The sequence below is a fragment of the Cnephaeus nilssonii genome (assembly GCF_951640355.1).
Source record: "Cnephaeus nilssonii genome assembly, chromosome: 5".
Lineage (NCBI taxonomy): Eukaryota > Metazoa > Chordata > Mammalia > Chiroptera > Vespertilionidae > Cnephaeus > Cnephaeus nilssonii.
In genome coordinates this window covers 95,323,720-95,467,172 of record NC_137076.1, presented here as the reverse complement: position 1 = coordinate 95,467,172, position 143,453 = coordinate 95,323,720, and the positions used below count along the sequence as shown (strand labels likewise).

The window sequence follows — 143,453 nt, the reverse complement described above, 5'->3', positions numbered from 1 at the left end:
AGGGTGCAGAGAACACAAGCAGGGTAAAGCAGCAGCCCATGGACCCAGGGAGCCAACCTGGAGATGCCAGGGTGTGTGAAGACCCACTGTGTGACAGTCATGGGCAAGGAGCTTAATGAACTTTGCTTTGTTCAAGCTTCACAACTGTGAGGGCTAGGAGTTTAGATCCCTGACTTCTGGTTCCTGTTCTGTCTCTGGCACCAGTTCACACACACGCGGGGACTCCATCATCCCAGTGTAACTCCCGCCCTGCCTCTCTCACTCTCTCATGGGTCTGACCTCTGAACCCAACAGATTGACAGTGCAAAGCCTGAAGCACTCTATGAAGCCTCTCATCCTTCTTATTATTAATTAGGAACATTTTTCAAGTCTGTCTCTTCTTCCAGAGTCAGCTCTCCATGAATCCCCATCATTTCTGTAGAATTCGCCACAGTTGCTAACCCCCAGACCTGGGAATCAGCGATTTCTAAACTGATGAAACCAATTTTGCCACATTTTGCCAGTCTTCAGTCTCCAATCTTGGAATTTCTTAGCCCAACTAGGATTCTTAGGACTGTCAGTTGCTCCGAATTATGAAATTTTAATATATATAATATAGCATCAGAAAATCCATGATGATGATGATGATGATGATGATGATGTGTGTGTGTGTGTGTGTGTGTGTGTGTGTGTGTGTGTGTGTGTGTGTTGGGGGTGATTTATGTGTGTTTATGTGTTTTTTTAATTATATTTTTATTGATTTCAGAGAAGAAGGGAGAGGGAGAGATAGAAACATCAATAATGAGCCGAAACCGGTTTGGCTCAGTGGATAGAGCGTCAGTCTGCGGACTCAAGGGTCCCAGGTTCGATTCCGGTCAAGGGCATGTACCTTGGTTGCGGGCACATCCGCAGTAGGGGGTGTGCAAGAGGCAGCTGATCGATGTTTCTCTCTCATCGATGTTTCTAACTCTCTATCCCTCTCTCTTCCTCTCTGTAAAAAAATCAATAAAATATATTTAAAAAAAAAAAAAGAAACATCAATAATGAGAGAGAGCCGAGGCCGGTTTGGCTCAGTGGATGGAGCGTCGGCTTGCGGACTGAGGGGTCCCAGGTTCGATTCCGGTCGGGGGCATGTGCCTTGGTTGCGGGCACATCCCCGGTGGGGGTGTGCAGGGGGCAGCTGATCGATGTTTCTCTCTCTCTCATCGATGTTTCTGGCTCTCTGTCCCTCTCCCTTCCTCTCTGTGAAAAATCAATAAAATATATTTTAAAATATATATAATAATGAGAGAGAAACATCATTGATTGGCTGTCTCCTGCACACCCCGCACTGGGGATCGATCCCATAACCCGGGCATACATGCTGACTGGGAATCGAACTGTGACCTCCTGGTTCATAGGTCAGTGCTCAACCACTGAGCCACACCGGCCTGGATTTTTTTTATATATATATCATATCGTTCTTAATAGCTCCAGAATACTTTATTGTATGTATGTTTCATAACTTACATAGCTATTGCTGAATTTGTAGGTTGTTTCCAATCTTTTTCTATCATAAATAATTCTGAGATAAACATTCTCGTTCACACCCCTTGTTGTACATGTCAGATTATTTACTAAGATTATTTGCTAAGAATGAATTCCTAGATATGAAGATCCAAGAACAGAGGGGTTTTTTATCTAAAATGTTTATATCGCCGAAACCGGTTTAGCTCAGTGGGTAGAGCGTCGGTCTGTGGACTGAAAGGTCCCAGGTTCGATTCCGGTCAAGGGCATGTACCTTGGTTGCAGGCACATCCCCAGTAGGGGGTGTGCAGGAGGCAGCTGGTCGATGTTTCTCTCTCATCGATGTTTCTAGCTCTATCCCTCTCCCTTCCTCTCTGTAAAAAATCAATAAAATATATTTTTAAAAAAATAAATAAATAAAATGTTTATATCTATTACTCTACTGCCTTCCTGAAGGTATTAATTAACAGATTATGTTCCCACCTATAACATACGAGACTTTCCCCTTATCTTTAATAATAAAAGCGTAATATGCTAATTAGACCAGACAACCGAACAACCTTCCAGACGAAGCTGCGGCGGCGGAGGCCGAGGCAGAGGGATTAGGGGTGATCAGGCAGGCAGGCGAGCAGTTAGGAGCCAACAGTCCCGGAATGGCAGTCAGACATCCCCAGAAGGGTCCCGGATTGCGAGAGGGTGCAGGCCAGGCTGAGGGACTCCCCGCCCTCCCCCCCCAATGCATGAATTTCGTGCACCGGGCCTCTAGTTTATAATAATGATGGAATAGCAATGACACTAATAGCTAACATTTATCGAGTGTTTAGTATGCATTGGGCACAATGCTGAGTGTTTTATATGCATTATCTCATTTAATCTTCAAAACAACTCTATGAAGTAGGTACCATTGTTGTCCCCATTTTGCCAAAGAGGAAACTGAGGTTCGGAGAAGCTAAATAACTTGCCCCAAATCACAGAGCTCCTATGTACAGTTCATATTTACTACCAAAACAACTTTCAACATCATTTAAGGACATTTCCAAAAATACTCCATAATCCCATTACCCTAGCACCGTTAATTTATTTTTCCTGTTCTCTTCCTCTTTCATTCTTTTATCTCCTTCTTTCTCATCCTTGCTTTCTTTCTCACTGACTCTAATTATAAAAGATCTATAATAGCCATAATCTCCATGCAAATGCAATATTTCATTCTATTTTGCTTTGCGTAGCATTAGTTTGTAAACACAGTCCCATGTTTCTGAAAAGCTGCCATTTTGGTTGTTAGAAATGGCTATGTAATGTTTGCTCTTGGACTTTTTAGGGGCGATCCTAGCTTACCCCATTAATGCTAGGCCACAGTGAGCTTTTTTTATATGCAGAGGATTTTTTTTTTAAGCATTTCCTTGAGCTAAAGCCCCAGGTTGGGATTACAAAGTTACAAGATCTGGAACATTCATACAGCTCTTAACAAATTTTGCCAAATTGGAACTAAATTGGTTTATGCACAGCTTGCCTGGGTGCTGAATTTCTCGGGACGCAGAGTTTAAAACATCTTTGGTACTTTCCCCAAACATTCTGTCCAGCACCATCACAGATTGTGCCATCTTTAAAATCTATTTCTTTTCTTTTTAACAACCTTTATGGAGGAAAGGGTTTCAAATTTTCTGATTATAAGTGTAATAGATGCTCATAGTAGAAAATTTGGGAGAAGCAAAACACAAAGTTAAGGCTACCTGTAATCCCACTACAATTGTTTTCAATTGTGAAGTTAATTCATACTCAAATGTGTAAAAAGACAAAAGCTCAAAACAGGGTAAAGTAAAGGTGAAAGCCCCACGTTCCGTTGCATCTCATTTCCCAGAACCAGCAGCTGTTAAATTCAGTATATATAACCTTTTAGACATTTCCCATATGCACACAAACATATTTGTAATTATCTTTTTTTCTGTTCTTTTTAACAAAATTGAACCCAAAGATACTATTTTGTCTTGATCGCCCCCACCCTACCCCCTTTTGCAGTATATTATAGACATTATGGATCTTATTTCTTCATGAAACCTATCCCATTCATTATTAAAGGGGACTTTCCAATGGAGAAATACACTAATAGCATACATTATGTCACCCTTGTCTAGGCATGGGAAAACAGTAAAGCATTTGCCATTTTCCTGTAAACCTTGGGAGGAAAATAATTTAACAGGTAATTGGAATGTAAGTTAGATATAAGATGACAATCAGTGAGTAAGCTAGAGAGGTTTAGGGGGTGGAGTGCAGTTTCCTGAAATCCCCGGGCGGCAGGTGGTTCTAGTCTTGGAGGAAGTGTGCACTTGGTAAATCCTACCTTTGAGTTTTGGCCTGTCTGGATTGACTGTGCACCTTCCATCTGTCTTTCCAAATTTGAATTGACCTTACAAATGCCCCCTCCAGGGAGCCTTCCTTGATTACTCCAACCTATAGATTGTCCCTTTCAAGAATCCCCTTATTGTGTACATTCTACTTGTAATGGCTCGGAGAAGCCTGGGCTTTAGAGTCTCATGTATTAGTCTTCATGTATTAGCTCCGAGACTTCAGACACACAACCTTCATTTATTCCACATATGTTACCTGAGCACCTCCTGTGCACTAGGCAGATACCAGGTATTTGTCCTCAAGTCTTGTGGGAGACCCAGCCTGGTAAACAGGCAAAAACAACATGGTGTGATAAATGGGGTTAAGGCCATAATGATGTGGGAAGGAGACATCACCCTGACCACCTAAGGGTCGGGGAAGGCTGACCTGAAAGGAACTGACAAATAAGCCAAAGCCTTAATGTACTCATTATTAAGTGAGGATAAAAATACCTGTCATCCAGAGTTTAAATGAGGATGAAACAAGAGTATATAAATAAGGTGCTTAGCACTGAATCTAGTATTTCAGTGACTGATACTGTTTTCCTCACTCATTGGCAATTTGTCCAGCCCATCTACCTATTGTTTTTGAATTAGTATTTATTGTAGCATTAATTTACCCCTTTACAAAGTGTGCCTTTCATCTCCCAATTAGATTGTAATCCCTTCAAGGAGAGAGGCTCCGTTTCATACTCCGTATGGATGTGAACCTGGCTGGCACTGGGATGCTGCTGATTTTGTTTTATGTGTTCAGATCAGTCTGGACTAGACCATGAGGCTGTGTTCCTCCAAGTGTGTTTTCATTGTACACGGCTGAAGGTGCAGGAGGGGAGGGTGTGTGAACAATGGAAATCCCTGGGCCCTGATCCAGAAACTCTGATTCCGTAGGAGTGAGTGGGGCCCTGGAGCCTGCGTTTGACAAGTTCCCCAGTGGTTATGATGCAGACTTACCTTGAGAAGCTCCAGGCCAGGGGATGTTAGCAAGAGCTGGCCGGCTGGACCAGATGGCCTCGCCAGGCCCCCATGTAATGCCCTCTTCAACTGGTTTCTTTTTAGTAGCTATCAACCAAGGTAATCGTCAATGGCAGATAGGAGTGGTGGGGGTGTGGAAAGGACAACATGGGTACCAGAACACCTGAGTCAGTTCCTCTCCCCTTCATTGGAGTCTCTGTTTACAGCTGCCCCCCAGCCCTCCTCTTACTCACACCCAGTCTCTCTCCCTCTTTAACTGGGGCTCACCTATTAATTCAGGCACTCCTTGAGAGCTTTCCAAGAAGGGTAAATGAACTCTTTATGGGGCCATTGAACCAATAGAGTAACTACCTCAGTGGAGATAAAGAAGGGCCCCAAGGTTAGCCCTCCTGGTCCACCCACTTCCCCCACCCCACTCTGGTTCCTGCCTCAAATTGGCCACCATTGTTCTGGGAATAGCTAGTGAAGGGCGGGAAATGCAGGTGCTTGAGTCCATTATTGGAGGAAAAGCCCTGGGCCTCCTCCCAATTTCCTAACCAGGGTGCTTGCAGGGCCTCGCATGGAGTACATGATTGATCAGTGTTATAGATTCCTCGATCAAGCCCTCTTCCTCTTTTTTCCTCTGGTAAGAATCTGAAATACGAATTGAGGTTGATCCTAGAATGTCAAGACGAAGTTGAACCTCTGAGGGCAATTTATTCCATGATGATTCCCTTCTTTTTACCAGAGTCTAAGAAATTTAGTATTTTCTTAGAAAGTCTAGTTGGCACTTTGTTTATCTAGAATTAATTAGAAATAATTCGAAATTAGAAGACATAGGGACTCTGAGGCCAGACTGCCTGGATTTGAATCCCAGCTCTGCCACTTGCTGGCTGTGTGACCTTGGGCAAGTTATTTATTTTCCTGTGTCTCAGTTTTCTAATCTGCAAAATGGGGATAACAATGGTGTCTACCTTAAAGGGTTGTTATGAATAGGAAATGAATTAATTTTTGTAAAGCATTTTTTCCAGAGCTTGGTATGGGGTATGCAAGAGTGTATTAAGTGTCCAAGGTCACAAACTTGTCATTGATGAAGCTCAGATTTGAATTCAGTTCTCCCTGACCTCAAGTGGTACTTGCTACTATAATGAAAACCAGTGCCAGACCAGAGTTATAACCCAGACATGCATGCATGCATTCATTCATTCATTCCCTAACACATAGCCTAGTGCTCAATAAAAGACAGCCCCCACCCCACTAGATAGAGCTTCTGGCCTCACAGCTCATCGCCTTTCTCCCAGTTCACCCCCTATTCTTAGTCTCACTTCCTTTCCCATCCATGGATGCATCACTTCCTCTGCCAGGACCCTCAATGTTCTTTGGCCACCTTAGCTTCCCAGTTTCCATCTTTGGACAAAAAAAAATATTTTCTTTACCTTTTGCTTCTGGACTGCTGATTACAACCACAAGAAAAGACCCAATGGGGTAATGACACCACTACAAATTCATGGTCCTCCCTTAATCAGGTTTTTATTTATTTATTTTTATTTATTTTTTTTTTTGCTGTTTTCCTTAGTCAGGTTTTTAAACAGCTCTGTAGTCCTTCCCCTCATCACTGAGTGGTCCCTGGCCCCATTCCCTATAGCAGCTAGTCTATTTTTTAAAAATATGTTTTTATTGATTTCAGAGAGAGGAAGGGAGATGGAGTGGGAGATAGAAACATCAATGATGAGAATCATTGATCGGCTGCCTCCTGCATGCCCCCTACTGGGGATGGGGCCCTCAACCCAGGCCTGTGCCCTGACTGGGAATCAAACCCTGACATCCTGGTTCATAGGTCAATGCTCAGCCACTGAGCCACACCGGCCAGGGCCATAGCAACTAGTCTTATCAAGATTCTTACATAATTCCCACCACCTGAGTGCCCACTCTAGCTCCAGCCATCCCTTTACTAGCCCATAGAGTAATCCACTATATAGATATATTACAACTATTTAACTAGTCCCCTATTGTTGGGCAGTTAGTTTAGATAGGAAAAATTGCACACACGAATGGGAAACACCAAAATGTGGAGAAAATAAAGAAAAGTATTATTCAAAACCATTATTAGCATGAATAGTGTTACTTGAGGTGAGTGGTGTGGGGCTGAAGTTCCTGTGGATGTACAGGGGTCATAAACCAGTGGAGGACGGTGACCTTCAATACTCCTCCATCCTTACAAGCCCTCCACTCAAATCCCAGGTTGGCCAGTTACTGGAAAGGTCACTTAACCTCTGCGCTAGGCAGAATGGGGCTAACACTTTAACCCTCCTCCGAGGGACAGAGGAGGATTGGATAACTCGTACAAGAAGGTACTTAGATGTAAAGTATGGCATAGGAAACATAGTCATTACTATTGCAATAAGTACGTATGGTGCCAGGTAGGTACTGAAAATATCGGGGAGCATTTTCTACAGGATATGATTGTCTAACCACTATGCGTACACCTGAAACTAATACAAAATAATGTTGAATGTAAACTGTAATTGAAAAAATTTAAGTGCTGGCCAGGTAGCTCAGTTGGTTAGAGTGCCATCCCAATATGCTAAGGTTAGAGGTTTGATCTCTGATCAGGGCACATATAAGAAGCAACCAATGAATGTATAAATAAGTGGAAAACAAATTGATGTTTCTCTCTCTCTCCTTTCTCTCTCCCTCTCTAAAAAAAAAAAAAAATCAATAAAATAGTTTTTAAAAAGAAAAAAATTTAGAAAAGAATAATGCTACAAAAAAACCCCTCAAGAATCAGATACTGTGTTGAACAAGATAAGCTGTAAATATACATTGAATATTATATTTGTATACTTGAATATTATATTTCAATTATATTAAAGTAAGCATGTTATGTTAAAAAAAAAAAAAGATTGACTACCAAAAAATGGTAGTACTTTGAAAGGGGCTTGGCACCTAGCACATCCTACCTAATAAAGAGGGAATATGCAAATTGACCATCACACCATCACAAAAATGGTGGCACCCATACCCACAAGATGGCGGCGCCCAGTGCCCTCAGTCCCGCCGGAGTCCCCCAGTCCTTTCACAGAAAATGGGTTGCCTCAAAAGTTGGTTAAGCTTCTTAGGACAAAAAGCATTCAAAATCTTTGAAAAGAGAATTCCAATATTTATAAAGTTTGGACTAGACAATTCAAGGTTATTTCCACTACAACCTTCTATGATTTTGTGATATTAACATTCTGAATTCACACAGTACCAGCTGTATTGTATGTAAGCAGATATTATTTAAAAGAATGGCCATTATTATTAAAACAACTCATAAAACCACACTTTTGTATGTCAAGGACATTCTGTGTGATTTTCCTAATGTCTGCAGTTAATGCCCCTAAACCGGCAGTCAGAGATCCCCTGAGGGGTCCCAGATTGGAGAGGGTGCAGGCCGGGCTGAAGGACAACCCTCCCCCCAACCCCGCACGAATTTCATGCACCGGGCCTCTAGTCTTTAATAAATGTTAGATAATTTAAAAGTACCAGGAGAGCCCTGGTGGGTTTGGCTCCGTGGATAGAACATCGGAAGGGTCATGGGTTTGATTCCGATCAAGAGCATGTACCTCAGTTACAGGCTCAATCCCCAGCCCTGGTTGGGGCACATGTGAGAGGTGGCGGATTGTTGTGCGTCTCTCACATCGATGTTTCTCTCTCTCCCCCTTCCCTTCCACTCTCTCTAAAAGTCAATGGAAAAATATTCTTAGGTGAGGATTAACAAAAATAAATAAAAATAAAAGTACCAGGAGAGAAAGTCCAATTGACCTAATGAGGGATGGGTATCAACTCCTGGAGCTGGGTGGAGAGTCTTGAGTGACAGTCCCAGGAAGACCCACATGCAGCAGAGGGAGAAGTAGCTCTTCAAGGAACATGGAAGGAACAAAAAAGTGTTTACAGACGAAGGTGAAATGCATGCCAGGCAGGCAAGTCTGCTATATGGTTCCTCAGTTCCCAAGACTGGTAAAGAAGATTACCCACCTCCCATGTCCACCAGTCCAGTGCTGGCTGGGACCATCACCTGGAGGAATTGGGAGGTAGCTCCAACAGCACTCAAGCATCCACACCTCCATCCAAACTTACAGCCAGAGCAGCCCATGACCCTCGAAAAATCTTGCTTTCAGGCCAAAGCCAGATGTCAAAAGGTCTTCATCCAGTTACTTGTGCAATTACTCACCCATCCTTCTCCTGCCATTAGCTACCTATGATGAATTCCTGTGGCAGCCACAAGAATCACTCCTAATGAATTTCTAATGAACTCATTTGTTGTTAATGCGGTGTGTAATTCCGCAGGACACTCATTATAATTTAGCCTTATTAAGTCTCTAGTTATTGGGAACCACTATTGCTCTAAGCTCCTAAGCAGTAGCGAAATAATTACCCAGAGCAGGCAGCAAAATTTTGGAAAGTGCCAGCCATTCCGAGATGGCCGGGAAGTGGCTGTTCCTATTTTTTGTCCTTGGAGTGTACAGAAAAGAACTGGCTGTGCAGGTCCCTGACTTTATATCCTGTAATGTAAGGGCTGTGCAGGCTGCAGCCCTCGTGGTGGAATTTTAAAGGCCCCTCCAAAGGTGACCCTGCCCCCAAATGGTCTCCATTTGCCTACTGCTTGGGTCTGAATTTCCACCATAGGGAAGCATTCCTTTGCATTGGAGACACTGTGGCAGGTTAAAAGGTGACCTGTGCCACACCTCAGAGTTCACAGATAAGCAGTCACAGATAAGTTATCTCATCTGATCATCACAGCATCCCAATTATTGTCATTATATCTCTGACAGATAAGGAGATTGAGGTGAAGTCCAAGGTTACTGGGTGCCAAGACTGGGAACAGAACCCATATCTCCCGGCCCTGGCCAGGTAGCTCAGTTGGTTAGAGAATCATCCCCACATTCCAAGGTTGCAGGTTCAATCTCCAGTCAGGGCACATACAAGAAGCAACCAATGAATGCATAAATTAGTGGAACAACAAATCAATGTTCCTCTCTCTAAAAGCAGTAAATAAAATTAATCTATGATCTTATCACTCAGATATAACTATTGTTTAACAGTTGATATATATATATGTATGTATACATATATATAAATATGTATACATATATATAAATATGTATACACACACACACACACACACACACACACACACACACACACACTAGAGGCCCAGCATGCAAAATCGTGCGAGATTAAGACCCGTCATGCTGCCGTGGGACCCCAGACCTGCCACACCACGAGACTCATTAATGCACCTTCTGGTTTGGTTGTTATGGCATTATGGCCACTGGCCTTTTATAATATAGATATACTTCCAGACATTATTCTATGCACATATAAATATACATGCAAACATTTAATTCAAAATAGGGTCACACATACTGTGTGCTATTTTAGAAAATGTTTTTTATTAAACTCAGAAACATGAAATTGCTGAAAGGTGAATTTACATTGTCAAATGGTCAATAAAAGCTAATTGAACAAGAATATCCTTGATAACTCTTCTGGCTCAAATAACCTCATATACCAGACAGAAAGGAAGTTTGCTTATTGCTGTCTTATCTCTTATTTATCAATTTTATTTAGGAGTTTGATATGAGAAGATCAATGGAAGGAAGATGAAGTCCTAAAAGCAAAGTCACATGGCCCCAACAGTCAGGATGAGTGGACGGGCCCTCGGAGTTTAGAGGTAAGCCCAGGTCCCCCCATCCCCTATATGACTTGCCCACCTCCCAGCCTCATTTTCTGTCTCCCTCACCCTCCCTGTTGCAAACTCATTATCATTGGCTTCCTCACACTCACTCTGCTATTCTGCACCTCCTTGCCTGTACACATGGTTTTCTCCGTACCTGGAATGTCCAGTGGTATAAAATGGTGAAATTTCACTTTCATGTAATGTCTAATTCAATAGTTTGCCTGTAAGGAAAACAAAAAGAACTCCTTAAAGGGCAGAGTGGCTTTTGTATCAATATGGAAGGAGGTTTTCTTTCCCCTTTGAGGGCGGAAACAAACTTATCACAGTCAGGAATTGACCTCCTGCCTCCTGGGCCCTGGTCTGGTCTGCAAGTCCCTCTTTCCCAGCTCTCTGCAGAACTGGAATTCCAGAGGTGGAGAGGGAGGACCCAAGTTGACTCATTACAGTGATCAAAAATGCCTTTAAGGGCCCGGCCAGAATGGCTCAGTGGTTGAGCATTGACTTAATGAACCGGGAGATCACAGTTCAATTACCGGCCAGGGCATATGCCCGGATTGTGGGCTCAACCCCCAGTGTGGGGCATGCAAGAGGCAGTCAATCAATGATTCTCTCTCATCATTGATGTTTCTCTCTCTCTATCCCTCTCCCTTCCTCTCTGAAAAAAAAAAAAATAAAAATAAAAATAAAAAAATTATATATAATTCTTATTTTAAAAATGCCTTCTTTAGGGCCTGCCTTCTTCCCACCTTTCCTCTCTGCTTAATTATGTATCCTCATGGTCACAAAAATGGCTGCAGCATTTCCATATCCCACACTCAGACACTAACAATACAGTGACAGATAAATGCATCTTCACTTCTGGGGTGGCTTTCCTAAGAATAAGGAAGAAAGAAATCCATGGCAGCCGTCTTTGGGAATGATCTATCACAACAGCAGTGTACATTGAACATGAGTGTGGGTGTATCTGAGTGTGTGCCTTTTTGTTTGTATGTGTGTATTAAGGAGTGTGGGTATGTGTATGTGGTGGTGTGTAAGTGCGTGAGTTAGTTTACGCATGCATACCTGTTTATGTGCATATATGCACATGCAGATGGGCAAGTATGTATGGAGGGATGTGCATATACACATGAGATGTGTGCAGATGTGTACAGATGAGACTGTCCACCGGAGCCAGGGTCTTGTGCACGTGTGCATGCATAGTGGAGAAAGTTGATGGAGTTGAGCTGCCCTTGCTGTGGCCTTCTTGGGTAGAGACTCTGAGAATACAAACCCTGGCCAAGGTAACAATCTAATCCTTACGGGAACCTTGTTCTTGACAGGGAGACCTTGGGTTCCAAGCCAGGCAGAAGACTCACCCCTTATCAGAACCCCACTAAGACCACATAGCTGGCAGTGGAGGAAGAGACCTTCCACACACACACCCCCGCTCCCAGCCTGAAGCCCCAAACAGCCAATGGGAAAGCTTAGATGTTACACCCCCTCCCTCCATCAGCCCCATACCAGCCCCACCCAAGGGGCAATAAACCTCAGGACAGGATATCAGAGAGAGCAGGAAGTTCAAGGCTTCTAGGAGGGTGAGGCTTCCTGCCTTAGGAGGCCCTGAACTCTTCATTCTCTGCAGCATTGCCAGTAAAGAAATTATGCCAGCAGGGACAGGAAGCAGGGAGAAAAGACATGGATGTGCTGTCACTGAACTCCATTCAGTCCCACCCTGAGCTCTGAAGCAAGGACTCCTGAGGGTCCTTTTACAGATGAGGAAAAGGGTATTGGGAGAGGGACAGAGACTTCCCTACAGTCATACCCCTTATAAAGAGCAGAGGTGGGCCCAGCCAGCGTGGCTCACTGGCTGAGTGACCTATGAACCAGGAGGTCACAGTTTGTTTTCCTGGTCAGGGCACATTCGGGCTCAGTTCCCAGTGTGGGGCATGCAAGAGGCAACTGATCAATGATTCTCTCTCATTATTGATGTTTCTATCTCTCTCCCTCTCCCTTCCTTTCTGAAATCAATAAAAATATACATTTTTTTAAAAAAGAGCAGAGGTGGGACCTAGCCAGTTTGGCTCAATGGATAGAGCATCAGCCCATGGATTCAATTCTGGTCAAGGGCATGTACCTTGGCTGCAGGCTTGATCCCCAGCTCTGGTCAGGGCATGTGCAGGAGGCAACCTATCGATGTGTCTCTCTCACAACAGTGTTTCTCTCTCTGTCTCTCCCCCTCCCTTCCACTCTTTCTAAAAGTCAGAAAAAATATCCTGCAGTGAGGATTAACAACAACAACAAAGCAGTGGTGGGATTTGAACTGCAGTCTGCCTGACGCTAGAGCCCACACTCAGTCCCTGTCACCAAACAGGAACACAGATGTTGAGACACTTGAAGAACTAAATAACTGCTCAACCTACAATACATGACCTTGTCAAACAAAAGCACAGTTCAGGGTCCATGGGAGGCCAAGGTATTATGCTGGAATTACTCTTTCCACAGCCCATCAGATCATCTTTCAACATTGATTAAAGCCATTCAGGGGCTACTGATGGCTATGAGGATGAAGTTCAAAGCCAAGCTCCTGACTGTGGTTCATAAAGCCCCAAATGGTATGGTCCCTGCCCACCACCCTTGTCTTTGCTTCAGCCACATGGGCCTTCTCTTCATTCCTTCAGGGTATTTATGTATGTATATGCCCTTCCCTGCCTTGGGCCTTTGCACCTGCTCTTCCCTCTGCTTGGCCTGCTCTCAGCTTTTATGTTTCTTCCTCTCTTAAGGAAAGATTCATTTTGTTCTTTTGGGTTTAGGTCTGATAATGGTGTTGTGATGATATTTTTCTTTTTAAAGAATCCTTATCTTTCAGAGATTCCTACTAGAATATTTACAGATGAAATAATAAGATATCTGCGATTTGTTTCAAAATATTTGGGTAGTTCCTGGCCAGCGTGGCTCAGTGGTTAAGCATCAACCTATGAACCAGGAGGTCTCGGTTCGATTCCCAGTCAGGGCATATGCCCGGTTGTGGTCTCAATCCCCAGTGTGGAGCATACAGGAGGCAGCCCATCAATGATTCTCATCATCCTCTCTCTCTCTCTCCCTCACTCCCTTCTCCTCTGAAATCAATGCAAATATATGTTTCTTAAAAAACAAGTTGTTCAAAAAATAAAATAATTGGGTAGGCATGCAATGGGCGAGTAGATGGTGTAGACATGAAACTGGATGGGTGATGGGTGCATGGGTTCATTATAACATTCTCGTTTCCTGTGTGTTTGAATTCTTTCATAAGAAATTTTAAGAGATTGTTCAAGAATTAAAGGGAAAAACAGTCACTTCCTCAGAAAAGCCTTTCCCACCCTGGAGGCTAGGTCAGATTCACTTTGGGAATGGCAGTGATGTTATGTTGTTGGTAGTGGTAGGTTCACAGTCTCTGTCCACTTGCCCACCCTCCCCCTACCATAAACAGCAGATAGCAGAGTCTCCATCTACCTAAATCCCTGCTTTTGTTTCAGAGCACATGTGATGAACAAATATATCGCCCTAGTGTATCACCCTAGCCGGTTTGGCTCAGTGGATAGAGTGTTGGCCTGCAGACCAAAAGGTCCCAGGTTCAATTCCAGTCAAGGGCACACAACTTGGTTGCAGGCTCCTCCTCAGCCCGGTCCCAGCCACTGCAGGAGGCAATCAATTGATGTGTATCTCTCACATTGTTTCTATGTCTTTCCCTCTCTCTTCCATTTTCTGTAAAAAAGATCAATGGAAATATATCCTCAGGTGAGGATTAACAAAACAAAACACAGAGGAAGAAAGACAAAGAACCCAAAAGCAAATTCAGCATAAATTGTGAACAAGCATCTCATAGGGAGAAAAAATAAAGAAAGAAGAAAAGTGTATCAATGAGTAGATGAATGAAGAGTTCAGAGAAAGCTCACTGTGGTTTGATACAGAGCGATATCCCAGCAGGTAGCACAGACAACCACACCCAGCGCAACCCACCTCTGATTTCCAGTCCAGATGCGGGACCTTGGAGCGCCCTCTGGTGGCGAATTCTGCCACCTGGCCTGGGGAGGCTTGGGAGGGGCTGGGTCCAGGGGAGGCGGGGCTGTCCCTTTCCCCCACTATCAGCTCTAGGGCCTGCCACTTTTTCTAGGAGTGCCCTGCCTTGGAGGGAATCCAGCTTAATAATAATAACAATGAGGCACTCACAAAGAGTCACAAAGAGACTGTTGAAAGGAGGAAAAGGGCTCTTGAAACCATTGTCTATCATTTGAGTCACAGAAAAGATGTAAAAAATCCTAAAAGTGTCCTGTGGCCTGGGACATCCTTGCATTTGCCCCAGATGACCTCCTTGCACCCTGTCCATGTCAGCCCCTGCCTCCCCATCACCATGGCCTCTGCCTGTGAGCCTCGCCACAACACAATGTGGAAAGGGCTATGGAGACCACCTAATCATTCTCTCGTTTGTCTATTCAAGAAATAATTATTGAGGGCCTACTATGTGCCAGACACATGGGCCCTGGGGATGTGGGAATGAATAACAGACAAGGTCCCTGACTTCTAGGATTTGAGACTCCAGGTGAGGAGAGACAAACAACAAGGAAACAAGGTCGTTCAGGTGGTCAAGAGTACTGTGAAGACTACACAACAGGCTGATGTCTCAGTGTTTGAGGAAGTAATTTTCAGATGGGATGGGCAGAGAAGTCCTATCTGATAAAGGAACATCTGTATAGACACCTTAATGCTGTAGACACGGACAGGCCTGGGGATAGTGGACAGAGAAGCTTCGGGTAAAAGTTGGGGGCTGGGGACCATATACGCTGTTTGAAGGCCATGCCAAGGGTTTGGATTTGATAACGAGGGCCAGGAAAGCCATTGGGAGGGCTTTGAGCATGAAGATGGCATGATCTCATTTGCATTTTTATTTATTTGTGTGGGGTTTTTTGTAATTGATTCTAGAAAGAGAGAGAGAGAAACATCACCAATGTGGGAGAACATCAATTGTTTGCCTTTGCCCTCGCTGGTTTGGCTCAGTGGCTAGAGCATCAGCCTGTGGACTGAAGGGTCCCGAGTTCAGTTCTGGTCAGGGGCACAGCCCAGGTTTCGGGCTCAACCCCCAGTAGGGGGTGTGCAGGAGGCAGCCAATCAATGATTCTCACTCATCATTCATGTTTCTATCTCCCTCTCCCTTCCTCTCTGAAATCAATAAAAAAATATATTTTTTAAAAACCGTTTGCCTTCTGCACTTGCCCAGTTGTGTACCCTGACCAGGAACTGAACCCGCAAACCTATTGAGCCACATGGGTCAGGGATGATTTGTGTTTTTAATATGCCATGCCTCTGCTTTGTAGAGAATAAAGGATAGGAAGAATGAGGGTGTAAGCAGGGAAGCCAGCCAGATGGTGACTCCTGCTGTCCAGATACAAAGAGATGGTGGCTAACCCAGGGTGGGGAGGAGTCAAGTTCTGGTGCATCTTAGAGGCTGAGGGAAGGCTCCTGGGGGTGGATTGTTTGGGAGGGAATGGGGAGAGCAAGACCAGGCTGGGGTGGGCCCACTGATCGCTTAGAGGAGGGACAAAGGACCCTAGACTCCATTGCCAGAGGCCCCAGGGATGAATCTTAGGGTGTGTTCAGAGACCAGGGACTTGGGGGCCCTAGGTGCTTTCAGCCTTGTGTAGGTCTCTTCTTTCCCCATCCATCTGAGCCTCTCCCTCTCTCTCTCACACACACACATACACACATTCTCCTCTCTCCCTCTTTTAAAAAAACAAACACACGTGTGTGTGTGTGTGTGTGTGTGTGTGTGTGTGTGTGTGTGATTGAATTCAGAGAGGAAAGGAGAGGGAGAGATAGAAACATCAATGATGAGAGAGAACCATTGATCAGCTGCTTCTTGCACACCCCCTACTGGGGATCGAGCCCGCAACCTGGGCATGTGCCTTGACCAGGAATTGAACTATGACCTCCTTGATCATATGTCAACACTCAACCATGGAGCCACACTGGCCGTGTCCCTCTTGCTCTTATTTTCTCTCTTGTCCTTACCTCTCTGGCTCCTTCCCCATCCCCTACACCCAGCAACGTTTTCTGCAGCCTTATCACAAGGAGGCCTCCAGCAGAGACAGAGGGTCTCCAGGGACAGAGCTAGAGGCCCTGACTGGAGAGTCTGTCCTCCTCTTCCCATTGGTCCTGCAGGAGCCAAGCCCCTACCCCGCCTCCCAGACCTGTGGTTTTCAACTGGATGTGCCTTTGTCTCCTTGTGGCATTTGGCAATATCTGGAGACATTTTTGATTGTCATAACTGGGGAGGGAGTGTGAGTGAGGACCAGGGATGCTGCTTAACACCCCAGGACAGTGGTCGAGCCACATGCGGCTCTTTGGCCCCTTGAGTGTGGCTCGGCGTTAGAACCACTTCTTCAAAATAGACTCACCCAGGCATAAAAACCGACTTCTGCGCATGGGCCACGAAGTTTCAATTGCACTGTACGTGCGCGCCCGCACGTGGTATTTTGTGGAAGAGCCACACTCAAGGGGCCAAAGAGCCGCATGTGGCTCGAGAGCCACGGTCCCAGGAGACACAGGGCGGCCCACAACAAAGAATGATCTGGCCCCAAATGTCAGTAGTGCCGTGGCTGTGGTTGAGACCCTGCCCAGGCTCTGCCATCAGACAGGAAGGGCCTGTCCTCTTCCTTGCGGTCCCGCTGTCCTCACTGCCATTTATCAGGCAGGAGTTCTGTGGTTGCACTGTACCTGCATCAGCTCCTCCGTCTTCCCAGCCACCAAGGGAGGGAGGGAGGATTACTGACCCTTGCAATGAGAGGTGGAGCTGGGACTCAGACTCACAATGCCTGCACCTTCACCACTTCCTCTGTAGTGAAAGGATTTCATAAGGTGTGGCCTTGTTGTCAGCAATGGGACGTTTTATTTCAAATGAAGTCTTCCTGGGAAGTCCACTGTGAAGGAGATGAAGTAGGACTTGCTAAGGTCAAAGCAGGGTGGAAGCGTACCCAAGAACCCCACCCCCACTCCCATCCTCCAAGGCTGTCTCTCCAACTGGCAGGGGGCTGTGAATGCCTGCCCTGTCCTAAGATTTGGGAAATAGGAAATTGGATTTGACGGGGAGATATCTTGTCCCTCCCACTCTTTGCAACTCAGTAATGACTCAAAAATGGAGCTGTCAGCCTCCATTGAAAACTAGACTTCTTGAGGTTCATGTACATGCCAGTCCCCAGGAGAGCCTCCGGGAGTTAGGGAACCAGCTGTGCCTCTTTCCCAGCGCCCGTCAAGGTTCCCTTCCGGGTCCTCCTGCTCTTCACCTTAACCCAGTGATGGCGAACCTACGACACGCGTGTCAGCACTGACACGCGTAGCCATTTCTGATGACACGCGGCCGCTGAGGCGGCCGCATGCCGAGGATGAAACATTTGCTGCTCCTGAGGATGAAACATTTGTGAAATAATGTTTTTTCCTCAAAGTGACACACTACCCGAGTTATGCTCAGTATTTTGGCGAAGTTTGACACACCAAGCTCAAAAGGTTGCCCATCACTGCCTTAACCTCATATTACCTGGATTCATATGTTTGGGGAGAGAAGGGCTATAGTTGAGATAGTCTTGACATCACTCTTGGGAAAGGTTTGGAGCTAGAACTGGCAGAAGGAGCCAGATTGGGGATGTCTCTTCTCCATGTCCACCCTGAGAGCCGGGTCACTCCCCACCCCCCTTCCTCAAGCCTGGAGGACCTACAGAGACCTTGTAATGGTCTGTAATGGAGGACAGCCGGTACTGTCTTTTCTCTCCGCAGGGGGTTCCCCAGATGCTCTGGAGCCTGGGAGTCTTCCAGTTGGGGATGAATCATCCTGGCCCACATCCCCTCTGCTTTCACCCCATCATGGCCTCTGCCCCAACCCAGCTACAGAGGAGGACACTAATGCCAGAGCCGCCGCCCTCCCTTCCAGCAGGGAGTGGTCACCAGGGCTCCGGAGGCCTGGGAATTGATCTGCAGGGGTCCCTTGGGGCATGTACCACCCAGAGGAAGGCAGGGGGGGCGGGCAGCATCAGTGTGTACACTTTCGTGCCTCCAGAAATGTGTACCATCATAGACCTATTAAAGAAAACAAAGAGACAGAATCATTTTGGGGCTTGGCACTAGAGCCCCTAGAGGAGGAGGAGGCGGCCTCTCCAGCTGCAAACACAAAGAATGGGCTGTGACTACACAGAGGGGCTCTGGTCTGGGCCTCAGAAAGTTGAAATTCTGTTTCCCAGGAAAGCCTCTGTTCATGTGTTTGTTCACACAGAAGACCTATTTCTTGAGCTCTTACTTTGTGCCCAGCACAGGTCAAGGTCTTTGCTTCCCTGGAACAAACAGCCCTATGGGGTGGGGGAGTAGGGGGAGCTGAACGCCCAGACAGGGAAACTGGTCGACAGTGCAAAGTGATAAGTGCCAGGCCTGGAATCCACTAAAGAGATACCATGGAGGTGGGACAGGAGGGATCAGGGAAGGCCTCCTAGAGGAAGTGATGTAGAAACTCGGGTCTGAAGAATGAGTCACAGCCAGGGAGGGCTGGGGTGCAGTGAGGAGGGCTGGGGGTGCAGTGATGAGGGCTGGGGTGCAGTGAGGAGAGCTGGGGGTGCAGTGAGGACGGTGTTCCAGGCAGAGGAAGTCCCTGGTGAGAGGCCCAGCTCTGGGACCCAGAGAGCACCGAGGTTTCTGACAGGATTCAGGAGACATAAGGCATTTTCTCCAGCTGCTTTTGAACCCAGGCAGCTCCAGCAGAGCTGGGCACATCTGCCTCCTTTGGCCTCACTGTGTGTGCTCATGTCTCTGCCTGAGGGGCCAGTGAGTCGCTCAGCCCAGGGACATGTCTCTGTGGCTGCCCCCGCTGGCTGGCCCAGGGCCAGCGACAGGGTAGGGGCTCCATGTCTGCTGGATGGTTTTGTTGCAAGTTCATGATCTCCCACAGAGAGGACAGAGATCCAGGCACAATGACTCATTCGCTCATCAGATATTTGTTGAGCATCTACTGTGTGTCAGATGTGGCTGAGCACTGGGGATTTAGGAGAGAGCAAGCTAACAAGGTTCCTGCTGGGATGGAGCTGACTTCCACTGGGGGAGACACTGTGGGCAGAATATCAGATGGGATGACAGCTGGAAAGAGAAAGAAACGGGACTTGTGCTAAGAGGGTGGGAGGAGGTAGGGGTAGCCTGGGAGCCTGCTAGGGATGTGTCCCTGGGGCCTGCAGGAAGTGCAGAAGGTCAGACGAGGGCAGGAGACAGGGCACCCTGTAGAGATGGAGAAACAAAGAAAACCACTGAGGCTGGAGGGCCGGGAATGAGGGCATGGGGGCAGGAGGATGGGGGAGAGGAGACAGGGGAGAGAGATGGGCCTGATGGCACAGAACCCTGTGGGCAAGGGAAGGTTTTGGATTTTTTTTTTCCAAGTCAACTAGGAAACCTAAGTCTAAGCAAGGGTGTGGCAGGGACCTATCTGCACTTCTAAAAAATCATGGTGCCCTAGCCAGTTTGGCTCAGTGGATAGAGCATCGGCCTACGGACTGAAGGGTCCCAGGTTTGATTCTGGCCAAGGGCACATGCCCAGGTTGCAGGCTCGATCCCCAGTAGGGAACGTGCAGGAGGCAGCTGATCTATGATTCTCTCTCATCATTGATGTTTCTATCTCTCGCGCGCTCTTCCTTCCTCTCTGAAATCAATAAAGAAATATATTTTAAAATAATAATAATAATTTAAAAAATTAAAAATCATGGTAGCTCCAAACAAAGAATGCCAATGCTCTCCTCCTTCCCCTGAATGGATAGATTCAGGTTATATTTTCAAGGATTTTTCAAAACAACCTGCTAGTATATTGGACATGGGCTCAAGGGAAGGAAGAGTCCTGGAAGGTTAGTTATTCTTTTTCCTCATCTGCAAATACTGGCAAAAGTCGGGATAATTGTAGGATGATTCCATTCATACAGATGAAGCTACCGTATGAATGGAGTGACATTATTCTTCGTGTTGTAGCTGTTGTGCATCCCCAGCAGAAGTGTGTGTGTGTGTGTGTGTGTGTGTGTGTGTGTGTGTGTGTGTGTGTCCAGGGTGGGGTTAAGGATGAAACATGGCACCATCCCCTCTCCCACGCACTCCTTTCCAGGTAACATTTGTGTTACTGTATTTTTCCCTCCCTTACCCTCCAAACCAGCCCTGAATATTGAAGAGGGAGGAAAAGGTCCTTGGGTTTTTGTTTGTTTGTTTGTTTTTTAAATATATTTTATTGATTTTTACAGAGAGGAAGGGAGAGGGATAGAGAGTTAGAAACATCGATGAGAGAGAAACATCAATCAGCCGCCTCCTGCACACCCCCTACTGGGGATGTACCCGCAACCAAGGTACATGCCCTTGACCCGAATCTAACCTGGGACCTTTCAGTCCGCTGGCTGATGCTCTATCCACTGAGCCAAACCGGTTTCGGCAGGTCCTTGGGTTTTTAAATCAACTTTTTTTATTATTAATCCTCACCAGAGGATATTTTTCCATTGATTTTTAGAGAGATTAGAAGGGAAAAGGAGAGACACAGAGAGAAACATGGATGTGAGAGATACATCAATTGGTTGCCTCCCACACAAGCCCTGATTAGGGCCAGAGATTGAGCCTGCAACCGAGGTATGTGCCTTTGACTGGAATTGAACCGGAGACCCTTCAGTCCATGGGCCAGCACTCTATCCACTGAGCCAAACCCGCTAAAACACCTCTTTTTCCAAATAACTTCTATCAGCCACAGGCAAAGAACCATCCATACAGTCATTCAGTTAACATTTATTAAGCATCCCCATGTGCCTGGTACTATGTTAAGTGCTTTATACATTAATTATAGATGTTATATCCATCAACTCTTTACAAGAACTCTATGCAGTGATGTTATTTTCCAGATGAGGAAACTGAGCACAGGGTAAAAAGGTCTGCAGTCTGTTCTCTGCAGAACTTGAAGACCAGTAAGGCCTAAAATCCAAGCCAGTAAGTCCAGCCACACTCTGGACAGAACCCACTGGATGCCCCTTAGACATCTTATACTCAACAGCTCAAGGGAATTTGTCTCTCTTCCCCAGAAGTCTCTTCCCTGGCTCCTCATTTCCCCAACCCCCACCTGGCCATTTGCCTGTCATTCCTGCCCCTCACTCGAAGATCTAATCAATCACCAACGCCCTCCTTATCTTTGGAAACTCTACCAAGCCAGTCCTCCCTGCACCCCCCAGCATTTATTTATCCCCACCCCACTGCATCCTTCCTGCAGTGGCTCCCCACTGTCCTATATCAGGGATGAAGTCCATACTCCAACCACTTCTGGAATCTCCAGTTCCACCTCTGCTTCTCTCCATGGGTTGCTGGTGTTGGGGTTCAGAGCTATTCACCCCAAGATGTTCTGTGGTATGTGAATTGTTTTGAGCTAAGGGTAATTTTAGCTTCAGGCTCAAGAGAAACTTTTGCCCCTCCCTTTAACTACCCAGAAGAATTTGAATTAGAGGCCTTGCCCATAATAAGAAATTACCAGGGATAACATTTTTGGCCCACCTATATGGCAAGGCAAACTTTTGTTGACTGATTATCTGCTCTTTTTATCATTCTGCAGTGGCTCTTAGAAGCCTCCACAGCACCTTACCTCATCCCTAGCTCAGGATGTTCTGTACCCATGTTCTCTTTCTATCTCTGAACTTCTCCTGCATGTTTGTGTCGGACTCCCGTGTATGCAGGCTTCCCATACGTATGTGTGTATTAAATTTGGTTCTTTTCTCTTGCTAATCTGCCACGTGGCTCTTTGATTATTAGACCAGCCAAAAGAGCCTTGAGGATAGAGGAAAGTTTGCTCCTGGTTATAACAGCATCACTACGTGATGGACTCTGTAGGAAGTTTTTATCCAATAGTGGTTCTGTCTGTCTTAGCTGCTCAGTAGGATGGCAGGATAACAAAGATTAAGATTTGGTGATCAGGATGCTAGGGTCCAAATCTTGGCTCTTCTGTGTGTTACCGGTATGATGGGGCAAATTACTCAACCGCTCTGAATCTCAGTTTTGCCGTTAAATTGGGGGTATAGTACCTACCTCCCAGGGTTGCCTTGAGAATGAAATAATGCATTGCAAGCAACACTGTAGCAGATCGTCAGAACTGTCTGATGCAATTTGAGCTCGCTGTAGCAAGAAAGTCCCACCTATTTTGGTGCTCTCTCCTCTGAGACAAGCCGTTATATAGACTTGACAGTGTAAAATAATAAATAAATAACAAATAGGATAATGCATGTACAGCAGTTAGCAGTACCCCAATAATGGTTGGCTGTATTTTCAGCCAGGGTTCCTGTAACACACTTGAGTCCTGTAAAAGTGGTATTATGGGCAGGAACCCCGGATTCTCTGTGAGTGACTCAGACACAAATTCCTTTTCTCTGCTGTTGAGTTGTCACATCTGTACAAAGGGTCAGTTCAAGGGGCTCCACTGAGCTCCCAATCACCCGGATTCTGAGTCCTGCCCGGTCTTTGTCATCCCTGACCTACCTGACACCTTTTCCAAGGAAGCCCACTCTCCAAGGAAGGAGGCAAGACTCCTTTTGAGTCTCTCCAGCTCTGCTCCCTGGGGCCTCATCAAAGCTGACTGACTTTGTGACTCATCCCTTCCGGGGTCCCTGTGCTTCCTGCTCCCAGTGGGTGCTAATGGGTTAATCAGACACACTAATGGAACTGACAGGAACTCAGCCTTAGCTCCCTAATGGGTCTCCCATCAGCCCCCCCATGTAACTCGATGCCTTCACCCTGGTAAAAGGCACTCAGGGATTTCCTGTCAGCTCCAATCTGCTGTCTCCTGACATCTTCAAAGGCAGAAGGCTGGAGAGGGAGGGCGACTGACAGAAGTGGGGACAGGGTGGGAGGGACCCTGAACCAGCAGGCAGGACATCCAGGCTCTCACCCCAGCTCTGCCACTGACTTGCTGTGTGCGCTTGCACAAATCCATTCTCCTCTCTGGGCCTCAGTTTCCTCATTTGTAACCTGTATCATCTAAGCACTTACATGTATTATCTGACTGAGTCTCACAGAGGCAACCCTGAGAGAGAAGGAGCTGTTTAGAGAAGTGACGTGACCTGCCCAAGGTCACCCAGCTAGAAAGCCACAGAAGTCTGGATTCAAACCCGCCCTCCTCCCTCCCCCAGACCACCTCGCAATTGTAACAGAGCGCTGATCCCCACAGTAATCCCTCATTTTGCATGAACGAATGAATGGATGAGTGAATGGGCAGATTATACACACCTGGACTGAGTGGCATGGCTGAGTGACAGACATCCCAGCTTTAAAAAGTTTCCCATCTTCACCTTGTGTGTGTGTCTCGAAGTGGGAAAAGGCAGGAGCATTCTCTTTGACTGTGTGCCAGGTGCTGTACCAATGGCCCATGTGGCTATCTGCTCTGCCCGGGGGGGGGGGGGGGGGGGGGGGCGAGCAGTGGGAGCAGTGGGGTGACCCCAGGGAGCCTCCTGGTAGCTGTGGGCTCTCCCCTGGGGGTCTCTGCTATCTTGTGAGAGCGTGTCTCTGGCTGGCTGCCCACCCGCTCGCCAGCCAGAGCTTCTGAGCTCATCAATCACACCGTGCACTCTGTCAGGCTGTGTCTCAGAGGAAGACAAGTCAGCTGAAGACCCAGGCTCAGGAGGGAATCGAAGACTCTAGGGGTGGAGGGAAGGCCCAGAAAGACAGCAGGGACTGGATCGATGCCCCCTCCACATAAGGAGGGTCGATTAGAGGAGGAGGCAGGGGCAGGGTTCCCATTGGAAAAGCAGTGGGGTGAGGAGGAGAGGTGGAGACAATAGCTGGTGTGGGCGGGGCGTTTTCCTGTTGCAACGGAAATTCAGTCTCCCCCGGTGCCCCGACTGCTCCCGCAGCCCCAGGGAACAGCCTGACAGCTCTGGGGAGGCCAACTTCTTATGGCAGCTGATTCATCACAAGCTCACCGCCCTCCCGCAGTGCTCAGCTCCCCGAGGCCTGGCTTCCCAATCCCTTGCCTCCCTACCAATGTGGGCTGGGTGGGTAGCAGGAGAGGATGGGGCATCTGTCTTCATACTCCCTCTCCTTTCTTAGATCTGAGCCTCTTGGGATTGGAATGTGAGCTGTCTCCCCAGAGAGGTTCTACTGGAAGTCGAGATGTCTGAGCCAAAGCCTCCTTAGAGATCTTCTAGTCCAGAGAGGCAAATTGGCTGCTTTTGTTTTGCTTTTCAGTCTGAAAAGAAAAGGAAAAAAGATCGCTTCTCGGCCTTTTGGCTAAGATCAAGTGTAGGAAAAAAAAAAAAAAGATAGAAAAGAATTAGTTGCCAGCATCAGAACAGAAATAGATTGCACATAAAAATCTGTTTTGGCTTTCCTTTAAAAATGCAAAGGTTTGATAATTCTGAGCTGGCTTTCCCAGAGCTGAGTTGAGGCTGCTCCAGACAGAGCCCACCACACCCACCTCAGCCCTCCACATTACTGCACAGGCTTTGAGTTTTCCACCTCCCTTGTTCTGAACCCCTCACTGGGGAAACTGAGGCTCACAGAGTGCAAGGAATGAGAGCCAGGCATGACAGTTAGCCTGGAACTGAGAGAACTTCCTGGTTTCATACCCCGGGGCTGCCTCTTAAGAGATATGTGATCTTGGGCAAGTAACCAAAGAACCCCTCAGAGCTTTGGTTTTCTCACCTATGAAATGGACATACTGGCCGTGCACCTAGTGAGGAATAAAGTGCATACTGCCCATTACACATTTTGCACCATCAAGGAAGATACTCTTAATTTTGGCTAGGTAATACATGTGGTAATATATATTTTCCACTTAACATTCACACACACACACACACACACACACACACACACACACACACACACAAAAGAAAAAAAAAACTACTCCAGAACTTAATGGCTGAAAACAGCAATGTGTTATTGTCTCTTGCAGTTTTGTATGTTGACTCTGTTCACACAGGTGGTTCTCACCTGGGGCACCTGGTGTTGTGGTCATTTGCATGAAGGTACAGTCATTTGCATGCTTGACTGGGGCTGAAATTCCCATGATGGCTCACTCATGTGGCTGGCCTAGAACATTAGCGCTCAGCTGGAGCTCAGATGGGACTGGGGACCACAGAGCCTACACAGACCACTTGGTGAGGCTCTGGCTTCATGCCCACCATGGTGGCTGGGGTCTGAGAGAGTGTGTCCCAGAGCAAGCAATCCAAAAAGCATGATGTAGCTGCATGACCTTTTATGGCTTAGCCTTAAAGGTCACATAATGTCACTTGCACCATTCTTTATTGCTCTAAGCAGATGCAAACCCCCTCAGATCAAACAGGAGGGAACATAGACCCACCTCTCAAAGAACTTGGGGCCATGTTTTAAAATTACCACAACATGCATGTAAACTGCAAAATAAGTCTTTTTTCCACCCCATTTCCCTGGGGCTGAATTACCCTCCTGGCAGCAGCCACTACTGACCAATTCCCTGTGTATCTTCCCAGAGGGAAGTCCACATATACGTGGGGTGAAAGTTTTACATATACAGATATCCCTACCCTCTGCTCAGGTTATCCCCACACTATTCCAACCTAAGAACAAAGTGGATTCTGATAGCCTCTCGGGTGAACTATTTACCTATGAACTCTTATTATTTGCTCTCTGAAATTAAATGCAGGAATCAGCGATTCCAATAAGGGTGGCATCCCTTGCTTTCTGAACCCTCACTATTGAAACTCAGAAACCAAACAGATTTGGATAGCAAGAAATGCTTGTCTAATATACATAAAACATCCCCCCCCCCCAAATGTGAGCATACTGGACACACTGTTCTGTCCCTTGCATTTTTCACTTAATTAATCTTGAAGATCAGCCTGTTTCTGCACTTACAGATGGGTCTCATTCCCTGTAAGAGCACAGAGCATTCCATTGTTCAAATACACCATAATTTGTTTAGTCAAATCACCTCCTATTGCCTACTTTTTTGTTTTTTTCCAGTCTTCTGCTAATTGCAATGCATACTTCAGTGAATAGCCTGTCTGGAAGTCTTCATGCACTTGTGTAAGATTATCTGTGTGATAAATTCCTGGATGCAGAATTTTGGATCAAAGGGAAGGGTTCCCCAAACCACCTCTACGACATCCTGGCAGGACAGGCTCAGACTCCACATCTTCTTTTGTGCTCTGGCCTGGCTCTAGCCCCTGCTCATGCTGTCACCTGTGGGATCCTGCCTGTTTCCAGAGCAGCAGGTGGCAGCTGCTTCCCAGTTACTCACTGAGGTTACATAGGGGTCTGCAGGGGAGAGGAGATTGAGGACTCCGCAGGGACAGAGATGATAGCCTTTGCAAAAGGAGCTGGGGGGGCGGGGGGGACTCATCCCACTTAATTGCCTCCTGATTTTTAGCAGCAGCTGCATCTGTTTGTCTCAGACCCCCGAAGCAGTTGCTGAGGAACTTCAGGCTGCTCCCACTCGCTTTAAAGAAAAAAAAAAAAAAAAAAAGAGCTTGCTTCTTGTGGCAGATCAGCACCAAGCTGTGCTGAGCTGTCTGTAGAAGCTTCCAGATGCCCAAAGGCCAACAGGAGGAGGCACCATCAGGAGCCCCAGTTGCCCTTCCCTGCTTTTCAAGTATCACAGGATGCCCATAACCGCCGCGTTCTACCCCTGTGCTGGACACACATTGAACCAGGAATAAGGGAGCTCAATTCTGGCCTTGCAATGTATGCCTTCCATTGCTGTTTATAGCACAATTGCCCCTCTGTGCCCTGCTTTTTGATGAGGAGGCTGTATAACACAATGGGTATGCTGGTCATTTACTATTTGCCTTCAGATTCATTCCCTGCCCTTCACCCTACTGGGCTCAACATTGAGGGGGCTGAACTACATTTCCCAGACTCCCCCACCCACTGGCTTCCTATTAAGTTTGGCCAATGGGAGATACGGCAAATTAGAGACTGGGGTGGGGAGAAGACAGGATGTAGTCCTCCAACCCCACCCCACACAACAATCCTGCAGTCTCTGGCAGGGACTCTGGAGGATGGCTTCTTCCTCCAGTGTCCCAGTTCTCAGCAGGCGGCCGCGGCTCTTGGGCTGCAGTGACTCCTTTGTCCCTTCAGCCCTGGGGAAATAGTGTTTTTCTACAGTTGTTAATCTCTACCCCTACCCCTTGCTTGGTTTTCATTCTTCTAGTCCCTCTCTAGCTAGTTGCCCATATTAAATACCTTCTCTTGAACTCTCTGGTGTAGGTTTTGAGGTCCTGCCTGGACCATACTAATGTGGGTGAGAATGTGGAATGCCTGGATGCAAATCCCAGCACTACCACTTACTATTGTAAGACCCTGAGCAAGTTACTAACCTCTCTGCACCTCAGTTACTCCACCTGTAAAGTGGGAATAACAACACCTACCTCCTTGGTGTATTGGGGAGGTTAATTGAACTAATAGTTTGTGAAGTGTTTAGAACAATGCCTGGGACATATTAAGCATAATATTAATATTAGGTTTATTTTCTTTTCCATTTAATTTTTGCAACTTCTCTGAGAAACAGGGTCTGTTAGTATCCTGGTTTTATATTATAGACAAGGAAACAGAATCCCAAAAACATAAAGTGACTGAAGTCACTCAGCTCTAGCGACAGGATGCAGTCTCAGTTAGGGACTCCAGTTTATGTCCGCTCTGCCCTGCAGCCAATCCAAATCACAGCCAGTGGGCAGGCTGGAGACCTCAGTGGGGCTGCTGCAGCTTCCATGCTGGCTGCTGGGAACCAAGTGGTTTGGCCTGCCTGTCACCATATCCCTTACCCCCATCCAGCCCATTCTTGCAAATGGGAAGCCAAGGCAGCTCGCAGGCTGCCCCCCAGGTTAAAATGAAAGGGATGAGAGTGTTTTCTGCGAGGGAGGAGAGTGGTTGGGGAAGGAGCATGAGACCATTGTCACCCTCTTTGTTGGAATGATCATTCACTGAGCTCTTCCTCTGGTGGCAGATATTGTGCTCAGAGCTTTACAAGCCAAATGACTTCAGATTCTTGTAGCTGCCTGTAAAGGAAACTCAACTAATTGACTTAAGAAATATGCTAATCAATTGGGTCATGGAACTGGGAAGTCCAGGACTGGATTTGGCTTCCAGCAATGCATGGTGATAACTATATCATCATCATCATCATCATCATCATCATCATCACCATCATCTTGGTTATATATTCCTGTAAGAACTGACTTCATCCACTGATAGATGGGCTCTCTCTTTTCCAGCTCAGTAACTCCAGGAAGGAGAGTTCCTTTCCCGCGGTAGACTCTGGCCTGCAGGAGTCTTGAGCTCATTCTAGAGACCAATTGCTATTGCCGAGAGGGGGGATATCATGATTGTCTGGGCATGCTCAGTGTCCCATCCCTGTGGCCAGGAAGAGGCCCAGGCTCTGTGACTAAAAGTCTCAAAAGAGTGCATAGAATGGTGTGGATCCCAAAGAAAGGAGTGCTATGAAGACAATACAAAAAGAAAGAGTATAGGAATGAATTCATGACTCTGTCACATATATGATTACTTTAATTGGTACTATTGTTGGCCTTATTTTGCAGAGGAGACAAATGGAGAGGTTGAGTAAGAAGGTCACACTTGCCATGGCCAGTGTGCTCAGTGGCTAGTGTCGGCTTACACACCAAAGGGTTGTGGGTTTGATTCCAAGTCAAGGGCACGTACCTGAGTTGCAGGTTGGATCCCTGGCCCCAGTCAGGGCTCATGCGGGAGGCAACCAATCTATGTGTCTTTATCATATCAATGTTTCTCTTTCTTTCTCTCTTTCCCCACCTCCCTCCCTCCCTTCCACTGGAAATCAATGGAAAAAATATCGTCTGGTGAGGATTAACAACAACAACAAAAAAAGGAAGAAAGTCACACTTAATAGCCCGGCCAGGATTAGGACCCAGGATTGCCCAACTCTAAAAACCCCTACTTTTATCCATGGTAGTCCCTGTCCTGACAGGCCCTGCAGAGCTCAAGGACACACATGGGGATGGGAGGAATCCTGGAGGAATCTGGAGTGGGAGAGACAATGGAAGACTTTGCCCTGGGCCCTGGCTTCACTGGCTTATTGTCATTTCCAATAGGAAGGTCCAGGGTTTCTCTGTGAGCAGGGAGCTCACCAATATATTGTGCACAACAGCTCTGTCATACCACTTTAACTCCAGACCCTAGCCGGGGATCCTCCAGCTTATTTTCTCCTGTGTGGGCATGAGTCAGGCTTTTCCCTGGCCTCAGGTTCAGGGCTGAGCTGCATTGCTTGCTATCTGTGTTTTTGTACACAAAAGAAGCGGCCCTCCTCAAAGCCAGCTTGTCAAACGTGGCCAGCCACCCAGTTCCCTGATGGGAGGCCCTGCACCTCCCCCCAGCCCGCTCCTCTGACAGGCCACAGCCTCTCCCACCTGGCATTGTGTCTCCTGCTGCTCCTTGTTCCTGCATGGAATGCATTTTCTCTACCCTCTGCCCAGCTGGCTCCTCATCCCGTGGAATCCAGCTCAGGGATCAGTTCATTCAGAAAGCTTCTATGACATACCTCTCTTCCCTGGTCTAGAGGCCCCTTTTCTAAGAGCACTAATCACATTTTGGTAAAATTCTTTTCACTGGTCTCTTTTCCTCACCAAGTCATAAGATCTTTGAGGATAAGAACTTCATTTCTGAACACAGTTGGTGCTCCATAATTGTGTGTGGAATTAACAAATGAATGCATAAAGGGACATTCCCTTTTGCAGGCTAAGGCACAGACCAGGGCTACCTAGGGTGTATTGGGGATGTAGGCAGGGCAAGAATACAGCCAGGATCCTTGAGGCTACATGGGCAAATTCCTCTGATTTCAGACAGAGGCCCAGGTCATTGCTGGCTTCTCTACACCCTATAAAAAGTAAAGTAGAATTTAGTTCTTAGGTAAATTATGCAGTAAATCATAGACTTGTGTGGAATATTGGAGTCATGGAAGCTGATGTCGGGGCGGGGGGGAGAGGGGGTTGCTTATATAACTGATGTTGGGGAGGAAAAGCCTTTCCTCTACTCCGTTAGGTTCTGTTAATGGAGGGCCTGCAGATTAAACTAACAATGGATGGATTGGCAAGAAAAAAGACAGATTTAATTACATACATACAGGAGCTTACAGAAAAATGTGACTCAGTAAGGTGGTTAGAATTGGGGGGTTATATACTATCTTAAAAGGGAAAGGGGAGGAGGGAGAAGGGCGTTTAAAGGAAAACAAATGACTTTTATGAAAGCTAATTGTGCCCTGGCTGGTTTGACTCAGTGGTTGGAGTGTCGGCCTGCGGACTGAGGGTCCCAGGTTCGATTCCAGTCGGGGGGCATGTGCCCCAGGTTGCGGGCTTGATCCCTAGTGGGGGGTATGCAGGAGGCAGCCAATCAGTGATTCTGTCTCATCATTGATGTTTCTATCTCTCTTTCCCTCTCCCTTCCTCTCTGAAATCAATAAAAATATATTTTAATAATGATAAAAAAAGAAAGTTCATTGGGCCCTTACAAGAATAGGTGGGAGATATGGTAGTTTTATGATAATGTCTGTTCAGGCTGGTGATTCTAGTCTCTAGTCAGTCTTCCCAGGTTGCTCCCCAGGGAGGGCATTTAAGGACAGTTGAGTTCTTTTGGGGAATCTGTGCTTTTAGGCAGATAGCAGATATCAGGAGCTCAAATTCCTTCTCAAAATAATTTTTGTGCCAATGTGGCATATTCTGGACCCCTTCATCAAAAGTTTAGGGATTTGCCCTAACTGGTTTGGCTCAGTGGAGAGAGTGTCGGCCTGCAGACTGAAGGGTCCCAGGTTCTATTCCGGTCAAGGGCATATACCTTGGTTGTGGGCACATCCCCAGTGGGAGGTGTGCAGGAGGCAGCTGATGGATGTTTCTCTCTCATTGATGTTACTGACTATCCCTCTCCCTTCCTCTCTGTAAAAAACTCAATAAAATACATTTTTTAAAAAAGTTTAGGAATTTGATACTTTATCAGTTAAAGCTGGATCTAGGGGCTCAAACCATTCTGGTGTCTCTCCTCCCCCCCCCCCATCAATTAATGGATCAATCTGTTCCCCTCTCCCTCCCTTTCCATGCTGTCTTCTTCTGTGATGGCTCCTCCCATATCATGGCCAGATGGTCTCCAGCCCCTCCAGATGTGCACCAAGCCAGTGGCTGGCAACCTCTCTTTTTCCCAAGAATTCTAGCAAAATTCCTTGGGTTTGGTCTCATTGGGCTCTGCAAGGGAAGAAATTGGCTGATCAGCCAGGCCAGGCCTGGCACATGTGCCCACCCTGGAGCCAGGCGGGTAGAAAGGCCAGGTCAGCTTCACCCAAACCACGCGGACTGAGAGCACAGGAGGGGTGGTTTCCAGGGGGATAGCTAGGGTGCTGCTAACAGAAGGAGCGCAGTGGAGTCCAAGCAAGGGGAAACCACAGATGTCCTTCATGCAGAGAGACGTCTGCAGGATGAGAAAAGCTGAATCATAGAGCTGCGGAATCACCGCCTCAGAAGGCTGGAACAGAAAGACTCCTTAAAAGTGGGCTCAGGCAGCTTTTTATGTGACAGCTGCTTGCCTGGTGCCCCGGGGAGCCCCATCGCGTCCCTGACTGATGCCCAGGTCCCATGCAGCCTGAGGGATCAGGGGAAGGTCCCCGTGTTGTTCCCTCTCTCTCCTCGCTGCTCTTCTGCTGGGAGATTCTGGGTCACAGCTGCCCACCAGAGGCCTTGTTTATGCTCCTTTCCAGCGAGCTCTGGGCTCTGGCCATCTGCCAGGCTGGCGGTCAGCCACATCATCCATGAGCTATACACTCCCTCTTTGATTAAGAGGCCTCGTCGGAAATACATCCGGGGTGCTTGGAGAGCTAAAAGCAAGGCAGGGAGCAGCCCAGCCTGAGATTGGGGCTCAGAGCCCTCCTCTGGCCTAGGATGCCTTCCCCTGTCTTCCCTCCACCAGCCTTGGGAGCCAGGGCCCCTCCCCTCTAACCACAAACCAGAGCGTGCTGTTCAGACCTGCTCACACACTGCTGAGGCCTGGGGCCATTATATTTCTCCCAAGTGAAAGCTGGAAGCTAGAGGGAAGGACGGTTAACCTAAACAAAGCCTTACAGCACGGAAAGGCCAGGCCGTTCCCTCTCCCCCCACCCTCTGCCGAACTGCAGAGGCTCCGAGGCTGAGCCAGGACTGAAAGAGGTGTCCCTGTGGTTCCTGCCATCCTTCCTGTCCTCCTTCCCTCTTCACTTCTCCCTCCACAGAATGTTCTAGCAGAAAGGTTTAAAAACACCCACTCTAGAGATTGCAGACTGGCAGCTCACTGTTCAGAACATATTGTATTTGGCTCTCCCACGGTTTAAGAAAAATTTGAGCCAACATTTTAAAAATTGGGAGATTTCACATAAAAATTCACATGACCAACGTCTTTAGAAAGTTCGTAAGATCTGTTAATTCTGGGCCTGCGTGTCCACCTGGCACCAATTGCGATGCCCACAGCTGCTCCTTTTGTCCCTTCCACTGAGACCAAGTGCCAGTTACCATTTTACTTCACCCTTGGCATTTTTGTTTTTATCACGTTAGGTCAGGGGTGGGGAACATCCGGCCCGCGGGCCGTATAAGGCCCTTGAAGTCATTTGGTCTGGCCCTGCCAAGACATTAGGCAGTGAGTTAATTAAATGTCTGACCAAATATAGCAGGCTAATTTTTATATATATACTAGGGGCCCAGTGCACGAATTCATGCACCTTGAAAGGAACTGTGGGCTGCGAGGCTGTGGTAGGCACAGGGGCAGGTCTCGGCCCATCCTCCACACCCCCATCTGGCCCCTCCCGCCGCGGCCCCCGGTCCTCTGTCTGCCAGCAGCCCCACTCCCACCGCCACTCCCACATGCTGACAGTGCTGGCCCCACTCGCACCCACTGAAGATTGCCCCTCAGGAGCAGGGGGAGGTGGAGAAGCCCTCAGGGGCGATCAGGGCCAGCAGCCGCTGATGGTGCCGAGCGATCGGGACCGGCGCCAGGCACCGGCAACAGGTGTGAGCTGGGCCAGCGCTGGCAGCAAGTGTGAGTGCCAGGTGGGACCGCGGCATGTGGGAACAAAGAATTGTCAGTAACCACCAGAGGCTTGCCCCGATGACAGCGACCGGCACCCCACCTTGGTTTGGCTCACCTGCTCTACCATCCCGCTGCGACAGATGCCCGCCATGGTCAGCGCATGCCCCCTGGTGGTCAGCGCACGTCATAGTGACTGGTTGTTCGGTTGTTTTGCGGTTTGGTCTATTTGCATATTAGGTTTTTGTATATATAGATTTTATTGATTTCAGAGAGGAAGGTTGAAGGAGAGAGAGAGAAACATCAATGATGAGAAAGAATCACTGATTAGCTGCCTCCTGCAGGCCCCTCACTATGGATGGAGGTTGCAATGGCATGTGCTCAGCATGTGCCCTGACCAGGAATCAAACCATGACCGCCTGGTTCACTGGTTCATAGGTCGATGCTTAACCCCTGAGCCACGGCAGCCAGGCAGCAGACTAATTTTTAAGTTGATAATTTTGTATGGCCCTCGAATGATGTTCTAAATATCGAACTGGCCCTTGGCAGAAAAAAGGTTCCCCACCCCTGCTTTAGATTGTTTGCCTCTATGACACCTTCAGAAATCAGCAGTGAGAGACTACGAGGGCGGCATGTTTTAGGGAAATCAGAAGAGAACCTGCCTCTTTGTAGAAGTAATGAATAGTCCTTGATGTTTCTACCATCAGCCTGGCCCCAGTGAACATTTGAGTTTGCAACCCCAATCTAATCAACACCCCTAATTTTGCAGAAGGACTGATCTGGGCCCACAAATGCACAGTCCATTCTCAGGTATCCACACCTGCTCTTAGATGGGAAAGGGGCTTTAGGCTCTCTCCAGCAACGCCCGCCCTGCCCTCTGCAGGTGTGAGGACATCCTTTCGGAAGCAGCAAGGCCCTGGTCTCAGCGCCTCTCACTTTAAGAAGGAGCCTTCGCAGAGGAGATAGCAGCAGGCTGAGAGGTCTGCGCCCCTGCCTTTCAGAAGCCTTCCAGGAAGGAGGGATGGGATGGGGTCACTGAGGGCTGTCATCTGAAGAGCTGTCTGGGTGTTGACTTGTTCTCTGAGGCTCCAGGCTCTGTGCAGTGACCTCTGAGAGGCAGACATCTCACCAGAGAGAAGTTTCTATTAAGTCTTGCTGTTTGAGGAATGAGCTGCCTAGGGAGGTAGGAAGCTCCCACTTTTAGAGATGGTCAGGCAAGGCTAAAGGCACTGCTGGAGATGTTGTAGGAAAAAGATAAGAGGTAGAGAGTCTGGGTTGAGTTGAGATGACCATTTGGAGATTCTCTGATAAATATCAGAGGCTTTTGGAACCCCATAAAATTACAGCGTTATGTGTCTGAGAGAGTACTTGTGGCTTTTTTTGTGTGTGTGTGGCTTTTTTTTGTTTGTTTGTTTTGTTTTGTTTTCAGATTCACAGAGGAGCACCTGAGCCTGCAAATAGGTATTAAGCAAGTGGGTGGGTAGTCAGCCATGAGGCAGGACAGTGTAAAGTGAGGAGCAAAAGGTTGCCTGTAGCCCAGGTTCAAGGCCTTGCTCCGTTTATCAGCTATGCCTTTCCAGTTACCGCTAACTTAACCTCTCTCTGCTTCTGTTTCTGCATTTGTAAGACAAGAATAATAATGGTACTTTGTGGTCTTGTTTTTAAAGGTTAAGTGAACTCACAACAATAGTATTAGCTATCATTATTGCTAATATTTTTTTCAGCTCTGAGAGTCTACTGTGAACAGATTCACACATTCTGATGTGTACATAACAGGCAAGGCTTAGTATATAGTCTGGAATGTTTGCAGGGGGTGAGGCTGTGAACTAGAGGTGGGACTCTTTAAGAGTGGAGCTTCATTCTGTGGTGAGGCAAGGAGGGGAAGCTGCATACCAGTAGAATGGCTTTGCTTAGAACTTTCTTAACATGGCCTTGAACTAAACTTATGGCCTTACTTTCCACATCTATAAAATGGAGTCCTGCAAGCTGCTTCTTCCCGGGGTTGCTTTGAAGATTAAATGACATAATTCATTTAAGGCATTCATCCCGTGTCTTGCACATAGAAAAAAGCACTCAATAAACTATACTCATCACCATCATTCTGGGGTAAGGGGTTCTTTCTGAAGATCCTAAAGTCACTGCACGTACCAAGCCTCAGTGGTCACCCTTCTGTGTTCCTGAGATTTATTTTTCACACATTCAGGTTCCCCTCTTAGACTCTAAGGCTCTTGGGGACAAGAATTGGCAGCCACAACAGATAGTGGAATGAAGAGCACGAACCAAGAGCAATGAGTTCTAGCCTACGCTCTGACACCAACTGGCAGGCATGTCTCTGCTCTGGATCTTAACATTTCATTTGGATGAAAATGTAGCTAAGAATTATTCAGCCACTCCCCTGCACTGAGCACTGTTAAAAATTATTAAAGAAGGCAATTTAGGTAATATAAACAAACTATATTTAATCCATGAAGCGGGCAGTCTCCATTCCCAAGGATCCAGAGAACTTTGAAAGGGGACGAAAGGCAGGAAGCTTTCATAGAATAAAGAATAAGGAACAGGGAAGAGAAAGACAGAAAATGAATAAGGAAGAAGGAAGGAAGTATAGAGCTCTGAGGTAGCTTAGCGCTTGGGGATTGGCTGACTAGATATACTGCATCTCTGGTCAGGCAGAGTACTTTCACGATATGAAGTTACCTAAGTTTTGGTCTGCTGACTTGACACTCCATGCAAGGGTGGCTCCGTCTAGAGCCTTGAGATGTATTTCAACAGCGCACCATGCTGACCTTTATGTGACTGTTCTCATTTAACCATGGGATAACTTTGTAAAGTACCTGGTATTGTTATCATCCCATTTTACAGATGAAGAAACTGAGGCTCAGAGAGGAAACCAGCCTGACTCCAGATCACACAGGCAGTAGGGATGAAGCTAGTTTTGGCCCCAGAGCCTATGTATTCCACCACTAAGCTGCCCTGATTTAGCACAATGATTTCTAAGAACTCAAAATCCTAGAAAAACGAATCTAGCTCTGGGTAGTTTTGGTCCCTCCACTGTCTTACCCACCTCATATCCATCTTCCTCCTACCTCTAACCTCAGCACCCCAGTGCTTCTCCTGGGTTTCCTTTCCTATTCCAGCACAGGAGGTACTGGCACAAAAAGCCTTTATTTCATTTACTCTTTCAGGCCCTGGAGAAATGAACTACCTTCTGTTCATACAGCTAAATATCTCTCTTTTAGGCTGATGGCTTCTTAACAGTTACTGAAATAATTTACCTAAAGGGGCCTTTTGTTGTGTGGCATTTGAATAAACAAGCTTGATCTAATCCCAGAGTGATGCTAGAGTGCCATTTATTCCACAAACGTTTAATAAATGCCAGTAATGTGCTAGACACAGCCCTAGCTGCTGGGCCAGAGTGGGACCGAGTTACTCTCTAGTGGAGGAAGGGGGAAGAATGAAACCAAGGAGTACACACATAAACAATGTCAGGTTAGGATAAATGTCAGGAGACAATAACACCGGGCAAGTAATGGAGAATGAAGAGATGTGGCTGGTGTAGAGAGTGATCCCAGAGCAGTTGCCATGCAGCATCGGTCACGTGGCTGTCTGTGAGTTTCAACTCCACGGTTTTCTTCGTTCCTCAGATTTCCAAAAAGAAGGTATTATTATCCTTACTTTCCTGAGGAGAAATGAGGCTTCTAGAAGTTAAGTAACCTGCCCAAGTTGCAAAGCTTGAAAACAGCTGGCTGGGATTCGAACCACAGCCTTTCATGCCAAGTCTGTTTCCTTCCCTGGCATTGTGTTAACTTCATTGTAAAATGAGTGGGTTAGATGAAGATGACTCCTAAAGGTCTTTCCTCTAAAATCATATCTATCCAAAGAATGTACAAAGGAGATCTGGCAGCAACTGATGCCTCTAAGAGCAGGTGCTCTGGCTATTTTCTCTCTGGACAAAAGCTGGGAGGGCCAGGCTTGCTTATTCTCTGCCTGCCCACTGGGGTTTCAAAGAAAGTCCGTCAGTGGTTTAGCAGCTGCTGGAACAGGTCAGTAGTCAAGATATCAAATGCAAAAGTCTCAGGCCCGGAAATTGTGAGGACAAAGAACAGGACTTCAGGCAGTCACAGAGAAGGGCTCACCCATGTGGACCATTCCCAGCCCCAGCTCCTGCTAAGCATGTGGAGCTGCCTTCCAGGAATTTACAGGAGTTGCCGTTTCGGCCTCCCCAAGCTTCCCCTTCCAACTCTACAGCCAGGTCTCAACCATTGTCACCTCAGCTGTGAAAGGGTCCCTGACCCAGACCACAGACAGAGTTAGCCAACTTCCATGCTTCTCCCTTAGCTCTTGGTTCCTTTCTTTCTTAGAATACCTCCAGGAAAAAAGTGATAATAATAAGTATTTGGCCCTGTACTGAGGCCTTATACAATGACCTCATTGAACCTTTTTTGCTATTGTTGTGGTAAAATATATATAACATAAAATTTACCATTTTAATCATTTTTAAGTGTTCAATTCAGTGGCATTAGGTACATTCACATTGTTGTGCAGCCAGCCCCTGGTAGTCGCCATTCTACTTTCCAGCTCTGTGAATTTGTCTGTTTTAGGTATCTTATATGAGTAAAATCACACCATATTTGTCATTTTGTATCTGGCTTATTTCACTTAGCATGATGTTTTTAAGGTTTATCTTCATGGTAGCTTGTATGAAAATATGCTTCCTTTTTAAGGTTGAATAGTATTCTGTTGTATGTATATACCACGTTTTCTTTATCTATCATTCACTGATGGACTTTATTGTGTATAACGCTGCTATGAGCAAGGGTGTATGAGCAAATATGAGCTGCTATGAGCAAATATCTGTTCAGGTCCCTGCTTTCAATTATTTTGGTTATATATTATTAAAAACAAGACAACAGGCCTAAAATAGAGTTACTTATGTTAAGCCCCATCTCACCCAACTGAGATTTAATAATAGTTTTGGCTTCTCCCAGAAATTGAGTTTTAAACTAGTCAATCAGGGATCACCTGATCAGCACTAGTTAGGTAATCTTCCTGATAGACACCTGCCATCCCCTGAAGAAAAGTGACCCTGCCACAACCTATCTGCTTTTTGCCTTCTTGTTCCCACTTCCTTCTGTGTATAAAAGTCTTTCATCTTGTACAACTTCTTGGAGTTGTACAAAGTCTTTCTATCTGCTAGATTGGTTGACTTACTCCAATGAATTTTATTTCCTTGACAATACCCAGAAGTGGAATTACTGGATCATTCACTATAGGATGTTGAGTAGCATCCCTGGTCTCTCTACCCATTAGATGCCAGGGGCATTTCCCTTCCCCTAGTTTTGACAACCAAAAATGTCTCCAGAGGTTGCCAAAGGTCTCCCCGGGGGCAAAGTCACCTTACACGTGCTCACTCCTTTGTCCTTTGTGGTTGCAGGAGTATTTAGCCACCTGGTGAAATTGTACATGTTCTTCTGGTCCCTCCTGATTGCTCCCAATCAAACTGTACCTTGTGTTTCTCGCACTGAACTGGGAACATCCTGAGGGCAAGGACCATCTCTAATTCATCTTGATACCCCCAGCACCCAGCTCAGTGCCAGGCTCTAGACTGAACCTAATAAAGGTTTGTTGGATGAATGAAAAGTGAAGTATGAACTGTACATCTTACCTTACAAATACTGACTTTTGAGGAGAATCCATCTGTGGGTCCCTAGTTGCCCACAAGGGCTTGCACTTGATAGATATTTCTGTTAACATCCACATTTACATATCCCTTATCATTGCTCACCATCACCACCCATTGGCAAATGGGTTGCTAAGGGAAACACAGGTGTTTGGGGATGCCCTAACTTTTGAAGTTGATAAAGGGGCAGCATGGGGGCATGGGTCCAGGGCAGTGCCGTCTAGTAGAACTTTCCACAGTGATGAAACTGTTCTAAAGGAGGCAAGTTCGCACAGGTCGTTCCAGCTCCCTGAGCTCCTAGTAGTGACCTTTTTTGCACCTATATCATAATTCAGTTTCTCCCCTGCCTCATCCTACTTCCCTCCCTTCCCACAGCTGTTGGTCCTGAAAGTATCCACAGTAAAATTCCTGCATGCAGATCTCTCAGAGTCTACCTCCCAGAGAACCCAGGTCTCAATCAGCACAGTAATAGCGGTGTGGTATCTGTGGAGGGATTGCTGATATTTGGGCCATAAATTTGCCATCTGGGGTCTAGAGAAATTATACACCAACTTTTCCTATAATTACCCCTGGTACCTAAACTGAGAGATGAAAAACAGCCCAGCTACCGCCCTGCTTCTAGGATACTACATTCCCATCTGCACCGAGCATCTGGTGCTGTCGTCCTTAAGCAGAGGCCAAGCGTGAGAACCAACGGAAAGCCCACAGTTCACTGACCTCAGATGGTTCTCTCAAGCTTCTGCCATGCCCAAAAAACTGCCAGGTTGCTCTGAGTTCCCTGGTGTGACAGCAGGCCCCAGGGAGCTTTGGAAGGGCGGAGAACAATCTGACATTGACAGAAGAGACAGCCTGTGGAGGAGGGGACTCCAGGCAGCGCATGTCAGAAGCCACTTGTCGGGGCTTCTCTGCTGTGTGGCACGGAGAGGGTAGAAGGCAAGTCTCTGGTTGTACACATTTGCTGGGTGTGTCTGTGTTCCGTGTGCAAGCAATAGGTACCTTATAAGTATTACCTAATTTAATTTGTACAACCCCTTATGTGTCAGGAACTCTGATCCTGTTTTCAGTGAGAACTAGCTCACCCAAGTTGGCATAACTAGTAAGTGGAGCTGCTGGAATTCAAACCGAGGACTTTCTGATTCTAATGTCTACCTTCCTTTCCTACTACTCCCATACTGGCCTCCTGTTGTGATTGCAAACCTAGAAGCTCTAATGCTTCCGACTATCCGAGCTGGATGGGCCCTTTAGAAGCGACCCAATTCAGGAACATGGCTAGTAGCTGCTAAGCTATGTGCCAATGCTGATCCACTGGTGATACATGATTAGAAGACTGTGTTGAGAAAAATTCTGAGGCTGATTCTCAAGAGTACCTGATCAGTTAGTGACATCTGCCATGACCAGAGAATGTGTGGCAGAATGTAGGTCTGGTCTTAGTCGTCCCAGAACTGGTCTGACCTCTTTGCTTCACAAATGGAAAAACTACAGCCCAAAAAAGTGATGAGACTTGAGTAAGATACAAATTTGGTTAGATTTTTCCCTTTGTCTCCTGAGGTCAGTCTGCTTTTTTTTTTTATTTTTAAGTTTTTAATGAAAGTTGTATATAATATTACTTTATTCCTGCATCTTCTCAATTGTTTCTTCCTTGTATTTTCCCTTTTTCTTTCCTACTTGGCGAGATTTGGCTTTACATTCAAGGATTTTTTTGTGGTCTTTGTCCAGCTTTAGTCTAGTGATAACTACCTTAACTGGTGTGAATGCCCACATTAACAGTTGTACCATTAGCTTTCTCCCGTTGCACTCGTTCAATGTAGATGACATATTTCTTCCTGTAAACCTGGACTACTTTGCCAATTTGCTGCCCATTGTAATGTCCTCGAGCAACCTGAACTTCATCATCCTTTTGGATGGGCGTGGATCAAACATTGTACTTCTGTCTCAGCTTTTTGGAAAGAGGAGAAGACATAATCTTCCTTTGAATGTGGGAAGGTGCATTGAAATGCCTTTTACGGTTCTTGCTCTGGTCAGAAGTCTCAAAGGGATTGAACTTCATTTTGACCGCTGGTGCTCCTACGATGGCCGCAAGAGAGAAGAGCTCAGTCTGCCTTTTGTGGCCTGCCTCAGATCCTGGCAAAGGGGCTGTTTGCTGTACTAATTAAGCTCACAAATACCCACTTTGGGTGGCATTCAAATTAGTTGTGAGGCCCTGGCCAGATAGCTCAGTTGGTTTGAGCATTGTCCTGTGTGCCAAGGTTGTGGGTTTGGTCCCTGGTCAGGACACACAGAAAAAGCAACCAATGAATGCATACATGGGTAGAACATCAAGTCAGTCTCTCTCTCTCTCTCTCTCTCTCTCTCTCTCTCTCTCTCTCTCTCTCAAATCAATAAATAAAATATTTTACAGCATTGGTGGTGAGCCCTTGGGAGTCAGGGGTCTCTGAGCCACCTAGTGCTCTCTGATCATTGGACTGGGATTAGAGTCCTCATAGGGAAAGCCATAAGCTCATAAAGAAACTGAAAGAACTGTTCTGAACCATCCAAGTCTGGACCTGAGGGCCCACTGGAATTGTTAAGCCAAGACCACGGCCCGACCAACTAGCAGTTTCACCCTTTGGGGCTCCGTTTCTCATTTGTCAACCAGGTTTATGTAAGATATAGGGAAATTCCCAGAGGCTTGAACAAAACCAATGTTTAGTCTGTGGCACTGACTTTGAGAAAATATTTGTTTTATATTCTGGTTTTCTCTGTAACTGTTGAATGATTTTTACTTCACTGTCTCAAGGGGAAACAGTTTTTGCTACCTCCACCCTCCTATAGACAGAGTAAGGGAAAGAAGCCATAAAGACTTACCACAAATCAGAAGGGCACTGACTTGAGCAAGGAAACAGATTAGTCTACCAAAAAAAGCATTCGTTGATGCTGAATTGGCAATGGAACGAGTTCCTATCACAATGCCTATAGAAGCTCAAAGGGTTTGCACAAATGAATGAATGAATGAATGACTCAGTTATAGGGCACCTCCTCAGCTTTGCTTGACAACCTATTTAAAGTAGCTAACCTTCCCCTTTCTCTCAGTCACTTTCTATCTTAAAACCCATTTAATTTGTTTGTGGCAGGTACCACTATCTGAAATGATCTCTCTAAAATCTATTTGTATATATTCTGCCTCCCTTCATTAGAATGTTAGCCTTGTGAGGGTCCAGCCCTTGTCTGGATTGTAAACCACTGTATGCTCAGTAACCAGAATGGTGCCTGGCACATGGTTGGATTTTATGAATACTGGATGAATGAATGATTGAATGAGGAACTGAGTCCCTGAGAAGCTATGTGGTAACATAGGCCTTATTATTAATTTTTATTATAACAACTTTATTGAGATATAATTCAAATAACAGTCATTAATTTAAAGTATATGGTTCAGTGCTTTTTTTGTATACTCACAGAGCTGAGCAACCATCACCAAAATCAATTTTAGAATATTTTCATTATCCCAAAAAGAAATCTCTACCCATTAGCAGTCCCTAACCATTTCTTCCCAACTCTCCCCAGCCCAAGGCACTCACTGATCTACTTTCTATCTCTATAGATTTGCCTAATTTGGACATATCTTATAAACAAAATCATGCAATATGTAGTCCTTTGGGCCTGGCTTCTTTCAGATAGAATAATCCAGGTTATTGCATGCATCAGTACTTTATTTCTTTTTATTGCCAAATAATATTCTATGCTGTAACCTGGATGAACCTGGTTGAGATGCCTTTGGTGGCAGTTGTGGTGGTAGATTTGGTGGCAGTGGAGTGGCTATATGTATTTGGTAATAACGGGAGCCGTTTTGGAGGTGGTGGAAGCTACAATGATTTTGGCACATAAAAATTATTTTTAAAATTTTGGATCCATGAAAGGTGGAAACGTTAGAGGCAGAAGCTCTGCCCCCATTCTCAGGATAAATTTTTTCCTATTGATTCTGTCCTTTTTGGCTTCCCTATGTGTCTGCCTGTCCAAGGCCCTGCGTTGGCTACCTCAGGGAATTGAGGGCCAGGCCTAACAAGTCTGTATCCTAGCTACCTTGGAGAAAGGGAAAGGACCTTGATGAGAGATGAGCTAGAAATAGCAGGGAGCAGGCACACGTGAGCCGAGGCCACAGCTGCCTTCGTATCCCAGCTGGAGAATGTTCCTTGGAAAAAGCTAGAGCCTTATTAGGATTGTCTTTAGACTGAGATGACAGAAAGAGAGAGCTTGACTAAAGAAAGGAAACAAATGTGTTGAACACCTGCTGCCAGGTGTGATGCATCATGGCAAGTTGTTTCATGTACATTAGGTCATCCAATCTTCATAATATTCTTGAGGGTAGGAATGATTAACCCCCATAGCAGATGGAAGAACTGGGGACCAGGGGGTAAGTGAAGGAGCCAGAATGCCATCTGAAGACCGCCTCCAAAGCCCGTTCTTTCCCAGGGTACTTGGCATCTCTCTGAGGTTGGTGCTCTGGCCATGTTGCCTGGATACACAGATCAGCCCTATCTGGTCAGGCATTAGCTCTAGTCTCCCGCAGATGAATTGTGGGTGTGGCTGCTCCACAAGTCATTAATTAAACCATCAATCAAGACTTTCAAATTTGGAGTTCCACTGCCTGAGTTTGAATCTGGGCTTTGCCATCGACTAGCTTGGTATATTTTGAGCCTTTTAAGCTTAAGTGACCACTTGACTTTTCCATGCCTCAGTTTGCTCATCTGTGAAATGGGGATTAGAGGGTTATAAAAACTAAGTGAGTGAATATATATGAAGTGCTCAGCACAATCCCTGACCCACAGTTGGCGTTCTATAAGGCTTAGGTATTGAGTGCCTATGATTCTTTCTCATCGCTGTCATCTCAGTCTAAAGACAATCCTAATAAGGCTCTAGCTTTTTCCAAGGAACATTCTCCAGCTGGGATACGAAGGCAGCTGTGGCCTCCGCTCACGTGTGCCTACTCCCTGCTATTTCTAGCTCATCTCTCTTCAAGGTCCTTTCCCTTTCTCCAAGGTAGCTAGGATTCTATCTTTCCCTCTCCCTTCCTCTCTGAAATCAATTTTTTAAAAAATAGATTAGGTATTAAGTGCTTATTACATGCCAGACCTGGGGCTTGGGTTTGGAGATGAGCAAAAGAAGGTCTGGTCTTTGTTCTTTTTGTCTAGTGCAAGGGGAAACAACAAAATAAATAATCACACAAATAAATAGAAAAAGCTACTAGTATGTGAGTGATACACAGTTCCTATGACTAGGTAGGAAACTGTGATCTGAAGAGGAGATGCTAAAGAGACAAGGAGGAGGGCGCAGGGCTCCAGGCTGAGTGAAAGGCAAGTTCCCTGGGCTCAGAAGATACTAACTGGATCATCTGGGTTTTGAAATCATCTGAGCTGTGTGCCAGTTTCCATGAATTCAAAGGCAAAGTCACATCTTAAAAAAGTTGGTCACTGGCCCAGCTGGCGTGGCTCAGTGGTGGAGCGTCAACCTATGAACCAGGTCACAGTTCGATCCCAGTCAGGGTACATGCCCAGGTTTCAGTAGGGGGCATGCAGGAGGCAACTGATTGATGATTCTCTGTCATCATTGATGTTTCCCTCTCTCCTCCCTTCCTCTCTGAAATCAATAAAAATATATTAAAAAAAAAAAAAAAGTTGGTCATTGGACCAAAGCCTTCACAAAACACCATGAGTGGTTCTACCAAACAAAGATTCTTGTGGGGCAGTAACAAGATATGATTACTACTGGGCCAGAGGCAAGTGAGTAGTTAAAAAAGGTCTTCAACCTTTGATGGGTTTCAGGTCGCCTGTGGAGACTTTTCAGTACATCCAGGGCCACATTCTGAGAAGTCCTGAGTTGGTGACCTTATGTGGGGCTAGTAATCTTCATTTTCTCATGCTTAGTAAGCAATGAAAACCATAGAATTCTCACTTTGAATTCTGGCTCCACCACCTACTATCTGGGTGGACTTAGGCAAGTTTTTTAACTTCTCTTAGCCTCAGTTTTCTTTTATTTTTTGTTTTCTAGAGAATGGAAGGGAGGGGATAGACACAGAGAGAGAAACATTGATGTGAGAGAGAATCATCACATCCTGCCCCCAACCAGGGCCAGGGATCAAGCCTGCAACCGAGGTATGTGCCCTTGACTGGAATTGAACCTGGGACCCTTCAGTTCGAAGGCCAGTGCTTTATCCTCTGAGCCAAACCAGCTAGGGCAGCCTCCGTTTTCTTATACGTGTGATGAACCTCCTAGGTTGCTTGCTGACTAAATGATACTGTTGTTTGCAAAAGCATCTAGCAAAGTAACAGTCATTATAGTCACAAAGCCCAGTATGACTAAAAGACATGATTATCATGGCTTCCCCTTATACTTGTGGCTTTAAAATGCCACCTTTCCCAATGCCTGCAAATCTGTACCTTCGGGACTGGAATTGGAGAAGGTGAATGCTGAGCAGATTTCCTCTCAGCTTTAGAAGTCAGGAAGTTCTCCCTAAGGGCTGAGCTCTGAAAGCTCAAAGCTGGGAGGTGGACGAGTCAGAAATCAATTGTAACTCAGGCATAGGGGGCTTGGTTTTAAATCCCGTCAGGTAGAAAAGCCTCTGGCAGCCTTGGACGGCTCCCATCCCAGTCTGTGCTTGAATTTGGGAAAAGGTAATCACCGTTGAAGTGATAGGAGTACTTAAAAAGAAATCAAACACATTTGACTTCATCCTGCATGAATATGGAAGAGGGATTTCTCTCTAACCAGCCCTTCTCATTTTTCCTTCTGATGGGAAATGTCAGGAAGCTCTGGCTACTAAACCGAGCCCATGTGAAGGCCCTAGCGCCCCATGTCCAGTGAAGGCCAGGCTCTTGTTGGGTTTCCTGCCTCCTCCTCCCTCATGGTTTCATCTGCATCCTTCCAGGAAGAGCCTGAAATTCTAAAAAACATACACACAAAAACTCAAACATCATTTAATTTATAGCCAAATGCAAACTGCAATCACTTCCTGGGACAGTTACGGGGAGGTAGATATGAAGGAGAACAGGCTTTAGAGTTGACCAGTATGGGGGGCATCCAAAATGAGCCACCCCAAGGTGTGCCTCAGTGGTATTCAGATGACTTTGAGCTAAAGGCAGTTTTAGCTTCAGATTCAAGAGAAACTTAACTACCTAGAAGAACTTGAGTCAGGAGCCTTGCCTATAATAGATTATCAGAGATAACCTTTTTTTGACCTATGATACGGAAGGGCAACATTTTTTTAAAATTTATTTTTATTGATTTCAGAGAGGAAGGGAGAGGGAGAGACAGTAACATCAATGATGAGAGAGAATCACTGATCGGCTGCCTCCTGCACACCCCCGACTGGGGATCAAGCCTGCAACCCGGGCATGTGCCATTGACTGGAATCCAACCTGGGACCCTCAGTCCTCAGGTCGACACTCCATCCACTGACCCAAACCGGCTAGGGCAGGGCAAAGTTTTATTTACTAAACATCTGCTCTTATCGTTCTGCAATGACCTTTTAAAGCCCCCAAGGTGCATTCCTAGCTCATCCCTAGCTCAGAATGTCTTATATACGTCAATTCCCTTCCTAGCTCTGAATCTCTCCTGCAAATGGTACAATTAATTATAATAATGTATTTTAAAGATTCCAACATGTCATCAGTATAAAATTGACCAATGAACTGTTTTATAATATTTTTATCCCACTGAGTCTTTAAGATCTGGTATGTATTTTATACTTACAACATGTCTCAATGTGGACCAGGTACATTTCATGTGTTCAATAACCACGTGAGGCTGGCCGCCACTGTGTTGGGCAGCATAGCTTTGGAGGGTGCAGCAGCAAAGCTATAGAGATACAGCAATTACAACACTTCCCCTCTTTTCCCTTATCTGAATCTTTTAAAAATGCAAAATCAAGCTATGAAAGCGTCTTTCAAATTCACTTTCCTCTCTCTGGATTGTCTTTCTTTTTTTTTTTTTTCAAGTACTCAGTTCCTAGGCTGACACAGAGGAAGGCTTTGGGCTCTGGGTGAGCCTGGAATGGAAGTGGGATGTAAATTTTCTCCTTTTGTCCGATTACCGGCAGTTCTAGCAGGAGAATACTTTCTAACTTTGGAATAATAGAAACCACTTATTAAGTGTCAGGCACAGTGCTCAGTGATTTACATGCATTACTTCACTTAATCCTCACAATGACCCTATGAAATAGGTTCTATTATTATGCTATTTTATTATTATTATGCTATTTTTACAAATGGAGATTCAGAGAAGGTAAGTAACTTGTCCAAAGTCACACAGCAGGGAAACAGGCAGGATGAGATCTCATTGAATCTGAAGTCAATGCCAATACTAATGAGTGATTATGCCATTCTTTATCATCAGAGAATTGCAGTTATGTCTCAAATTCTCCTGACTCTCAGTTGATGCATTCAACCACTCTCTGCATCTGCAGGTTTCTCCGTTTAAAAGGGAATAATAGTCACTTTGCAGAGTAATTTTGAGAATTAAATGAGCTAATTTACTTACAAATCTGTACTGGAAATGGAAGTGTTTTGTCTCACTACAGGAGCTCTATTCTGGCCTTTCACCAGGGGCTCAGGGTCTGATTACCGTAAATCTCGGGAACCTTTAGTGACAGTCCCAGGAAATGTGACTCCAGTGCTTGGCACCAAAGGCCAGTAAGTTAGAAAATCTGGGATGAGACCAGTGGACCCTGCATTCTCCTGTATAAAGGGGTGCTGTGAATACTGGGCCTGGAGGCAGGGCACTCCTGTGCCAGTCGGGGCTGTCCCTCCGAGGGGCTGAGCAACCTCAGGCAAATCCCATCTCCTATGTAAACGGAGGGGATAGGACCAGAGAAATCTGAATTCCTTCCTAGCTCTGACCTTTCCCTCTGCAGCTGAGGACTGCCCCACCCTACACACACACACACACACACACACACACACACACACACACACACACACACAGTTTTAGAGGCCCAGTGTGTCAGCCACGTGACTGCCAAAGCACGCAGGGCTCTGTTCCCCGGTGGGTGGAAAACGCAGAGGTGGCCTTATTATGAATGAATATTGAGCAAAAACCACCACGGTGAGCCTTCAGAGAGAAGTCACTATGGTGACCAAAGCAGAGAGGACGAGTGTGAGCTGCAAGAGCCCTCCAAGGTCTCTTGTCTTTCATTCCAGAACTCTGCCGGGCTCCCGAACAGTGTGCTCTGCTGAGTGAAGTGCCTCAAGGTCAAGGGAACAAAGAGAGGACGACAACTAAATTGGCTTGTCTGTTCCCTTCTTTGTCAGCATCCAAAGACCTGGGTGGAGTAGGCTGAGTGGAAGGATTTTTAATTTGAATAGAGGAGCCAACTCACAGAGAAGGGGGTCACTTCTAGAGGTTCAGGGACGGTGGTGTTGGGGCGGGGGCGGGAGCACCCCTATCTCCAATGTCACGCCATGGAGATAGCCAAGACCCTGGCCTCCGCTGCAGCAGGAGAGATCCTTATGAATCATTTAGAGTCCTTGAAAAACTCTTCTGGGACTCACTGCTTGCCTTTACCCAGCAAACACACCAGAGCAAAAAAAAAGATGTGACTCTAGGAGAACACAAACAGCAGGCTGGTACAGTCTCTGGGTTCTAGGATGGGGACTCTCTTGTCTCTCCTCCCCATCAGATGCCCAGCAACCCTGTCAGTCCTGGGGCTCCTCACACCTGCCCTTGTTTGGAAATCCACCTCTTACAAGATTACCCAGGCCCCATTTTTAAAAAATAGATTTTATTGATTTCAGAGAGGAACAGAGAGGGAGAGAGAGATAGAAACATCAATGATGAGAGAGAATCATTGATCGGCTGCCTCTTGCACACCCCACACTGGGAATTGAGCTCCCAACCCCGGGCATGTGCCCTGACCTGGAATGGAACTGTGACTTCCTGGTTCATAGATCAGTGCTCAACCACTGAACCATGCCACGCATGGGGCCCCATACCCCATTTTATTCATTTGTTTATATATTTCTTTTAAAAAAATATATTTTATTGATTTTCCACAGAGAGGAAGGGAGAGGGATAGAGAGTTAGAAACATCAATGAGAGAGAAACACTGATCAGCTGCCTCCTGCACACCCCCTACTGGGGATGTGCCCGAAACCAAGGTACATGCCCTTGACCGGAATCGAACCCTGGACCCTTCAGTCCGCAGGCCGATGCTCTATCCACTGAGCCAAACCGGTTAGGGCTGTTTATATATTTCTTTGATGAAGTCATAATTTAAACATTTTCCCTTGAGAAATACATGTTCATTGTAGAAAAATGAGAAAATTAGGAAAACTGGGACATGTAGGTGGGCAAAAAGAAAAGAAAACCCACAGTGATCCAAGCCCTTGGAAATGACTATTCACTAATTGAGTCATTTGTTTAGGAATTCTACAAACATTTTTGAAGGCCTACTGTATGCCAGGCACTGTGCTACCTGTGAGAGGTGCAATAATGAACAAGACCAAACAAGGGGCTTTTTTCTGGGTATAGGTATACACACATTCCTTTAAAAAATCTCTGCTGTTTTTTAAACAAATACAAATAAAACAGACAGTAGAAATTTGGTTAAAAAAATAAAAGAAGAAAAACAACTTAAAACTGCATATTCAGGTCATTTTTTTATTTGCATATGTAGCAACTATATAGTCAGAGGAATAACGGGGGTGTAAACACTTAAAGAGATACTTGGAAATGAACAGCCATGAAGTAAATGCTAAGACCAGTCCTTGGTCCTCAGCTTCTGGCTCAGAATTTACATACCAGGATGAATCAAATCATCTCCACGCTCCCACCCAGGCTTCCAGACTTTTGGGAGGGATAAGAAGAATAGTTACTGCCTCACAGTCATGATCCAATTTAAGGTAACCTTCACAGCAACTAATTGAGGTAGAGATGATTATTATTATTCTCATATTACAGATGAGAAAACGAAGACAGAGAGAAACTATGATGACACAGAAACAATTCTGTCAAAATGATCTTGGGTTTGTGGTTTTTCAAGGATGGTTCTCAGATCACATGTACCTCTTTAGCTGAGGTTTCCACCCATTTTTCAGAAGGCTTCCCTTAAGGCTGTCAGAGCAAATGATTGCCTTCCCAGTGAAAACACAGGAGCTCTTTGTAATCACTGAGCAAATAGGACTTACGCTCTGGTACCTACACTTACTTCCTGTGTGACCTTGGGCAACTTAATTAACATGCCTCAGTCTGAATTGGTGATAATTATATGATGTACCTCATAGGGACATAATAAGGTTTAATTTATTTAATACCTGATACAAAGTAAGCACTTGATCAATATTGGGTGTTACTTCTTGGCCCAGCACAATGCTAAGGAAGCTATAAAATAAAGTCCTAATAATTTAATAGCTACCACATTTGAAATGATGGGAGAACTCAACTGAGAGGAATGTCAAGTAAATAAACATTCTTAGAACTTTTTTGAGAGGGTGGGCTCTAACAGGGGTGGTTAGACTCTAAGGTGAGGTTTAATCTGTGGGTTTGGGATTAGAAGGCAGGACAAAAATGCACACTGATGTGCATTTACCCAAGGATCCTGTCCCAGGGGATGGCTAAGGAAATATAAGAAACAGCACAAAGATCAAAGTTGTCAAGAGTACATTCTTTGGAGACTGGCAGGTCCAGTTCCCATCCTAATCCCAGTCTATAGCTTTGGAAGCTTTCTCTGACCAATCTAAGGCTCTCTTTCCTTGCTGGGTGGTTGTAAGGATCATTGTTCATTTCTGCAAGACACAGCATGAAGCCTGGCCAACTACCATGACTTGCCCAGGACTGCCCCATTTTTAACACCAAACATCCTGCATCTCGGGAAACTCCTCAGTCCCAGGCAACCCAAGATGGTCAACCTAGAACCACTCCCTCCAAAGTTGTGCTCACAGGGTCCATTTTTAAGGAACCATGTTGACATGTCATCTGTTTAGAATATACAAAGAGAGGGAAAGCATGTGAAAGAACACCTAGACTGTGGAGGAATATGTTTCAGGGGAGTGCCCACCTTTGATAGCTTGATTCCCCTAGGCCAGTGGTCGGCAAACTCATTAGTCAACAGAGCCAAATATCAGCAGTACAACGATTGAAATTTCTTTTGAGAACCAGATTTTTTAAACTTAAACTTCTTCTAACGCCACTTCTTCAAAATAGACTCGCCCAGGCCGTGGTATTTTGTGGAAGAGCCACACTCAAGGGGCCAAAGAGCCACATGTGGCTCCCGAGCCACAGTTTGCCGACCATGGCCCTAGGCTCATCTGGCTGCTGTCTCTGCCTGGTACACAGTAGGTGCTCACTAAATGGTTCGATCAATGATGGCTCTCCTTTTAGGGTTTGTCCTCGATAGAGGGATTTACCTTTGAAATATGATGGCCTTTCCCACCTGGTGCGCTGAAGTGAGGATCTGTTACTAGGGGACAGATAGTATGAGCTATAAGGCATTTAACAGCCTGTGGATAAGTATGTGGTGGGGGCATTTGGGGAAAATTTCTGAAATACATATTTTTAAAAATCTTTAAATTGTGTGATGATCAGCTTTCAATGATCCCCACCTTTTGGTATTCATACATGCCCTTGTATAATGTTCTCCCCTGTGTTTAGGATGGACTTAGTGACTTGCTTCTGAACAGAATAGTGTAAGTGAGGGAATGTCTCTACTGAGATTAGGCTATAAAAGACTGTGGCTTCTCGCTTTCTTGCACCATTTCTTCCTAGCTCTTATCCTATGCTCATTCTGCTGAAGCAAACTGTAACTAGTGAACTATTCTATGGAGAGGCCATTGTGGCCAGGAGCTGAGGACAGCCCCTAACCAACAGCCACTGATGAACTGAATCCTGCCAAGAATCATGTGAATGAGCTTTGAAATGGACCTTCTCTTTTTAAGCTTTCAGATGAGACTGCAGCCCCTGCTAGCATCTTGATTCTAGCCTTGATAGAGAGAGAGACCCTAAGCAGAGGACCCAGTTAAGCCAGGCCTGGATTTCTGCTCACAGACACAGTGATAAAATAAATGCTAGCTTCTACCAGCATACCTTTGTTTTGCTTGTTTTTGTACTTTATATAAATGAGATCACACAGTATGTAAAAAATAGCTTTTTAGCAGATTCTCAGTGAGATCCCTTGATACATTGAGAACCACTGAGACACATGGAGAGAGAGCCAATGATTGACATGTTTGCCAGTAGTTATCCATCACAGTCTTGGTCTGGGAACAAGTGACTGATTTTAGAAGAGAAATAATGGTTACCTGGACAGAAATAGGTGTAGGGTGGGACCAGTAATTCACTCAGCCACCACTCACAGCCATGTGCTCTGAGTCTTGAGTCTCTGTTCCCCATGCTACCCTCTGTCTGTAATTTGATTTCCTGAGAGACCAGGCCCAGAAAAATAAAACAAAAGAAAAAACCCACTAAGTCACAATTAGAGATACTTATCCTTCTCTATGAACCAACACCCCAGTATTTGGGTTTTTACTTGGCTTTTCACAAGTTTGGTTATTGGGAGTCAGAGCCCTGGAGTATGGTCAACCCCAGATGCAATGATAAAATGGAATTTCTAGATCTAGTTGCTAACAATTATGAAGCTACGCTTATGATGATTTAGAATCTATATTAAGCATTTTTTATATGTTACATACACACCAACCTGATAGGAAGCTAGTTATTATTAAGCTATTTTATAAACGAAACAGTTTAAACAACTTGCCTAAGACTGCATTCTGCCCATATCATACAGCTAGTCGGAGGCCGACTGAGAGTCACATACAGGTTCATTCATTCATTTCCACTCTCTGAGTTTTTAGTCACTAAACTTTGTTATCTTCCACAGAGCTTGAGATCAAAGTCTACTGTGACAGTGAAGATGTGCTTGAGTAGTCAGCTGGATTCCTTAACTCTGCCATTCATCTATCCCTCCATCCAGCCACCCATCCATTCCTTCAATCATCTTCCAATCAACCAACTATCCATCTGCTATGGTCTGAATATTTGTGTCCCTCCAAAATTTATTTGTTGAAATCCTAACCCCTAAGATGATAGTATTAGGAGGTGGGGCATATGGGAGGTGATTACATCTTAAAGATAGAGCCTTCTTGAATGAGATTAATACCTTTAAAAAATATATATATTATTGATTTCAGAGAGGAAGGGAGAAAGAAACATAAAGGTTGAGAGAGGAATTATCAATTGGCTGCCTTCTGCATGCTCCTTCTGGGGATCAAGCCCACAACATGGGCATGTGCCTTGACCGGGAATTGAACCATAGCCTCATGGTTTGTAGGTTGACACTCAAGTACTGAGCCACACACCAGCTGGGCAGGATTCAGACTCTTTTTTAAAAATATCTTTTTATTGATTTCAGAGAAGAAGGGAGAGAGAGAGAGAGAGAGAGAGAGAGAGAGAGAGAGAGAGAGAGAGAGAGAGAGAGAGAGAAACATCAGTAATGAGAGAGAAGGATTCAGACTTTTAATGTCTGCACCTTCACCACTTCCTCTCTAGTGAAAGGATTTCATAGGGTGTGACTTTGTTGTGAGCAATGGGACATTTTATTTCAAATGAAGTCTTCCTGGGAAGTCCACTGTGTGGGAGATGAAGTAGGACTTTCTAAGGTCAAAGCAGGGTGGAAGAGTTTCCAAGACCCCCATCCCCACTCCCACTCTCATCCTCCCTCTGGAGCCTCCAAGAAAGCTCCCTTGCCCCTTTTTGCCATGTGAGTATACAAAGAGAAGTCTGCAGCCTGAAAAAAAGCCTTCATTTCACCATGCTGGTGCCCTGATCTTGCACTTCCAGCCTGCAGAACTGTAAGAAATAAATTTCTGTTGTCAATAAGCCATCAAATCTGTGGTATTTGGTTCTAACACTCTGAAGAGACTAAGACACCATCCAACCACCCATCCAGTCCTCCAGCCAGCCAGCCAGCCACAAATACCATGGAGCTATCTATTCCACAAATATCAAGGGCCTTCTCTATGCTGATTTTATGCCAGGAGGAAGCTGAATACAGAAGTGACCAGAATACAACAAAACTTACGAAAGCTGGGTTTTCACTGGATTTAGAATTCGTTGAGGATAGTATCTCTTGTTTTTGTATCTGTAGAGCATAAAATATGATTGGCTCCTGTCTTCCTTTTCAATCTTACCCACTTATTCAATTACACTGGTCTCCTTTCCATTTCTGGAATAAGACGTCTTTTGCCTCAAGACTTTTGCAATTGCTGTTCCTTTTGACCCAAATATTCATCAAGCAATGCTAATAGCTGGCTCCTTCTTATCCTTTGCAACTTACTAAAATATCTTGTCCTCAGATGGGGCCTTTTCTGATTACTTTATCTAAAGTAGATGCTCTCTTCCCCCTCCCCAGCTACTCCCTATCACCTCACCCTGTTTATTTCTTTTAAGGCATTGGTCACAATCTGTAATAATCTTGTTTATTCTTTATTTTCTAACTTCCTAACCAGAAAAATAAGTCCAGGGAGGCCAGGTACTAAGTCTTTTTTTTTTCTTTTCCTGCATGACTTCTGCCTTCCTAGTCCAGTAACAGACACCTAGTAGTAGGCCTTCAATATTTATTTGTTGAATAAATGGATGAAAAAAATCATGACCATATAAACAGACCTTGAAAGGTAGAGTAGGAACAGAGAGGGCCTTGAAAGACAAGCAGAAGAGGGTACACTTGATGGGAACATAGGAAGCTAGTAGAAGTTCTTGAGTTGCAGAATGAAAAAATGATTTAGGGGGTAACTTGGTATGCCACAATCTGCCATAAATCCTTAATTTAAATAATTCACTGCAGTGTCTTGCAATGAATCACTACAAGAGGTATTTGGGATCTAGGACCTGAGCTGTATTTTTCTCCCTGTGTTTAATTAATTGATAATGGTGAACTCTAAAGTGATCATAGTGAAGACCCTGTAAGGTGGGACCCACATTTATTTACTGCAGTCTGGCCTGCAGGAGAGAAATTATTTGTTCAGTAACTGAGTGAAACAATCATGCACTTAGAAAATTAGATAGGATTTGCTACTAGCCATCTGCGTAGATCCTTAACCTGGCTAAGGTCAATTTATCTGTAAAGAGAAAGAAGACTTAGCGCAGGCATTTAAATGAAAGCTTATGAGAAAATCTATGGGAGAGTAGACCTCGGTAAATTCATTTCCTTCTGTTACTCTGGAGATGCTGAACCTGCCCTGACAGGGATTTCCTACTGGCCTTTTCCCAACAGTCTTGTGGCTTGAAATAGAGCATATGGTGATATTTACTTTTTGCTATTTTCAGTCTTTCCAGTGTAAAGCTGGAATTGTGACTCTGCAACTTAACTAGCTGAGTGACCTTGGGCACCTCAATTTCTTTATCTATAAAATAGGTATAATAATAGTACCTGCCTCATAGGAATATTGTAAGGATTACATGAGATGGTACACTAAGTGTCTGTACCAGTGCCTGGTACATAGTAGGTTCTCAAATGTTAGCTGTAATCCTTTAGGATTTTATTTTACTCTCAGTAATGCGGGCAACTTTTCTCCTCTCCCTTCTGTAGATATTCTCAGTGCCTACAATCTCTTCTGGAGAGAACGCTGACTCTGAAGTGCAATTTGGGAGAAATGGATTCAGTATCTTCTTCCAGACATCCAAACCAAGATCCTTAAAGTAAGAATAGAATAGTAGGAGCATTATGACACTGAAGAGAGAGACTTTTTTGTATCAGTGGCATAGGAGAGGACAGGAAAGAAAAAACGCTTAAGGACTCAGACGTACCCATTTTCTAGTGATTTTGGGAGAACGAGCAATATTAGCGTGGGGGCCTCAAAGACTGCTCTCGGGAACTTTTATTAGCTTAATCTATTGTGCTTTTTATTAACATTTTCCTAGAAAGTGAAGTCAAGGAAAACATTCCTGGGGTGGGGCTGGACTAGCTACCATAAGGTTACAGAGACTGTTTTGCACATCATTTTATCTCCAGCACCTAGCACGGTGCCTAGCATACCAGGGACTCAAAAAGTGTTTGTAGAATTATTTTCAAACTTTAGTTGTCTTTCCCAAGGAAACTTGTCGTGCCCACAAGCGGCCGCAAGCAGGTCCGCGCCTAGAAATAACATTTATTCTAAAGACCACTGCGCAGTGATTCTTGGGAAGCAGTTCCCCTCCCTCATTCGCTTTTTTCTCCTCCCCTAAGTCGCCTTTGAAAGAACTGGCACGCCACGTGATTCCCTCCTTTCTCCCTTCTCTGAAAGCCTGGCTGATAAAGGGCAGGAGTGTAGGCCAACCATAAAATTTCATTTCCTCTTCTAGCCAATAGTAAGAAGCTGTAAGTATATGGCTCAGTTTTTTTTACTTTCTCCGCCCACTTTGAGCCCGCCCCCCCACTCCCATTGGACATTTGACAACTCACCCGGCCAATGAGAAGTTCCTACTCTACATGGGAGGGATGGACTGACTAGATATAGACGGCCGGCTCTGGCCAATGGCATATCACAAGTGAGGGAGGAGTGGAGGACGGGACCAATGGCGCGGTGCCAATAACGAGCATCAGTGGAAGGGCGGGACGAAACTGTTCGCGGGAGGGAGGGGAAGGCCCAGGGAACCAAGCAGCGCTGCCGCCACCGCCGCTGCAACCGGAGTTGGAGGAGGGAGAAGCCAGGAAGAAAATGGCGGCCGTGGCTGCAGAGGCGGCAGCGACTGCAGCGTCCCCCGGGGAGGGGGGCGCCGGCGAGGCCGAGCCGGAGATGGAGCCCATCCCCGGCAGCGAGGCCGGTACTGACACCCTCCCGGTCACGGCCACTGAAGCATCTGTGCCGGACGGCGAGGCCGACGGGCAGCCGTCCGCTCCTCAGGCCGACGAGCCGCCGCTCTCGCCGCCGCGGGAGCTTGCTCGCAGCCCGGAGGCGGCGGGGCCGAAGCTGGAGGCTGAGGAGAAGCTGCCCGCCCAGGTGGTGGAGGCGGCGGCAGCCGCGCCTCAGGAAGGGCTCGACCTTCCCCCTTCCCCCGCGCCACCGCCCGAGCAGCCCCCGGCTCCCGAGGAGCGCCAGGAGCCGCCGCTGCCCCAGCCCGCAGCCCCGGCGCTGGTGCCGCCGGCGGGCGGGGACTCCGCGGTGTCGCAACTCATCCCCGGCTCGGAGGTGCGGGTCACGCTGGACCACATCATTGAGGACGCGCTCGTCGTGTCGTTCCGCCTTGGGGAGAAGCTCTTCTCCGGGGTCCTCATGGATCTGTCCAAAAGGTACCGCGCCCATCCCCAGCACGCCCCCGGGGGGCCCCGGTCTGCTCGGTCCCCCGGGAGGGAGGGAGCCAGGGCGGCCCCTTCACCCCTGCCTGCCGGCGCCCCGCCGCCCGCGCCGCCCTCTGTTCCCGCGTGGCGCGCGCTCCGAGTGGGGCAGGCGCGCGAGGCCCGGAGAGGGCGGTCCCTGCCCCAGGTGAGCGCCTGCGAGGGCAGGTGTGCCACCAGGTGGGGGGCGCGGGTGCCAGATGGGTCTGCAGATCTTACCACCACCCCCAGTCTCCGTTCGCGCGGCTCAGCCACTCTAGGGCGGGGGGCTGCGTTCATGCAAAACGCAAAGGATTTTTGCCGAGAACCGGGTGCCTGGCCGCGGAGATTGCTTGTGAGGCACTTCTGTTCTCAAATCAACCTATAACTTTAATAAGGGTGGAGAAAGGGATGTGCGCATTGGGGTTCCCCAAAGGTTACCTGTCACTCCCTATAGGGGAAGAGCATGTATTTAAAGTGAGCCCTTTGACGGTTATTCTTACAGTTAGAACTAATTCTCCTTAGATAATTGTTCAACAGGAAACACATTTGGCTAATTATGGTGATAGTGTTAAGGAAAGTCTAAAGAAGAGATTGGATTTTTTTAAAAAACCTTGAATATCAAGATGGTGTGGTATATGTTCGCATACTGACTTCTAATACTGTAGATATAGTTTAAATCTACGTATTAAATAAGTTCACCCACAAGTCTCTGTGTTATCCAGCACATTTTCATCTTTTGATTTTAAATATTGCTTTAAATAGGTAAGGAAAATCGTCTATAGAGTTAAGGTAACCTTTTCACTCTTCTTTTGCAGATATGAAGTGCAGACTCCCATTCACGGCTCTCCATTCTGTTTCCTGCAACAGCACACACACTGATGGTATCTCACCTGTTTGGAATTGGCTTTAGTATGTTTTACTTTTAACTCCTTGCCCTCCCATTAAGGTGCAAGAGTCCTTTCCCATTTGGGGGGCAAAATCTATTCAAAATACATTTAAAAGTATGATATTTGGGGCAAAAAATGGGGAAACTTTACAGTTATTTTGGCGAAAAATGGGGAGTCTTTACAATGATTTCTGCACGTTGTTTAATCTCAAGTGTTGTTGTTTTTTTGTAATTTTGACTTTAGGACTTTTGCACTTTGGTTTACATAGTTAGGAAACAAAATAAGACTAGTGTGCTTTCTACTGATGTATTTAATAGCGAAAGAGAGACTCAGTAGTGTGTATGCTATTGAATCAAACAGAAGTGAAGGCCGGTGATTGTGTGAGAATCTGGATTTCAAATCTGCAAAAGGAAGGTGTGAAAAGGTAAGTTGTTTCTGGAAATGGAATGGATAGTGCTTTCCTTTTTTGAGGTGCTCATTTTATTGTTTTACTTTTTAAAATTTCTTTGGTAGAGAATTGCAATTTATTTTTTGGATTTTGGTATATTTTGCTAGTTAGTACTTTTTTAAAAAAAAGTTCATTTAGAGGTGATTATTTTATTTTTTCACATATATTTTATTGACTTTTTACAGAGAGGAAGGGAGAGGGATAGAGAGCCAGAAACATCTATGAGAGAGAAACATCAATCAGCTGCCTGCTGCACACTGCATGTACTGGGCAACCAAGGTACATGCCCCTGACCGGAATCAAACCTGGACCCTTGAGTCTGCAGGCGGACGCTCTATCCACTGAGCCAAACCGGTTAGGGCTAATTAGTACTTCTTATAAGCAGCAGTTTCTTTTGTTGGGGAAGCTGTTTTTATTTATTTATTTTTAAAAATATATTTATTGATTTTTTTACAGAGAGGAATGGAGAGGGAGAGGGATAGAGAGTTAGAAACATCAATGAGAGAGAAACATCAATTCAGCTGCCTCCTACACACTCCCTACTGGGGATGTGCCTGCAACCAAGGTACATGCCCTTGACCGGAATCGAACCTGGGACCCTTCAGTCCGCAGGCCGATGCTCTGTCCACTAAGCCAAACCGGCTAGGGCGAAGCTGTTTTTATTATTAGCTTTTTACATTTTAATGTTTTGAAGTGAAAATGTAAAAGGATAATCTTAAAATATATATATATATATATATATATATATATATATATATATATTATATATATATTTTTTTATTTTTTATTTAAAAAATATATTTTATTGATTTTTTTTTTTTTTTACAGAGAAGAAGGGAGAGGGATAGAGAGTTAGAAACATCGATGAGAGAGAAACATCGATCGGCTGCCTCCTGCACACCCCCCCAGTGGGGATGTGCCCGCAACCAAGGTACATGCCCTTGACCAGAATCGAACCTGGGACCCTTCAGTCTGCAGGTCGATGCTCTATCCACTGAGCCAAACCAGTCAGGGCATTAAAATATATATATTTTAAAAGCCATTAAGGGAAACATCAATTTTTCATTCAACAATATTTATTGAGCACATCTGTGTGTAAGACACCCTCCCAGGTATTCCTCCATTGCGCTTCACAGGTGGTGTGGTTTTTACCAACTGAGGGCAAAACCCTCCACCAGCCACACCAGCCAAGGCGATTGAGTACTCTCACAGGCACTTTCATGATGATCCAGGAGATACCCTTTATAGACAGACTACCAAGACCATGACCGTAGTTATCAGTTGCTTTAAAAATAGTTTGTGTCTTTTTTTGAATTGGCCATTGAATTAAACCTTTAGGTATAAATAAGAGTTTCCTATTGAATCAGGCATTGTACCACATGCTTTATTTAGTTTTTATAACTCTCATTTATATAGGAGAAAATTGAGGCTCATTTAATTTTACTAGTCATTTAGCTTATAAATGGCAGAGTAAGGATTCAAATGTAGGTTGATCTGGATCTAAAAAGCCTACTTCCATGTTAAAAAGTTAGTTGGGCTGGCAAATTTTCTTTTAAGTATTAAGTAAAGAATTGTATATTTCTGAAATTTAGTACTTACCTTGATTTCAGTAGCAGTATGGGTAATCCATAGATAATGGTTGTTACAGCCAAGTATAGATTCTTAATTTTTTAAAAATATGTTTTTGTTGATTTCAGTGAGGAAGGGAGAGGGAGAATCACTGACCCGGAATCAAACTGTGACCTCTAGGTTCATAGGTCTATGCTCAGCCACTGAACCTCGCTGCAGGGCCAAGCAGATGCTTTAGTCAGCTAATGGCCATGGAGCCTTCTTCCTGGAGATGCCCCATTTCCTTAGCTGTATGTTGGGATGCAGAGGATGCTCCGAAGTTTTGGTTCTTCCTGTCCAGTGAGGTAGATAGGAAAAAATTAACATTTGGGAGACTACGAAGTGCATCAATGTATGTGTGCTTTTCTTCGGTCTAAAAAAAGGGCCAATTATTACTTTTATTAATTATTTTATTCTAATATCATGCATGGTACAGGAATGTCTTAAAGTTGGGAGAGTTGTTTGAAAGTGTTTGAACGTAAAGTACGGGATTTCACATACACGGATTGATCAAGAGTCTCCTTTTGTTAAGCATTTGACATTCTTCACTTTTCTGTCATTGTATTACATTATTTTTTGTTCTTTTAGAGTAAGTTGATTGAAGAACACATTTTGGGGGCAAATCTCTTTATGGAAAAGTAAGCAGAACACATGTAATTAAACTAAAGAATAGCTCAATCTGGACTGTGTCCGGCTTCTTGAGTTCTGGTACTGGCCTCTAGTAATTAACACTGACTGGGCAAACCTGTGCCTCTCTCGGCTCCAGTCTCCAGTTCTTCTGAGGCTAAATCATTTTGACTTTCGGCAGTTCACTTAAGCACAAGCAAGCAGACAAACTTTATGCCTCAGTTTATAGATATGTGCAAAGTGAATAGGGTGACCAGTTGGTCTGGTTTTCCTGTCTCATCCTGGATTGATTGTTACTTCTTCCTTCGTTCGTTCTTCAGTGTAGGTTGATTTAGTCAATAAGTGACCCTAAAAGTAAGGGTATTTGAATATCTGGTTAGAACAGATTTTATGTATCATAGTATTTATTTGAAACTTTATAAATGCCTTTACGGTGAGCCATGCATTCTCTAAGTTTACTCTAGGCTCCTTCACTATTTTATACCCAGCCCTCTTAGGTAGATTAAATTACTTGACTAATTCTGAATTTGTTAGCAATGTCTATTGACAGTAGTGTAATACTAGCAGATAAAAATAATCAACTAACCCACACATTTAATTTGGTTTTCCTATTTCCTTTTCTTCCTTAACATTATACTTAAAAAAAATTTTTTTTTGCAGGACATATTTTATGCTTTTGAAATTTTGACAGGTACATTTTGTTCATTTAGCATTCTAAAATAAGCATTCCTTCAAGTTACTAAGCTGTCTTAATGATTATTTTAGGATAGAAGAATAAATTAGTGATTGTACCATCATTTTAAATTTTTTATTATGGGAAACGAACCTCCATGAATGTATTACCCTTGCTTCGATATTTTTCAACCATTAGCCAAACTTGTGTCATCATATGTCTACCGCCTCTGGGTTATTTTGAAGAAATCCTAATCATACCACTTTACTATAAATATTTCAGTATAGAGCTCCAAAAAGATAAGGACTTTAAAAACTGAAACTATTGCTATTACCACACCTAAAATAACAGCAATTCCTTTCTATCATATCCAGTTAGGGTTAAATTTCACAGACCAGTCTTAAAATTAACATCTCAGTCAACATCTGTTTTGTTTACATCAGGATCTAAGTAAAGTTTATACATTGCAATTGGTTGGTAAATTTCATAAGATTTTTCTTCTGCAATTCTGTCACTACTTTTATTCGCTTGTAGTTTTTTTTGTTAAATCATAGTTTGGTAGAATTTTTCACATTCTGAATTTTTTTTTCTGATGCATTTCCATAATGTTTTTAAAATAGTTCTTTTCCCTCAGGAGCGAACTGAAGGGACAACAACCACAGTCCTGGGAGGGTCACTTTTGAAACCCTTGTTTTGAGTCATTAGAAATGGTGTGGAAGTCTCTTGCCTGCTGGCAAACTTAGACCTATCCCTTAAATACACCTCCAACGGTAGTAATTCCAAACAGAAAAGTGTAACCAGTCAAGATCATCTGCAAAGGCAAGAGTTTGCTCAGCCTTTTCAACAGGGACAGTATTTTCCTGGGATCTATGGTTTCTGTCTATGCAGAGGGATCATTTAAATTGTTTAGTACTGTTTTCCATATCTTTTTTAAAAAATATATTTTATTGATTTTTTACAGAGAGGAATGGAGAGGGAGAGTTAGAAACATCAATCAGCTGCCTCCTGCACACCCCCTACTGGGGATGTGCTCGCAACCAAGGTACATGCCCTTGACCAGGAATCGAACCTGGGACTCTTGAGTCCGCAGGCCGACGCTCTCACTGAGCCAAACCGGTTAGGGCTGTTTTCCATATCTTAAAAAATAATTATGAAATAATTATATGAAATCCTGAAAAACCTTTCTGAGTTCCATTTTTTGGACCTGATATAAATTAAGGAATTATGAAATAAATGCTAATGCTTAAAAATCCTTGTGCATTTTAATTTTGTGATACATGTTTATTAAAGGTTGTAGTTCAGAATTGGAGGATTACAACATTTTACAAATGTTGACTTTCTGTGTGTGTATGTGGGATTTTGTTGCATAAAAAAAGAATTGAGGTAATTTCTTTAGAAAACTTCAGATTTCTCTAAGTTCTTAAAGTAATTTGTAGAAAATTTACTTGTTATTTAAGAAAATATAAACCAAGACAATGATTTTTTTTCTTTTCAGAGACCATGAAACCTATGGTGCAATAGCCCTACCTTTGGTGGGAAAAATATACAACCATTCTGGTGAAGCAGTGAGTAGTGGTATCAGTAGCTTATGCTAAGCATCCAGGTTGAGAATTTAGGCCCTCAAGTAGTATGCTTGAATGATTATGTTGAGTTGTACATATTTGAAACACTTAAATATTTGTTGGTGATTATTCTGCTCATATCCCGAGGTGTTGAGAAAGGCCTCACATAGTAAAATTGCATGGAGGAAAGTGCTGATCACTCTCTGGCCCAGACAACTGTAGGGACACTTAGTACCATGCTAGTATATATGTACTGTATTGAGAGTGAGCTAGCTCTTCGATTGCATGTTGGACTGAAATGATTTTTTGGAAGTGATTAGTTGTTGGACATTAAAAATCTAGTTTGAATCTGAGTGTAAAGAATCTTGTAATATCGTGGCATTCAATTTTATAACTAAATTTTATAAATTGGATAACTAGATGTGTTATACACCAACTCTGCCAGGCATGTTTTATTGGACTTGGGATTTTTAATGAGGTTAATTTTCAACCTTTTTTTGTGTGTAAATAAGACCATACTTCACTGTGTATTGTGCTCTTGATGCAACTAAGTTTAATCTTCCTAAGATTACACTTTTCTGTGCGGGGCTTTTAAAAAGGTTGTTGTAGCATGTGCTCATCTTCTCTGTTAAGACAGTTATTTTCACATTGATAGAGAATGAATGATGTCCTTAGTGGTTATTTGTGCCTATAAAGTGTATCCTTATTTCTTTATATTTATTCGCCCTGTTTTCCTTAAATGCCCAAACTAATTTAGGCACACATTACCAGAAGAACACAGCTTGCCCTAGAGACAGATCTTGCAAGAAAGTGAGTGGAGGTTAAGTTACATTCTGGGTGGATTTAATATAGATTGCTTTTGCTAAACACTTTTGGGCAGTGGGCCTCAAAACAAATGTACGTAAGATTTCTGAGCTGCTCTCCATCACCTTGCATTTTTAACAAGGTGATTCTCAGACCATATTTGGAGATAATTTCTTTAGGGGGTGAGGGATTGTTTTGCCAAAATAGTAGAATGATAAATTTGTTAAACCTGTTTTAAAAGTTACTAGTTAATTTCAAATGGATGTAATTACAAAAAAGCAATACATTTGGGGATGGGCCACTTGGGAGGCAGATGTAATCCTTATTACAGAACTGGTAACTAAACTTGCAAATAGTTTAAGTCTGGTTGCCTACTAGAAATTTCAGGAGACCAGAATTTTTACCTCTTTACCTTTGAACCAATTTTGTATGGTCACTTTACTGCAGAATAGTGTTTTTCAGATTTTGAAAACTTGCACCTCTTATAATAATTGAGTACATTTTTCTGCATATTCCCAACATCTAAGAAGGTTGGCCAAGCTTTACTTTCTGTAGTTAATAGTAGCTACTATGTATTTCCCACTTTTTTTATTTTTTTAGCCTCATGCAAGGTTATGTTTTCATTGATTTTAGAGAGAAAAACATTGATTGTGAGAGAGAAACATTGATTGGCTGGCTGCCTCTCTTATGCACCCCGCCATGGTTATGAGGGGATGGAACCTGCAGTCTAGGTATGTGCCCTGGCCAGGAATCCAACTCAAAACCTTTTGGTGTACCACACGCTCCAACCAACTGAGCCACCCGTTCAGGGCTGTATTTCCCACGCTTATTCAGGCATTGTGCCAAGCACTTTGTATACATTGTTTCGAAGTTAAATTCTAATCTCATTTCACAGATAAAGAAATATTTCAGTAAATTGCCTAAAATATAGATGGCAGATACTAGGTGTATTGACAGTGATTTTTTTGAATAATAGATTGCTCTCTAAGGTTTGAAAACAATCTTGTTCTAATACATTTAACTATATTTTATCACTACCATTTTAGCTTATGATTTCGGTGGGGCTGTTGCTTTGGTAGGTAGAAATGATAGAGCTCCCTATTCCTCACTGAACCAGGGAACAGCTGCTGCTTTGAAGATGTGAATTGCTCTTCAGTTCAATTTAGTGACCTCTGGGCATTTTGGAAATGGGGTTTCTTCTTCATATATGGTCCTGGATCTTAGATTAGGTATCATTCGTTGTGCCTTGGTTGGCCTGGCCCTGGTAACAGTGGAGTCCCGCTTGTTCTTGAGAACAGTCAGATTTGGAGCTCTCAGAATTAAGTGCTGGATGATTGAATTGGAAAAGGATTTTAAAGACTAAAATACAATAAGTTGCTGAACAACCTGTTTATTGTAAAATAGGAATAGTGACATAAATTGATGACATTCCATTTTTTAAAAAGTTCATCTGTTGACAGACTTTTGTGTGATGGTCCCTACTGGACAGAATAACAAATATTGAAAGTACATAAAAATCATAATGGAAACATAGGAAACTTAAAACTGCTTATAATAGTATCTTAGAGCCAGGACCAAGGGAATTCTGTTCAAGTGTTTGAAAACTGATGAGTATTTACATTAATAATTAAAAAGGTCCTTTAGCATTTCTGGGAAAATGTCAAGTATGTTGCTCTAAGTGATGTACAAAATGTGAGTCAAGATGTGTCTGCTTTGAAAAACATATATTGCTATTTTTGTGGCTATTATCATTTTTGTGTGGTTATTTTAAAATTATTTGTTAGGATTTGAACACCATACAGATGTTATTACTATTTTTGCTTTCAAAAAGACTGAAGCATAAGTGTTTTCTCTATAGTTCCCATTAATTATCAAGGTAAGTTTTTAAAGAGGATCATTAGAAGGTACATGATTGGGAGCTTGAAATCTAAATTATTAGAGTTTAATTTCTTTTTCCCCCACCTTCCAAAGCTCCATGTGATTTTATAAGAGGATTGAATAGACTTTTTAAAAGATTGAGTAAATTTTTATGGTTAGAGAGATGTTCTGTAAGAACTTTATGCTGCTACCTTCCCCACCCATTAATTTAAAAAGTTATTACCTGGTATTTTGTTAATAATTGGTGTATGCTTTGTTTTTATGTTGCTAAAATCATCCTCCCTTCTCACCTTGTAGTGCCTATAGACCTTGCAGATTGCCCTTGTAATACCTGGGGCTTTTAATTAAGAATAGCATCTATTTACTTATAACTAATAAAATCTAATTTTAATTTTACTATAGTATAGTTCTTATATATTGTGCTTACTTACTGTGTACTAGGCCCTGTGGTAAGCTATTATGTATATTCTTTAATTTTGATGATAATTCTATCAAGTTACTTAACTGCAATTTCAAAATCTTAAAGCTCTGAAAACTGAAATTTTTGTTACTTTTTTGGTGGCAAAACCTATCATGACCTGAAGTTTTGTGAGGCTATTAGATCTATTTGTCCCATTTAGTGTGGTTTTTCATTTCACTAGTGAAATATTGATATGCTTGATAATAGGGTGCTTATTATCTTTTGCAAACAAGAAAAAATCATGAATTGTGAAGCCTGTCTACATCCATGGAATTCAGAAAAGAACATGTGGACAGCTGCTCTTCTCCCTTAGTGGGGAAGCGGGGTGGAGGAGGGGATGAGGGGAGGCAGTAGTTAGGAACCTGGGGGTTACTGCTTAGATTCATATCCTGGCTCTGCTGCTTACCAGCTGTGTGTTCTTGGGAAGATCACTTAGCCTCTTTATTTAGTTTGTTCAACTATAAAATGGGGATAGAAATAGTAGGGTGGTTGTGATGATTCTCAGTTAATGTAGAGGAGTACATATTTAGAATAGTGTATGCCACATACTGCTGTGTAAGTGTTTAGTTAACTATTATGAAGTGCTTGTAAGTGGTAGAACTAGGATAAATGTTACAACAGCTAATATAGTCACTTAATATGGGTTGGCTCGAATAGCCCATCAACCTAGATCCTATTGTGTTGTGGGCTGTAGTATAATTTGCATTTTTAAAATATCTTGAAAGAATCTCTGGAAACTTCAGGTAATACTGGCAAAATATAACTCTCTTAAATTAATAAGGAAGGATGATGTTTATATTTTACTAGGGATGAGATAACTAGGAGTTGCTTGCAAATGGAAGGTGGGAGATGTTTCTCAGTAGTTCTTCTCACTAACCCCTGGGGCAGATGGCTTTATGAGGAAATTTTGGTCTTTGTCATGAAGAGAAAGTTAAAATCTTATTAGGGAAATTGAGTTCTTACAGTCTTTCTGCTTCCTGTATGCTTTTAAAACTTAATCGAAAATGGCTCCCTTTTGAGAATGACACATTTCAAAATTAGGGAAAGGAAATTTTTTGTGCTCTTTGTACTTATTAAATGACCAGAGTAGTATAGCTGAGCTTAAAGTTTTTTTTTAAATATATTTTTATTGATTTCAGAGAGGAAGGGAGAGGGAGAGAGAGATAGAAACATCAGTGATGAGAGAGAATCATCGATTGGCTGCCTCCTGCATGCCCTCTACTGGGGATCGAGCCCACAACCCAGGCAGGTGCCCTTGACTGGAATCGAACCCGGGATCCTTCAGTCCACAGGCCGACACACTATCTACTGAGCCAAACCAGCTAGGGCTGAGCTTAATTTTTTAACAATAATTTAGACACTTTCAATCCTTTTACTGGCCTTATCTTGTTGAGACTAGTATTCTTTTTCCATCACACTTACCCAACCTTATAACACATGCCTCTCTTTCTGCCAGATGGATTACCTTTCTTTTATTGCTTATTTAAGCCCCTGAATCCTTGTCTGTCTCCTATGGAGGAGGGAATCCCACTGCTAACTGGAGACTCCTGGGCTGCATCTGGTCCTGTGTGGCTTTCACCCATCTGCTTAGTGCTTTATTTTATTAGGGCTTAACTTAATTGGTTACCAACATTCAAAAATTGGTTACCACCATTCCTTATTTCACTCTTCACCTAATCAGCTTCTGCCCTATAGGTATAGTCCATTTCCTGCAGAGCCCACTGCCTGATCACACGATTCCAGTGATTTCTTTCCCTCCGAAATTGGGAGCCTCTTGGTAATGACTATAGCATTCTAGTCTCACCTTCTGAAGTTGGGTCGTAAGGCTGGGACCTAGTTTTTTACTACAATTAGCATACTTGTATTGAAAATAGAGATTTTGTGCTTACAGTACTTGAGGTGGGTTTGCTGGCATTTCACCTATTTACATTTAAAATAGGACAAATTTAATATGCTTAAATGTTTTGGTGGAACTAAGGTCAACTAAATGTAAGATTATACTTTTTTAAAAACTCATTAAAAATTTTTATTTTTAATCATTTCAAATATTATGAACGCCATCTAGATTCACTAATTTTTAATATTTTGCCACATTTGCTTTATCATTCTTTATAGAAACATTGTTTCCTTGAACTCTTTGAAATTAGGTTACATACATCCTTTTTTAAAATTTATTTTTTATTTTTTTGTTAATCCTCACCTGAGGATATTTTTTCCGTTGATTTCCCCCCCCCCCCAGAGGTTTAGGGAGGGAGGAAGGACAGAGAGACAGACAGACGGACGGACGGACAGACAGACAGACAGACAGATAGATAGATAGACAGACAGACAGACAGATAGATAGACAGACAGACAGACAGACAGACAGACAGACAGATAGACAGACAGACAGACAGACAGACAGACAGACAATCATGTGAGAGATTGGTTGCCCCAGCACGAGTCCTGGCAGGGGCCATGGTCTAGGGATCAGACCTGCAACTTAGGTATGTGCCCTTGATGGGGAATCGAACGAACCTGAGTCCCTTTGGTGTGCAGACTGTGCTCTAACCATTGAGCACACCAGCCAGGGCCATCCTCTCCCTTTACCCCTTAATACTTTAGCATTTACTGTATTTCTTAAGATCAAAGATAATCTCATACATAACCACAATATAGTTTTCAAATTCAGGAAGCATTGATAGAGTATTTTTTATCTAATTTGCAGCCCATATTTAATTATTTTGTCAAATTTTGCAATTCCCTTTAAAGCTTTTTTTTCCTTCTGTAAATGGTCATGTATTGCATTTAGTTGTAATGTCAAATAGAGCATATGTAATAGGGACTATTCCTCAGTTGAGGTTTTTCTTATATTTGCTCACGTGGGGTTCAAGTTCAGACATTGTTGTGTTCTCAGACACTGTTGTGTTCTCATCTGCAGGCACACGATAGTCATTTTTTTCTCATTGGGGATGCTCACTTGGATTCTCCCTCAGGTCAAGGTGTTCTTCTGTCATTCCCCAGTGTAGTTACTATTATTTTTCTTGCACTAATAAATAGTAAATAGTACTATTTCCTTTACTACTATGAAAATACACTGCTTCTCACTGAACTTAAAAAGTTTTTAATTGTGGTAAACACATAAAATGTACAATTTTAACCATTTTTAAGTTTATAGTTTAGTAAATGTTAAGCACATTTACGTTGTTGTGAAACAGATCTCCAGAACTTTTTTAACTTGCAAAACTAAAACTATAGCCATTAAACAGCTCCCCATTTCCTCCTCCCTCTAGCCCCTGGCAACCATCATTCTACTTTTCTCATTCTATGAATTTGACTACTTTAAATCATTTAAATTGAATTATATAGTATCTGTTTTATTGTGACAGATTTATTTCACTTAGCATAATGTTCTCAAGGTTTATCCATGTTGTATCATGTGACAGGATTTTTAAGGCTGAGTAATATTGCATATTTATATATATACTAGAGGCCCGGTACATGAAATTCGTGCATGGGGGGGGTGGTCCCCTTCAGTCTGGCCTGCACCCTCTCGCAATCCGGGACTCCTCAGGGTATGTCCGACTGCCAGTTTAGGCCCAATCCTACAGGGACCGGGCCTAAACTGGCAATTAGACATCCCTCTCACAATCCAGGACCGCTGGCTCCTAACTGCTCACTTGCCTGCCTGATCTCCCCTAACCGCCTCTGCCTCAGCCCCTGCCGTGGAAGGACATCCGAAATGATGTCCGGCTGTCAGGTCTAATTAGCATATTACGCTTTTATTATTATAGATTTGGTTTCTCTATTCCTTCAGTGAGCACTTAGGTTGTTTCTACCTTTTTGGCTATTGTGAATAATACTGCTATGAACTTAATTGTGCAAATATCTTTGAGACCTTGTTTTTAATTATTTTGGATATTTACCCAGGAGTGGATGTCCTGGATTGTATTTTTAATTTTCTGAGGTATAGATTTAAATTTTTATTTTGTAAAATTTTCTATTGCAAATGGATGTGTATTGAATTTCACTTGTGTGGACGTTAACTTGGACATAACCAGTCTCAGAGATGAAATGTGAACCAAAATAAGCTTGCTTCAGTTTTCCTTCCTTCATGGTTTAACTTGCTAATTTAAGGAATTATCCTTGAAATGAAATAAATCTGGATATTATTTTTTAAGTTAATTGAATGTAATTTTTTTTTCTTACTGTAGATTCTTTAAGGGAAAAGAAGTTGGGGAGGGAGTTTTCTTTTTGTTTTCTGTTGATCTTTTATTGGAGAGAGAGAGGTTTTGTCCAGCCAAAACACTGAGGCCTCCTGACCTTTTTTTCCTGAGCATTGAATTCCCCAGGACCTCTGTTTGCGTACCTAAAGTTTGCAATGCCTTTTTTGTTGTTGTTGTTGCTTTATTTTTAGTGTATAATATTTTAAAAAGAATCCCCTGCAGTTGGAGTGTGGCAACGATCAGAATTAGAATCATGTATACTATAAAATTGTTGTAAACGGGAAGGAAAAGAACTCATCTCTAGGTCAGAGATGAGTTGCTTGATGTTACTGTGAAGTTAATGCTGATGGACACTATATCAGCATTTAAAAAATTTCAGAATAAGGTAGGAATTATCAATATGTCTGGTTTTTAAAAAATTGAGTAGTTGGTAACATTTTCAGTTTTCTTTGAGGTATTCCTTTGGAAACGGAATTTGGATGATGGTTATAAGCTTCACTCCAAGAAGGGATACCTGTTTAGGTATAGGATTGATTGGTAATGCCAGAAATCTGACCAAGTATCATAATTTGTAAAGCTTATCAGTGAACAAACACAGGTTTCATTTAGTCAAAGCTAGAATCATCGGTAAAATTCATATGTCAAGTGGAACACAAATAATAGAAAATATCCTTTTACTTCCTATAATAGTCACATCATGAATTCTGGCATAAATACTCCACATTTACATTTGTTTCACCTTTACATATGGTGAGGATTCTTTTTCACAGTGATTTTCTTTTTATTTTTTTAAGTTGATCAGAGATCTTTATTCTGATCCCTTTATTCATTAAGCAATCAACACAAATCATTTTCTTTTTTTTTAAATATATTTTATTGATTTTTTACAGAGAGGAAGGGAAAGGGATAGAGAGCTGGAAACATTGATGAGAGAGAAACATCAATGAGCTGCCTCCTGCACACCCCCTACCGGCGATGTGCCCGCAACCAATGTACATGCCCTTGACCGGAATCGAACCTGGGACCTTTCAGTCCGCAGACCGATGCTCTATCCACTGAGCCAAACCGGTTTCGGGACAAATCATTTTCTTTTTCTCTGCCTCAAGCAGCAGCAGTTGCATCCAGACAGAAATGGAAGACACAGCCATGGAAAACCTTGTAGAGAAAAACTAACAGGTTATTCTGGCTTTAGGTAAAGTTAGAACAGGAAAATATATGTGTGACTTTCCAAGGACTCTGTCCTCAAAGCTGAGGCCTGCAGAGGGCTAGCTGAACGATGGCAGGTAAAGGCTCACAAAAGTGTCCAGCTCAGTAATCAATCCAAAGTATCTTCCAGAAAAGCAAATTCATTCACAGCTTCTATTGCATTATCCAGATCTCTCCTCTGGAGGGTTTTCCTCTTTCCTTGTTGAGCACAGCAGGAAGCATCTTTTGCGATAGCCTCCACAAACAGTTCCGCGGCTCGTGCTTTCTGTCCCAGGAGCGACACTTAACCAAGGCCTTCACTTGCGCCAGCGGCAGCCTCAAGAGCCTGGCCCTGGGCGCGCTCATAGGAGCTTGCGCTGTGGGGCCACTGCCTCCCCACTGAACCCTGACCCCTCTTCGTGGGGCTTCCTGCTCACTGCAGCCGCACCTGCACCTCCGCCCAGCGTGCTGTGCGAGGCCCCCACCGCCATAGTGATTTTCTCTTGCCTTGACACAAAATAACTGTTAAATCCAAGTATTTTCCCTCCTCAAAATTTTGGCCCTTGACTGGAATCGAAACCAGGACACTTTGGTCCACAGGCCGATGGCTCTATCCACTGAGCCATACTGGGTAGGGCTCTTTTTTAAAGTTTTTTTTTTTTTAAATGTATTGATTTTAGAGGAAGGAAGAGAAACATCTTTTTGTTGTACCACTTATTTATGTACACATTGGTACCTCAGATAAGTTGTGTTGTTTTATGTAGCTCTACATTAAAATCCAAAATCACCTCTCCTCTGTCCTGGCATCTTGAAAAATTGGTTATTAAGCACCAATCCTCCTATATAATAAAGAGGTAATATGCAAATTGACCATGATTCCAACACACAAGATGGCTGCTCCCATGTGGACACAAGAGGGCACCATAAGATGGGCAGTAGGGGAGGGCAGTTGTGGGCAATCAGGCCAGCTGGGGAGGGCAGTTGGAAGGGACCAGGCCTGCAGGGGAGGACAGTTAGGGGCGACCAGGCTGGCAGGGGAGTGCAGTTAGGGCAATCGGGCTGGCAGGAGGGGGTGATCAGGCTGGAAGGCAGAAGCAGTTGGGGCAATCAGGCAGGCAGGTGAGCGCAGTTGGGAGCCAGCAGTCCTGGATTGTGAGAGGAGTCCCAGATTGGAGAGGGTGCAGGCTGGGCTGAGGGACAACCCTCTCCCCCACCCCCAGTGGATGAATTTCGTGCACCAGGCCTCTAGTATATTAGAAAAGGCTAAATGCTCAAAGTGCCTTGCAGTTAAGTAGTCAGGAAGCAAATAGGTACCAGCTGCAATGCTAGAATAAAAACCCACTTTTTGCAAAGTTTGATGTTATGAGAAGGGTGTCCTTTGTGGACTGGTCCAGACCCGAACTTTTCCCACCTTACGTAAAAAAAAGTCTGTCTTCTTCCCTTTGTGGTTTCTAAGTATTTGCTATAAGGTTGGTTTGTGGTAGCCAAGCTAATAAAGACTTTAGGAAGAAAACTATTTACATGTTAGATCCAGATATCCTGGTAATGTTGGCTCTTTCTATATCTTTGCCTGATTTTAGGAGTGTCTACAGCCTAACCATAAGTTACTTAATGTCAAGAAGTTTTCCCACCAAAGGTATTCTGAACCTTTTGGGGGCCATAAGGACATTTTGGAGAATCTGAGAACCAAAGACTAGGACAACAGACATATATAAAACATTTGCATCTAATGTCAGGTTCTGCCTGACTACCTGAAGCAAATTCTTGGGTTCTAAGCATCTCTGCCTTAAAGGATTGGCATTATAATTGATAATTGTATTGTGTTTAATGCTGTTTAACTCAAATAGTATTTAAAATTAACATGTACATATTTGATAGTGTGACTTTATTTTTATGTGCAGGAATCTGTGCATAGCGAATTTAGTTTAAGGGTTCTTGATGTTTAGCCCAGGCAGATAAGCCACAGTTATTTCTAATTCTACCTAAGAAACAAGGTTATTGACCCCGCTTTATTAGAAATTGAGAATAGTATAAAGATTTGTGTCCCATGCCCATTGCTTTGCAAACTGGGTCTGGACCTTTAAGTTTTGAAATCCATTTGATGTGTGTGACTAGTGTGAAAACAAATTAAAATAGACCAGAATAGAAAAAATTATTGTGTATCACATAATATAAGGTTAAGTAGCCAGTGAAACTTTTACTTGAGTGTGTATATTTATGTATGTATAGTTGCAAGCATTTATATATAAATAAGCATTTTTATTGGGTTATGATGTGAAAATACAGGGTGGGGCAAAAGAAGGTTTATAGTTTATGGAAAGACAATAATATAAGAATAAACTCTGTTTCAATAATTAATAAATAATATAAGAATAAACTTCCCTGGACTCAAAACTATAAACCTACTTTTGCCCCACCCTGTATTTCTTAATGTGCAATTTGATTTTAAAAAGGTAGGTATCCACAGCTCTGTATCTGTCTGCTTTCGCAATACTAAATTTCTAGTATTTTTGTAGGGAAGTGCTGTGATGAAGGGCTTAAGAGTTGGGATGTAAGAGTAAGGGGCAACTATTTTTGAACTTTCGTGATTAATAAAGTAGAAATGGGATTTTACAGATTCAATATTTTTTGGGTAACTAAGGCTGAATTTGTTTTGTGAAGTTTTTGAAAGCTAACCAGAGGTAGATATGTATATTACAAATTTATAATTGCATTTGCTTGTACATGTTATGTATATTTGAGTGAACATAAATCAGATGTTTAATACTAAGATACCTAGTATCCTTTCTGATTCATGACTGGAAAGGTCTATTCTAAATAAATTCAACTTACTGTGGCATTGGTTAGAGAGACCATTATAAAATATGGAGGGCTTTGGGATTTTTGGGCAGAAGGTGGTCAGTGGTTTTTTATTTTTGTTCTTTAAAATGAAATAATTTTCAGGAAAGGTCATGCGAGTAAATATTAGGTATTGTTTAAGAAATTGTATTATAGCCATTAACTTAATGGCTTCCTTTTTCTTTCATTTCTTTCAAAGGTTTGGGCCCCACGGGATTCCTGTGACAGTATTTCCCAAAAGGGAATATAAGGATAAACCTGAAGCCATGCAGCTCCAAAGTAATACATTCCAAGAAGGGACGGAAGTCAAGTGTGAAGTGAATGGTGCTGTTCCCAACGACCCTTCTCCTGTCCCGCCACCTGAGCCGAGCTTGGCTGAAAGCCTGTGGACTTCCAAACCACCACCACTCTTCCATGAAGGAGCACCTTACCCTCCCCCTTTGTTTATCAGGGACACATATAACCAATCAATACCTCAGCCACCTCCTCGGAAAATTAAGCGACCCAAACGAAAAATGTACAGGGAAGAATCTACTTCAATAATGAATGCTATTAAACTACGACCCAGGCAGGTCCTATGTGACAAATGTAAAAACAGTGTTGTTGCTGAAAAAAAGGAAATTAGAAAAGGTAGTAGTGCAAGTGACTCTTCTAAATATGAAGATAGAAAACGGAGAAATGAAAGCATAACTACTGTGAACAAAAAACTGAAAGCTGACCATAAAGTGGATGGGAAAAACCAAAATGAAAGCCAGAAAAGAAATGCTGTGGTTAAGGTTGCAAATATTGCTCACAGCAGAGGCAGAGTAGTCAAAGTTCCTGCTCAGGCGAATACATCAAAAGCTCAGTTAAGTACTAAAAAAGTGCTCCAGAGTAAGAACATGGATCATGCAAAAGCTCGGGAAGTGTTAAAAATTGCCAAAGAAAAGGCACAAAAGAAGCAAAGTGAAACCTCTGCGTCCAGAAATGCACATTCAAAAGTCCATTTCACACGTCGATATCAGAATCCTAGCTCAGGTTCCCTCCCACCCCGGGTTCGTTTAAAACCACAAAGGTACAGGAATGAAGAAAATGACTCTTCTCTGAAGACGGGACTTGAGAAAATGCGGAGTGGCAAGCTGGCACCCAAGCCCCAGTCTCGTTGCACCTCTACCCGCTCAGCAGGTGAGGCCCCTTCAGAAAATCAGAGTCCCTCAAAAGGCCCTGAAGAGGCCAACAGTGAGGTTCAGGACACAAAGGAAGTGCTTGTGCCTGGTGAGCAGGAACCACAGACACTGGGCAAAAAGGGCAGCAAAAGCAATATCTCTGTTTACATGACCCTAAATCAAAAGAAATCTGACTCTTCCAGTGCTTCAGTGTGTAGCATTGATAGCACAGATGATTTGAAATCCTCCAACTCTGAGTGTAGTTCTTCTGAAAGCTTTGATTTTCCTCCAGGCAGTATGCATGCACCTTCCACCTCCTCCACATCCTCTTCTTCAAAGGAAGAGAAAAAGCTCAGTAATTCCTTGAAAATGAAAGTCTTTTCCAAAAACGTCTCTAAATGCGTCACACCAGATGGCAGGACCATATGTGTAGGGGACATTGTTTGGGCCAAGATATATGGCTTCCCTTGGTGGCCAGCCCGTATTCTTACTATAACTGTGAGCCGGAAAGATAACGGCCTCTTAGTTCGACAGGAGGCCCGTATTTCATGGTTCGGGTCTCCAACAACATCTTTCCTTGCTCTAGCACAACTGTCCCCTTTTTTAGAAAACTTCCAGTCACGCTTTAATAAGAAGAGAAAGGGCCTGTATCGCAAGGCTATCACAGAGGCAGCTAAGGCTGCCAAGCAGCTGACCCCAGAAGTACGGGCTCTGTTGACACAGTTTGAAACGTGAACACGGACAGTAAGGTAGGCAAGAACCATTGAAAGGTACCACAGATTTTTTAGACTAGTTAGGAGGAACTTCTACGAAATAGCCTGGCCAAATTGGAGAGAGAAATTGAACTCAATTGGCTGCTTTTTTAAAAAAGAAAAACTTACCTTATAGCCATTTTTAGACTGAGAAGCTAAACTGAACAAGCAATCAAATTTTGTCTTAAGGTTATGAGATTTTAGTAGTATTTTTCAGTTTTAAAGTCTAAAACCATCCTAAGGCACAGGAGCCATAGCCTCAACTGAAAACGAATTCTTGCAGGGATTATTGCCATTTGTACCTAGTACTGTGTGTATGTGTGCATATATACACATAAATATGGGTGTGTATATACATACATACTATATATAAATATAATCTAGCCTGTCACTATGTGACACAGGTTGCATATTTGGGATTGTAGTAAGGGCTGCTGAGCTGGGGGAAATAGTGTGGATATTTAATGACTACTTGTTTTTAAATTAATGAACACTTAACCTTTCTATGTGCATAATGGTGCAAGAGCTTGATATTTAGGTGTTTGACAAACTGAGATGCTTGCTATTCAGTTTCGGACTGGGGAAATAGCTCAGTGTTGGGGATTAAGATTGTCAAGGTTGGCTAGGTTTGAATCATCACTCTCTCTCTGTTCAATGAGGATTTAACAAAAAATTTCCAACTTCTGGTTTGGGAGTTCAGATAGGTTTGTTTATCTTTGGATATGTAAATAGTTGGTTGCTAAATTTGGTCAGATTACTCCTGACTGGCTGTTCCTAAATTCTTAGGATACGTCCTGATGAATTACACTTTGTGAATTAATTGTCATGTGTAATTATTGCCTTTTGGATGTACCTAATTTGATAACTTTAAAAAAAATTTCCGTTTAAGGTATCTGTTTGCAGGTCAGAAAATGAGAAAATGTAATTGTGTAATGCTCTGAAATGTAAAAAAAAAGCTGTAAATAAAATGAACTAAATCCAAATTATTTGTGTGTGTTTCTCAAAAAGCTTTGAAAATTTTCAAGATGGTAGAAAATTAATCTTTGTAACTGTGTAGAGGAGGTGAAAAATCAAACATTTCTTATTTGCCCTATCAGAGAATATAATATCTGAGCATAGATAATAATCTTTAAATGAAATATTATAGTATAGAGGTCTAATATGCTTCTAGATTTGAGACCCTTCTGCCAGTTTCTCCTAAATGTATGGGTTTTAATTTTTTCATTTCTAGCCTTAATATTTCATCATGTGCTTGATTTTTTTCTTTTAAATATTTGGGTAATTACAACCAGTCTCTTCTCCTTGCTCCAGTGCCTCAGGTATCATTGCTTTTGGGGCCAGTAACTTAGCTCATCGTTTTTCTACATCGTCCATATGTCCCTAAGATTCGATTTTTTATTTTCCATTTTTAGTTTTGTATTGTTAGTGAAAAATATATCAGATTGCCTATTAAGGCAAGTTTATCCCAAGATGATGTTGCTTTCATACTTTTTGTGTCTACCTTTTAAATTTGATATTGTGTCAATTTGACACTTTGGGAAACTTGAAATTTTTAAGGAGCAGCTTTTCATGGATTTCTATGTAATCCAATTTGAAATACCTTATTTACTATGGAATTAATAATGAAAAGATAAATGGAGATTTAAAATCCATAGTTTTCATGTTAGCTTCCTTAAGGTTATGGACTTCTGATTGATGTACTGATTTCTGCAAAAGAAAGAATTTCTTCTGGGGAACTCAGTCAATGCTTTTTGATTATAATAAACACACAATTGAAAAAAACAACAAGATGTTTCACTTGAATAGAACATATTCTTTCCTGCAAACAGAAACAACTATTTACAATTTATTTTTGATAACAGGTTGAAAGAAGTTCACATCGTGATTGAAGGGTTTTAAGGAAGTATCTCAAAAGATTTTCCGAGTATTTGTTTCAGATTAATGAACTTGTTCAGATATCATTGAAAGTTTGATTATCCAAGGTTCAGATTTAAACAAGGGAGCAAAAAGTCACCTGAAATATGTAATTCCAAGGCTTCAATATAATGATCCCAGGTGAGTTTCTTCTTTACATGGTGGTTTTGGCAGTGATATTGCTAATATAGTCAAGTGCTTTGGCAAATAGGCTTTTGTGGCATGAACCAAATTTGGTTTTAGGAACCATAGGGAAAAAGAAAGAAAATAGTCATATTTGTTGAGTACAAAAAGAAGACTGTTATGTAGTCCATACTTTTGAGGAAAGGCTTGAAGCACACTCACAAATGTGCATGATCTCCAGTCATGCCCTTATAAACTGGCAGTCTGGCCGTTTCATCTGAAGTTTTTCAATAGAGAGACGAGTTTTAAAGACTTTCTGAACACTAATCCAATAGTTGCATATTAATGTTCTGTTCAAATAGAAATTTCTTAAGCAGTTAAATTTGTAGATGGAGATGAGTAGAATTGGGTGATTGCAACCCCTTTTTCTTTCCACTTCTTGTTAAAATGAGGCATTTACTTGTATGGAGATAACCAAATGGCTAATCTCCCCCCTTGCAGAGAGAAAACTAGGTGCGGGCCAGATCTGCAGTGGTCTGAGTAAAATGGCTAAAACAGGATTAGCAAGGGGAGAAACCAAGTGAAGTAAGAGCTGTAAAAGCCAGAGATGAAATTATTTCTAGAAATTCTCCGAAATTTAGTGTTGAGTTTTTTCCCCTTTTAGTTTTCTAGGATTTATAGGCCAGAAAGCTGACTTCATTTGGAAAGAATATCTGTTCAACCCATTTATAGAATTAGAACCAGATACCTAAATGATGAAGTAAAGTAGAATTCACTAATCTGAAGTCCATTTTCATGGTTTGATAATGTGTCCGGATGTGGTTTTGATGGGAAAATTTATAAATAGTAATTTTAGATTAGTACTAAGTAGAATAGACAGGACTATAGATATAAAGAACTGCAGGCAAAGAATATGGAACTGTTATTAAAATCAAGTATACTTTAGTGGGTGAGTTTCTAATTTATAAAATACTGAGTTGCCACCTCTCTGAGGTTGTACTTCATATTGGTTTTGTGGAAGGAAAGATACACATTTACATTCTTTGATAGATATACATCATTTATATAGGATAACTGAATTGGGATTTGGAAATACTTTAAGAAACCTTTAATTTGGATCGAAAATTAGCTTTCTTTTTAATTGTGAATTTTTCTATCATTCTGCATTAGTTCACTTTTGTTAAGTACTCATAGCAGAGACTGGCAAATGTCTAGAAAAGTTAATATTTTGATTCAGGACGTTGTTTTGATTTGGGCCAGGTGATGGCCTCCAATAGGGAATTTGCAGGGACAATGAAGACCATTTTTTTTTTTAAGTGGGAAATTCAGGGTTTGCTTTGGGATTGTATTAATATGGTTGCTGTTGAAATGCCAATAGAACAAGAGGCTGGTGTCATCCATGCATTGCTAGGAGAAAATAAAACAGCTGAGCTGTCCTGGCTGCTTTGGCTCGGTGGTTAAAGCATTGGCCTGCGGACTGAAGGATTGTGGGTTCAATTTTGGTTAAGGGCATGTACCTTGGTTGCAGGCTTGATCTCTGGCCCTGTCAGGACAGGTGCAGGAAGCAACCAATCGATTTGAGAGACACATAGATGTTTCTCTGTCTCTTCCCTTCCCCTCCACTCTGAAAAAAATCAGTGGAAAAACAACAAAATCGGCTAAGCTGCATTAATTTTGCCTAGTTCTGACTTAGTTAATAGGCTCTTCATATTCTGTATGTATAGTCTGTGTGTAATTACCGTATTTCTTCAACAAAGTGAATAGAATTAAAAAATGAAAGCTTTAGCAATTAATGTTACGCCATTTTATTTTATATTTTTTAATTTTTTTTATTGTTTAAAGTATTACATATAGTAGTACATATATCTCCTTTTGTTTTCTTGTTACACCATTTTAAATGAAAGAATAGTAAGTTTAAAGTCGGAGATCTAGGTGGTCGATATATTTTTAGTTTTCCAGGATGTCTTGGTGTCTTTATCATGGATATTTGACACAGATCAGAAGAGAAACAGTTCAACTCTTTTTAGATGAATTAGTGGGATTGCATTTATCCATTACTCTTAAGAGTAGGTTTTTAGATTAAAACCATCCTCTCTCACTGACAAAAAATTGTTTTTGACACTTAAAAAGATTATTTTTATTGATTTCAGAGAGGAAGAGGCGGGGGGGGGGGGCGGGGGAGAGAAAGAAACATTGATGCGAGAGACTCATTGATTGGCTGCCTCCTGCATGACCCACACTGGGGATCCAGCCTGCAATCCAGGCATGTGCCCTGACCGGGAATTGAACCATGACCTCCTGGTGCATAGGTCGATGCTCGACCACTGAGCCACATTGGCTGGACTTGGACACGTTTATGAATATGGAAACGATTTGTTAATTACATTAGTTTCCAAAACTTAATTTACATACCATCACAATTGCCTCATATTTTCAAATTTGTGCACTTTTCATTTTTTGTGTGTCAGTACAGCTAATGGAAAACAAACGTGCTTGACACAGGTAGAGAATTAGAACACAATTCTAAGATCTTGTGTACCACACTTTGGTAGGAAACACTAATTTTTACATTGTATCTTTAAGTCCATCTTGGGATGAATTGAATAAAATTTTCATGCATCTAATTAATCTCTGAAAAAACTAATGGCCAAACGAATTTTTTTCTTATAGATTCCTGTGTTCTGGCACAAATTAAAGATTGGCTTCAGGGAGGTGTTTTAAAGTAAAAGAAGAAACTATAGACTCAAATGGTATCAGGATTTATCAAAATACTGAATTTGTGAGTTAAAATTCTCATTTTCCAACTGAATGAGATGTTTGTAATATATGTTGTCTAACTTATAGGCCTTATTCTGTTGGACACCTGCTTATAAAATTTTTTTTTTAACTGATGTTGATAACAGGCTAGTTTAAAAATGCCTGGTCTTAAAAACTTGGTTTAAACATTAATTAATTATTTTTTCAATTTTCTTTGTATCATAAGAATGAGACGGTTGACCTCCTTTTATTGCCTTAGATATCTGAGTCTTAACCAGAAATCATGATTTAAAACTTAACATTTTTTTTCTATCCTGTAGTCAGTATTTAGAAGGAAAACCAAACATTCCATAGCTAAAGTGTTAGGCTGTTAGCACTTTCTCCCCTTTTTACACAAACTAAAAAACTTGTAATTATAATGCATATCAAGCTTTAGCCAGGGCTTTTTAAAAAGAATATTTAAGATAATTTTGTAATCCTATGTCCCTCAGTTCCCTCCAACACAGAGGTTCACCTAAAAGCTTTTGAACAAGTCCAGAAGGAACAATCCCTCTCAGTGCCCCTCCCAGTAAAATACAGAGGACTGTTGCTTGCTTGGGGAGAATGTGTTGTAGAAATGTGAGGGTCATCCTGTGAGTGTAAAAGATGGAAATGGATAGTTATGAGCGTATAACTTGACTGATGCAGGTGAGTCTGAGCATTCATTAACATTTTGGCGCCGGTAGTGCTTGACATCAGGCTTTTATTGATTAAAGGCAATCTTATCCACTTTCCAGGCACACAGCTGAAAGTACAGTCTCTTGAGCCAGATTTCCTAGATGCAAAGGCTGCCTTGGGTCTGTCACAAGCTGTGTAATCTTAGGCAGGGTACTCAATGTCATTGTCTGTGAAACAGGGAAAATAATAGTACTTCCTCATAATGTAATTCCTCATTAAACCAATAAAGTGCCTGGTAGAAGACCTATATAAATACTTGCTATCATTACCACAATCACCACTTACTGTGCATGGGATAGAAATTTCTTTCAGGTAGTTTGTTTTTTGTTAATCCTCAAATGGAAATATTCTTTCCATTGATTTTTAGAGAGAGCAAAAGGGAGGGAGGAAGGGGGAGAAAGAAAAATCACATGTGAGAAACGCATTGATTAGTTTGCCTCCTGCACGCACCCCGACTGGGGCAGGGTTCAAACCTGCAACCCAGGTAATTGCCCTTGACTGAGAATTGAACCTGAGACCCTTTGGTGCTTGGGCTGACACTAACCACTGAGAAACACCAGCCAGAGCTCGGGTAGCTTTTGATATCCTGCAATATACTGAATATAAATGAAAAAAATGTTATAGCAACATTATATGAAAATAACAATAATCAAAGTGTAATCATCCACAAATATCTATATATAGGTATGAATTATTTCCAGCAGGCATGTGGAGGGCAGCTGGGTTGGAGGTCATGGGACTTACGGTGAAGGGAGAAGTGCATTAACATTTCAACGCTTGCCCCATTCATTTACGGATCACATAAATCCCAAAAGTCTATTACTTGTGGTTTTCTCCTCTTTTATGCCAAGCACAGGGCCTGTCATAGCAGAGATGATAGTCTACTTGTGAGTGAGGAAGAGGGATTCTTGTTCAGACACTGATGTGTACTAAGGACTAGTCACCATTTCAGAAGCCTAGCATTTCCCACATCCTCTCAGAGAGGCTTGAGTGAGCAGGTGGGGCTCAGCGCAGTAGAAGTCCTCCTAGGAGAGTTTTCCAAAAGTATTAGAACCACAAAGCTACCCTCGTCGGCTCTGGGTAGTGTAAACTAGTTGATTTGCACAGATGCTGCGTTCCCCTGGGACCCTGGTGTTTCATTTTAACCTTTTGCACTCGGATGTCGAGTGTGACTCGACACGGTTAGCATCGGTAGCCCATCCCTTCCCTCCCTTCATCTCTCCTTTATTTGGGCTTTTCTTACATTAAATAAGTTTGTATGAAAAGAAATTCCAGTTTTTTATTCTACTGCCGCGCTTTGTAAAATCTGGGGTATTTAAAAAATTAAATCCCGAATAGAATAAAGGAATCGAGAAAAAAGCAAGCGAGTGCAAAGGGTTAATATTTTGTGGAATGGTGAAAAGTGGACATTAATTTGAACGTTTTCTCTCATTTTCCCCCCCTCATTTTTTATTGCTATTGGTATGATTGAGTAGGAGCTGTTTCCCCTTTCTAGGAGGGAAATACTTCACATTCCAAAGTCTTGATCTGTGGCCACCACATTCTCCAGAGTGTAGTCGTTTTTTACTCATGGCTCATTTTTGAGATGCTGATTACAAAACTGATTTTCCTTCACAGTTTAGCTTTTAGCAGGAAATCTGGCTGGGAGTAGCACATCTAGGTGTGACCGCTAATGTTCTGGTTAGAAAAATACTAAGGCTAGAAGCCAGAATGTCTTATTGTGTTGATGCTTTTACCTGTTTGTTCTTGTTGCAGCATACTACATTATATTAAGAGAAAATAAATTCATGTTGAGAGTTCAGCAAGATGATAGGTGCATATATGTAATCTTAATTCTTTAGTTTTCTTTAGTTTTTCATTCTGGGCTTTGCTCTAAGAGTGTGACCTCCTCTGCTTCCTTCTTTCATGCACTCCAGAAAGGAGACTGAGTGTTTACTTACCCTGTTCTGAGTTGTCCTTTTACATCTCTGCTGCCTCCCAGGAACTGTTGCCTTACATTGTTGCATGTAAGCTTTGACTCAATGAACAAAATAAGTAATTCCACTGAAATGGCTTTCAGGAGGGTGTCCCTCCATTTACTGTATCACAGTCAGGGCTCCCTGGCTTTTCCTAATGGATCTTGTAGGTGTGGTCAATATCTAAAGAACCTTGAGACCCCAAAAGCACTGAGGAAAGGAAAACTTGAACATTCGCACAAAAGCCTTTGTGTGTGTGTGTGTGCGCGCGCGCGCGCGCGGGGGCCGGGGGTGTTTGGAAGCAATGCACAGGAAAGGATGGTCATTCTTTGATGCAGATTCTTGACTTTTGCCTAGAATGGAAAAGTAGGTTCTTTAGAATGATTGTTCAGACCTAAAAGGTGTTACTTATGGAGGGAGAGGTTGGAAAGAAATTCTCTTGTGCATTCAGATTCCTTTTCTTCTTGGTGTGACTGCTGTTGGGCTATAGTAGTATATTTAAGTTTTCCTGTGAACAAAAGGGTAAATAATCTCATTGTTAAGCTCATTTAAGGAAATTGTTCTTCATTAAAATTCAGAATTATGTTTATAGATCAGGTGTATAAAATTTATCTTTTTCAATGTCAGAAAAGCCTTTTTAAAAGTTTTGATATGCTTCTGGTTTAACTTAGCATTTAAAAAATATTATAAGGACCAAACATTCTCTAACTCAATGACCCCAGAGTTAACTATAGTGATTTGACAGATGATCTGTTAATACTTAAAGTAGGGAATTAAGCAGACAAGCAAATATGTTAAAAAAAAAATAAGGCTTGAAATAGCAATTTTTTATTTGAATTCTTAGTATTTGAAGTCTCTGTTCTGAATGCCTGAGAAAGCTTATCTTGTTAAACTTGTTTTAAGCAGATACTGAGTCATTGATTCCGGTCCCTGAATAGTATGCACAAATGGTCATTGGCGTTAAAGGAGAAAGGGATTTAGGCACGTTTTGGTCATTCTGCAAAACAGAATCTCATTAATGTAATGTGGAAGGGATGGAGACTCCAGTCCTTGTTGAATGCTAAGATCAGGACTATTTCAATACTAGGCTAGTAAAATTTTTGTCAGGAACATTAAATGCTAGTTAGCATTGGAGAGCAGCATCATGGTGTACCTGAAGGCAGTTTGCTGCTGAATTGACTTGGGCCGGAGAGTGCCCTCGCCTGGCTAAGGCTGTTGTGTACACACCTCGTCAGTTTTCCTTGGTTTAGAACCAAAGCTTCACATTTTGTGAAGCCATTAAGTTATGTAGAATAAATTCATTATGAAAATTCAACTGAATTTTGGTCACATTTTTAAATTTTTAAAAAATGGATTAAAAAAAGAACTCAAATGACTTCTCTACTTTTGTTAACTTGGTTTTTTCTACCATAGGTCTCAACAAATGGCAGCTATTACATCAGACAGTGACGAATCCTGCTGCTCCCTTACAGTGTCTGACAGACCACTGTGGATTCAGACTGGGAGCATTGACGTTAACAGTGAGACGGGCAGGTCTGTCTGTGTTCAGCCCTGCCACAGAGTGAAGAGGGCACCATGTCATCACTTGATCATTTCCAAAGTAGATGAGGCTAGATGTTAAAGGATTCATTAGTTCTTTTTCCTTAGCCTTCATTGGTAGCTGCATATCCCTTATGTAGGTGATTGCTTTAATGAGTCAAAATAACTTGTCATTTCGTATTACCTGCTGTGCTAAAAAGTAGAGCCAGCCTCCTTCGAGCTTCCAGGAATTGAGAGGAATTTTTCCTATGGTGGTAGAAGTTGGGTGTCAGATTGTAGAATTATGCCAAATAGCAACCGAGCCTCCCTGGATGGTCAAATAGTGGATTCCTTTATCTTTTCACTATTTCAACCTTTCTTTGTCACTTTTATTCATTACTTTAACTTCGTAGTCATTTCTTCTTAATGTATATATAAGAATATATATATATATTCATATATATTCTTAGTTAATCTCAAAACTATCATTTACAACTCAGTGGGTGGCAAGAGTGTGGCAATGTAGTTGTAATCTAAGCACATTTATGAAAACCTTGGATAATGCCTGAAAGGCTTATTTTGGGCTCTTAAACAGGAGGAAAGGTTTAGGGAATCCGTTATGCTGCTTTTGAATTTGTGATTTTTTTTTTTTGTTTTCCTGAATAAAGGCTATTCATTGGGCTGTATCACTGCATGAGCTGTAATTTGCAAGCTGGGTAGAATGGCACATTTTGGATCAGAGGTTGAGGTTGGGAAATTATGAACTCTTACCTGTATAGGGGTGGCAGCTACCCTTAAAATGATCTCTTGAGGGAATAGTGTCTTTGGTTTTTTTTTGCACCTCATATGAATAGTAAGATCTGCTACAATCCTTGACTTTCCTGCCGACTTGAATAGGCCTCACTGAGAATGAAGCCAACTATTGACAGTTGTAAATAGGAAATGGAAATGTACATGGGATTGGCTAGTTACTATTTTTCTTCTTAAACATATAAAAAGGATATTTGCTACCAAAGTTCTGAGTATTATATTAGTATAATTCTAAATACTTATTAGTATTATATTAGTAATTATACTAATATTAAACTAATATCTTAGTTTTAGAAAATAAACACTGCTCTTAGCTGAATGTGAAATTTTAAGTGCTAATCATTCTGTTTCTTCAGAAACAAGGAGTACACTCACCTTCCACTCTGTTGTATGCTGTGTTTATGGCTAGAAGTAATTTTTCATTGCTTAGGAAGATAGAATGCCCTGTGGAATTTATTTATAGGCTTTGATCCAGTAAGTGAATGAAGCATGGCAACCGTTGGAAATTAACATAGAAAAAGAGTTCTAGTAAAGAGTGGGAAAGGCGCGTACTGTGAAATGTTTGGAAGTTAAATATTGGGAAGAATGGGGATTTTCCTTTTCTTTTTGCATTCTGTATTTGTTTTGTCCGCTATTCCACTGAAAATACCACGTCTTTGGTTTAAAATACATTTGACCAAAAAACTCATTGTTCTCTCCACAGATCACCTCTTTTGGAAGTCAAACTCTTATTGATACTGGGGATTGTAGAGGATTTCAGTGGGGGTTTTCCCCACTTTTGCTATTAAAGGCAGGTTGGAATGTTAGGCATTCTGGTCACGGTATTGGGTAGTAATTTTCATAAGCCTTGTCCTTTCCAATGTTCTGTTCAGAGTCCTGCTTTTTGTAGGACTGGTCAGTCTAACCAGTGTGCACAAGTTGTCTTCTAGGACAAAATGGTGCTCTTGATGTCTCTGATGCTCGCGTCTACCTCTGGGGAGTCACCCCCCACCCTCTTTTTTTGCGCTTTGCACATGTGTGGACAGTGATCTGCAGTGGATTTTGACATAGCCGGGTTTTGTATATACATGCTTCTAAAGTCTGTAGGTAGCCTGTGCTAAAGCCAGGCTGCTGGTGCTTCACAGCAGTGCACAGCAGCTAAGCTGGCTCCCAACGCTTCGTGTTGGAACCTGTGAATGGCAGGGTAAAGAACAAAGCTACAGTTCCTTCTTTAGAAATTCTCAAGTGCAGATTGATAATGTGAAGATGACAACCATTTATTTGTTGGAAAGAACACGAATGCTTCTGCTGGTTTAGAGTGGCAGTAAGTTGTTTTCTCCAAAAAATTGGTCAAGTTTAACTGATTTAAAAGAAAAAAATCAGTTGTGATCTCACAATCTATATAGGACTTAATTAAACAAGGACATCACTTTTCTCATATAATTACTTGTGCTTAACTACATTTTCTTCCTTTTCTCTACTATATTTCAGCACAAAGACATTAGCAGGCTGCTGGTTTCATGGACCTGTACCACAATGACAGAGAACACCAGAGCACCAGGATTGAATGAAATTGGAGACTCAGATTTTTAAAGCTGCACTAAGAAGTAAATGTTCAGGCAGTGGTTAAAACCAACAGTCTCTAAAGGGCACCTGTAAATTGTGCTATATTAAACCGAAGAAAAGGTATTAGGGGGAATGTTTTCTAAAACAAACTTTTGCAATAAATTATGCATGAGTTGAGGAGAAAGGTGATGTGAAATACGCACACAAGAACTCATTTTATGTGCGAAGACAGTAACTTCTTTTGATTGTGAAGTTCTTATCAGGAGTTTGGACAGACCTAAAAGGCATGGGATGATGGCAGAAATGTTGAATTATCTTTCATACTAAAACTTTGTTCTTTCTCCAAGGTTTATGTTACTCAGTTCAGATATGAGCAAGGGTATTTCTAAAATGACTCGCCTGTGAAACCAGTGGTCACATATGCTGAGGCCAGTGTTTCCCTTCAGGGTGCCCCTGGAAACGACAGGAAAGATTTAACATCATCCTAAAAGGATGGCAAGGTACCCTCACCCCGAAAATTTGGACGTTTCTTTCTTTGATAAAGCAGGGCTGTGTTACCTTAATACATATTAAGATGTATTTATTTGCCACAAGTATTTAACATTTTGTGCACATTTTCATAATCCCATTCTTAACTTCTAAATTCTGAGTCAGAGTAGATAGGCTAGTGTTGATCTCAGAGTGATGTATACTCTGAGAGCTAGTTCTGAAATCTACTGAGCTGAAAAGGCGTTTACTCTTCCTATCATTACTGATTTTATTTAGATCCCAGAAGGTGAAAAGTCTGAATTCTGATGTGGCTCTCCCCCCCCCCCAGAGCTCCTCCTTCTGTGTAAGTGCAAGAAATGCTTACAGGTGTCAGGTGGGGCTTATCCCTGGGGAGCTAGCAGCAGAAACAGACCCAGAAAAGATGGTGTCAGGCTTTTCATGAATTCTTATCTTTGGAAAATACATATAAAAAGAAACCTTAATTTTTCTTTTTTAATGAGCGGAGATAACCAGATTGACCTGTTAGTGCTACATTTTTAAGGTATTTTATATTTGATGGTGCCGTACTTTCAATAATAATAAAAACTGAAGTTTTTTAGTGGCAATACCAATTTATTTTTTAAACCAGAAAGATAATCCTTATTGATTACTTAAAAAACAAGAAAAAGCCAAAAAACAATTCATTTAAAGCAACATAACCGAGCATTTGGCTTAAGTGTTCAAACTTTCCATAATCTTACTGTATAGGTTTAGAATTACTAAACTCCATACTCAGGATTAATAAAAGGTTCTGGGGGGAGTTTTAGAACATTTAATATACCTGACTAAGGACTTGTTTCACAACTCGAAGAAGAAAAGGTAGGCACTCTTGTTTCTGTGAGTAATGCAAATCCTAATTACACTGTAAGTAATTAAAAGTTGTGATTGCATTCTAAAATTGTCTTTTTGGAAAAGTATTTATCATGAAGTCATTATACATATGATGAAATCTGAAAAAGCTCAGGAACTACGCCAGCAGGGAGTCAAAGATTACAGGCCGCAGTGGCACCAGACTCTCTGCCCATCTTGTCTTTAGCTGTATTACCACCAGCAGTACCTTCCAGACTCCCTTCAAGAACCAGACAACAACTGCCATGTGAGTTGTATAATCAAGAGTTTTAAGTAAGCTTTAGCATTATTTGTGCAGAGTGATGGAAATGATAAAAGGCAAAAAAAATTGAGATCAGGCTTTAAAGATCTATTTTTTTCTCATGATAAATTCTCAAAAGGTGTTTTGTTATAAACCAGATTTTCATTAAAAAAAAAAAAAGAAACTTGGTGGTATTTAAAATCTAGGACATACCATGTTGCTATTTCACTTTCATTGCTTTAGTTGCTTAATATTTAAGCTATGCTTCATGCTACCTTTGTATTTCAAATCTTCAGAAGCCTATTTCATTTTGTAGACTTGAATGACAAATTTGTTTCTCATCTAAAGTATGCTGAGACATAAATGTTAAAAGAATGTTGTGTAACATCCAATAAAGTCTTGATATTTTTAAAAATTTAATTATTTATAAACTATTTACTTTCTAGGAGTTAGGTTTTAAAGGTTATTTTTTTCTCACTATTGAAATTCAACCACTAGGTGTCCTTTAAGGAGCTGTTTTAAGTAGCATTGCTTCCTTAGGAGAACCTGTAAGTTCTTCATCACTGGAGGGATTTTATGGGACTTCTTTATGTCTAAGCCTGGAGGAATGTGAATGATGGAAACAAGTATCTACTGGTGGGTTGGTTGTTTTTTTAAAGGAGTGCTGCCCTTATGGATAATTGGTTGCTTCTTTAAAAGCCCAGCACATCCAATGTGAAAGTGAGGTCAAGTCTTTGATCAGAAACACTCAGCTGTAAGGGAAAAAGTAGCCTCTTAAAACTTACCAGACAATTGAAGTTTTTCAGCACTGACCCAAAAACTCAGGTCAGTGTGTGTTTTTCCACTTGTGTAAAGCAATCCTTTGGAAGGCTGCCAGTTTTTCCAGAGTATACATGGAGTCTTTAATTGCAAACATTCTCCCATTTCAGCTTATCTAAATGAGTATAGAAAGGAGACCACTGGAATCTGGTAATATCTTTTCTTCCTCAAGTTTCTCACTAATGATAAGAGAGCTAGAGAGAACCCGGGACGGTAAATAAGCCATGAGCTCAGTATCTGCAAGGCCTACACGAGATCTCTTCCTCCTACCTCCATACCATGGTATCCACCTAATGGTGTCATGACGTGTGCCAGTATGTTTACAGACACAACTCCTACAAGATACAGGGAATGAGGGATGCAACCCATGGATACACTTAGGATCTTCTGGTGCTGTCTTCAGATAAGAAAATGTAAGTTCATATTCGTGCCCAGGAATCATGTGTGGACTGTATCAGCACCTCCCTGGGCATGCCACTGCAAATATGCACTGTGGCTAGAAGCTGTTTTACTGCTTTTATAGTTCATTTTTCTCTTTCAAGTAATGATGCCTCCCTCAGTCCTCAAATAGAGCATGCTGTGTTTTTAAAGCATACTTTTCTCTAGTGATGAGTGTCTTGCCAAATCTCTGCTTATTCACAATGAAATTTCATGGCCTAACAACTCCTTTGCTTAGATATCAAGAAGGTAATGAACCTGGACTGAAAGAAGATACAACTCGGGAATACTGTGCCAGAGGAAGGAAGAGCTGGCCAAACACAGAGGCTAGGTCATTGTCCTTAAGAACACTTCTGGGTTAGCCCTTTCATTATTCCCTCGTGAGGCACGTGAGAAGAAGCTTCTAACATTGGTGATATTAAGAGAAAGATGACATGGGTTCTAATCTTAGTTCTGAGATCTTCCTGACAGAAGAACCAGGCCTGGCCGCACTGGCCAGAATGGGGTGTGGAAAAGAAGTGTCTCACTCAAGCCCTTCAGTTTCTACTTAGCCAAGGCCCAAAACATGGGAGACAAGGGAATCTTTCCTTGAGCAAAATGTTCTACAATCTTGTGTTTTTGAATTCTAAGCTCAGCCCTAACTCATGTGGATCCTAAGTCAAAGCAGAAACCTGGGCTCTGAAGATGAACTGGATCAGCAGCATGAAGAGGTGGAGGGAGACTAATGTGTCCGGCCCCAGAAGAGCATAGTTGGCCTTCAGAAAGACAGACCACCTTACAGAAGGCAGTGACGGGCAATCCCTCACGTTTAAATGCAGCTGCTTTAAAGTCTGTAGAAGACGGGCTGGAAAAGCTTTTGCAGCAGAAGCTGAAGCTGTAGCTCCAGCCTGTGATGCCAACTCCGCCAATGGCAGAATCCAGTCCAAGTGTTACACAGCCCTAGCAAGTTGTCAGACCTTTCCTTCCAGTTGACTTTGCGAGGCAAATAGCATTCTATTTTGGGACCATCAAATCATCCCTACAAGTCTTGTCTTCATCTGTCGTGATACCTGAGCTTAGCAGCCCCAGTGCCCGATAGGAGTTCCCATTGAGAGAGGCCATGTTTTTCAGCAAGCCAGAAACTAGTAGCTGGGACTGAGTCACGGCCACAAATCGTTAGCTATGGGCTTCCTTGGCAGTGGGACAGCAAGCCCTGCTTTTAGCTCAGGGGAAAGAAAATGTGAGCTTCCAGTTTCCCCTTGAGTGAAAGGAAAAAGAAGGGGCGTCCTACTTCTAGTTCTGGCTGACAGAACCTGTGTGATGGAACCTATTCCTAGATGGTGGACGCCAGAGGGTTGGAAAATGTGAAGAAAACTGAGTATTTTTGTTGTGGAATATTTCAAACATTTGTAGAGGTACAGCAGTATAACAAAGCCCATGAACCCATCCCTAGCCTCAACCAGCTTGTAGCCAGGAAGACTGAAATTTCTGATGCTTTGAAATATGACAGCAGACTAGTCACTAGTTTTCATAACCTAGTTTTATAACTAGTTTGCCCCTTGAAGGGGCAGTTATTCTTATGCTCTGTGGTTATTTTTTACCACACCACTTTGGCTGGCTAGGAGCAAGTCATCCATTTCCTATTCTCAGTCTAGTGTAGGCTCAGGGCAGCTCTCACCTGATACAGGAAGTGACTGGGAATGATCGCGTCCTCCTCTGTACAGCTTTAATTGTGCAGTTCCCTGAAGGAACAGGTTTTCCAGTCACTTCTGGTAGAACGTGCACACATTTCCTTTTTTAAAGGATCCAGATGACAGGACAGCCTGTGACTTGCGTGGTGCAGAGGGGGCAGCCTGAAAGATAAGTTGCTTCAATTGCTCCAAGGAGGTTTTCCTAAGGTGGCAGATATGTACCAAGTACACAACAGACCGATAGGCATATTAGAGAAGTCAGGGAGGGGTGAGTTAGGGAGGTGAGCGGGAAGTGGTCACAGAAGACAACATGAACGGCAGCCACCTTGGCTGCAGGTTCACAGGCTGCACCCACGAGACTGCTGCAGCTCTAGGCCTGCCCTTTATTTCAAGGGCAAGCTTAAGGTAACAGGAAGTTTTGCTAAACCAGTTTATAAAGGACAAGATTTACAGATGTGCTTACCTGGGGGATCAGAGCTGAGACATCTTTAGTCAGGTTTACATTTAACACCTGCTGCCTGTTCCCCTGGGAATCTAATCAAGTAGTAAAATGCACTAAAAAAAGTCCAGGTCTGCTCTTCCTGAATGTGTCTGGATTTTAGCTTATGATCTGTTTGAAGCTGTTCAGCAGTCGTCTAGAGGTCAGCTCGGAGACCAGAGGCACACCACAAATACTCCTCAGGCCCAACAACATTTCCTGGGAGCTGTGCCCTACTTCAACTACGCAAAATATTAGAAATACACTTGGCATTTACGAGTTAAACAAAAACTTGTGACTTTGACAATACCTGAGCAATCTGAAGGTCCAAAGTGTGAGGGCTTGTCATTTTACTGAAGCTCAGATGTGGGCCCAGGGCCGTGATGTTCACGTCATTAGCTAGTAGGTTCGGCCACTCCATATCCTCACCCAGTGAGACAGTCTATTCCTATAAGTACAACAACTCGTAAAACCATAGGATATTGGGGGGTGGGGGCCATGGAGCAAGAGGATAGAAATAACCCAGATGCATTGCTTGTGATGGAAGGGAAACATGCAGAAAGTTGGTTCTAGAAAGAGGCTGGATTTCAAGAATAGAATTTCGGACCCAAGATGTGAAGACAACTACAGAAACCACCAGCTGGTGTGAATTTGTAGTAACAGTCCCAGTTTCCCGGGTAAGCCTACAGAGGCTCCAGTGGATGGAAAAGCTGCTCGTGTGAAAGTTGGAGAGGTGATTAAGAGACAGTGCAGACATAGAGGATATGAGATTCAATGTAAATGTGATCTAGGAGAAAGTGGGGAAGCTGACACTAGAGGACAAATTGGGGATTTCTGAAAGTCTCAAGACAAGTCCTTACAAATATCTAAGATGCAAAATTCAAAATTTAAAAATCAGAAGACATGCTTACAAACCAGTTTGAACATTCAATATCTGAGGACATTCTACATGGCTACACAGGATGGGCTCACTTGATTTTAAGGGGCTTTCTTTACAAACCTACTTTTTAAAAAAAATTCTTTATTGTTTAAAGTATTACATGAGGCTCCTTTTCCCCCCCCATTGATCTCTCCCCAGCCACTCCCAAACCCAAGCCCTCACCCCCACTACCGTCCATTGGTTTTGCTCGTATGCATGCATACAAGTTAAGCTGCGACTACTAAATTCACTATTGAGAAATCCTAGCTGAGCCCTCCAAAGTGGTCAGAACTGCACACCTATGCAAACAAAAAACACTGCAGAAACTGAACTCGGCCCTGATGAGGTGAAGACCACAGGTTGTCTTTCACTGCCTCCCACCACATTCTCTGGGAGGTGACAAGTAGCACATAAACCTAAGCTGACATTTGAATCACTTGCTGGATCTTAAAATTTTGATAATAACTAGTTGCTACTTATCTTGAGATAACATTGGTTAGCAGCAAAGGAGACATTTTAAAACAGGTACTGAATAAAGAGCACAGGATCTGAACACTCGGGTAGTGATAGTTCGCATAGACCACTTACTGAGCAATGTCCTTTCACACTAATTTACTAAGTTTCTAGTAGAGCAGCAGTGCTATTTTGAATGTAAATATGGCCCTTACCTTCTAGGAGCTCTTGGTCTATTCATAGGTTAAAACAAAACATGTCTTTGAGCCTTCAAAAACACTCTAGAAGGAGATCCAAAATTATTTTGATCCATTGCAACAGCATTGGAATAAGAATACATACAATGTCACAGTGTGATCACCTTAAAAGTAAATTTTGGCATACTTGTTTTGGTTGGAGGAAGGCATCACTGAACTTTAAATCATACTTGAGCAACAGTAGGCAAACAGGCCACCTTCCTTACACTAATGTCTACTTTTCAACAGTTTAAAGGTTCTTCTATTGTCAAATGTTTTCAAAATGTTTGAATCTACCATTCCCCCCAGATTTTGGAAGTAGAGAAATAACAGTGGTACATAAAAACTTCTAGGCTTAAGCAAACTTCATTTCTTTCCATATACGTTACTTGGCCCACTCACTAGAGGCATTTAACGTGGGCCTTGTTTGGCGTCCCGTAAGATTTCAGGAGGGTAGGGGGAGGGGAGGCCTAAAAAGCAACACCTCTACACCCTGCAGGAAGGGTAGTGTCTTCACCAGGGCTATTTCTAGGCAAACAAGATTCCTATTCCTTGGAGTTAAGCTAGTCCTTCAGGAATCTCAGTCCCAACCTTTGCTTAGTCTCAGCCATTGAACTCAAGTCTAAGCAAAATATAGTCCATAACATTTTCATAGTAATATTAAGGGATTATCTGTTTTTCACCACCATTCTGTCATGAGCATGCAGAATTTCCCAGACTGCATGATGTGATACTGTGACAATATGAGAAGTCTCATGTTAAAGAGATTTGCAAATATGTAGAATGTCACTCTTACTAAAATGTGCTTTGTTTTGGAAGATATTTTTCTAGGAATATTTATGTTAATATGAAATGTATTTACTTTTAAAGAATTAACTAAATATTTAAGACATTTAATTCTAACATACATATCAACAGATATAATCCACACGAGCCAAAATATTCTTTAAATGTTTTTGAGTGGAAAGGGTTCTGAGAACGACTCCAGCCGACATGGCCACGCAAGAAGCACTTGCCACTGATGCTGCACCCCCCAGTTTTATGTTTCCAGGACACGCACAGGATTTCTCACACCTTTTGGGGAAAATTTACCATAAAAGAATAAAACAAAATTAGCAATGTTCTTTCTCCCTCTCCCCTAGTAAATTCTATGGAGAATTTCTTTTCAATCTGGGAGATAAGCTTAGCAAATCAAAGCCAATATTGCGCATAATTCTGCTATCTATCCACAAAGCAATAGCCTAAAGGGCTTTGAGAAGAGATCAAAGCACAGTCCTTACCTTGGGGATGGGACTACTGCATGCCAGAGTTATACATGTACTTCATTTCTGAGATGAAACACGGCACTGCCTTTGTCACAAACCAGCAAAACTGGAAGCTTTTCACCAGCATCGACAAATGAATAAAAACCCAAGTAAACACCTACCTTTGAAACCTCTGGGTTCATTGTAGTCTAAAAGAATGTTTTATTGTGGGATTCACATATCATTCCTGAATGAAGCTATTTTAAGTTGAAAATAAGAGAGATGCTTGGTCAAAAAAATGATTTTATAACATCTGTGCAAACCTGGGGAGGGCCAAAGCTTGAGGTGGTTTCTGAAGTCAAGTACACAGTAGAATGGTCAACTTTTTCAAGGTCATCCTCAAGATGCAACTAAGACTTCAGGCAAATCTGTGGAGTCCAGTAACAATAAACTGAACACTGCTCCCAGAGCCAGAGAAGCCTTCTGCTTCAGCTGTCATGGGGACAAAATCCACAGGCTCAGACTGTCACAGAAAGCATTTATTACCACAGAGGAAATCAGGAGCCCACGCCGGGCAGCCTGGGCAGTGCGTGTGATTGGGAGAGGGGGCAGTAGGCAGGACCCCCATCAGTCATGTCTGGGCAGTCTGACCAGCAGGTTTGCTCGGTCCAGGAGAGCTGGCGTCTGGGCTTGTATGTTTGTATGGCTCAGGAGGTCAGCCTTAACAGGCTCCTCCTGGACAAAACAAAGGACAACAGCTGCACAGATACCACCTTAAAATGGAAATCAAATTAGGTTCATTACATCAGGAAGTACACTTCACCCTGATGATAAAACACAAGGAAAGGTGCAGTGGGGTCTACTGGATGGCCTATCAGATAAGATGCTTTTAGAACGTAAACATTGGCAGGGCCTTTCCCCTTGCGACCAGTAAGCAGCACACAATTTACTAGCCAGCTTTAAAAGTTACTGTTATCTCTGCTATCTGTTATTATTTGGATTTTGAACAAAATTGATGGAGTAGGAGCCAGTAGAGGAATCCTGTTTGATCTGAAAATTTTCTGTGGAGAGTCCAAAAGGTCGGAGAACCAAGTTCCCAAGATCTTTTAGTTTACCTGCAATGTAAAAGCGAAAACGCAAATAAATATGGGGAATGAACAGAAGCAGGAAGACCCCCATTGAGCTTGCCTTACTATCCGATTACAAAATATAAAGAGCATATCTTGGTAGTTACAGAAACTCCTGCTTTTAAAATGAGGAGGCCTCAGTCCCCACCTCCCCCTCTGGAGTGCAGTCACTTTGACGCCATCCACCCTGGAACCTGTGTGTACATGAGCGGGAGGGAGCCCAGCTGGCTCCTGGGACAGCAAAGCTTCCTGTCCAAACTGGTCAGAACCATCGAAGGACATAGACTTTGGGGTGAGGGGTGGCCGAATCACCTGCTGCTCCAGGTAAACAAGGGCACCCTGCCAATCCCCCGCCTGGCGGTGGGCCACAGGCCTCTCCATGTCTGTTCTCTAAGAAACAGCAGCAGCCATCTGAATCTAATTCCACTTAGCAGATTTCTACTGATTTCAAATTCAAGAGCCTCCTACTTTTCTACGTAAGGCCTCAACTGGATTCCACACCAAACTCATCACTTCTCGGGGAAGAGGTGATCTCGTTCATTTGCACAAGCCTGTCAACCTCAATAGTCCAGCCTTCTCTCCCCAAGTTTCAGGCTTTAACTACCAGCGACTTCCTGTCCTAAAGCCAGAACTGAGACACATGGTGTAACCAAGGGATTTTATGCTGATTCTACATACAAGAAAGTCATGGAGCTTGTATGTCAATAGTTGAGGGAGTTTCTAGAACATTTGAGAGATTCTTAGAGATTTATGGGGCAAAGGGATGGAATATTTGAAACCAGGAGTGTTTTAGAAAATATTGGCTAGGATGAGTGAGAAAACAGTTTCAATCCTTTCTAAAACTGTTCTTAATTTTTCTTGCAGGTCTGCTTCCAATGGAGATGAGAATGGGGGTAAAAGGGAAAGAAACCCCCATCTCCAGAGGTACAGGGTCCTCCCATCTTATCCCTGTTAGCAGCTTTGTCCCTCTGAGGCCTCCCCTCTTGAAGTAAAGCCCAGTTAAAGAACATAAAGATGCTGCCCTTCAAATGTCCAGGCCTGTACTAATAACTCATGGAAAGAACTTTTGGTTTCGTTCTAAGATTTATCCCTCTGAAGCTCACCACGTCCTGAGAAAGCTCCAGGAACGCAGGGCAACCATTCTCCAGGCAGGCTTCCCAAACATAAACCTGGAACACATGCTCAGTGCTTCTCTTTAAGGAGCATCACTGGTGTGGAACTCGTCCCTGCACACGGGGGTAGCACAGAGCATGGTCTTGGTAGAGAAATGCAGGGATGGGGACCACAACAAGCAGAGACAAGATGGGGCATCCTCAGGAAAGTGTCACCCAAACTTTGGCAGTCTGTCTTGGCGTTGAGGAGAGGGAGGAAATGAACATTTTAAGGAGCCAAATAAAATGTCCCTGCTGGCATAATCTGCGGCTCCTCCTACACAGTGAGTGAGCATGCATCTTGAGAGTCCCCGAAGGGCAGTTCCACTGGAGGAACCCCTGTCCAGGGCCACTACCTGGGTGGAGGGTTCACTGCAGGCCCCTCCCCAGGTAGGCAGGAGTGAGCAGTGTGTCCAATGGGCAGAAAGGGAGGGGGGAGGGTGCATGGCATCAGGTTTAGGTTCCCACAAGCCAGGCCCAGCGTCTATGGTTCTTGTGTCATAGGGAAGGCCACTGATGGTTTAAGTACTGAGCTTTTGGGGTTGTTAGTGCTGTGACAGAGTAAAGAATGAACCAGAAGAGGAGAGCCTGGAGGTGGCTGACAGAAAGGCAGTGCCCCATTGTGGGAAAGAGGCCCTTTATTCACTGACCAAACATCTGAATGTCTACGATGTTGGGTAAAGCAACTCAGAAATCAGAGGGGGGCCAGTGGAACATAAGGGAACAGCGCAAAACTTTCTGGTTGGACCAACAAGTTTCTAGCGTCTGAAAAGTTCACCTTTTGCTGTTTAAGATGATGGCAGAGAAGCACCTTCAGTAACGATCATGCTCCTAAAGAGATGCACAATCGCACACATGAATTTTCCTGCTGCTGAGAGTCAGGTTGGACACTCAGACAAAAAGCAGCTTCCTGTGCCTAAGACAGGATCATTTGCCAAACTGGCCTATGTGCCACACTTCTCACTAGTGGCCAAATTCCACCCCCACTCTGCCATCCCGGCAGTCATCAGTTAGGTTTCCTTATTACCCCTGTAGCAAATCTGGCACCGTCACTCAGCCTGACTTTGGGGAGCTCTGTCCAGGACATCTCTTTCCACTTATCACATCACTGACCCCACACCTGAGATCCTTCAGGCCTCAGATCCCCTGCCTTTCATGGCCATGAGGTTAATCTGTCGAGAGAAAGGGACAACAGCAAACACTCCCGTTGTGACCACTTTCCTCAAATATGAAGCCAATCGGATTGTCCTGTGCTCAGCAAGGACTGTGGCCCTGGGGCTGAGGCCACCAGGTCCCCACTCCTGTTCTGATGACATTTATAAATGACAGGCTAGGAAGGGAGGGCAGAGTATGTTTTACCCATTCCGAATTCCAATCAGGATTTTTCCCCCTAAGGAGGGGGTATATAGGTCTCTAACAAAAGAAAGTCAAGTTACAGAGAGAAAAGAAAACCTGAATAAAAGCTCATTTTGTTCAATAACCACATAACTTCCTAACACCAAGCAGTTTTTTAAATCTTTAACTACCAGTGCTCCAGCAGAAGCTACCATTCCCACAGAAACTCGCACAAAAAATCGTGCCAAGTCCACGGCAAAAGCTTGCTCCACTTCTAGGGAAGTGACATTATTTTGCACTCAGAACGACTACCCTCCAAGGATCTCACGGCACACGAACCACAGCCACGCCACCCGTAACAAGGAGGGGAGAACAGAAAGCTCTTGTGGGGCTCAGTCCATGCAGTGATTTCTCCCCTCCAGGCTCTCCGATGGCAGGTAACACCCACAAGCAATACTTTATTCATGACCCTTATATTCATTAACAAAAAAGAATCCAGCTATTCATACTATTCACGTGTAACAACAAACCGACTATCACTTACCAAGAACTTAAATTAAGTGGGATGGGAGATTTCATTACAGAAGCAACTGAAGGAATTAATTCAACTTGAATATTTCACATGGAGGGAAAAATATAAGTAAAATCCAAAGCCATGAAGACAGGGCTCATAGAATTTACAGTGACAGGGACAGATGGAAGTTTTGATCCCAGCTGCCATTGACGACACAATCAGGCTCAGTTTGCACTCATTCCTTCACGGTTTTGCACAAAGCCTGGAGAGCACTGCCTAGTTGTCTTTCCCATGTCCACTGTGGTCATTCATAAAGCCATCTCTTTCAGCAGGAAGTCTAGCTCAGCTAAATGCACATACTTTTTTGGGGGGCTAAAATAAAGCATCATTGTTAGAATAGGAGAGAAACGCTCTTTTTTTGACAAAAGAGTATCTCCAAAATAACTTTTCTGCTCAAACATGGTGTAAAGTTTAATTAAATAAGTAAATTAGAGAAAGAGCCTTTTGGGGAAGAACTGGGGAAGGCTCTCTAGAAATTGCCAGTCTGAAGCAGCTCTCCCTGGAGCCTGTGTCCAGCCAGCAGGGTCGGAGGGCTGTGGATTGCCTGGGCTAATGGGCTCTTCTCAACCAGCTCTCTGATCTATCAGAGTGAACCATGGGGAAATTTGTTCTCATTCTCTGGATCCCGACGCTTACAGCTCATAAAAGGCCAGGCTCAATTTATTGTAAAAGATTTTTCCTTTAGGCACATGCGACTGCAATATATTAAATGTAAGTCACGTGACAGATTTAGAAAATATTCATAAGAAAGATCCTATACTCGATCTTGAGTAGGGAAACATCAAGTTATAAGCGGAATATGCTGGGCAGACTGTTCATGAGAGGGGTTCTCTGAATCCAGCTAAAAAACACTGGCAAACAAGACAAGTAACTAAAACATAGATCAAAAGAATCCATTTGCCCTACCCTCCACTCACAGCCTTTCCCCACCTCCCCGTTTACGCCTAATCCCTGCCTTCTCACGTCTCCTCAAAGAGACTCAATGCATTTTCAAAACAAATTCCCTTGATTCTGCCATGGTACTGGCCGGTAGTGTCAGCATCCTAATGAACTTAAAGCCTTAGGCTGTTTACTCAGTGAAGAAACTCAACTGTTCTCATGACACTCATGATCTGAAATGCAGGTTGCTGGTATCCCAGGTTGGAAACTGTGTTTGCATTCTTTTAGGCAGGGAAAATTTCCAAGAAAAATAAACAGCAGTTTGGGTTTTGAAAAGCTGACACCCTCTGTAAACCACAGTGCTCCCCCTGGAGTGAAACAGCTAAGAGCTCACTAGCCCCACGGAACTGCCGCCCACAACAAATGGAAGGCCCAGAAGTCGTTGCAAACTGTTGTGTTTCCCTTGAAAAAAAATACTGCTGTCCCTGGGACCCACGCTTCCCAGATACTTATGGTCAAGATAAATAAGAGAAGCAAACTTACCTAACATCTCTTCCTTCAGCCTTTCATTTCGTTCTTCAATTTGCTTAGGTAATCTCTGCGGGAAAAGAGGAGAAACCGGGGCTGGTAAAAAATCCCTCAGCTTTATTTTGAATTTGAGAAACATTAAAAACGAATGTGAATGTGAGATAAGGTAAAGTACAGATATGTGATATTAAATAAAAAATATTTTTAATTTAATATCACAATCACTGTTTGTGGGTGAGCCACATGAAGGTAGGAGTTTTGTTTAGTTCACTGCTCTACGTCCAGTTCTTGGCAACAGTGGCCCAAGGAAAACCTCAATAAAGATGTGGTGACCAAACATATACACAAAAAATGTCTGAAAGGATACTTACCAGAATTTTACAATGGTATGTATACTTAGGTGGTGGGATTATGGGTGATATTTTAAATTTTTTTGCTCATTTATATATTTTTTACCTTGAAGTCCTTTCTTTATAGAATCTAATTTACTGAGAAAATCAGATCGACAATGGATGTTTTCAACCTTGGCACTATTGGCATTTTGGACTAGGACATTCTTTGTTAAGTCTTGTGCACTGTAGGATGTGGAGAGCAACTCTGGCCTCTACCTACTTAAGACGTCAATAGTACCATTCCAGTCATGACAACGTCTCCAGACACGGCCAAATGTCCCCGGGAACCAGATCATTCCTGAGAACCACTCATCTAGATTAGAGTCTCTTTTGGTCCCTTTTTGCTCTGTAATTGGCCCCAAGTACTCTGAGATTCCAGTAATAACTCTATTATAAGAATTAAAAATAAAATAAATTCTTTATGCATATAACAACTAGCATAAAAGGCTTCCTTTCACAGAAGGCTTAAAACTAATATGACAGGATAAAGGCTACCAAGAATTTGGCCAATGTTTTAAGTATTCCGTTTCCTCATGTCAAAGTTAGTTGATCTTACCACCATTCAGAGATATGTTAAAAGTCAAATAAAGGACTAAAACTGGTTTCAAATTGCTTATGTATTTTAATTATCCAAACCAGGCTATCTCCCATTACTCCATTTCTAGATAAATAAGAGATCTGTTATTATGGAAGGAAGTATGCATAAAAACAGAGCAAAACAAAACTCAAACCACCTAGGATATTAATGCAAAAAGATCAGTCAACATTTCTCAGGTTTGCTCAGTAGAATAATCATTCCAAGAGAGAAGTGGGAAATCCTGCAGAGCAGGGCAGACAGGAAATAGAAACAAGTGAAGGAATCGGCAGAAGGCAGTATGGAGCAGCGTGGCCAGTAGTGGGATGGGAGAGATCCAGCCAGATGGTGCATACAGGAGTTCAAGAAGAACCCGGTATGTCCACATCTTCCAATTTTTAAAAAATATACTTTTATTGATTTCAGAGAGGAAGGGAGAGGATAGAAATAATGATGAGAGAGAATCATCAATTGGCTGCCCCCTGCACGCCCCCCACTGGGGATCGAGCCCACACCCCAGGCATGTGCCCTGACTGGCATGGAACTATGACCTCCTGGTTCATAGGTCAACGCTCAACCACTGAGCCACACTGGCCAGGACTTCCTATTTATTTTCAAGAGTATGCTTTGATTTTTATCTAATCAAATCTTCCCATTTTTCAATATTGGCAAGTGGCCTCAATTAAAAGCAAACAAACACAAAGCTGGCTTAAACAAAACATGTCTGTAGATCCCCACTCCTATCTGCTGGCCCATGCTCTCCCAGGCATGCTGGGGTGCAAGACAGGCCTCTCCACCCGAACGGCTCTCTGCAGAGGGTGGCAGTGAAGAGAGCTGTTTAGTTCAAGTCAGGTTTCTCAAATTGATTTGAACACCCATTATTATGGGGTAATAACATGTGCACATCCAATTCAGTAGTACATCCTTTAGAATATATGCTGCTCTATGCATTAGGGACAATCACAGAGTGGTTTTAGAGGTAAAGTACAAACCTGGAGTTATTTTTAAAGTGAGGAAGCAGTAACATTTAGCTAATTTACAACTGACATGAAAATTAGCCTAGCCAGCATGGCTCAGTGATTGAGTGTTGACCTATGAACCAGGAAGTTACAGTTTGATTCCTAGTCAGAAAACATGTGGGCTCGATCCCCAGTGTGGGTCATGCAGAAGGCAGCTGATCAATGATTCTTTATCACTGATGTTTCTCTCTCTCCCTTCCTCTCTGAAATCAATAAAAATATATTTAAAAAATTATAACATCTAGAAGCAAAAGGAATGCAGTGTCGGAGATAAGACTAGAAGTCATTTTAAAAAGGACAAGAAGATTAATTTAGGATATATTCAATTGCAAATGTGTTAGGCCTATGACAATAAATAGAAACTTGGTGACTGAATAAGAAAAAGGATGGATAGAAAACCAGAAATTCCTTACCTATAACACTTAAGACTCACTGGTCTGAACTGTACTACAGTGGACAAGACTGTCCTAGTCCAACAATGAAGTAAGATTTCTGTCAACCCTAGAGACGAAAGGTTTATACAGGTAACACATTGAGGATGGAGTTTAAATGGCACATGGTGAGTCTCTGGCTACCACTTTCAAGTTCTGTTGCCCATATATTGTGATAGGCTCCCCAAGAGTATAGAAATGGAATGCAGTTGTGTCCCAAGGATTATTTAAGGCTCACTGAGTAGCAACACAAGGAAAAGAAAAGAATGAGGTTTACCATACAAGCTTCCCTGGCTTGGTGCACTGATGGGTCTTTTTCTAGAATGGACTTGTAGTCTTCCAGGGCTTCATCGAGCTTGTCAGTGCTCTCGTACAGCTCCGCTCTCCTCAGCAAGGCCCTGATGTAACTGGGGTTTAGCTGAATGGCTGTAAAAGGAGAAGAGGTAACTGTTACCATGAAAAATAAGGGCCTATACATACTCAGCCATATCAAGTCTCTTAACCCTTTGTACGCCATAAGAGTCTATAGACGCAAGTGGATGGTTTCTGTTTAGGACATGTGGCATTAACTGGTTAATCAACCATCATTCAGGGTCTAAAGGAAGAGCCATTTGTCCAAGGCTATACCTGAGGCCAGCAAGCTTTTTCTGGAAAGGGCAAGACTAAAGATTTCAGGCTTTGCAGGACAGACCGTCTGTCACAGCTACTCAACTCTGCTATTGTAGCATGAAGCAACCAGACAGTGCCTGAGCCAACAAGGCGGGTGTGTTCCCATAAACCTTTACTGATGCCGAGACTCGAACTTCACATAATTTTCATGTGTCACAAAATATTATTTCTCATGGATGTCGGTTCCAAACACAAATCCTCTCCTTTTCCTGACATGGCTCCTCCTCTTTGGACCGCAGCTGGAAATGACTGTTGCCCACTGTACGCCCTGCTAACCAAGCTTACAAGGCATCTTCTCATCATTTGGTTACAGAGAAAGGAACTCTGAAAATCAGCAGTTTGTTCCTAATTTACAGTTTTCAAAGCCACACATCACACACAGATTAAGGTTAAATTCCTTCTTCCAAACAAAACTACATTCAGAATTAGTTCCAGCCCAAGATAGTAATAGATTAGAAGTAGTTAGCTACATTCTAATGTAGCAATAGTTTAATTCAGGTACTAAAAAAGAAATAAGAAATACAAAGAAAAAGCCCCAGTAGAGGGGATGATGAATGTAAAAAAAAAAAAAAAAAATAGAAGAGAGAACTCATGCTTACTATGAGAGTTGGACTAGACAGCATAAGGTTCTTTCTAACCCTATGGTTTTCTCAAAGAAATTATTATATAAAGAGAGGAAAACAAACAAAAATACAAATTATGAAAAGTAATAATTAGCTAGTAAACCTCATGAGTAGTAAGATGCAAGGAAAAGTGATTATGTATGTTCTCCATACCAAGCTGGTTAGAAAGGTAAGAAAAACTGGCCCATCAAAAATTTTTTGACTGGCTTATTTCACTTAGCATAATGCTCTCCAGTGAAATAAGCCAGTCAGTGAAAGAAAAATACCACATGATCTCACTCATTTATGGATAATAAAGAACATTATAAACTGATGAACAAAAAGATACAGAGGCAGAGAAGCATCGAATAGACTGTCAAACAACAGTGGGAAGGCTGGGGAGGTATGGGGGGCGGGGGGAGGTAAGAGATCAACCAAAGGACTTGTATGCATGCATATAAACATAACCAATGGACGCAAGACACTGGGCGGGGGGTGAGGGCATGTGCCGGGGGGCAGGGGAGGCTGGGGGAAGGTCAATTGGGAAGAAAAAAAAGGAGACATATGTACTACTATTTGTAATACTTTAAACAATAAAAAAAAGGAAAATAAAAATAAATTTTTTGAAAACAAAACAATAGTGATCCTAAGTCTAGGTGTCTCTAGGTTGGTGGGATGGAAAGACTCTGATAGAACTCAGATAAAAAGTGGCAGTCTTGATTCAGTGTGTGGAACCTGAAAGGGTAATTAAAATGATGGCAAATAGGTTTAGAAGAATTATTACATCTGAAGAGTACCAATTCCCAACAGAAACTGCCCCTTACCCCCGCACACACAGATCCAGATGCCTGATAGCAGCTAAGATCTTCAGTTTCAATTTCAAAGTAAAGTAATTTGGACACTATAGGAAGTAAATTCTGTTTCAGCAGATTCTGCTGCCAAGGTAGCTCTGCATTTTTCTTCACATATCCTATCTAATAAAGAGGGAATATGCAAATTGACCTGCACTACATCACAAAGATGGCTGCACCCACAGCTGAGGCCAAGTTCCCAAAAGGAGCCTTAATGAGCAATCAGCAGGGACCTGAGGCTACACCCTCCCCCGCACCCGTGGGGCTTGACAGGGGACCTCAGGCTGTGTCCCCCACCCGGCAGGGCTTGACAGGGGACCTCAAGGTGCGCTTCCTGTCCTGGTGCTGGGCTAGGGGACCTCAGGCTGCTCCCCCTGCCCCAGTGCCAGGCCGGGGGACCTCAGGCTGTGCCCCTCACCCGGCAGGGCTTGACAGGGGACCTGAGGCTGCGCCCCCCTGCGGTGGGGCTTGATGGGGGACCTGACCTGAGGCTGTGTCCCCCCTGCCTGGCAGGGCTTGACGGGGGAACCTCAGGCCATGTCCCCCACCCAGCGGGGCTTGACAGGGGATCTCAGGCCGTGTCTCCCACCTGGCAGGGCTTGACGGGGGACTTCAAGGCACGCCCCCCTGCCCTGGTCTGGGCTGGGAGACCTTAGGCCACGCCCCCCGTCCTGGTGCTGGGCCAGGGGACTTGAGGCTATGCCCCCTGCCTGGCAGGGCTTGACAAGGGTGGGACTGGCTGGGTCTGGATCTAGCCCAATGGGAGGGGGCTGGCCAGGTCTGGGTCTCACGTGATTTTGAGGTGCATGTGGGTGGGCGGGGACTTGACTCTGGGTCCCATGGTGAGCCCCAGACTCTGACAGGAGGAAGGTTTTCATATACATTTTACTAATTTTCTTTCATCTCTGACACTTCTATTAGAAAGGGCAAATATCAATATTAATTTATTTCCTCTAATTAATCCCCTTTTAATGTGCACGAATTTCGTGCACTGGGTCACTAGTTTATTTATAAGCCAGGATAAACAGACTCAACTATCCATTCAAGAGCACACTTACACTAAGGTGACTACTACATAATGCCTCTGAGAAGGGCTAAACCATAAAGCTACTTCTTTAAAGGCCTCAGAGGAAGGGGGCACAGGTACAGGTCACACCCGACCCAGAGCCTCTGTCTCTGTTGGTCTAGCTGAGGTGAGGCTCTTAATGTTAACATGTAACAAGACCAAAAAGTTGTACCTTTGCTGCAGTCACTGATGGCCATCTCTTTCTTGTCCTAAAAGGAAATATAAGATTAATATGTGTCACCCTGTTTCTATCTTAATGGTCCAAAGGCTCAATGACAAAGCTGATCATTAATAATTGCTTATGGAGATGCAGAATGCTCTTCAAAGAAAACACACAAAAACATGCAACTTACTTCCAAGCTAAAATTCAAACATGGTGACTTGAAAGTCTTCTGGCTACAAAATATTCAAGTAGCTTCTTCCTAAATATCTTAACCTTTTGCACTCGGATGTCGAGTGTGACTCGACACGGTTAGCATTAGAATAAAGGAATCGAGAAAAAAGCAAGCGAGTGCAAAGGGTTAAAGACTGTTGTCATGGACCTATTTGATTTGCAAGATGCTCTATGTCAGAATGCTGATACTGAGAAAACTTTGTGATCAATAAACAGGGCAAATGACTAAAATATGGATAACTGAATTAATAACCCTCCTCTTTGGCTAGCTGACCCAAAGTGATATCTTCTAGAAAGTATACAAATGGTATGTCTACAACAACACAGTGTGGCTTGTCATGCAGTCTCAGTTAAAACCTCAATTCATCCACTGTTGAAACAAAGATACACAACCACCTACCAAATGAGACCCCTCACTGACTGAGCTGCTGAATCGAGAAGCATGACACAGTGGACAGAACACCAATGTCGAATGAACCTGACTCTTGTTCCAGCTCTGACACCAACCTGCTGTTTAACTCCCCCAGTTCTAAAATGTCTATTTCCCCCAATTAGTATTCTACAATGTGACAGAAATGATAGTTCAAATAAATGTTCAACAATTCTGTAATAGCTACTGTAGCAAATACTAAATATTTTGCAGAGTATTTCAGAGCAATGTCTACCAAACTGAATTTTAGGATTTAATTAAAAACAGTTCCAGGCTGGGGAGCGAAGGCTGAATGGGTGCAGGGTATCCTTCTGGGGTCAAGAATAAGTTCTGGTACCAAATGGTGATAGTTGCATAACATTTATAAATGTATTTAATGGAACTAAACTGTATGCTTTAAAAAGGTTAAAACGGTCAATTTAAATATATATATATATATATATATATATATATATATATACACACATATACATACATACATACATATATATATATATATATATATATATATATATATATATATCCTATCTAATAAAAGAGTAATATGCAGATTGACCACCACTCCAACACACAATATGTCTGCCCTCATGTGGTCAAAGATCCTGCCCCCATGTGGACACAAGATGGCCACCACAAGATGACCAGCAGGGGAAGGCAGTTGGGAGGCACCCGGCCTGCAAGGGAGGGCAGTTGGGGGCAATCAACCCTGCAGGGGAGGGCAGTTAGGGGTGACCGGGCCGGCAGAGGAGGGAAGTTGGGGGCAAACAGGCTGGCAGGGGAGCAATTAGGCATCAATCAGGCTGGCAGCAGAGTGGTTAGGGGGTGATCAGGCTGGCAGGCAGAAGCAGTTAGGGGCAATCAGGAAGGCAGGCAGGCAAGCAGTTGGGAGCCAGCAGTCCTGGATTGTGAGAGGGATAACCAACTGCCCACTGGGATCGGGCATAAATGGGCAGTCGGACATCCCTCAAGGGGTCCCAGATTGGAGAGGGTACAGGCTGGGCTGAGGGACACCCCCCCCTCCGTGCACGAATTTCGTGCACCGGGCCTCTAGTGTGTGTGTGTGTGTGTGTGTGTGTGTGTGTGTGTGTGTATATATATATATATATATTAATTATTGATTTCGGAGAGGAAGGGAGAAGGGGGAGAGAGATAGAAACATCAATGATGAGAGAGAATCATTGATCGGTTGCCTCCTGCATGCCCCCTACTGGGGATCGAGCCCGCAACCCAGGCATGTGCCCTTGATCGGAATCGAATGCAGAACCCTTCAGTTCGCAAGCCGATGCTCTATCCACTGAGCCAAACCAGCTAGGGCTAAAACAGTCTATTTTATGCCAGGTGCCTTTTACCCACAATAAACACAGAAGGTTCCAGAGTCATCTGAAAAAACAATGCATTATATCTCTTCCAATGTTCATTACAGCAATTCACATATTAAAAGCTCAAAGAAGTCTTGTAGTAAAGCAATCTGTGTAATTTTGTACAAGTCAGTATTTCCCCAATATATTAGCTTTCTATAAATCTAAAACTCTCAATTTCCTATCTTAAAGTTCTGAAAAAGGAGTGGCTCTTTACAACGCATGTGCCCCTAAGTAAGCATTATTAAGCTGCAGTGCATCTTAGGAACAGCTGGCCTTTTGCAGATCAGGAACGGTGGCCTTTTACTGCAGAATCCTCTGCTTCAGGCTCAGAGTCTGCTAACAGCTCAGGGACCCAAGTGTTGCCTGCTGCTTAGAGTGATAATCTGCAAAGTGGGGCATGTGGAAAAAAATGAGAACTTCTTTACCACCCTTTCATAACTTCTATTAGTCTATATACATATATAAGTCAATGTACAGAATATATAAGGATGGTATTTTTAAAAAACTTTAATCTGCTCTTTTGGGGCTCTGTCTCTCTTGTGGAGGCAGGCACAGACCTGACACTCTGCCCTCACCCGTCTGCCTTTTCTCTCTCCAGACATGAAATGTAAAGCTTGGCCGGGCACACTCCACCAGGGATGCTGAGCCTGCAAACTTGTTTTTCAGAAATTCTTCTTAAAGCAGTGAACTCATCACCTCTGTGAATAAACTCAGAATATGGTCCTTAATTGTTAAAATGCATTAATCCTGGACATTTTCAAGTCACCAATTTTTGAATCTTCTTAAAAATATCAAAGAGTGCAACTTAAAAGAACAAAAAACCACCCTCCCACCCCACTGGCAAACCTACCCTTTGTAAAGGAAATGGTCACAGAGCAACTCTCTCCTGAGTTCTCCTCACATGTGACCAAGACCACACATTGCCCTAACTCAGAACCAGTTGATTATACTAGCCCAAGCCTAGCAATACCGATAACTTGGCAACTGTAGAAACAAAGAATCCCCAGGCCCAGGAGCCAGATGGGCATGGTGCATTTTGTTTGACATTGAAGGTGCCCTTGATTCCATTTAGCAATGACAACTTCCAGTCTGAGAACGGGACAAGATGTCTCCAAGGAGCAAAAGCGAAATAGGAGAGTTTTCCAAGCTAAGTGTAAACACTGTTAGGTGTGAATTCTAATTGACGGTAGAATATATTAATGAGTAATGTTTAAATACACTTAATTATTTTATTTCCCCTAATATGTGTTTATATACTCTAGAATTATTCTCTAATGCCACATGAATCACCCCCAAAACTTACTTCACTTTGGAGACTAAATCCAATAATAAAACAAACAAGTTCTGGTTTTAAAAAAACAACACCTTTCTGCACATCTAAACCATCCTGGATTCCCCTTCTCCCCCCCCCCCCCCCCCCCCCCCCCTTTAAACTTGGTTATCTAAAGAGACTTTGGTAGCCGCACTAGAGTATTTCAGGCAACATCAATGAGAAAGTGACGCGGATACCTGACCTAAGCAAATAAAAAGACGACTCTGGCCAAGCGAGGGCCTGCTTCGTGGTTGCTTATAGATATGTTAAATAACCCACTCTTTGCGCTTTGGACACAAGTAGCCATAGTTAAACAAGTGTAGTGTTTTTAAACAACTCTTATTTCAATCCAGCAAAATCTACTATGTTGACTAAACAGGAAATCAGACAAATCTAACTTTTAATACCAACATGGTACAAAAGAAATACAACTACACTCTTTTCTATTCTACATTCACCGTGCTACACCAGGTTCTCAAGCCTTTAGAAACGCAAAATGTTCCTGAACTTTCCCCGACACATATCTTGCGGTTAAGGGCACCACTCATTCCAACTGGTGGACATTTCTCCCCACGTCATACTTTCAACAGGAAAATCAGACCCTCTGGAAGAAGCATCTTGAAATCCCAAGTTTTAACCAGTGCTTCCCTTGGGTCTTTATCTAGAATCCAGAGCCTAAAACTGTTCCAAGCCATGCGCCTCTAAGGTCTTTGCTTCATTAACCTTCCCTAGTTTGGTGGAAACTTTGCCAGCCTTCTTTCTGTAAAGTGTTCACTCAGCCACTTTAATGAGGAATGTTAACAGTAATCTGACTCAAGTTTTAAAACAATATGTTTCTATCTTTCTTGTGCCCTTTATATCGGAAATATATGAGCAGGAAAAGGAAGACACCAACGTTAAGGCCCTATGTGAGTTTTTGGAGAGACACTATCCTACAAATACACTGCAAGTCCATGTGCTTCTTCTTTTTTTTTTTTTTTTAATATATTTCATTGATTTTTTACACAGAGGAAGACAGAGGGATAGAGAATTAGAAACATCGATGAGAGAGAAACATCGATCAGCTGCCTCTTGCACACCCCCTACTGGGGATGTGCCCGCAACCAAGGTACATGCCCTTGACTGGAATCGAACCTGGGACTCTTGAGTCCACAGGCCGATGCTCTATCCACTGAGCCAAACCGGTTTCGGCCCATGTGCTTCTTAAAAAAAGAAAAGGTCCATGTTACATACCTGTTTCATCCTCGCAGCAGCTCTATTTGAAAACAGAATAGACCTGTCTTTCTGGAAGCAGGATGGGCACATTTGAAGGGCTTGGCTGTAAGAACTTTCAGCTTCTATGTAATCTGAGGATAAGGTAAAAGGTGAGAGGTTTATTATTATTTTATTCCTGATAGACTGTGTTCCATAGGATCTCAGAGTGCATAGCCTTCCAGTCACAGGACAAAGGTCTCCAACAGAAAACTCCAAATGTTCAGCTTCCATTTGGCTTCTCAATTTAGTAAGGAGCTTTGAAAGGGGTTTGGGAACTGGACAGATGAAAGAGACTGAAGTCTGGGATTAATGGCCTGTTGACTAAAGACCTTAAAAGAGAAAGTGGTGATAAATTTATATATTCATTGCCACACACAGAATGATAATCAGGGTCCTAAAGGAAAATTGTCTATTCACGTGTCTTTCTCAGGTTAGAAATAGTTAATAATAAAATACAAAGAGATACGTTTTCAAAATTAGAACCATTAGTTCTCTTAGAACAACGTAAGTGATGACTGATTAAACCAGGATGTAAGAAACACATTTTTAAGCCTAGAAATAACTAGGGAGAAATGTTACTACTCCTAGATTCTTAAAGCATCTACCCTTTAAGATGTGGCAAAGGCTATCATAAGATCAAACAGTTGCCCAAAGTATCGGAATGAGCCCGACTTATTCCTAAGCCTATGGAGGAAACCCAGAAGGACATGAAGAGCATCTCTCTGCTTACAGCATCCAAAGAAAAAGGCACATGAAAGCGCAGCCCAAGTACAAGCAGGATTCCTCCCTGGGCCCTGCCGGAACCCGCGGCTGGTTTTTATAGGCTATTCAAAGTGAGGACTGGGGCCCTGGTTTTGCAGCAGTGCAGCAAAGAGCCTGTTAACATTCCAGGTTAGAGATCGCCAAAGCCACAGCTGAAGAGTTTTTCTCCCAATTTCTGGATTTATAGAGACTGGATTATAGAAAAGAAGAACTATGTCTGTGCCAAGAGACACATGGTAACTGGTCACTGTCAGCTGAGAACGATTTGAACCTGGTAAAAAACAATATTGCAAATGCTGGAAGGCAGAATGTATTGAGAGCAGTTTATTTGCTAGTTGTTTCCAAATGTTCTTTGGGGCTTTCTCCAGACTCTACAAAAGAAAGAGGAGTCAAGAATGAGAAGACATCAGTGCTGAAACAGTTCTCTCTTACCTCCTTTCTTAAATTGCTCATTTCCCTCCTCCTTCAGTCTAGTGCTCTCTTCTCTTCTTTTCTAAAAGAGACCAGAGATTGACAGAATTTGTTAGAATATTATTTTAAGTGAACAAAAAGGTCAGCTTTCTTTACATATCAGGCTACTTAATAGGCAGCAGCTGGACTTAAAATTATACACACACACACACACATTGATTTCAGAGAGGAAGGGAGAGGGAGAGGGAGATAGAAACATCAATGATGAGAGAGAATCATTGATCGACTGCCTTCTACATGCCCCACACTGGGGATCGAGCCTGCAACCTGGGCATGTGCCCTGACCGGGAATCGAACCTGTGACCTCCTGGTTCAAAGGTCAACGCTCAACCACTGAGCCATGCCGACCTGGCAAACAACTTGACTTTTGAGAATTGGGTCAGTTCTATCTAAATCTCCAACAGATATAGAAAAAAAACACATAACTACCTGGCTAATCACCAACACATTCTTGATTGTGTTTAAAATGCAAATCATAGGTTTCCTATGTTTATCTTTTGCACAGAATGGTAATTCAGGTATTATTTAATTTCTACTTACTCATACTGAAACTAAGCAACACATCTACTGGTATACACATCACTGTAAATTCAAAATCTGTATCTGGAGTTTATTAATCGCATGATCTTGGACGACTTCCAGATCTTTCTGAGCCTTACTTTCTTCATCTAAGAAATGAGGCTTTAATACTTAATGGACTAATGTGATAATGTATTTAAGGCTCCTAATATAATGCCTAGCACATAAGTGCTCACCAAATATGAGTTATGATTTTCTGTAAAATAAGTAATTTAATATTTACTTAGCTACAACTGTGGTTTGTGTCATGAAGGAGACACAGGTATGCTGGCAGAGTGCATTGTGGGGGGCACACCTCACCTGCAGGGTCAGGGCAGTATGCTGCCAGCAGGCTAACAGGAGGAAATTTGAAGAGACCCAGATAAACAAATCTCCCTTTTCTTAGCTTCTTCTAACAACTCAGAAATTCACACAGATGGCCGACCACCCATCAAACTCAAAGACCAAGTGAACGTTGCTCGGCAGAGAAAAGACGACACAGGCTGAGTCTCTGTGCTTTCAGCCCTGATCATCGGGGAACACAAGCAGAACCAGCAGAAGTGGCCCCCCACTTGACGCCTTCTGAGAGTGTTTTTTTGTTTTTTTAAAAAACAAAATCTCCTTCATTCTTGAGCCTTCTGATTAAATAAAAATTTCAAAGGGAGGAAACACAGTTAGCAGGACATTTCACACACAGGAAAAGCCTGGAGCCTAAATAACTGATACTCTTAAGATTAGGAACAAATTGAAACTGTTATGTCTCTGGAGATTTGTAAATATGCTGATGGGTCCTCAGGCAGAGGCTAAATTAGCACCTCCTTGGAGATCCAAGAGCCAGTGTACCCAGGGGTCAGAGTGGGACCATCCAGATTACAACTCCTCAGATCCATAAGGGACACACTCAGGGGTCAGACTCAGTGAGCACCAAAACCCCACTGAAGCAAGTCTCGCCCCATAAGGGTGTCTCCAGCACAGAAGTTCTCCAATCGTAGACACAACTGATCCTCACAGCCAATTGGCCTGGAGGTCAATTCCTACCAGGGATACCAACAACAATCAAGGCTTAACTACAACAAGACTGTGCACACAGCCCACAAAGGAGTGCACCAAGAGTGTCCACCTCAGGTAACTGGGGAGGCTGAGCCACTGGGCCCTATAGGACACCTACCACACAAAGCCACTCTATCAGCTCAGGGGAAGCAGCCAAAATGTGGAGACAAAGAAACAGGTCACAAATGAAAGAAATGGAGAAAAGCAAACGACTGGATACAGAGTTCAAAACCATGGTTATAAGGTTTTTCAAGAATTTTCTAGAAAAGGCCGATAAATTTAGTGAGACCCTTGAGGATATACCCTTGAAAAAGGACCAACTAGAAATTAAGCATACATTGACTGAAATAAAAAATAATATACAGAGATCCAACAGCAGACTAGAGGATTGCAAGAATCAAGTCAAAGATTTGAAATACAAAGAAGCAAAAAACACCCAACCAGAAAAGCAAAAAGAAAAAAAAGAATCCAAAAATATGAAGATAGTGTAAGGAGCCTCTGGGACAACTTCAAGCGTACCAACATCAGAATTATGGGGGTGCCAGAAGAAGAGGGAGAGCAAGACACTGAAAACCTATTTGAAGAAATAGTGACCGAAAACTTCCCCCACCTAGTGAAAGAAATAGACTTACAAGTCCAGGAAGCGCACAGAACCCCAAACAAAAGGAATCCAAAGAGGACCACACCAAGACACATCATAATTAAAATGCCAAGAGCAAAAGACAAAGAGAGAATATTAAAAGCAGCAAGAGAAAAACAGTTAGTTACCTACAAGGGAGCACCCATACGATTGTCAGCCGATTTCTCAACAGAAACTATGCAGGCCAGATGGCCGTGGCAAGAAATATTCAAAGTGATGAATAGCAAGAACCTACAACCAAGATTACTCTACCCAGCAAAGCTATCACTCAGAATTGAAGATCAGATAAAGAGCTTCACAGATAAGAAAAAGCTAAAGGAGTCATCACCGCCAAACCAGTATTATATGAAATGCTGAAAGGTATTCTTTAAGAAGAAGAAAAAGGTAAAGATAAAAATTATGAACAACAAATACATATCTATCAACAAGTGAATCTAAAAATCAAGTGAATAAAAAATCTGATGAACAGAATAAACTGGTGAATATAATAGAATCAGGAGCATAGAAAGGGAGTGGACTGACAATTCTCAGGGGGAAAGGGGTGTGGGGAGTGCGGGAAGAGATTGGACAAAAATCGTATACCTATGGATGAGGACAGTGGGGGGGGGCGGTTAGGGCAGATGTTGGGGTGGGAACCGGGTGGAGCGGAGCTATGGGGGAAAAAAAGAGGAACAACTGTAATAATCTGAACAATAAAGATTTATTTTAAAAAAAAAAGAAGTAAGAAGACACTAAGTGTCCTTTAGCTGAAGAGTCTGGTCAAAACAGGCTTGTAATAGCAACAAATGAACCCTAACCATTCCTCTTTCTTTGCTCCACCCAGATTCAAAGTCTTGATCAGTGGCATCAAATGAGCCAAGTGTATGTCACATGCCTTCGCTGTCAGACAAAGGAGTGAGGGACATGGAGTACTGTCACTCAACAAGATTACAACACAGAAAAATTCCTCCAAATATGAAGGGGGGTTGGATGCGTAAGCCAAGAAAACTCCATAATAAATCTAGTCAAGAATTATTTTAACCCTGAATAGCTAAAGCACCCTTGAGAAAGAACAAAGCTGGAGGCATTTCACTGTCTGATTTCAAACTCTATTACAAAGCTATGACAATTAAAACAGTATGGTACTGGCATAAAAACACACACATAGGTCAATGAAACAGAGCAGAGACCAGAAATAAACCCAAGCATAAATGGTCAATTAATTTATGACAAAGGAACCAAGAATATACAGTGGAGAAAGGACCGTATCTTCAATAAATGGTGATGGGAAAACTGCACAGCCACATACAAAAGATCTTGGTGTTGATTTTCTGAATCTGACATCAAAAGCAAAGGCAACAACATCAAAAGCAAAGGCAACAAAAGCCACAATAAATCAGTGGGTCTACATCAAACTAAAAAGCTTCTGCACAGCACAGGAAATCATCAACAAAAATGAAAAGGCCACCTACTGAATGGGAGAAAATATCTGCAAATCATGTATCTGATAAGGGATTGATATCCAAAAAATATTTTTAAAAGCTCATACAACTTAATGGCAAAAAAAAAAAACCCTCAAAAACAAAAAAATCTGATTAAGAGAACCCAAACAAACATTTTTTTTTCCCAAGGAAGACATACAGATGGCCAACAGATATATGAAAAGATGTTCATCATTAGTTATTAGGGAAATACAAATCAAACACAATGAGGTATCACCTCACATCTGTTAGAATGGCTATTATCAAAAAGACAAAAACAAGTGTTGGAGAGGATGTGGAGAAAAAACCCTCTTACACTGCTGGTGTAAATTGGTGCAGCCACTATGGAAAACAACATGAAGGTTCTTACAATGAATACTACTGAGCCATAAAAAAGATGAAACATTGCCATCTGCAACAACATGGATGAACCTTAAGAGTATTATGCTAAGTGAAATAAGTCAGATGGACTCATGTGGGATATAAAAAAGCAACAAATGAGCAAACAAAACAAAAATAAACTCATACCTACAGACAATGGAATGCTAGTTATCAGAAGGGAAGAGTGGTAGGGGGAGGGCAAAGTGAGTCAAGGGGGCGAAATATATGGTAAGGGAAGGACACTAGACTTTGGGGGTAAGCATGCAAGAGTATACAGATGTTGAATTATAATGCTGTACATCTGAAATATAACATTTATATAATACTATTAACCAATGTTACCCCAAGAAATTTAATTTTAAAAATATAAAACAATTTCAATTAAGGTAAAAGTAAAACCCTATAATTATTAGCAAATTCAGTCCATTAATTTTAAATTAACACACACACACCATATATCATTGTCCAATAAAGTGAAATGAAAAGTTGGTTTCACATTAGAAAATATATCAATGCAAGGTAACATGTTAAGTTAAAAGAGAAGATATGCTGTCATGAATAAATGCACCACAGGTCTTACAGGTCTTTAATATATCATTTATTTATTTATTTTCTTTTAATCTTTATTGTTGAAAGTATTACATAGGTCTTCCTTTTTAAATATACTTTTAAGTTATTTTAAAAACACAAATTCTTTAGAGAAGGGCAATTCACCAAGTTAATGGAGTTTAATGTCCATCCTTTAATTTCAATCTCCTCTACTTTAACTCTAACTTGAAGCTACTTTTTGATCTAAATCTGTTCTTCAGTGCCAACTCATCAGGAATGTTCTGACCGCAGATGAATCACTCAGCCTACCAGGTCAGGCTCTTGTAAAGTGTGAGTGCGTGCGTGTTAAGAGTTTAATCATTCTTTAGTAAATTTAGAACATGAAGACCCCAGTGGGCAAAGCCTAGATCCAAGGCATGCCCAGAAGGAATTACTGATTAAGGGCCAAACTGAGCAGCCAGCCAGCCCAAGCAAAGCTCACGGTGTCTTCATAACTAGGACCAAGAGTTGAACTGGCAGAAAGACTCCATAACATATTTCTATGGCCAATTATTCTCAGGAAGGCATTTCATTTTTTTGGCTTGACCAATCACAACTCGGTGACCTATTAAGCAGTCAACACTGGAAAGAAGCCGCTGCTTCCACAGATTGTGTAAAGTGAGGATTGATGCAATTATCAATATCATGCTGAACATCTCCTTGGAAACAGCTAAAAATAGCACTCTGAAGAGAAAGCTGCACCATTTCCCAGCTGTGCCAAGAGATTAACTTGATTCTAGTAGAAAGACTAGGGTTTATTCTGCTGCTGGAATATAGTCTTTTCCCGAAAGGATGGCATGCATACTGTGTAATGGTACTGGAATCCAAGGACAGATTTCATATGTATAAGTCTTATTTAACATGCTAAGTGCCAGGGGCAGTCACACATAAATGACTGCTGATATTCAGCATTATCAGGTGCAAATCAGTCCAAGCTCTGGTCTAATGTGGTTAGGAGACTCTCGCAGGCCTCAACAATGCCCTTTAACACATTCCAGAGAGGCCTCACAGAGAAACATCTGCTCTAGAATTCCATTCCATAACAGTGGGAATCAAAGAACTTTACAGGCTCTGTACTCCTCACTCCTCCCCACCACTGAAAACTCAGGGGGAACAGGGACATCATTCTGCACTGTACAATCGTCACAGGAACTGTCAAGGAAAACCCCAAAAAGACAGTGCCCTTGATAAATGCAGTTTATCTCAACAGTTATCACCACAACTTCAAACTTTTCAGCCTGGTATTTAAAGTTCAATACAACATACACCAGTATAGCATTTCACTGCTTAAAATCTGCTGTCACATACATGACTCATTTGCTTTAAAGACAATTCTAAGAGGAGGGCGTGGACGTATTTAACTATCCATTTTACAGGTAAGCAATCAAGATTCAGAAATCACTTGTTCTTTATACTACATCAAACCTCTATTGCAACCTACTCAACTTTACCTCCTGCTACCCTGCACTGGAGCATCCATCTTATATAAAAACTGCTGTTTGAAATTTTAACCCTGCTATTTGGCTTCTGCAAATGCTTGCTTGCTTAAATAATAAGGAAAATAAGACTACTCCCACTTCAGAGAGGCCATTAAACCTTCCCCGGACGAAGTTATCAGTGCTGGCACCAGGCCAGGCCTTTGGTTGAGGTCTCAAGGCCCCAGCACATAGGGGCTCTTTAAGAACTTGCAAAGGGGGCCCCATATTTGGGAGAAAAAGAAGGTAAAAACATATAAATAGGGAAAGTTCCTCCATATTGGGGTCCAGAATTTGAGAGACATTTTCTTCTGGGCCCGCGCGTAATAACTGTAACTCCATCTCTCTAAGTGTTGCTTGGTTCTTCTCTGGTTTTCTGTAACAGCACAAGTCCTCTCTTCTAGACAGTCTGATTTCTTTGTTGTCTCTCAAAACTCACCATGCTTAATCTTCATTCCATTCTTTTGTTTATTCAAGCAATGCCCTTGTTTCTCTTCCATATCTTCCCCCGACGGTCCAAACCAAATTTTCCAAGTCTAGTACAAAACCCATCTCCTCTCCAGGACCACCTTTCACTTCCTTCCCACATGATCTTCCTTTGAATGCAGTCTGTACATAATGTCTCTACTTTGGACATTCAATTCTGCCTCAAAAAATTTTTTTAATTGTAAGATAATAAAAGCACTGAAAAAAATTTGGAATGGTACTTAATGCTTAGATAATTTCACGGGTTGTAAAACACTGCACACTCCTTAGACCTGGGCAAGAGGGGCCCCTTGAAGGCCTTCTGACCACAATCTTCCTCCCATGGGCCCTTTTCCGACCATGCTCCAGGAGTTCCTGCCTACATCTCCCCAGTCCGCTTCCAGGATCTACAGGGCCTTTGACGGGGTCTGTCTGCATGCTTTAGGTCAGTGAATAAAACGGACTTAAAGAACTTCACAGGGCTCTGTACTCCTCACTCATCGTTAACTTGGAGCTTACAAGTGTATATGCCTTTTATCACTATTCAATGATAAAATATATTTAAAAATAACCTTTGAGGCAGAATTAAATTCCCAAATTAGAGACATTTTTTACAGTCTGCATTCTAAGGAAGATCATTAAATTTATTTTAAATTATTCTCTTAAATAATCCTGCAGTGAGCATGTATTTAATAGACAACGAGGAGAAGGCCAAGAGGTTCACACCAGCAATTTCCATATTGTAAATCTATCAGCGGCTTTCTGCTGCCCCCTGCAGCTTTGTAAAGTAATTGCTACAAATGAAACATCTAAGTCGAGCATAATCACCTGGAGACCAATCACATCTAGGTAAACGAAGGGTTGAAAAAAATACATACCGGTTAATGGGCTGGGAAATGGAGGCACATGCAACAACTTTCTGCTTGAGTCCAATCTAGGTGGGATGAGAAAACTATACACTGAAAGGCCAAGGGACACCAGCCCCACAAGTTATTCTGAAAGGGAATTCTTCACCATTAAAAAATAAACAAATGCTCAAGTCTTGTTTTCTTTGAAATTGGACATAGTTGCTTTCCACATGCAGACACATGTGTTCTTTCCACAAATCCCTTAGAAGCCCTCTGGGAAGCCTGGAGGGGGGATCTCTGGATTTAAGCTATAGTTGGAACCTGACTCTCATTGTCTTATTCTGAGGAAAGATGATTGATCTATGAGGAATTAATCTTGGAAATATTCCCTTGTTTTTTAACTCAGAAAAATTCTATTTCCAAAACCTCAATTTAATAGAAATAAATTTCCTTATTTTGGTATTGCTTAAATTCCACCCAGTAAGTCCTCTTTAGACACTGAGCACATATGAGGGTTAGAAAAGAAAAGAAAAGAAAAAAAATCCTATTAGTAAACTATTCTTCTGATGTTGGATGCAGTCAATATACCTGTTAGGTCATTACTTCGCTCTGGAAGTTTAGACATCTGTATCCATATGGCTCTCTGGCTCCCAAGTGTGGCCACAGTTCTCCCAATATCGAAATGGCCTGGGGATGCTTGTTGGCAAAGGAGAACCCTGGCTGCCACCCCACCAGCCTGTGGTCTCAGACACTTCTCAAGGCTTTGCACGGTTACCAAGTTTCCTGTGGTTCTTAGGCACAATAAAGTCTGAGAAGCACTGAAGGACACTTTACCTTTTCCATCAGCAGGTAATCTAAAGATATTAACTTCCAAATGTCTTGGAGTAAACAAGCCTTATTTCTCCTGGTTTAAACTCAGGCACAGAAATCTAAGGTCCCTTCGGTTCTTAAATTCTAGGATTTCATTTAATCATTTGTCAATAGCATTCATAAACCTAATACTGGTAAACTCTAAGAAATTAATAAATAAGACAACCTTAGTTCCAAAGAATGCTCATTAGAAATGAAATAAAAGGGAAACAATAAATCAGAAAGATTTTCCTATGAGGTTAGCAAAATATGCAGACCACTATAGAAAAGTTACTGAAAACTTTCTGGAACCAACCAGGAGAATGTTCTCTGCAAACACACCACTCTTACAGCACTGATAACATCATAAAAGCAATGCAATGAGGTGAGGTAGCAGAAACATGGAAATCAGAAGGATTTAGGAAAAATGAAACCATAGGATTTAGGAAAAATGAGAGAAGGAAAAGGATGGGTATAAAACTTCTGTTCTAAACCAATATTGCAATAATGGTTCCTGGTTAAAAATACAACAGCCTTAAAGGAAAGACTAATCTTTTACTTTTTCAGAGCCTAAGGAAAATGTTTTAAAATCCCAGAAGCCATGTGCTCTGGGTCTATGTTTACCAAGTAAGACTTTTGTATCCCTTACTTACATGGATCTATGTATGTATCTACTATGTGTAAATGAATGCTTATGCAAACAACTGGCACTACGGAGCAAACCCATGAAAATGACTAAATCTGCATTTTGCTTACAGATTAACTTCATCTCTACTCTGGCTTATCCATCTGTTTCCTATTGGAATAAGCTTGAAATTCCTTACCACGACTCAGTGTTCCATAATCAGACCCTCACTTCATCACCTCACCCTCCTCCTCAACCACTACTTCAGCAACTGGCCTGGCTCTTAATTCCTTGCATGCCAAGGGTATACCAAGCTTATAGTTACCTTCGAGCCTTTCTTTACATGTTTGTTAACACATCTGACTCCTTTTCCCCTCCAAGTCTGTGCTGAAATGCCCCTTTCCCAGATAGGCCTTTCCTGATCTGGAATAGTCCTTCCCATCCTCCCAACCCTCCCTACCCTTCATCACTTCATCTTATCTTTTCCATACCTCCCAACTAGAAATATACTTATGAGTGAAAAGAAATCGTCTCCATCTTCACCATTGTATCCCTATGGGCCTCAAACAATGCCTGGCATGTGGAGAAATACAAATATTTCTTGAATAAATGAATGAGATAAAAATCTCTATAATACCAATTACTGGCCCTCATGAGAAAGATAACCATATGGGCCATTCAATAGCTATTTAATGAAGAAAGACTATGTGCAAGGTCCCATGACTGTGGTCCTGAAACTGTTAGTGTGCATTCAAATTACCCAGGAAACCCCACTGAGGCCTAAGAACTCCATTGTGACAAGTAGCCGATAAAAGGCGAGTCTCTTGCAGGATCAATACCACGACAATACAGTATATCCTATAGGTCCCAGTACTATAAGCATCTTGTGTCATAAGATTATAGCAATAATTCTCATCTACCAGATCTGTCCTTTACCTCAGCCAAGCCTTCCAGAATCACTTATTTGCTTCACAGATCTATTACATCGCAAATGTCAGCTAAAATCCCATTCCTCTGGGTCATCATGTCTACATTTACGTTTTCACAAACAGTTAAGATTTGTTGCTGAAATAAAAACACACATACACAGTGCTTTCCTTAAGAGATTTTGCCTGTTTTTACCAAATCTTAACTGCCTTCCTCTTCCTTAATTCCTCATGGTTTATGAGTTCTGCTGAGAACTCACACTCTTGAGCCTAGATTATCTTCTCAGCCACCGGGCAAGTTGAGTCAGCTTAAATAATGGACTTAGGCTATTAACCAGTTAACTGCCACGATATATATATTTTTAAAAATATATTTTATTGATTTTTTACAGAGAGGAAGGGAGAGGGATAGAGAGTTAGAAACATCGATGAGAGAGAAACATCGATCAGCTGCCTCCTGCATACCTCCCACTGGGGATGTGCCCGCAACCAAGGTACATGCCCTTGACCGGAATCGAACCTGGGACCCTTGAGTCCGAAGGCCGACGCTCTATCCACTGAGGCAAACCGGTTTCGGCAAAACTGAACACTTTTGTGATCAGCGTTTCTCCCACCCCGAGTAACTCCAACTCCATGAGGACCACCAGCTGATGTCCTACAATTTAACTCAACTCTGACACTACCTACTTGGAAACAGCATCAGATCCCACAGGTTAAGGGGCTCAGTCCTCCCAAGACTGGCCCCTCTCCACACCCACTTCAGATGCTAACTTCAGAACCAGGCTGTCACCTCTGCTTTTGACCTACTGGCTCTAAATTGGAGGTTCCCATGACCTAATCCTCAGCTTCAATTAATTTGCTAGAGAGGCTCACAGAACTCAGGGAAACAGTTTCCTTACTAGATAACTGGTTTATGATAAAGGATGTAACTCAGGAACAGTCAGATGAAGAGATGCATAAAGTAAGATATGTGGGAAGGGGAACATTTATGCTCCTGGGTGTGTCACCCTTCTAGCACTTCCATGTGTTTATCAACTCAGTTCTCTGAACCCCATCTTTTTGGATTTTTAATGGAGGCTTCATTGTGTAAGAATGACTGACCAAATCTTGGGTCATCAGCCATTAACTCAACCTTCAGCCCCTCTTCCCTTTCAAGAGGCAGGGGTGGGTGGCACTGAAAGCTCCAAACTGACAACCAGACCTCACCCTTAGGGGCTTTCCAAAAGTCACCTGTTAACATTAACTTAGGTGTGGTTGAAAGGGGCTTGTTAAGAATAAAATACACCTGTATTTCTTATCACTTAGGAAATCCCAAGGCTTTTAGGTACTTGGTGTCAAGGACTGGACAATAACCAAATATATATTTATTACAAATCATATTATCACCCCTGCTTAATTCATTTAACTCTACATTACAGGCATTTTCCCATGTCATTTCTAAGATTCAGCTCCTTCTTAATGACTTCATTGCACACTACTGCATAAATATGCCAAAAATATTTAAAGTGATACCCTCTAACATTTCTAGTTTTCCAAAATTATGCTACAACACATCTTTCTATATACAGCTGTTCATATCTCTAATAAATTCCTTAAAATAAATGACAAGAAGAGAATCAAAGGTTTAAAGCTGTGCTGTCCAATATGGTATTCACTAGCCACATGTGGCTATTTTAATTAACTAAAGTAAAAAATTGGAAAATTCAGTTTCTCAGCTGTACTAGCCATATTTCAAGTGCTCAGCCAGATGACTGTTGTTTTTTAATTAAATTTATTGGATGACATTGGTCAGATGACTGTTAAAATGCAGTAGCCGATGGCCAGTGGCTACCGTACTGGAGAGTATAAAAATAGAACATTCCCGTCATTGCAGAAGGTTCTATTGATAGCCCTGGTCTAAAGAAAAGTTCATATAAAACATGATACCTATATCCCATAAAAATGATGTAGCAATGTTAACTCCCAACATGAGTTCCTATATCCTCTTCTTGTCAATATTCTCATCTAATACATGAGACATAATGTTTAATTTACATATACATTATTAAAGTCTTTTCACATTTTTGGGCCATTTGTGCTTATTTTTGATGTTGTTGAATTATCTGAAATTTGTCCATTTTAAGAGTAAAGTTTAAAGATATCCTGTTCCCAATGACCTATAAAACCTAACCTATGTGCAGCAGAGACATTTCTTCAACTGTTTTGCTGATTTCCTAATAATTATTTCACAGATATTTATCAAAACAGCGTAAAAATAGCTAACAGAGTAGTACTACAGTTAGCTAAAGGCTGTCTGCACTCAGAGGTTGTTTTCTTACAGTGAAGTTAATGGTTTATATTTCTATAAAATAATGGCTACCACTCCCATATTATTTCTAGGAGATATTGTTATAAACTTTCAAATTAAGCTATGAAAACATATGAAATGTTTGTTTTTTAAGTGATTATATTTATACAAAACTCTGGAACAGGAAAAACCAACCCATGGGATAGGAATCAGAACAGTGGTTCCCTTGGTGGGTGAGGGTTGGGAGAAGAAATGAATGGTCAAGCACATAAAGGGAGTTTCTGGCATGATGGAAATGTTCTTTTTAAAAAAATATATGTTTTTATTGATTTTGATAGAGAGAGAAGGGGAGAGGGAGAGAAAGATAGAAATATCGATCAGCTGCCTCCCACACACACCTGGCTGGGGATTGAGCCTGCAACTCAGGCATTCCCAGACCAGGAATGGAACCAGGGACCTCCTGGTGTATAGATCAACACTCAACCACTGAGCCACACCAGCCAGGCAGAAATGTTCTCTTTCTTGATAGGGGTGTGAGTTACATACAGCTGTCAAAACTCAATGAATGGTACAAGACAGAACATAAACAGTTTCACTATATGTAAGTTACATCAAATTTTTAAAAGTTTAAAAAGTATGTGCTGTTTAAAATATATAATTGATAGGCAATAAAAATTTTAAATATTTCTAGAACTTAAAATGTGATTTCCTGGCCAGGAGACACAAAAAGTTTTGCAAATTGGAAATGGGGTGCAGACTATATATAACACTTGAGCCAAACCACTCAACTGTCAAACCAACAACACTAGAAAATTCACTGTAATATCAGGGCAAAATATATTAAGGCATCAGAAAATTGCTACCATTTAAACATACATATTTTTCTAAAGTCTACACCAGTGATATGGAAACTGAACCACGCATTCACTTTCTGGAAAATCATTTCCCTAATGTTATCAAATAGCACTTGATTTAATTTTCCGAGCCATTTCTGCTGAGGTAGTTTATGAACTTGGCTCATTTTTGCTCTTTATCCTCCTCTACTGGTGGCATACACTAGCACAAAAGCTAACACATGAATGTTAAAACCAATAGATTTAATATCTCGGCCCATTACCAATCTATCACAACCTGTTCGGCAAGTGAGCTCCTCAGAGACTCAACTACAGGTCTTTTGTTGTTGTTGTTAATCCTCACCCGAGGATAATTTTTTCACTGATTTTTAGAGAGAGTGGAAGGGAGGGAGGGTGGGAAGAAGGAAGGATGGGGAAGAAGGGAGCGAAGAGAAAAACGCTGATGTAAGACATATGGATTGGTTCCTTCCCACATGCCTAGTTGCCTACCGCACACCAAAGACAGGGAATGAATCTATAACCCAGGTACATGCCCTTGACAGGGAATCGACGCTCTATCACTGAGCCACACTGGCCAAGGCTAAACTGCAAGTCTTGTTCAAGTTCTGTGCAGACAAGCTCAGGTATTTTTTAAAAACTTAAATTCTTTCCTGTTTAAAGTATTACATATGTCTCCTTCCCCCTAACCCCCCGGCTCAGATATTATGGCAACTCTTCAAAGGACCTTGCTCATGAGATCAGAAGGATACATGGAGGACACTAAGAGGAGGGGGCCCAGAGACAAAGAAGCAGGAAGGTGTACATTTTATTAGTGTATTGGCTTTGTAGGAAAACAGCTAATTTTGTTATTAAATTCTACATTATATTTTCTTTGGCATCAAACAGATCTGGGTTTGAGAATCAATTTAGATGCGTGATCTTGGGCCAGTTACTTTACCACTGAACTGTTCTCTTACAAAGGAGCTAACAGTATTTGTTTCTAAGGCGTGTTGTGAAGATTAAATGAAAACACAAGTAACCTTTTTAGCTCAGCAGCTGGCACATTATAGGTGCTTAACAAATTATAGCTACTATCATACATAATTCTGTTTCTTGAGAACGTTATGTAAATGATACAGGCCCCAGTAACTCCCCTCTGTAACCAAACCGCCACCAGGATATTCAGGCAGTCATTTTTGCTAACAAGGTACTAAATAGGCAGCATTCCATAATTTTGAAGTCTAACTATGTCCATTATAAGAATTTCAGCAGCCAACTATAGATAAGGTCACAAAAAAAGCTAAAAGGTTAGAAAATAATTACACAAGATGAATATAAGAAATCAAAGGTCACAGAAAAAAAGAAATTTTTTGCTAAGCAGACACACTCTATGCTTCCCTGTCATGCTCCCGATTTATCTCAGATGCATCACTACTAAAGCAATAAAGACACAGATGAGCAAGTTATTCTTAACCACACATGACAAGGTATATGATACAGTGTCAGCCCCATTTAATAATTTTAAAAAGCACTTTACGTGGCAGATTCATGCACAATAAATAAATACTTACCTGTTTCTCTTCATCTGGCATGTTTTTTTCCAGTTCTATTAGGTATTCTTCGTCGAGTTCAGAGGAATTCACATCATCATCAGGTTTGTTCTCAACCGTGTCCACTCCTGGTTCCTCCTTCTCAAATGAGGCACTGCAGTCATGAAAGTGCTCCTCTTCTCCCTGGTCCTCCTGGGGGTGGGCCTCAACATCCTTGAGCAGCTTGCTCTGGGGCTGGTGATCTTTGGGATTAGAAACTGAAGGACTAGCACATTCTGCTTCCTGGGGATCTGTAACTTGCAAACCACTGAACAGGTCCTCTGGAACCCGACAGTTTTCTGACTTCTCCCCCATGCTGAATCAGTGAGGGAGGTGAAGCTGGTTCTGGAAAAACAGAACACACGTTGGGCAATGGTGCGTATGTTCAAACACAATCCTATCACACCCAAACAAACTTCTCCATCAAAGCTCAAAACACACCCTAGCTTCCTTTTGTTAGAATTTATTATATAGTATCATACGCCCATGAATAGTGCCAAATACCATTTTAACTGATGTCCCTTTCAGAACTTCTTATATAAGAAACAATAGAGACCGATTTGAATGTGACTTCCACTTTCCAATGCTCGGAGGTTGTCCAATAGCAAAAGAAAGGCAGAAGCTAAAACAATGGCAAGATAAATGAAGTGACCCGAAGTTTATTCAGAATGAAAACCCAGGTCCTAAATAAGAAACTACACCCTGTCTTTCCAGCACTACCACACAAAGGTCAAGAATAAATTTCTGGGGTCACCCATTTTGGGCTCCCTCTCTTGCAGCAGGAAGTCTGTTTATCCCCCCCAAGCTTGGTCCCCCCCTCCACAAATTTTGTTTTCTTCCCCTCCCCAAAAGAGTAAGTTTCTGGTGGAACTCAAAATGCAATCCATGTCCAGAGATCACCAACTTCACCCCAATCCGAGACGCAGCCCATGCAGGTTACAGTGGAAGGTGGTCCAAATGAGGATCCCCTTGGGGGTCAAAATCAGGCACTGAATAAGAATGGTTCTCAACCCTGGCTGCACAACGTAACCCCTGGGACGCTTTAGTGCAGATTTCACACTCCACAGATGCCGATTTATTGGTTTCGCTGGGTTAGCGTCGTAGGGCATCCGTAATTTTAAAAAGGCGTCCCAGGTGGTTCTAATGTGCAGCCAACTGAGAACCACTGCGGGAGGAGCCGAGTCAGACCGGCACAGCCCCACCCGTTCGGTAGCAGTAAAATGACACCAACGACCCCCGGGTCGCGACCGGAGCCCGAATTCGCCCCAGCTCGTCCCAAGCAAACTTCAAACAGCCATATCCGAACAGGGAGACTGCGCCTCCACAGCAGTGTTTCGCTTCTCCCCGCTCCCAGGTCTACAGGAAGAACGCAGGAGTCGGAGGCCCCAGTTTTAAGAAGGGGCCACCCCGCACTCCCCAACAGTTCGCGCCCCCGCCGGCTGCGTCCCTCACCGACAGCTAAGAAGACCCAGCGGGCTACTCACCGCTTCACACTTCCTCTCTTCACCTTCCCAGCCTCTGAGACCCTCTACTTCCGCTTGGTCAAGTACACTTCCGTCGGCGCCGACCAATGGCGTCGCTGTTGGCAGAGCATCCCGGGAAATGTAGTGGAACGGCGCTATGTGACGTCATTGTACGGCCCGGAGTACAAGTGGCGGCGGCCATCTCGTGTTACGGCAAGACTCCGCGTTAGCGCAAAGGAAAAGAGGCTGTCTCTCTGGTGTTCCTCTTCTTCCTTCTCTCTGACTGCTCTCATGCTAGCAATGGGTAGAGGAATCCTGAAGCAGAAACCTTATCCCAAAGTGAAGTTTTCCCTCTAATGGTCTTCAAAGTGTGCCTTTCAAGGCCCCTCTATATCAAAACAGTTTTCATAATAAATACTGTCATTTGCCTTTTCCATAGTCCTCTCATGAATGTACAGTGGAGTTTTCCAGAGGCTCCATGGACTGGATGCAGACCGAGCTAGGAGAATCCAGCTGTCTTCTATTACGCCAAAGATTTCCAAGCACGTAAAACAATGCGACTCTTTTCACTACATATATTTTGTTTTGGAAAATATTTATAAAAAGATTATTTAAGTTAGCATATAATGGGTGTAGTGTTAACTTTAAAAAATGTTAGTATTTATTAACTCATTTAAGTTTTAATTTCTAATACAGCAAACACTGATAGGTATAACCCACATAAAAGCTTTCTGTGCTCCTCAATAATATTTAAGAGTGTGATGAGGTCCTGGAACCAAACGGGAACTGTGGACCTACACATTCACTCAAAGAAATGTTTATTAGACACCAGGCCTTGTGCTGGGAATTCAGAGTTGAGATACCCCTTAAGGTAGCCAGACAGGTAACCAGCAATGACAGTCGAGAATTAAGTAAGTTTCTGTAATTCATTGCAGAGAGAGAGCTGAAGGGGCTTTTTCAGGAAGAAAGCAAACTTGTTTTTTGAATTTATGTCTAAATGAGGTTATTCATACAGTTCTATTTTTGTGTAAGTCAAAAGCTTTAATATACTAAACGTAAACATTAAAAATGTATTAAAGATTTGAAACTAATAATTTTAATTTTTAAATATAGCAGGAACTTCACAAATATAAGTGGTCAGTCCTCTTATGACTTATAAGAAGTGCTGTTAATTAAATTTTGGTGAATTTAGGAGCAAAATAAATAATAAATATCCAAAAGTTCATCCATGTTTCTAGAAAGGCGTAAGAGGCTGGTCCAAGAACAAGGTGGAACCTATCTTACTTTTGGATTCCCTAACACATCTTACCTACAGCACTGTTGGAGTCCAGCACTGTTCCCCCCTCTTTTGAACAGGATGGGTGACTTGCCTAGAAACTTCAGCACAAACAGATACCAGGAAACAAAACAGAAACAGAAAGCAAGTGTGCACAATACAGCTGGAGAGCTCAGAAGGCAGAGAGAGAGGGGAGTTTGGATCCAAGAAACACCCAAAAACGCCACAAGAAAGTAGTGAGCGCAAAGAGCTGTGGGTATCAGCACCTGGCTGCTCACTAGCCTCTGGGTTGCTGGGGTTCGTCTTCTTGGGGTCCCTTTTCAGGTGCCATGGGATGCCAAAGGTTCAGAAATAGCCACAGTAAAACCCATGAATCACAGAAGTAGTAATTAGTAAAAACTTACCGTGCACACACCAGAAGCACTCAAACCAAAACACAGAATGAGGCGCGGGGATGGTCCATTGTTATAAGCAGCTTATATAGTGAACGAGGAAGCAGCGACTGTTTATTCTTCGCAGCGATTGGCAATAAGCTAAATTAATGATTCAACTGGTTTTATCTGCTCAGGGAACCCTCAAGGCTGGTCTCCATTTGCTTTTCATTTTAACAATAAGTAGCTGAATGCTATAGAACATAAAGCAAGACACAGACTTTTACAGATGGAAGCCCACCTGTCAGTTCCTGGGACCGCGGAGATTTCGTCTCTTAGCACTCACGGCCACCTTTCTAAAAGGAAGAAAGATTTCTCATCCAAAGAGGGCGGTTCTGTGGTTATTGCCCAGGGTAGAGACCATGTGTGTCTTGTTTACATTTGCAAGTGGTCAGTGAACTACCTCTTAGCACACGGATGGATGATCTTTCAGGAATTATGGCCCGAACAGGATACAAGAGAAGGAGCCTTCTATGCAAGGTGGCCCTCTGGGTCACGGCAGGACAGCGGGATTGCTGCCCAGTATGGGGGTTAAGAGTGAAGGTTCTGCAGTCGGACGGCCTGAGTTTGCTCTGCCTTTTAGCAGCTGTGTGATCTGATCTCGGACAAGTCACTGAACCTTGATGCCTACTTCGTAAAGTTTCATGAGGCTTAAATGGGATAATGAACCTAAACCTGGCACTCACTTTAACTGGAAAGAAATTGCTTTGTAGAGAATCTGCAGGCAGAGATGGAAATCACTCCTGCCTCCCCAGTGACTTATTACGCCCACACTGTGCTAAACTTTTGGGAGGTTCGGTGTTTTTATGCTCCCTGGATAGAGATTTAATAAATCTGTGCTATTCTGGCTCAGTCCTTTCTGTGCCCAAAGTGGATATATTAATTCCACGAGGCTTACTGAGCCTGGCTTTGGGAATACAGCTTTATACTCTGGGACCATTCTTCATCTTCCCCCAGAGTTGGGGTACCTGAACTTGCCACAGCAGGTCCAATATCCAACAGCCAGGGATGCCAAAAGGTTCCTCAAGGGTGAGATGTATATAAAATACATAATTTAGATGTAGAGCCTGTATAGCGTTTCTGAGAGATGCTATTGCTCTTTATTCTTTCCCAGTTCCAATCTTCAAATTGAGATTTCTCATAGGAGACACAATCAAGAGTTAAGATTCTGAGTATTTAAATATCTATATTTCTGTTTTCCCTTAGATCAGTATGTTCACTAGCAATAAGATATGAGCCATAGATGTAATTTCAAGTCTCTAGTAGCAGCATTAAAAACAGTAAGAGAAGAAAAATTAACTTAAATAATATTTTATTTAACCCAATATGTGCAAAATATTATCATTTAAACATATAATCAATATGACAATTAATAGAATATTTTACATTCTCTTTTTCATACTAAGTTGTTGGGATCATGTGTATATTTTACTGTTATAGCACATCTCAATCTGGACATTAAGTTTTCATTGAAAATACTTAAATCTATATTCAGATTTCATAACATTTATAATTAGAAAAGTAGATTCATATATCCAAGTTTTTAAAAATATATACTTCCCAATGACTGAATCAAATATTAGTTTTTAAATGTGTTTAACTTATTTTTAAAATATTTTATTGAATTTTAGAGAGAGAAACATTGATACAAAAGTGAAACATCAATTGATGCCTCTTGCACGCCCCTTACTGGAGGTGGAACCTGCAACCCAGGCATGTGCCCTGACCGGAATCGAACAGGCAACCTTTCCGTGCACAAGAGGATGCCCAACCAACCGAGCCACACCAGCCAGGGCTAAATGTAAGTTTAATTTAATTAAAATTAAATTAAATGAGAAGTTTAAGTCCATGGTTGCACTAGCCACATTTTAAATGCTCAATCGCTGCATAAAGCTGCTGTCTACTGCATTAGACAGCACAGGCTTAGACTTTCCGGAACAATAGCTAATGAACATTCCTAGAGAAGTACTGTGTGTCCGGGGCTGTGCTCATTATGTAAAGGGTTGTGCTCATTATTGTAAGTCTTACTTATAATAACACTGGCCTCCCCACTTTCACTTTTGCTTCCTATCATCCCTTCACCATTCAGTAACCAGCCCGATCCTTTAACAGCACGAATACCAAACAAGTCTTAACCATTTTCATTGACTTCCCGCTCTGATTAGAATGAAATCTAAAATTCCTTATCATGACCCCTAAGGCGCATGCGATCTGGTCTCTGCCTACCTCTCTGACCCCACCTTGTACCCTTTTCCCTCTTGGACACGATGCTACTCTTTGTTCCTGAAACACAATCTCTTCTCCATCTCTAGACCCTCGTGCTCAGTTACCTCTCCCTGGTGCTGTGAACAGCTCTTCCCACGGTTTGCTCATTCTCCTTCTTCAGATCTCACCTAAGTATCATTTACGCCGCTCACTCTATTATGTCACCCTGCCCATTTCCTTCGTGTCTTTTATCACATCGGTAACAATCTGGAGTATTTCTTTACTTGATTATTATAATTCCCTCTACTAGACTGGAAGAGCCACAAGGATCGAGAGCTTGTCTTTCTTCCTTTCTTTGAAATTCTAGAGCCTAGCACAGTGCCTGGCGCACGATGAACATTCAACGATTGTATAAATGGATGCCATTGTTAGGTATTATTATTACAAATTATAAGGTGGAGGCTCAGGAGGTTAAAAGTTTTCTCCAAAGTCACACAGCTAATGGAACAGACCAAGGACATAATGCCAGGTCTAACCACAAAGTATGTTTTTCTAAAGAACAAAAGAGGTGGCAGATATGATAACCTTAACTGCAAGAAGCAGAAGTGGCCTTTGAAGGTGATCTATATCGATACAAATGTATATGGATATACACTTGGCAGGAAAATTCTGCAGTTTTTCAGTGTCAGGCAAATGGCTCAGAGCCGGGCTAAAGATGAGGCCTTTGATGCTGGTGATGGATGGGTAAAGGTACCATACAAATGGAGACTGACAATCTTGGATGCAGTCATCCAAAAGATTCCAGCCCGACTGCCCAACCCCCTTCTGCCCTCACAGACTTGGTCATTTGGACTAAGAAAGGAAATTCGTGCCCCAACCACAAATGGAATGACTGAGCTAGCACATTTTTTTTTTCCTCTCCTGAGACTCATCAAGTACACCAAACACTTTATTCTGAGTTAGGATACATGCTTCTGACCCTCACTTTTCTATATTAAAGGGCAATGCCCATTTTAAAGCATAAAGCATTGAGATGATGTACAAACCTTTGCAAGTTCAGGCGGTGGGCCGGTTTTGGTCCAGCAGGTGGCAAGGGCAGGTGTCAGAAGGAAAAAGGGGCCTGCGGGGTGTGAAGCAGGGTGCTGAATGTTTTCACCTACTATCCCTCTCTCTGAATCCTCCCAGCCTCCCTTTGAAGGGGGAGAACATCTTTTCACTCCAGAAAGGAGATTGGTCTCTTTGTCATCCTCTGTTCAGGTCAAAGCAGAGGCAATGGGTATTTGGGGACTAAGTAGCCTATAAATTCCTCAGCAAGCCAGGAAAAAGGGCAGCTTCCATTGTACAGAACAAACACCCTCTCCAACAAAAACATCCATGAGTATTTCCATAACTCTTCGGGGAAACTGATAAAAATACCTGTTCGTTTAGGGGCCATCTTTCCTGGCCAAGCTGACTATCTGTGTCTTGGGTTCAAGACTGAAAGCATTCTGTAACATGCCAAACATCATTTGAGGTTCTTTCTAAAATATAATTTAAGAAATAAGGTATTTATAGATCTTTACTTTGCTATTTAAAACCTTCATGGTGTCCACCTCAGCAGATGTCTTGGTTGAATACATATTTAATAAGTATTCACAGATATTTTAAAGGCACAGTTAGGAAGAAAACCAACTTTCCTGTCACTTGTCCAATTATCCCTGCGTTTAGAGGTTGCAGAGAAAATGACTTGTTGATCTATGACTTTTTTTTTAACCATGGTATATTGGCTCACATTTTTCTAAGACAATTGAAGCTATATGACCCATGGTGAAATCTCCTTTTATCTCCTTGTGTTCTTAAGTAGGTTCATCCAAGTGCACTTAAGGTGCATTTTCCTCTTTATTATTGAATTTTGTACTAGTTCAATCCCAATCTGGCATCAGCAATTGTATGGCTGTAGCAGGACACTTATCTGGAAGTAATAGAAAAACATCAGCATCTCTGGGAAATGGGGCTAAAATGGAATAATTTAATAACACTCAGCATTTGCTTAGCACTTCAGAAGCTGACCCCATGTAAGTGAATATGCATACGCTCTGCAACTGAGTGAGCTTAATGTAGATTACGTTGGTTCTCCTAGCAGTTCTGAGCTAGACAAAGCATGCATGGTACCCATTTTACAGAAGAGAAAACTGGGGAGACTGAGAGCTGAAGGGACTTGTTCAGGATGACCATGATAGCTAGTGGCAGAGTTTCATTTACAGCCAGAGGGGCAAAGAGATCTCCTAGCCTAGGAGGTGGTCTCACTTGTCCCAAGAGTTCCTTTGGCCACGAAACCTATGGGCCCTTTTAAGAAAAATGGTTTTTAATATGTTTTTATTGATTTCTGAGAGAAGGGAGAGGGAGAGAGGATAGAAACATCAACGATGAGAGAGAATCATTGATTGGCTGCCTCCTGCATGTCCCCTACTGGGGATTTAGCCTGAAACCCTGGCATGTGCCCTGACTGAAAATCGAACCATGACCTCCTGGTTCATGAGTTGATGCTCAACCACTGAGCCACACTGGCCAGGCCAGAAAATGTTTTGTGCCTGTGTGTGTGTGTGCATAAAACAAAACACACAGGATTATGAGGAAAATAAATTATAATGCAATAAGTTACTCAAATATTTAAAACGTTTGTGACATAAATCACATTTTTGAGATACATGTACATATAATCACATGAAATATGGTATGTGTAATAAATACCGTACTTTTGAGGTAGTGATGATAAAAAAACACTATTTTAACATATCTGAGCTACTATAATATGCTTAAAAAAATCTCTGATTTCTTTTGGTGAAAAGTCACAGGTTCTGCTAAGATTACTGTGATCTGCTGCCTACAGTCATAATAGAAGGAAATGCTCAATTTTAACTAGAGGTTAGTGAAAACAAGAATATGCTATTTTTTCACCATCCAAATTCATGACCCTCCCTCTTGAATTTTATCCATGGCCTTGTGGGGGTCTGTAGACCCCCAAGTTAAAGAACTCCTTATCTAGTCTAATTCCTCATAAAACAAATGAGAAAACTGAGGGGCAGAGCGGGAAAGTGATTTATCTAGGATTACTTAGCAGTGCACTAGTAATAGCAGGCATTAAACTAGAACCCCAGGGTTGAAAAGACCAATGCAGTAATCTATGTAATGCTTAGCACAGAATCAAACATGCCGTAGCCGTCAGGCAGAAACAGCGACCACACACAGCAGACGCACAGAGACAGGACTTCCTGGAAATCTCCTTCAAAGGGGGACAAAGTCACCCGTATGCACCTTTTGCCCTTGTCCCTTTCCCCCTCTTGCCTGGAAGAGGGACATTATGGCCACATTAGAAGGGACACGGGCCTCTGCTGACCCTACGAAGCGGCCACACTATCTGTTCCTTAACTGCCTACCTGTGAGAGAAACAAAAAAACCTTCGGACTCGTCCAAACCACTGCTACTTGAATCTGCTAAGTGGGGCCAAACTCACGCCCTGACCGACACACACCTCTTCCTGGCTGGGTGACTGAGCCTCTCTGAGCCGCTCATCTATAAGAGCACCATTTAGGGTTTCTTGGCGAGGATTCAAGGAATCAAAGGATGCAACGCAGTGCCAGGCATATTAAATGCAGATGTTGTTATTGCTGTTTCAGTGCATTGCTGTTCAACGCGCTTTCTACCACATTGGCTCACAGCTTCAAAACCCCCACACGGCCTCAAAACATGGCAACTCAGCCTGGGTTAAATGCCTATCACAGAAAGGAACAGCTTATGAAAATGCTGACAGAGACAAAACACCTAATAATTAGTGGCTAACAACCAGACACATGGAAGCAATTAGGAGGTTTATATAAATGCAGGGGACTGAGGCAACTTCTCATTTATGCCTCAGATTTCCTGCATGAGCCTCGGAGATGTTATTTCTGCCACAGAGCTGACTTCACAGGGAGGATGTGGGATCAGAAGTGAGTGCAGAGGTTGTGGGAGGCTGCAAAGGACCTTCAGACTTCAAAGCCCCTCCCCTTACTTCCTGCTCCAGTGGCCACTCTGCTGTGGACTTCTGCCATCAGAGCTGGGGACCCATTGCGGGAGAGGGGTGTACAGGCCTGTGTAAGCCTACGGGCCTAAGAAGGGGTCAAAGGGTAAAGCGGGAGTGGAGGTTCCTAAAGACACATCTGGCCTACAGTCTGGTCACAGGATGGAGCTATTTCCCCACCGGCCCTTTTCCTTCCCTTAGCACTGAGACTGGGGACCACATGGCAGCTAGCGCCTGCAAAGTCGGCTTCCTGGGGGACTCTCACCCTCAGGGCTGGGCTGCTTCTTCAGAGGTACTGGGCAGGCTAAAATTGGTCACCCCTTTCAATTACTATCCTCTTACCATCATCTTTCAAAATAACACCATTTAAAAACTTCAGGTGGAAGAATAGGACTAACATGGAACCTATCACCACTCCCCAGATATGATATTAACAGCAGTGTGCTGTGTGTCCTTCCAGGAGATTTCCATACCCTGTCTGTTATGGACTGAACCGTGTCTCCCCCCAAAATCGTGTGTTAAAACCCTAACTCCCAATGTGACTGTATTTGGAGATCAAACCTATGAGGACTAATGAGGGTTAAAGGAGATTATAAGGGTGGAGCCCTAATCTTATAGGTCTGATGCCCTTATAAGAAGAGGAAGAGTCCTAGCTGGTTTGGCTCAGGGGATAGAGCGTCAGCCTGTGGACTGAGGGGTCCCAGGTTCAATTCCGGTCAGGGCCACATGCTTGGGTTATGGGCTCGATCCCCAGTAGGGGGCATGCAGGAAGCAGCCAATCAATGATTCTCTCTCATCATTGATGTTTCAATCTCTCTCTCCCTCTCCCTTCCTCTTTGAAATCAATAAAAATATATATTAAAAAAAAAAAAAAAGAAGAAGAGGAAGAGGTACCAGGGATACACACTCACAGAGAAAAGGCCACGTGAGGACACAGTGAGAAGGCGGCCGCCTGCAAGCCAAGGAGAGAGGCCTGGTAGCAACCAACCCAGCTGACATCTTGGTCGTTAAGACTTCCAGAACTGTGAGAAAATAAATTTCTGTTCTCTAGCCACCCAGCCTGTGACATTTTGTTGTGGCAGCCTGGCTTAATATGCTGACTTAATTATATAAGTACATGATTAATATACTTAATTATATAAGTACATGAGCAGGACCATTTCTCAAAATACTACATTGTGCTTAACCTCTCTATCTTTCCCTTCCTCCTTTACCCAGCAGGCAGTCAGCTTTTGCAATTCCTTAGCTCAGGGGTGGCTGATGTGCCCCCTTCTGGAGGGTGAGGTGGGACTGGGAGGCAGTGAGACTGACCGGCATGCCTCTTCTTGTCCCTCCATCCCTGCCCCTGCGGGGGAATTCTGAGGAGTCACAGCAGATCCCCAATCACCCTCAGGGTCAGCTCGAAAGGCCTTGGGCCAGAAGCCAGCTCCGGTCTCCTCAGCTCTAATTTCCAAACTGCAGGCCTCTCGGGCCCACCCCCCTTGCTCCATTACGGTGACACAGTGACAGGGTGGGGGTGAATAGGGGCTGGCACAATCTGAGTTCTTAGCCAGAACTTGCCCACAGCCTGTATTTCTCAAGGTTTGATGGGTTACAGTTTCTAAGAAGTAACAGCAGTAATTGAAGAGTGTACTTCCGTCATTAGCATATTCACATCGTGATTTTTGCTATTTCTGTGGTCTTCTGTTATTGACATAAATATGAAAATATTTTAATCCTTTTCCACTTAATAAAATGTATATAAAATTTTATGCAGTCCGCATAATACCAGTGCCACTTGCTCTAAAGATATGTTCTCGGGGTCTCTTTCCCCGCCCCACGGGGGAGTCTGTGCTGTGATTCTTTTCCCTTCCGCACGTGGGAGTCTGTACTTGTTCTTCAATAAATTCCCACCTTTGCTATACAAAAAAAAAAAAAAAAAAGAGTTCTCAGTAAAAGTAAATATAATGAAAGCAGGATTGTTACATTTGAGCTCCGAGCCTAGTTGAAGGCAGGACCCTCCACCGGCAAAAAGATGACAACCCGCTTTACTGCGGTGGTCTGAAACAGAGCCTGCAATATCGCTGAGGTATGCCTCTATTAAAAATGTTTTAAATCTTGTCTCTTCCGATAAAATTGGTGCTCGAGGAGGTGCCCACATTTATCCCATAGCTCTGTGGAGTCCCTGGCCCAGCTCTGGTGGCCCAGGTAGGAAAATGCAACCTGAATTTCCTCTCCCCCATAGTCCCCAAGCTCTCCGGGGAAGGGACTCGGAGGTAGGCTCACCTCTCTGACCCAGGGAGGAGGTGGTACAGGCACTCCTCAGTGTGAGGTGCACTTTCTGCCTCTTGGACTTGTCTCCTCCTGACGAGAGGGAGGGCCAGCGATGCAGAGACCCTCAGCACTGGAAAGGCTGTGAGTATGGGGTCCCACCACCTGTGGGGGCTGCGGCCTGCTGAGGTATGTATTCGTTCCCTCTTGTTGCTGAAACAAATCACTACAAACTTGGAGGCATAAACAGCACAGATGTATTCTCGGACGGTTCTGGAGGCTGGGAGCCTGAGAGCAGGTTCCCCGAGTTCAAGTCAGGGTGACAGCAGGTCCTTCTGGCAGCTCTAGGGGGGCATCTGTTTCCTCGCCCCTTCCAGCGTCCAGACACTGTCGCTATCCTTGGGCTCCTGCCCCCCTCTCCACATCTTTTTGTTTTTGTAAACATGGAACGGATCACGAATTTGTGTGTGTGTCATCCTTGCCCAAGGGTCATGCTACTCTTCTCTGCGTCTTTAAAGTCAGCCACGCAGCATCTTCAAATGCTTTTCTTTCCATCCTTCCGGGTCTGTCGTCACTTATCACCTTTTGGCTGTCTCTGCCTCGGCTTGTGTCCCTCGTTAGAGTGACGCTGTGGTTACATCGTGTCCACTGGGATAACCCGGGATAATCTGCTCATCTCTAGCTAGATCTTTAATTTGATCACATGTGCAAAGTCCTCTTTGCCAGGCAAGGTAACATTTTCAAGTCCAGGGATCAGGAGGTGGACATCTTTGGAGGCCATTATTCAGCCTACTGCAGACCATAGTAAATTTCATGTAAGGTCCAAGAGGAGACGTAACCTGTCTGTCTGGTCACCACTTACTACCAATGGCTTGCACGTTGCTGGGCACATAGTCCCCGGATCATAGAACAGTAGTTGGACTCATGAAAGCTGTACTGCCCTCTTCCAAGGCGTTACCTTCTGCCTACTGTTGAGGAGGTTCCCAGATCCCCTGAAGCCAACACACAACTCCAAGTTAAGTTTTCTTAACCCAGATTTCTAGAATGTCTGGCTGCAGCTGAAACACCAATAAGGGGCTCCGAGGAAGTGGACAGGGCAGCGCAAGCTGAATGGCAAAGCAACTTTGTTCCTGGTCGCCTAGGCGCGACGGACAGCAGGTGGCGCCTGGGTCCGCCTTAAGGCCGGGTTTGTCCGGCTCGGAGCACCTGTCAGGGAAGGGGGCGTGGAGCGGCCTCGGGCCCTGCAGTGTCTGAAGACTGTTTCCCAGTCTCCGCACGGACCGAGGGAGGACGCCACGCTCCGGGAGGCGAGGAGCCGCTCCGGGAGGCTGCGTCCTCTTTGCTGCGAGCAGCTGGAGACGCCGCCGTGGCGCCGGCCCGCTGAGCCCCCGGGAGAGACCCGCGCACCCGGGTGCGCACTGCCCCCCGCCGGGGACCCGCCATCAGAGCCTCTGGCGGTGGAAGAAAACAAACTGAACACCAGATATGTACCAGCCTGCAAGAGGAGGAAACGGAAACCTCCCGGCGCGGTTTCAAAGGCACGAAAGCAACTGCTGTTTGATTTCTGGGAACAGGCTCCCTGAGCTGCTTACAACACTCGCCCCGGGGGAGGGAGGAAGCAGCTTTTCCATCTCAGTGCTGAGCCAAGTGGGTGCCCGTAGGGGATCTCGAGGGGGAGTAAAACGCGGTCCTTTTCCTGAGGGGTGCATGCTCAAGCACAGTGATCTAAGGACCACCTGGAATCAGCAGGGAAAGTAGGAGGCCGCCTCCCCCTGCATGCTGCAGCAGAGGCTTCCTCACCCATCCTGCTCTGCAAGAGCCTGGTGGTGGGGGTGCTGGGGGAGGGGGAGGAGGGGGGAGAGGAGGGGGAGAGCTGGAGCTGCATTAGCTGTATGCACTGGCCCTCTCCACACCTGGCTGAGTCAGCATGCACATACAGGAAGCATCTCAGTACTGATTCACCCTTCAGATGGGGATCCATGGGACCTTGGGGTAGTGCCGCTGGATGGATTTTTGTGCTGTTCATTCATGTCCTATCCCCAACCCCCACCACGATCCCTTCATTCAAGCAGGCAGCAGGCTTTGTGCTTCCAAGTTTCAGGTGAGGCGTGAACAGAGGGGATTCAGACGTTGCAAGGTTTCCTGGCTTTTGTTTTCTAAAGTCCCAGACCAGAGAGAGGGCAGAGTTGGAGTGGGTGGGGGAGGAGAAGGGCCCTTGAAGAAACAAGAAGGTGAGAAGAGCCTCCTTCCACGTACAGAGATTTATCCAGGCTAGGAGTGTGCAGAGCAAGGTCGGTCTGCTCTTTGATTCAAACCCTTGCCTCTTCCACCTGGAAGCCATATCGTCTTGGACTATGAAACTTTTCTAAGCCTGAAAATGAGACACTACTAATGCCTACCTCATTGATGTGCCCTAACATTATGACTTTAGTCCCAAGGTTCTGAGATATTGATCCTTGTTATGGGCTGATTTGTGTCATTTCCCTCCCTGCCCCCTCAAATTCACATGTTGAAGTCCTAGACCCCCGTACTTCAGAATGTGATTGTATTTGGAGCCAGGGTCTTTAAGGAGGTAAGTGGTGTAAAATGAGGTCATTAGGGTGGGCCCTAATCCAATGTGATTACTGTCCTCATAAGAAGAGGACATCTGGACACAGACACACACAGGAAAGATTATGAGGTCACCCGTTGAGGACGTCCATCTATCAGCCAAGGAAAGAGGCCTCGGAAGAAATCAACTCTGCCGACACCTTGATCTGGGACTTGTGGCCTCAACTGTGAAAAAACCAATCACTGTGGTTTAAGCCATCAGTCCACAGATGCTCTAGCAAACTAATACAAGACTAAATAAACTTGGGAGGGTCTCACGGTTGACCCGCAGAAAGCTGCCTGTCCTAATTTAAAATATTTTTAGGCTTAAAAAAGAAGGAAATCCTGCCATTTGCAACCACGTGGATGAACCTGGAGGGCATTATACTGAGTGAAATAAGCCAGACACAGAAAGACAAATACCACGTGACCCCACTTACATGTGGAATCTAAAAACACTGACTCATAGAAGCAGAGCGTAGAATGGTGGGTGCCAGGGGCCAGGGGAGGGGAAAAAGGGAAGTGCTGTCAAAGGTACAAAGTTCCCATCATGTGGGACAAATTGGTTCTGGAGACCTAACACCCAGCATGGTGCCGATGGTTAACAGCACTGGAGGGCAAACTTGAAATCTGCTAAGAGAGCAGATCTTAAACAGTCTCACCACAAAAAAGGGTAACTATGTGAGGTGATGGATATGATAATTGGTTTGAGTGTGGTAGTCCCATTTCACAATGTATATGTATATCAAAACATCACTTTGTAACCTTAAATATATACAATTTTTATTGATCCATGGTACCTCAGTAAAGCTGGGGGGAAACAATGAAACCACAAAGCATATCCTTTCTGGCCCGATTTTCTATTTTTTTCCTCTCATGCCCTCTGTCTACTTTGCAACTCAAGGCCAGTAGGTGCCAGACCTCAAAATCTTGCCCCGCATTTCACCAGCTCTGTCGAGAGAGAACGAACACTTGTTGGTACCAGTTAGGTACTAGGGTAACGGTTACGAAAGTGAATTCCAGGGTCAGACCAAGTAGAAATCTTAAGTCTTCCCTTTGTTTCTAGTTACCTGTTATGGTATAACAAACTCATAACTTTTACTAAATTTCATGTTCACCTCTTTGAGTAATATGCTTCTCTACACTGTAGGACATAAAATTCTTATACTGTCACAAGCTTGTGTCTTTTTTCTTCAAGGTAGACCCTGAGTCCGAAAACACTGGAATCTGATTAAAAAAAAAACAAACCCCCCAAAATCCCCACCGAATTTATTTTCTTTGTCTTTTTATTCAGATTTTCTAAACTTTTGATATCAAAGTAAATAATTGAATAATTAATACATCTGCTAATAGCTACGGTTTGTCAGATGTTATCCAAGTGACTGGCATGGTGTTTTACCCTCATGATTTTAGTTGACCCTCCAAATGTCCCTATGAAGTGGGTACTATGATTATCCTTATTTATTAGTTAAGGAAAGTGAGGTGTAGACCCAGGTCATGAGTTGCCCAAAGTCACACAGCTACTAAATGGCAGAGGTGGGATTTGAGCCCAGATCTGGAGGGTTAACAGTTATCACACCTTCCCAAACCACTCACCTCTTTGATTGGCAGATGTGTCATTGTGCCCCAGTGACAACAAATGACTCAGCAGTGCTTGGGTG

General features: G+C 42.9%; 2 protein-coding genes and 1 pseudogene across 11 annotated transcripts; 1 reads left to right on the top strand and 2 right to left on the bottom strand.

Annotated features, from left to right (window-relative positions):
• Positions 1-40,846: 40,846 nt before the first annotated feature.
• LOC307099765 (large ribosomal subunit protein uL24-like) lies at positions 40,847-41,309 on the bottom strand (annotated as a pseudogene). Its single transcript has one exon. The product of its transcript is annotated as a large ribosomal subunit protein uL24-like (transcript).
• Positions 41,310-56,753: 15,444 nt separating this feature from the next.
• Positions 56,754-101,386, top strand: PWWP2A (PWWP domain containing 2A). Of its 8 annotated transcripts, none has more exons than XR_013813480.1 (4): positions 56,754-57,470; positions 74,872-76,566; positions 87,834-90,758; positions 97,775-101,386. XR_013813480.1 is itself a non-coding variant. In XM_079770016.1 (4 exons), the coding sequence occupies exons 1-4, from the start codon at positions 56,899-56,901 to the stop codon at positions 87,845-87,847; spliced, it is 1,671 nt and encodes a 556-aa protein (XP_079626142.1). In that variant the 5' UTR covers positions 56,754-56,898; the 3' UTR covers positions 87,848-96,161. The 8 variants fall into 8 exon arrangements, 6 of the variants coding, with proteins under 6 accessions (XP_079626142.1, XP_079626144.1, XP_079626143.1 ...); XR_013813481.1 differs by lacking the exons at positions 87,834-90,758; positions 97,775-101,386 and adding exons at positions 78,432-78,624; positions 81,277-85,438; XM_079770016.1 differs by lacking the exon at positions 97,775-101,386 and adding an exon at positions 85,449-85,568 and having other exon boundaries at positions 74,872-75,836; positions 87,834-96,161.
• Positions 96,305-129,409, bottom strand: TTC1 (tetratricopeptide repeat domain 1). 2 transcript variants are annotated; one of them, XM_079770028.1, is made up of 8 exons: positions 129,024-129,409; positions 127,522-127,884; positions 112,927-112,987; positions 111,712-111,824; positions 107,154-107,190; positions 104,071-104,219; positions 101,393-101,447; positions 96,305-96,898 (listed from the first exon to the last, which is right to left on the bottom strand). In XM_079770028.1, exons 2-8 carry the CDS (start codon positions 127,852-127,854, stop codon positions 96,765-96,767), a joined length of 882 nt encoding a protein of 293 aa, XP_079626154.1. In that variant the 5' UTR covers positions 127,855-127,884; positions 129,024-129,409; the 3' UTR covers positions 96,305-96,764. The 2 variants fall into 2 exon arrangements, with proteins under 2 accessions (XP_079626154.1, XP_079626155.1); XM_079770029.1 differs by lacking the exon at positions 129,024-129,409 and having other exon boundaries at positions 127,522-128,337.
• Between the last annotated feature and the right edge of the window lie 14,044 nt (positions 129,410-143,453).

Excerpts from the sequence above, each read along its gene's own strand:
- PWWP2A (XM_079770018.1), top strand. The coding sequence starts at position 56,899 with ATGGCGGCCGTGGCTGCAGAGGCGGCAGCGACTGCAGCGTCCCCCGGG. Across the intron at positions 57,471-63,235 it reads CTCATGGATCTGTCCAAAAG|AGACCATGAAACCTATGGTG; the intron begins GTACCGCGCCCA and ends TTTTCTTTTCAG. Across the intron at positions 63,306-64,059 it reads ACAACCATTCTGGTGAAGCA|GCACACATTACCAGAAGAAC; the intron begins GTGAGTAGTGGT and ends AAACTAATTTAG.
- TTC1 (XM_079770028.1), bottom strand. The coding sequence starts at position 127,854 with ATGGGGGAGAAGTCAGAAAACTGTCGGGTTCCAGAGGACCTGTTCAGT. Across the intron at positions 101,448-104,070 it reads AAGCCAGGGAAGCTTGTATG|AGATTACCTAAGCAAATTGA; the intron begins GTAAACCTCATT and ends CTTTTCCCGCAG. Across the intron at positions 96,899-101,392 it reads GCTGAAGGAAGAGATGTTAG|GTAAACTAAAAGATCTTGGG; the intron begins GTAAGTTTGCTT and ends TTTACATTGCAG.